This window comes from Paramormyrops kingsleyae, chromosome 22 (assembly GCF_048594095.1).
Source record: "Paramormyrops kingsleyae isolate MSU_618 chromosome 22, PKINGS_0.4, whole genome shotgun sequence".
NCBI classification, from domain to species: Eukaryota; Metazoa; Chordata; class Actinopteri; order Osteoglossiformes; family Mormyridae; genus Paramormyrops; species Paramormyrops kingsleyae.
The window spans coordinates 15,811,421-15,933,350 of record NC_132818.1 but is presented as its reverse complement, the minus strand read 5'-3'; the positions used below and the strand labels follow the sequence as shown (position 1 = coordinate 15,933,350).

The 121,930-nt window shown below is 46.6% G+C and overlaps 9 protein-coding genes and 4 long non-coding RNA genes across 20 annotated transcripts; 6 read left to right on the top strand and 7 right to left on the bottom strand.

Annotated features, from left to right (window-relative positions):
- The first annotated feature begins 2,227 nt into the window (after positions 1–2,227).
- Positions 2,228–3,955, top strand: LOC140581693 (uncharacterized). The gene is made up of 2 exons (XR_011984827.1): positions 2,228–2,328; positions 2,414–3,955. It is a non-coding gene; the product is annotated as an uncharacterized lncRNA (long non-coding RNA).
- A 3,113-nt stretch (positions 3,956–7,068) lies between these two features.
- On the bottom strand, positions 7,069–18,191 carry LOC111849223 (lysophosphatidic acid receptor 1-A-like). 2 transcript variants are annotated; one of them, XM_023821923.2, is made up of 4 exons: positions 18,080–18,191; positions 13,166–14,121; positions 12,314–12,570; positions 7,069–9,750 (listed from the first exon to the last, which is right to left on the bottom strand). In XM_023821923.2, exons 2-4 carry the CDS (start codon positions 13,920–13,922, stop codon positions 9,646–9,648), a joined length of 1,119 nt encoding a protein of 372 aa, XP_023677691.1. In that variant the 5' UTR covers positions 13,923–14,121; positions 18,080–18,191; the 3' UTR covers positions 7,069–9,645. The 2 variants fall into 2 exon arrangements, with proteins under 2 accessions (XP_023677691.1, XP_023677690.1); XM_023821922.2 differs by having other exon boundaries at positions 17,963–18,179.
- A 99-nt stretch (positions 18,192–18,290) lies between these two features.
- On the top strand, positions 18,291–33,401 carry LOC111849224 (lysophosphatidic acid receptor 2-like). Its single transcript, XM_023821926.2, has 5 exons — positions 18,291–18,307; positions 18,523–18,618; positions 28,693–29,490; positions 29,710–29,957; positions 31,156–33,401. The coding sequence occupies exons 3-5, from the start codon at positions 28,734–28,736 to the stop codon at positions 31,264–31,266; spliced, it is 1,116 nt and encodes a 371-aa protein (XP_023677694.1). The 5' UTR covers positions 18,291–18,307; positions 18,523–18,618; positions 28,693–28,733; the 3' UTR covers positions 31,267–33,401.
- LOC140581692 (uncharacterized) lies at positions 20,920–23,773 on the bottom strand. The gene is made up of 3 exons (XR_011984826.1): positions 23,692–23,773; positions 21,773–21,921; positions 20,920–21,422 (listed from the first exon to the last, which is right to left on the bottom strand). It is a non-coding gene; the product is annotated as an uncharacterized lncRNA (long non-coding RNA).
- Positions 33,402–36,095: 2,694 nt separating the features above from the next.
- Positions 36,096–43,924, bottom strand: LOC111849222 (epoxide hydrolase 3). Its single transcript, XM_023821921.2, has 7 exons — positions 43,224–43,924; positions 42,503–42,588; positions 41,571–41,728; positions 41,043–41,171; positions 38,547–38,650; positions 38,067–38,215; positions 36,096–37,716 (listed from the first exon to the last, which is right to left on the bottom strand). Exons 1-7 carry the CDS (start codon positions 43,464–43,466, stop codon positions 37,455–37,457), a joined length of 1,131 nt encoding a protein of 376 aa, XP_023677689.1. The 5' UTR covers positions 43,467–43,924; the 3' UTR covers positions 36,096–37,454.
- A 1,628-nt stretch (positions 43,925–45,552) lies between these two features.
- brd4 (bromodomain containing 4) lies at positions 45,553–70,458 on the bottom strand. Of its 5 annotated transcripts, none has more exons than XM_072705185.1 (20): positions 70,376–70,458; positions 64,606–64,821; positions 56,981–57,341; positions 56,186–56,323; positions 54,976–55,111; positions 54,333–54,844; positions 53,853–54,245; positions 53,562–53,690; positions 52,707–52,928; positions 52,140–52,360; positions 51,634–51,989; positions 51,432–51,542; positions 50,973–51,323; positions 50,038–50,772; positions 49,770–49,879; positions 49,526–49,679; positions 49,305–49,435; positions 49,016–49,221; positions 48,622–48,919; positions 45,553–48,217 (listed from the first exon to the last, which is right to left on the bottom strand). In XM_072705185.1, the coding sequence occupies exons 3-20, from the start codon at positions 57,215–57,217 to the stop codon at positions 48,149–48,151; spliced, it is 4,509 nt and encodes a 1,502-aa protein (XP_072561286.1). In that variant the 5' UTR covers positions 57,218–57,341; positions 64,606–64,821; positions 70,376–70,458; the 3' UTR covers positions 45,553–48,148. The 5 variants fall into 5 exon arrangements, with proteins under 5 accessions (XP_072561286.1, XP_072561287.1, XP_072561288.1 ...); XM_072705186.1 differs by lacking the exon at positions 70,376–70,458 and adding an exon at positions 70,224–70,367; XM_072705187.1 differs by lacking the exon at positions 70,376–70,458 and adding an exon at positions 69,393–70,198.
- A 1,929-nt stretch (positions 70,459–72,387) lies between these two features.
- akap8l (A kinase (PRKA) anchor protein 8-like) lies at positions 72,388–80,611 on the bottom strand. Of its 2 annotated transcripts, none has more exons than XM_023821901.2 (13): positions 80,127–80,611; positions 78,974–79,012; positions 78,536–78,767; positions 76,486–76,957; positions 75,440–75,557; positions 75,223–75,269; positions 74,886–74,913; positions 74,640–74,781; positions 74,124–74,265; positions 73,883–73,988; positions 73,544–73,674; positions 73,211–73,306; positions 72,388–73,121 (listed from the first exon to the last, which is right to left on the bottom strand). In XM_023821901.2, the coding sequence occupies exons 1-13, from the start codon at positions 80,149–80,151 to the stop codon at positions 72,783–72,785; spliced, it is 1,917 nt and encodes a 638-aa protein (XP_023677669.1). In that variant the 5' UTR covers positions 80,152–80,611; the 3' UTR covers positions 72,388–72,782. The 2 variants fall into 2 exon arrangements, with proteins under 2 accessions (XP_023677669.1, XP_023677670.1); XM_023821902.2 differs by having other exon boundaries at positions 75,440–75,554.
- Positions 80,612–80,654: 43 nt separating this feature from the next.
- Positions 80,655–82,653, top strand: pet100 (PET100 cytochrome c oxidase chaperone). The gene is made up of 4 exons (XM_023821971.2): positions 80,655–80,770; positions 81,237–81,323; positions 81,956–81,988; positions 82,249–82,653. Exons 1-4 carry the CDS (start codon positions 80,744–80,746, stop codon positions 82,336–82,338), a joined length of 237 nt encoding a protein of 78 aa, XP_023677739.1. The 5' UTR covers positions 80,655–80,743; the 3' UTR covers positions 82,339–82,653.
- Positions 82,654–84,400: 1,747 nt separating this feature from the next.
- LOC111849255 (uncharacterized) lies at positions 84,401–85,498 on the bottom strand. Its single transcript, XR_002839483.2, has 3 exons — positions 85,368–85,498; positions 84,821–84,954; positions 84,401–84,659 (listed from the first exon to the last, which is right to left on the bottom strand). It is a non-coding gene; the product is annotated as an uncharacterized lncRNA (long non-coding RNA).
- Positions 85,397–97,441, top strand: stxbp2 (syntaxin binding protein 2). Its single transcript, XM_023821904.2, has 19 exons — positions 85,397–85,493; positions 87,492–87,541; positions 87,785–87,866; positions 88,466–88,542; positions 89,028–89,103; positions 89,492–89,595; positions 89,692–89,840; positions 89,957–90,041; positions 91,429–91,559; positions 91,814–91,921; positions 92,075–92,132; positions 93,214–93,279; positions 93,420–93,500; positions 94,443–94,581; positions 95,093–95,199; positions 95,602–95,700; positions 95,794–95,879; positions 96,111–96,268; positions 96,359–97,441. Exons 1-19 carry the CDS (start codon positions 85,457–85,459, stop codon positions 96,433–96,435), a joined length of 1,770 nt encoding a protein of 589 aa, XP_023677672.1. The 5' UTR covers positions 85,397–85,456; the 3' UTR covers positions 96,436–97,441.
- Positions 97,442–98,427: 986 nt separating this feature from the next.
- On the top strand, positions 98,428–112,552 carry LOC111849202 (uncharacterized). 2 transcript variants are annotated; one of them, XM_023821889.2, is made up of 25 exons: positions 98,435–98,838; positions 99,060–99,192; positions 99,291–99,463; positions 100,587–100,763; positions 100,958–101,105; positions 101,253–101,425; positions 101,603–101,753; positions 101,863–102,035; positions 103,097–103,244; positions 103,440–103,612; positions 103,816–103,963; positions 104,553–104,725; positions 104,886–105,033; positions 105,168–105,340; positions 105,784–105,871; positions 105,981–106,153; positions 106,350–106,497; positions 106,646–106,818; positions 107,056–107,176; positions 107,277–107,413; positions 107,664–107,861; positions 108,502–108,586; positions 108,667–108,839; positions 111,066–111,200; positions 111,737–112,552. In XM_023821889.2, exons 1-25 carry the CDS (start codon positions 98,782–98,784, stop codon positions 112,235–112,237), a joined length of 4,080 nt encoding a protein of 1,359 aa, XP_023677657.2. In that variant the 5' UTR covers positions 98,435–98,781; the 3' UTR covers positions 112,238–112,552. The 2 variants fall into 2 exon arrangements, with proteins under 2 accessions (XP_072561294.1, XP_023677657.2); XM_072705193.1 differs by lacking the exons at positions 111,066–111,200; positions 111,737–112,552 and adding an exon at positions 110,071–110,363 and having other exon boundaries at positions 98,428–98,838.
- Positions 110,362–112,456, bottom strand: LOC140581695 (uncharacterized). Its single transcript, XR_011984830.1, has 3 exons — positions 112,385–112,456; positions 110,626–110,716; positions 110,362–110,486 (listed from the first exon to the last, which is right to left on the bottom strand). It is a non-coding gene; the product is annotated as an uncharacterized lncRNA (long non-coding RNA).
- Positions 112,553–112,933: 381 nt separating the features above from the next.
- xab2 (XPA binding protein 2) lies at positions 112,934–120,625 on the top strand. The gene is made up of 19 exons (XM_023821898.2): positions 112,934–113,094; positions 113,439–113,587; positions 113,781–113,904; positions 114,350–114,547; positions 114,652–114,786; positions 115,643–115,807; positions 115,904–116,048; positions 116,258–116,409; positions 116,514–116,633; positions 116,920–117,051; positions 117,316–117,447; positions 117,609–117,722; positions 117,843–118,005; positions 118,110–118,300; positions 118,654–118,776; positions 119,514–119,685; positions 119,774–119,900; positions 120,093–120,205; positions 120,307–120,625. Exons 1-19 carry the CDS (start codon positions 113,059–113,061, stop codon positions 120,366–120,368), a joined length of 2,553 nt encoding a protein of 850 aa, XP_023677666.1. The 5' UTR covers positions 112,934–113,058; the 3' UTR covers positions 120,369–120,625.
- The last annotated feature ends 1,305 nt before the right edge of the window (positions 120,626–121,930 follow it).

Here is a 121,930-nt window from a genome sequence, read left to right as displayed (position 1 = left end):
GGATGTCTTCTTCAGCCTTCATGCTAAAAGAAACTCGCAAACTAGCTAATGTGCCTCTAGCCTTGGGGTGGAACGGCAGCGCCCGGAGGCCAGGAGGACCGGCAGTGCCGGTCCGTCACCAGCAAGGTACCTGCGGTTGAGTGTGTACTGTCCCTCGCGGTTTTTGGTCTTGCTCATCTGGTCCAGCCGGTTCCCACGCCGATGAAAATAGCCCTGCTGTAATATGCTTATCTCCCCGTTTAAGAACATCGCGCCTTGTAGCTCCGCTCAGGGTGGATGTTTGTCCTCCCTCTTTGGGCAGCCTTGAGTAAGTCTGCCCCCCCCTCCCCCACTCTGTTTGATAGCCTTCATTCTTGAATCGGACTACTTGCCAGTCTCCGGCTCCCTCTTGTGGCCAGACTTGATGACGTTTGGTCAGGATGTTGATTTTCTTTTTGAGATGGATGAGGCAGACAGGGCTGCATTCAGGCTCCACCTGTACTCGGCACGGTCTCGGGTACCTGTACCTTTTAAAGGTTTGTCCCTTTTGCAGGTGGTTTACGAAAACATTCAACCTTCACCCATACTGTCGTAGGCAGGTCGGGATTGAAACAAAGCGACTGCAACACACAGCCAGACACACACGCCCTTAACCAGATGTGTGTGCGCTCACACACTTACGGTCATATCACAGCACAGCTTGGTGCATCAGCATGTATGACCTTTTACACACAAACACACAGTAACCTCTATTTGCTCAGGCTGCAGAAGGTGACAGGTAGGTGGCAGGTAGGTGACAGGTGGTGACTGGTTGTACCTTTGGCACCCCAACCCCCCCCTCCCCCTCCCCCAACCTCTCCGGACAGTATGTTCCAAAAATTCATCTCCCTCACTACCTCCTATTAGAACAGTTTCTCAAACCGGTCCTGGGGGGACCCTCAGGCAGTGCCACATTTTTGCTAGGACATGGGAGGGAGCAGAAATCCTGGTAGTGAGCTGAGAGGGAGCAAAAACATGGACCGTCTGGGGGTCTCTTGCGGATCAGGTCGAAAAACGCTATTAGAAGACCCTACGATTTATTGGGGCTGTCCCACGTTGTCCCACCAGGGGGCGGCAGAGAGACGGGCATCTGACACGTGAAGAGCGCTCAAACCCCGTGAAGAAGTTGTTTACCTGGGTGCTAATTGCTACAAGGGCTTAATGCTAAGAGGGCTTAATTTCCCTGTCCTGTCGCCAGCGCTCACTGGTAACCATGGTGATCAGAGGCACACCCCAATACTCAACCCTTGCGTGATGCAACCATTGTGCCTCCTCCCATGTAATTTTAACTTGAGCAAAAACAGAGAGGTATTTGGTAAAGTGGGGGGACATGTCTGAACAGGAAGGCTCCTCCACCCCCCAGGTGAGAAATACTATCTTAAACCTGGATAGTGACAGTCATGGCCCTGCTCAGTCTCACACTAACCGTAAGAGTCACACTGGAGATGAGTGCAGCAGGTATAGATTGGTAGCTGGGCTTGACCTCCTGTAGGCCCCTCTGAATGTGAGCAACCACAAGCACAGATTCACGCACTGTACAGTGCAAAAATCACTCTGAAATCGTGGTCGGAAGTCTTTCCCTGCCGTCACGACAGCCAGATGCTGAGTGGGCCGACTTGAATATTTGTATGTATTTGAAAATACTGTAACTCTCAGGTAAATCTGACCAGTATATGAGAAGATTCCCAGGTCAGGGAGAATGGTGGAAAGTAAGAAATAAGCACTTATTATGGGGTGGCACAAGATGGCGACTGCGCAGACTGCAGTGCAGTATGTTACCTGACTGTACAATAGCATCGCATGTCGCCCTTCAGCTTCGCTGGTTTTCTTCAGTAAGTACATAAACAAAACATTTCGGATACATAGTGGCAAAAATAAAACAAGTTTATATAAAACTCACTTTTAATCTGACCCCCTAAGTCCCATTGGTGGACCCCTTTGGGGGGTCCGTAGACCGCAGGTTAAGAACCCCTGCTTTAATGGGAGGGCTCCACTGTCGCCCCCTGTCTGCTGCGACTGGCATTTCTGCTGACGCCTCATTCCCGCCACACCCATCATCGCTGAAACACTCTTTGAAGGGTGAGCCTGCCAGACTCACCCTTCAACCCCCCCCCCCCCCCCCCCCCAACATTTAACCCTGATTGAAACTTTTTACTCAAACTGCCTGTGCCTTCACCCCCCCCCCCCCTGTGATAACAGCGCCCCCTTGTGTGCTTCCCCCAGGTGGATATCCTGCACCCTGCTATACACCTGACGGGCGGCTATGAGAAGCTGTTGGGGAGCGTCCTCCACCCCACACTCCGCCTGGACGTGAGTGTATGCACGCGCGCGTTCACGGTGTCTTGCCACAGTGTGGCGCTGTGTGGCACGTCTGAGTCGCTCTTTCTCTCTCCAGGCCAACAGCAGCTGGCAGGACAGTAACGACCCCCTACTCAGTCTCACATCTTCACCTGCGGCTCCGAGCAGCAACCACTCCAGTACCTCCACCCCCCCCAAGCCCCGCCCCTCCCTCCCCATTCGTCGTTAACTTTAACCACTCCCACTGATGCTGTAGTTCCCCCCCCTCCCCATTCCCTCTATCCTTGGACTGCATGCTATGATTTTTTATTTTTTTCCCCCTCCGCCTCTTGTGCACGCAGGCACGCATACACAACATGCACATTTCAGCAGCGCGCATGCAGGTCGATGCCCATGGACATGCTTATGGACACATGCGTGCAGGACTACTGCCAGGAGGATGGGAGGCTTTGCCCAAATGAGGAGGAGCTTCCTGGTTATTGGCCACAGTGTCAGGAGGCTCCGCCCACATAGGGGAGGAGCTCCCTGAGACCAGGAGAGGTGGCATCTGAATGGAAGGACTCGACACACAAATGGACCTGGCCTGGACACCTGTTTGGTGCTTGTAAATACGTATCGTAATCTTACGCTGTGTTAACATTCACGTTGACCTTCTGCCCTCGTAGTTTTCTGGCGGAGCTGAGCTGGTTGGGGGGTTTTTTTTTCCCTTTGTTTTTTTTTTTTTTTTTTTTGATTTTGCAAATATCCGTGTGCGTGCGCGTGTGTTGTCGTGATTCAAAGTTGTGCCGGTGCGTATTCAGAAAAAAGAAAAAAAGAAAATTTCCCTGTCCTGTCACCAGCGCTCACTGGTAACCACGGTAACACAATCCAGATCTCGCTGGGAGCTGTGCTCCGCCTGTACATACCAAAGTCCTGTCCCCGGTACTGTCCGTCCACCCGTACGGGTCCGTGCCGGGAAGTTTCCGGCTTTGGATTTTAGACCCGGGACGTGGGCTCATCCGTCCTGCGGCCCCCTCGCGTCCCATTGGCAGGTCTGTCTGTGCAGCTTAGTGGACGAAGTGCTGTAATCACAGGCGAGACGCACCGTAGACAGACTGCAAAGATGAGGCTGTGCACCAGGCTCCTTCGCTCGGAGAGACCGGGAGGTTTGTGACCTCACAGGAAGTCGCAGGCGGTTTTAGGTGATTGGTAGCAATTGGGCAGAGGCCAGATGGAGGCTGCCAATCACGTCGTTATTTAAAGGTCAGGTGGGGGTGTCTTGGAGGGACGAATTGGCTGTGCTGCGTGACAGCGGCGGTCATTTGGCATACAGAGGAGGGTGGAGGCGTCGATGACCTGTAGGATGCAAATGTACATTGGCTTTCTGCTCATAATTTTCAGAGACTTCTAGTTTTGTTTTAAAAGTGTTTTATTCATATTTTTCACCCATCATTTCCTTGGGGGAAAAAATTAGTGAAATTATAGCCTTTTTTTTTTTTTTCCTCCTAACGCTGTTTCACAAAGAAAGCACCAGCCACCAAATATAGAAAATGTACTTGTTGCTACAGAACAGGAATTAACGTACGTTTTGGGGGTGAAGTTATTAAAATAAAAAAAAAAAACAAAAAAACAAAAAAAATAAAAATGTGACTGTCTTCCATGCATGTAGGGCTTTTAAGAAGTTTTAGTGATTTTTATTCTAATTTCTAATTTTTAATTTTACGAAGAGGGGGAAAAAAATACAAAAATGTAGTAACTGAATACAATGACCAAAAATGAGTGTGTTCACGCTGTTGAGGACATGCACACGTGTTGTTCTTGGGGCCCAGTTGGCTCCTGAACCATTTCCATTCATTATTCAACAGTTCTGTCTTCCAACCTCAAGGGGGCAGCATCTAGACTCAGAAACCATTCGTGGGCTCCAGGTACCATTACTCAATCCCTGTACTCGGAGGCTGTAGGAATAGGAGGAACAAGGAACCATTAAGACTAGTACTCTGTCATTTTAAACCAAAAATAGTATTATAATGAAATGACTATGGCAGTTGGCTGAGAGAGGGTGTGCTGTGTCTGATGTATACTTTGTGTCTTCGTTTGCATCCTTTTCAAATATTTTTTTTTTTTCCTGCCTGTGAGTATTTTGTATCACTTGGGGGAGGGATGTGCGCGTTTGTGTGACAGGAAGCGGTGGCACGCTGCCCCTGCCGGTGAGCCACACCACTCGATACAGGAGCCCCCGGGGCTCAGAATTAACCAAAAACCGTTTGGGTCAACTGCAGCTGGGGAACAGTTAACAGAGAGCGGAAAGGAGCAGAGACGCTTTGTGTTCTCGTCTGTCCACGTAACTCTTCGAATAAAGGTGAAAACGTCGGATTATACCATCTTTATGAAAAGTTATATGGAACATGCAAGACATGGAACGCAATCTCATTGATGTTGAGTTAGAGTTTATCTAATGTATGTTAAAAAAAAACAAAATGTCAGAACATGGTAGTTACCCTCCTTATGATTAATGTAATGAGCAATGTTATTACTGCAAGTTACTTCTTGTATTTCTTACTACTTGTTTATGGTGTCATTTTATTTTTAATAATTGTTTGGTCGCTTTTTCTGTCTGGCTGTTGGTTTGACATGATCAAATGTCTCTTTTTCTGAGTTTGTTTAAAAAATTAACTTTGAGTTCCCCCATCCCCCCCCCTTTTTTTTTTGTCTAACAGTGTTTTTCAACCCATTCTTCAGGGCCCCCTGAAAGTCATTTTTGCTCCATCTAGATAGCTGAGGGGGAGCGAAAACATGGAGTCTCTGGATCCCCAAGGACCAGTTTCAGAAAGACTCTAACACACCCCCATGTGACTTATCCCATGTCCCCCATTTAAACATCCCGTATCAGTGTGGTTCCGGGCCGCGTTCCCCCCCCCTCCCCCACCTTGAGCTACACCCATGGCTCTTGTAGCTCTAGTTGACGTAAGTGCCCTCAAAGGCACGTCGTTTACCCCACCACCAGCACCACCTTCCAAAATGTTCTCCAGATACTTTATTCCCCCCCCCCCTGTCCCATACCTGTATGCATACTTCCAGCACACAAGTCCTGGAAGATGTTTTTTTTTTTTATGATGATGATGATGAGGGCTAAATTTGCCCCACCCCCATACTGTGGAAGTTTGGTGTATTCCTGTGGGTTGCTGCTTGCTACTCATTTTTAAAGGAACAGCTGAGAAAAGGGCCCACCCCCCTCTGTGTATAACTGCACATTTAAGTTCCCTCACTATCCACAATCATGGGCCGTACCAAAGTCAAAAGGAAAAAAGGAAGAAAAAAAAAATCCACTGCACCAGTTTACATCAGGCAGATCCCTAGCCACCCCCACCCTGTATTTCCCTGCCCCCACGCCTGTGTGAAGCCCTTTTCTTGTGTATATAGACTTGTGACTCAGCCCCTTTTATACCTCAACTTTAGACCTGTTCTAGAAAGATCGTAAAAGAAAAAACACAATGAAAAAAGTAGTGTTCCTTATTAGAAAAATGAAAACTACATATTCTAGCGTGCTTTTATTTCATATTTTTTTTAAGGGTGTTTTTTTTTGGGGGGGGTGTGTCTTTGCTTGTTTTAATGGGAACAATGATCTTTAGTCACTACATCTAAAACATTGTGACGTTTTGAAAAAAAAATTAAAACATTTTAAAAGAAATGGTATTCTGTGGTGGACTTCATTCCCCCCCCATATTTTTCTTTATAGTTGTAAATTACTGGTATCTAGTCTAGCTTCAAACCAGTGAGTTCTGGCCTGCATCAATGTGGAAAAGTCTCCTATAAAGTGCTTTGATTGTCTTGAAAAGTGCCACATAAAAGCAACATTCATTCATTTAGACATGACCACGAAACCACCTGTAAGCATTTGTCTGGTTCCATACCCGATCACTCAGACGGCAGTGACTAATAGATTACATCATTTGTGCCCGACTGATTACTCATTAGGACATAAATGCTTTGCAAACCAAAGGACTGATGACAATAAAATAGAATCTGCTCTCTGCTACACTAACCCCTAGCTGATGACGTCTTTCACTGAGTCATCCATGACATCGCCACCTCACCGCTACACACGATGTGTGAACATAACATTTACGGTTATTGAGATTAACATTTCAATTAATGCTGGATAAGTGTTATTCATTTAAAAAGCTGAAGTAAATCAGGCATTAGGTGGACAACGACAGTCACCTAATATTTAAAGTTTATATTCATATTTGATTTGAAATATAATGCTGTTTATTAAAAAAAGATATTAGCAAAAATAGCAAAGGTTGAGAGGTTCACAGGCAAAAAGAAAAGAAGTGTTGCTTTGTCACATCGGAATTTAGAAGGGTTATCCAAGAATAATCCCGTTTTCCTCTCTGTGTGTTGTCACCTCGTCAATACTAACCAAAAGAACTCCATCCTGGCTATATGTCCCGCCCAGTAGGTGGCAGCAAATAACCTTAACGGCTCAAAAAGCAGCGCTGTTTTTCCAATAATGTTCTACCTTGCAATGTCTTGTACTGGCCTCTACGTGGCACCACCCAGACGACCTTTTATACGTAACGACTCACGAAAAAGTGCAGTTGTATTTCCATAACGCTCTAGCGCTACGATATCCAGTATTGGCCACTAGGGGGAACTCGGCACCATAATCACGAAAGTCACAAATCTCGGCGTTTGCGCTGTCTCAATAAAAAATGTTCTGGCATTTAATACCAGCCAGTGGATGGCAGATAATATTCAACAGACCAGAGATGATCATCATGGAATTTTTAGTACCACAACTGTGGTCAAATGTGCAGCTTCGTTGCATAGTGAAGGACAACAAACAAAGAAAAATAAATTACAATTCTTTTTTTGATCAGTTAGCCACAGAGTAACAGCAAGTTATTTTGGAGGAAAAAAAAAATTCTTAACATGACGAAATCTCACCAAATAGTAACATTGTGTACCTCAAACCTAAAAACACAAATCAACGATAACACACGTAACTTTGTAGCTGTCATGCATTTCAGATGCAGAATATCAGCATTACAATTCTCTGAATTTCAGAAGCACTGTATACCTCTTTAAAGCAAATTTTCACGTTGTTAAAAGGGGGGGGGGAGGGTATTAAACAGGTATGTAACTAAGCAGAAACTCTGCATAGCAGGGGCAGTATATCACCAAAGACAAAATCTACATAAATCGACGTGAAAACATGAGAGGTAGTTTGGAAGTTTGATTAAACTATATTTTGAATATTACAGGCAATCAAAGGTGGAAATATAAATCTTACGTCTTTAAAAGATAATTAAGGAGCCACACACCATACAAGGAACAAAAATTCAAGCTCAATATCTGAAACCCATCCAGTCATCTACCACTATGAACTCTTTTCTGAAGATTGTCATTTAACCACAATCTTATTAAACCCTGCATACAAAAATGAAAGTGTCTTGATCACCTCTCTGTATGTCTGCTTTTCTAAAACTTCTTTTAAAATGGTGTGTGGCCAGAGGTACAGAACTGAAAATCCATGTGCAGTATCTTCCTCATTAGTTCTGAGTTTCAGTTTCGCCAGTGAGCCACGTTCACCAGAACTACAGCCGAGATCATCCTGAGACTTACAAATCCTCTCCTTAACCAGACAGAACTTGAGGTCTACGCATCCTGTTAAGCAGTAGACAAGTACACATGGGTTCCAATCGATTCAGGTGAACGAATGTTGGAGAAGACTGAAGCTTGCAGGTGGACTCCCTCCAAACCACACATGGATCACGTAAACCAAGGAACAGGACAATGTTTCAAATCCCGCAGCAGGAAAGATTACAGCATGCGGCCTTTTGCTGACCATTCAACTTAACCAGAAGTATGCGAAACTGGTTAGTAAATAACATGGCCCGTCCACAGAAGGTTAATGGGCCTCTTTCCTCTCATTACTACCTAAACCACACCGCTGAACCAATTTGCATTTTAAAACAATCACATTCAGCAAATGGCACTGATGATCCTGTTATGTAAAACCTGAAGTCAACTCACGTGAACGAAACCACTTTTAAAGTTGGTCTTCCTCCTAGAACAAGCAGAAGGACAGACACTAGTGTTTGGTCGGTCTGTGGGAAAGCCATGGTGTAGATGTGAGCTGTAAAAACCCTAACTGCAGGCTGCACCATTGGCTGGAGACTGTTACGCAGAGGTGCACCTCCCACCTCTGCACTCGTGGCAGTTCGACAAAAAAAAAGCACGATATTGAGGCCTGCCGGGCCGTCCATCTGCATTAATGGCGCCTAAAAGCAAACCCAAGTTCAGATGAACTGGAAGCCAAGGAGAAAACAGGATCACACATTTTTATCTACATCAATACCTGCTACAAGTCAAGTTCTCTTCGTAGGCTAGCGGGCAGAACGGTGGTCAAGGAAACAGCCTTGGGAAGTCACCGATACTGGTCCGTCAGTTCCAGTAATGTAACAAGTGCAAAATATCTGTCTGTGGTTTTGTTACAGTCTGCTGACTTGGCTCAGGCACTTTTAGCTTGGTATGTAGAGGTCAAGATCAAGGTGAAGATCCCTAAAGATCCTTCTTGCCCAGGGTGAGAGGCACTGGTATTGTGACTCCAAGACTCACGCTTCAAAGATGCCGGTTCTATCTCAAGCACTGATCTCTTCCGAGAGGACAAGCAGAATACAGCTAATGCATCTAAGCGGAAAATGACAGCTTACAAGAAATGGCACTGAAAGGGCGTGTCGGCCGGAGTGACGTGAAATCTCTATGAAGCGGAAAGGAATGTCAACATAGCCTTTCAGGGAATCGGCCACTCGCGAAACAGGACGGGTGTCACACCTGACCGTGGTTTCGTCCATCATAAAAAGGGGCGAAAGCACGAGTCGTATTAAACAGTATTTTCATTTGCAAAAGCAAGTTTTCGTTTCAGTCACTGGGAGGCTAAACAAACACTAGTGACTGACCTTTATAATCAGCATTAAGTACAAGTAAAGTTTACATGTCAATAACACACAGGACTTGCCGGTCTGCCTCAGCCACCAGCGGGGTGTTCCACAAAGCAGGGTCCCTCAGTTAGCTGGGTTAATTTACGCTAGAAATCGTGGATGTCCAACAGGAATGCTCCTTATCTAAACTCTTATTGGATGATCATGACTTCTAGCTTAGTTAACCCAGGTAACTGAGAGATCCTGCTTTTTTTTGAGCTCACTGTAGGTAAATCTGTAAGTCATCAGGTAAACTGAGGCCCTGCGGAGAGCTTCACCCCAGAATGCGACGTGACTTCCCAACCGAGTGCGTCAGCCTGTCTAACAGTTAGTACTCCTCCTTTGAAGCGGTCAGACTGCATGATCATTTTGCAGTCTGGCCATCGTTCGACGTTGCAGGGATGTTGTTAGGGCACTGGGCGGTCTTCCCCATAGTCTTCTTCATTTTGATGGTGTTGCTCTTTAATGTCTGGAGAAAGACAACCCCCGTACACAGAGAGGGTTAGCGAGACTCTCGGCATGCACAAGTTTAGTACAAAACATATTTAAAAAAAAAGACAGTGGAACACCTTGCATTTTAAGCGGTGGTTTAAATGGCAAAGAATGTATCGCGATGAGGGGATACTGGTTGCCATGACGTCCGTATCTGTCCCACCTGTCCCAACAGCACGGGTGGCAGAAACTGCGTTTCCAAAGCAACGGCAGCATTTTCACAAACCAAATAGACGGGGTGGGGGGGTGCATGGGAAAGGCCGATGGCACAGCGCACAGTGCGTTCCCCAGGCACTGAGCTCTGCACAGGCCCGATACGCTAACGTGCGACGAGCTTGTAGAAGCATGAGGGCAGGGTGGGGCATTTTCAGTGGGTGGGGACACTGGATCCACAGCAGTTGTGGGAAGTTAAAGTCCTCATGGGGCTGGGGGGGGGGAAGGGCTGCGTATGACTGGTCTGTCACTATCCAGGTCACAACTGGAATAGGTGAATCGACTTCATGGCCTGCTGAATAGCCAAATCAAATATTAGATATATTATTTAAATATTAATTAAGCCCCAACTTACCTCCCCGCCCCTGAGGACCAGGCAATGCCCGCCACAACGTGGACGGAAGCCAAACCACACATATCTGTGGCTGCTCTAATTGCACACGGCAAGAAGCACTCGTGCAGACAAGAGTAATCAAGCACAGATCTCAACAAGCAGCTTTTCCATCGTATTTATTAATATGAAAATGTGACAAAAAATATAAATCTCAAAAAAAAAAAATTATAGTTCTTATACATGACAGCATAATTAATTAGTAGAATAAGTGGTAAGAGATGAACGATAGTGAGGAGCTTTCCTAGGAAGTTAAACACACTTTGACACGATAGTCGTTACGAGTCACCAGGGCTAAACACAGGAAACGATTGTCCATTTGAGGGTTGTTCCTGTTCCGCTACTGTGTGGTCGGTGTCCTTTTTATCCACTCAAATAAGAATAAATCCAAGGATGCAGGAGGTGTTCAGTTACATTTGATTACGTTTAATTAAAATAGCTGGTTGAAATAAAACACAATTTAACGAAATAATAAATATGCACAGGAACCAGATGCAGGTGTTTAACAGTACAGAGTTAACTTGCATGCCACATATCTCACACAAAGATGTGATTTTTTAACAAAAACTGACACTGCGTACACACATGACAACGCCAGCCAGCCTAGCTAATCACAACAGATGCATAGCTGAGCTGAGGCCTTCAGGTTCCGCTGGGGCACACGCTTGGGGATGTGGCATGCAAGCCAAGCCAGTTCTCCGTGGAAGACTCGCAAAAGACAGGCAAACAAGCAAGTATAACAAAGGGAACCCAAATCCTCGTCCTTCAGTTTGGGACAGATTTGACGAAATTCTCGCCCAAGTCATTCGCTGTCTGTTAATATCTAAGTCTAACTGCTAATGCAGATTTTTATTTTTTTTAATACACAAACTGAAGGATCAGGATTAAACACCCCAGGAAAATAAGGAAAGCAGGGGATGTGTGAGCTGTTATGGATCTGTCTGGGTAATGCAGTTATGGTGCCAGGAGGGGGGAATGGTCACAACGAATTAACAAAGACTAGAAACATACAAAATCTAAATATCAAAATTCCCCCGTTCAACTCCACGCTAGAAGATGTTTAGCTATTATTTATTGCCTCTCACAGACAGACACATACAGGAAGCCACACGGGAAGTCTCCTCCTGCTTAGATACACGACTGCTAAATAAGCAATGACAGAAAGTCCTGTGAAATAGGGCCTGACAAAGCCCGACCCAAATCAGGTCTCACAATACTGCGCACGTACTCCCTTCCTCGAAAGCCCTCACGTCGATCTTGTCACAAAACTTCTCTCTAGAAAGCAGTGGGTGGGGCTGCTTGTTGTTTTAGCTTCACATTCAGTGAAGCATTAAATTTGTTATGAATCTCTATCAGACTTATCATTCTCAAGTACATCAGCTATAAGAAAATAACTATTCTGACGTTCTCCAGTGACAGAGGGAAAGTGCCCTCTGACGTTTTTAGTGTGATTGCGTCCGACCGTCTCATTGCGTTACTGTTGAGTCGGAATAAACGGCTCATTTGCCACCAACAGTCTCTCTTTCCTGTGACTTTTCCTTTCTATTATTAAATGCTTGCAGGATGAGCGAACTTATGGCGTCCGTCTGCATGCGATCAAACAGCCAGTGAGACTGAACTGCAGATCCACAGACTGGATAACACAAGATTTTTCCATAGGAAGGGATCACTTAAGTGAGGTAAATCAAACATTGGTGTGTTTTTTTTTCGTTTTTTTTTTTTTATGAAACCACGGACAGTACATGACACCACATGTTTGGGGCACTGAAGCGGGCAAGAGCCCCACGTTGGCACGGTGTGCAACTAAACACGGGACGGACACGCATGAACGGACACAAACATGCACGTGCAACCGAGGCGGAACCTAAAATGCCCGTCACTTGCGCGTGGCCGGGAAGGAGTTATACTGATCGTTACTGGAACTTTCCGAGAGTACCTCTTGCCGCAGGGTGTCAAAGCGCACGCTGGAAGCGCTGCCCTGCACCCCACCCCTCCTGCAGAGGCAGCACAGGATGCGTTTAAACGTCGACAGCATCTCCTTGTCCCGCAGAGAGTAGATGATGGGGTTGATCAGAGAGTTACACTCGGCGAGGACCAGGAAGTACTTCTCCACTATCAGGACACTTTTCCCCGCCTCGAGGCCGTCCACCAGAAGGATTACCAGACCGGGGGTCCAGCAGATCACAAAAGCACCTGAGGGACGCATAGGGTTTAGTCAGTGATCTTCTCAATCTTTACAGAGTGGGATGGGCGGGGGGGGGCAGGAACTGGTGTCCGTTTCTGACTTTGTTACAGTGACCAGTGACCCTTGGTCAGTGTTGAGTAAGTCACCCATTACAGACAGAGGTGGTAAGTTCAGGTCCAGAAAGTACAAATCCAGGCCAAAGTTATGTCCTGAAACTGGAACTCTCTATACTTAACTGGTGGGGGGGGGGGGTGCATTCCCTAAAAATCACCGTAAACAAGCACTGAATAAAATGATCCCCTATGGCTTATGAAAAGGCTGCAGAGCCCATGTTCCTGTGTGTGTGCACGTGTGAGAGACCACGGCACAAAACCGACGGCAAGACACAGAAATCTTGACTCGGGGAAATGCTCACAAAGTTTAATCTGTTCTGCTTGTTTGTTTCAGGGTTTGAAGCTGCCAAGCTTGGCTTTAAGTTCTGTAGGGGTGCGGTTAGACTCAGTAATCACATTTAAGAGAGTCATCAGTAGGACCCCTACAGTGATATAAACACAAGTGTGTGTGTGTGTGTGTGTGTGTGTGCGTGTGCGTGCGATGCCTCACCCAGGATCATGGTCACGGTCTTCATGAGACTCACGACGGTTTCCTTGTGCTTAGTCTGTGTGGTGTGCTGCGACATCCTCTGGCTCTTCCTGCGCACGTACAGGAAGATGCGCAAGTACACAACCACCATGATGGTAAAGGTGACCAGGTTGAGCACGGCCCAGAAGACCAGGTAGCTTCTGCTGTACAAAGGCGCCATAATGGAACAGTTCTCCACGTCACATAGGCAGTGCCAGCCCATGCTGGGGATGAGGCCCATCAGTAGGGCCACTAGCCAGATGCCCAGGATGAGCAGCGTCACCCGCCGGTTGGACATCTTGCTGTGGAGCTGCATGGTGAAGATGGTCTGGTGTCTTTCCACTGCCACGGCCAGCAGGTTCACCACAGAGGCCGTAAGGCTTGTGTCGATCAGACCCTGCCGAAGAAACCACTGGGGCTTAGACAGCTTTTTGGTCCAGGGGCCCGTATGGAACATCAGGTAGAGGTAAGAGGCACCGGCAAACAGGTCAGCCGCAGCCAGGTTGCCCAGTAGGTAGTAGATGGGGTAGTGGAAGCCACGGTTGATGATGATGGCCACCATGACCAAGCTGTTGGCAAAGAGGATGAAGGCACAAACTATGATGCCCAGGATCACCACCAGCAGGCTTTGCGAGGTCCATGAATCGTTGATGTACTTCCCACTGTGGTTGTAGAAGAACTCCAGCGTCCGGTTGCAGTAGCACCCGGGTGCGTCGTCGCCTACAATCTCTATGCACATTGCGGCCGAGGTGGAGGAGGAGAGCGCAAGAGACGTGTGTGAAGGACAGACGGGCAGCTACTGGGTGCGAGAGTACCAGCAGAGTGCGGGACAGACTAGATGCTGGCCATCCGGATAGCACACATGGACTGCTCAGCTTAGCAACGTGGCTTCCCAGTCTGAGATCGGGTTGCACTGTCCCTCAAGTCCTCGTCTTTACCTGTCATCCCCAAGCAGAAAAAGAGACAGACTTCAGGTTTCAATGAAACAGGCAGACATTAAGAGAGGACTGCCCATTATCCACTCATCCATCAATCTCCCATAAATCCTAAATTTAACTCCTGTAGCTCAACAAGAACACAAAAAAAAAACAATAAAACAACCCTTCTCTCTTTGGATAAAAGCATCATATGAATAAATGTTAATTTCACCAGCTAGCTACCTTAAGAGATTATCTATCACTGCAGGGTAAACCCACTGACTTACAGCACTAATATTCAGTGACCAGGGATGTGCATATAGACCGTTTTAGATATTCAAACAATTGACAGTATTATCTGAAAGTTATTCGCATGACAACGTAGGGGTGATGACACACACGGCAACTTTTTGAGTAATGTTGCCGGACAATTTTGCTGACCATTGTAGCTCAGGCACTATCCTGCTGATTAGGCAACAAAATTTCTATTTGGGAAAAAAATTATCGGCAGTGGGCAACTTTTCATGATCATATAGATCCAGAAGAGTTATCCTTGTCTTACCTGGTCGGCAGTTGCTTGGCAACATTGCTTAAAAAGTTGCCCTGTGTATCAATACCTTAAAACTACAGTAAACACAAAACAAAAATGGAATACATTAAATGCAAAATGTATCGGAATCACTCATTATTGTGACTGAAACAGTCCCATCAATCTTAACATGTAGCCCAGGGTCAGTGTTTCTCAACCCGGTCCTCAGTGACACCTAGACAGTCCACGGTTTTGCTCCCTTCCAGCTCCCTACCAGAGAACTAGCAAAATCAATGTGATTACTGCCTCTACTGTGAAGCTTCATGTATGATAGATCTTTCCATTTCATTTGATTTAGCCCTGAACTAGTCGAAAGTCTGTATACAAGTTATGTTTGACAGAGTTCGCACAAAATGCAATTTTCAGTTAGCGTATCAAAATACCTCCACACTTGGTTTTGTGCTTTTTGTGACAGCCGCCATATCTTCTGATAAACTCCCATGGTTCCTTGCAATAGCAGAATATCCAAATGGGGATATCAGCATTCAAATAATAATGCTTTGAACGGTTTTCCGAAGAGTCGATTATCCATTCACACCCCTAGTACAGACCCCCCCCCCACCCCCACCCCACAGCTGCCTGGAACCGCAAAGAATGAATGCAGACAGAAAACAAAAGCTCTCTGTGGACTAATTACAGAATGAGGCTCAGTGAAACACGCTGACTTTCACACACCTCAAACATAAACCAGGCACGGGTGTCGAGAAGTCTTCTCAGGGTATAAAATGACTCCCCTTTCCCATCAACCTGATACCACTGTTTATAAAATGATGTCAGAATTTGGTCCCATGAGGTAACTTGTACAGAGTTATATCAGACTTATAAATATATGTGCATTTATGTTCAGGGATTAAAATATACACAGGAAAACTAAGAACATAGCAACAGGGCAGGACACACACACACTATTGGTTTAGTAAACGAAAACAAAGCAAAAAGTGCAATTTCAGAGTGAACTGGAAATCTAAAGTGCCCAACAACGACCGGGATGAACCGTCCCAGAGGAAACATGTCCAAGCAAACAAGCTGCTTTACGCACGAATGAGATGAAGGTTCCCTATCGAAGGCAGTATCTGCTAAACAGTGAGTGAAGAGCCAGCCATCTCAGTGTGGGCAAAAAGCAGCAAAATAAAACACTCCAGTACAACCCACTAAAACCAACAGAGAGAACCGGGTGAAACTGGGTAATTTCTAATTTAAGCATTAGTGTCAACATCCGTGTGGCACCATCACGTAACACAGATACTTGAATTAAGTTCTAAAAAAAAAATCCCTCAAAACACTGACGACTGACTAAGGGACACAAACTTAAAATGTTGAAATACTGTTACCGAAAGCCTGATAATTCCTTAATCAAAAACCCCTCTTTGCCTACTGCATGGAAGATGCTTCAGGACCCACAGTGGGTGGAGTTAACACTGCCAGTAATCTAGGGCTCCTCATTTATGGCAAAAATCATAATCAAAAAAAAATATTTTGGCCAATACTGAGCACGATTATTTAACACGGTTACTAACTGCCTTTGGAAAGATACATTTACTGAACTGAAACGGATTTCTAAAATAAGACGGGAGCATTACTGTGAAAACGAAATGCGGCAGAGCAATCATTTTATCTAGATTATTTTGTTTTGTTATTATTTTGTTTGATCAATTATTTTGCTGCAAGTGTAATTCATAATTAAAATTTAAATTCGATTAACTGTCCAGCCCTACAGTAATAACGTGTTATCTAGGGACCTAGATAATAGACTAGTCATCAGATTTAAGGTAATTTAGGCTAAATGAAAGTGAATGATGATAAAGTCTGTTCAAAATGAGGTAGCTTAGATCGTAAAGTTATGTAGCTATCTGACAAATCTCGCTTTGTGCTACAGGTCCCAATTCTTCTTGATAACCTGATTATTTCCTGTGTGTGAAATCATGCTTTGACTGAATGTAGGGGTGAATCCCCTACCCCCTGACAAAAAATTTAGCGTGAATTCCTTGATTACTGTACAGAGACGTTTTGCGAACTGGTGGGGACCCACGAGCATATGTGGAGGTTCAAAATGCATTCTGATTCAGGCACACCTCCAGACAACAAGGCCAAAGTGTGTGAATTATACAAAATGAACCCACCAATTTCCCATACATCGAATTTCCCATCATCCTCAAACAACTCTGGCAAAACAACACCAAAAAATAATCATGTCAGGTTTACGAGCTGCAACATATGAATTTAATCGAGACACATGGCTGTATTTGCCAGTTCTGTGTACGTTTTACAAGTATGTGTGTGAGTGTCCATTGTACATGGGTTTGGCTGTTTCTTTTCGAATCAGCAAACATGATTGTCCTGTTATTAATGACTCAACCACACCCTCTTTCCATCACCACAGCCCTGACATTCATCCTTTCACGTCCTTACAGTTGTCCTTCCCATTATTCCGGACTGAAACCCCCCAACTCACCCGTTCCCCAAATTTCAGGTTCATCATTCATCTTTGCGTCACATATTTTTGCAAACATGTCATTTCGGTTGCACCCCAAAGCGCAAATAGCACTTTCGCACAATGATAGGAAATTGATGTCTCGTGGGCATCACCATGGTCTGGAAACAATGACATCAATGTATTTTACAATTCAGCCTAAATGGGAGATTTTGTGGAGACGACCCAAAAGGTCAAAGAGTAAGAGATTTCAATCAAAAGACACACTTGAGTAGTAACAGTAATATGAATCTCAGCCTTTAACAAAACTAAAGGATAACTATGTACTACTTTTTATAAATTATATACCAATTTGTTTGTGAAGGCAAGATAGGTTCATGCTAGCGCCGACCCTGTTTTTCTGGTTTTATAAATGCATGCAGCAAGACTTTCGAAAAACATCTGCCGCTCCGATCAGAAACAAACGTGTGTTTTTCCATTCACGGTAAATCCAACATACAAAATCACGATATTTAATTTGACACATTCATATATATTCGGAACAAATAATAACGCGACATGCTGGAAAAGCATAAGATAAACCTAAGATATCTGGGCGACTTCCAAATTAAAGTTTTTGAACCATTAAAACACTACTGCAAAATCTTAGTCAGCCTAACTGGCCGTAAATGCGTACATTTAAGAAAGTTGAATAAATACGTAGCTAAGAAAAACAAGTCTTAGAGCTAACAATACTAAAGCAAACTTGGATTTCCATCTCCGCTGATAGTCTCGCCTATAAAAGTCATACATTTACGTACACAAACACAGCTCAAAAAAGACTAAATCTGGTAGTTCCTTACCAATCAATTAGATTTATTTCTGGCGTGTCCCATCTGCATAAGTGTGTCGTTATTTTTCAATCAGAGATGTTCCACATTTGCATGTAAGCCCTGGGTTTCGTAACTTCCTCGGGTTACCTGTGGACTGCAGCCCCTCCGCCTTACAGAAAGGGTGCGGTGCCGCTCGCCTTTATGGTGCCATAGTAGCTCTGCCTTTTCCTCGGTCTCTACAACCTGAGCCAGCTTGTCCCGCCCCTCAGGCTTATGATTGGCTAAGGCCGGGAACAAGAGCCAATAAACATAAATTAATTTTCTGCGCATGAAGGTGATTTTCGAGTGAGCGCCCGCGTGTGTCTGAGCCCGCTTGTAAGTGTAGCTCTAGAATGGATTTGTCTCTAGGTCTCTTTTAAGCCGTAGCATTAGTTTTGCTTCTGGTGACCGTGGTGTTGTAAATAATGGTGAAGGCGTCGTCGTGGAAATAGCGTGACGTACAAATTCGGTCCTGGCCATATACGTCGAACTGAAACACTGAGGTTTATGGTAATATTTCGTTGAAGGCTAAATTCAACTGTTCGTTGCAGTCAGGGTGAACCGCAGTGTGACACACCAGGTGACATGTTCAAAAGAAAAAAAAGAACAAGCAGCTGGTTACAACTGGTTAAAAAGGAGGAGGAGAGGTAAGACATGCTCCTGCTTGCTTGCAAGAGCCTGGTATGCCTTTGTTGCTGTAATTAGAGCTGCAGCCAGGCCATGCGGGGGAAATACAGAGCCTGCAGGCACAGGAGGCCCCATAGTATCAAAGTCACACGCTGCCTGAACCTACATTCCCCTGCCCTTCCCCAAAGCATTTCATGGGCCAGACGACACAAATCATGGCTGACAGACGAACATTTGTTTGGGCCCTGCTCTTCATACATTAATAGGTGACTATGAATATGCCATAGGTCTCTGTTTCTCATGCAAGTCCTTGTGGATGCCCAGGCAGTCCACATTTTTGCTCTTGCCCGATTGCCATGGAATTGCAGAGGGCAAGAACGTTGACCATCTGGGGAAGACCATCACTCTCCATCCTAGAACAGAGTTTATGAGGGAGAGATGTGTCTGACTTAGAAAAAACACTGTAGTCTACATTTTTAAATACCATGTCTGTGGTAAAAACTTTGCATTTTGAACAAAGTGTCTACAAGAATTCGCCAGTGTGTTGACCCCAGGATTTTTTATTAGTGTTCCCCAACCTGGTCCTTGAGGGCCTATAGATGGTTCGTGTTTTTGCTCCTTCCAGCTCCCTCCCCTACCGTGAGCTGGCAGGGAGCAAAAACATGGAGAATGGGTAGACATAAGAGGGGATTCCCAAATGACTCTTGGGTTTTTACAAATGGGGTCAAGAAATGGTACAGCAATGGCTGTCACAGTGTCATTAAATGCAAATATTTAGAGCATTCTCTTACCGTGTATTAGGTGGGCACGACATTAACGTGCTAACGACTGGTCTGACTAGATTCCTGTGTAGGTTGTGGAAGCGACGCTGCTGGACATGGAGGCATATGGGCGGCTCAGTGAGTCATTAACGCCTTTAGTCAGGGTGTTAAGGATACAGGCACGACCTTTATTTGGTAATGGTGTAGCGAGACACCTAAATGGGTTCAGGAAGCATAAGATGAAGGGCTGAGAGACGGAAATTGTGGTTCATGATTTAATGAAGTCAAAGATGGGCCAGAAGTCTGTTATTTGTAGATTATAAAGTGAGAGGGTGCGGGTAAGCCAAAGTGGCAATGGACGTATTTGGGAGAGGAGTATTTCCGTTCTTGTAATAAAAATTAGTTCTACTAACCATGCCCCCCTCCCATTTTATGGTCGTTTGAGTGCAGGGGGTCCTTCCTTCACATCTGTAATCACGCACAGATCGAGTTACTGTACTCGGCGATCTGGAAGCGATTAGCCACAAACATGGACGAACTCACGCATCATTCCAGACCCACTCAGTGCTGAGAACAGCCGACTCTACACATTCCAGGAATGCAAAAACGAGTAACACACACCGTGAAGTTTTGGTTAAAGCCGGGGAATCATGGTCCCAAGAGTCATTTTAATCTGCTAGTCACACTGAAAATGAGAGGCGGGCCCGTGGTGAACACACAAGCTGTGGTCACGCACACACGGGCGTTCATTTGCATTGCCCTTCTTGGGGGGGGTTGTGAAGGAGGTTGAGTTTAAATTGGCCGGGGGCAGAAACGCTTCACAGGAGGGGGTCTCTGGGAGAGATCCTCCACCCAATGGGTGATGGGGGAGTTTTTTGAGTGGGTGTGGGGGGTGAAACTGTAAAACAAAGATTCCAGAACGACTGTTTCAGATGACAGCCAGCTAAGAGGACACATCTAACATGAGCAGATTTTGGCACCAAGAAGGTCTTAGCTTAGGACTTGGCGTGTAGTTTAGTCAAAAACATGAAATGATTTAAAAAGGAAAAGAAACCCAGGAAGACTCATGCTGGGGAAGTTTGCATGAATGAATAACAGGGTTCTGACAAAGAGAGGAGGGGAAACTGGGCAAAAGAAAAAACAAACAGGAATGAGGATGGGTATGGAGTGAGAGAAGCAGGGGTGAGGGTGGGGTCAAAGAGGGACGTGGAGAAAGGAAGGGGGGAGGGAGGCCATCATTGTTCTGTGAGAGACGAGGTCGTGTTGCCGAGGGAGTGGATGGGGGAGACGGAGCACGGGACAGGGAATGGAGATACTGAGACGAGGGGCGAGGAAAGAGGATACAGGAAGGAGATTGGGATGGAACGCAAGGAGAGGAAGCTGGTGAGAGACTTAACAGCGGGGGGGGGGGGCTGAGTGGGGAGGACTAATTTAGCAACCAATGGGAGGAGGGTTGGATTTAGTACATAATCCTGGCAATTGTGGAATTCAAAGACTCATTTCACTAATCGCTGGTAGCAAAGGATGGAGAAAGAGAGCAAGGTGGGGAATCATGTTTGATTTATTTTGCAGATACGTTTATCCAAAGCAGTATACAGGTGAGCAAGCAGGGCAGTCCCTGGAGCCATTGGGGGTTAAGGGCCTTGCTCAAGGACCCAACAGCAAAACCACTCTGTTGGCTTTCGAAATTGAACCAGCAACCTTCTGATTAAAAGCACAGAGTCATAACCCAATGAGCCGAACACCATCTCTGGCGGGTTTTCCACAGAGAGGCATGTCAGTTGGAGAGTCCACGATGTTTAATTACAGATAATTAACCCTGTTGATGGGTGTTGTGCTGCTCCACACCCAGACCCAACAGGAAATCTGACATGAGCTTGTTGACCACCTCAGGCTGGTCCTGCTGCACCCAGTGGCTGCAGTGCGGGATCATGTGCACTGTGGCAGCGGCCCTGGCGTACGGCCGCCCGCCACCCGACCTCCCCTCCACCAGCAGGCCGTCGTCCTCGCCCCAGATGAGCATGCAGGCCACCTGCGCGTCCTGGTGCTTGTACAGGCTGTTGCTGTGACACGAAATGGGAATCAGACCGATTCACAAAGGTCGTCGTGGTAACCAAGACAGGGTGGGGCTATGAAGTCATCACAGTTAGAAATTTCTCCTCCAAATTCCCCTAAATTACTCCACAGAGTAAATAATTAGGATTTCTGCTTTTGCACATTGGCTGCACCCTGTTTTCTGGAAATACCTGTTTCAGGGGTGCAATTTTGGGGAGCTGTGAAAATGTCCAAGGGCACAATCAGGACAGAAAATCAAACCCAGCGGAGCCCTGGCCCAGCAGGACCTGAGTGTGACCACCAACCACCAGTATCCCCACACACGCACCATCGGCATTCAGGATCTGCTCCGGCTAACCTGAGCAGTGCGCGGTAGTAGTGAAGTGGAGCCGTGAGCCCCCCAGGCTGGGACAGGCGGTACAGGTATCCCTCCAGCTGCTCCGCCGTCAGCTGCCGCGCCCTGTTCCTGATCCCCAAACGGCGGCCGCAGAACAGGCTGCGCACCAGCTGTATGCAGGCAGGAAGGTACAGGGGTTAGGCATATGGGGCGGGGCACAGGGATACAGGAAGATACAGGGGGTTGTGGCACAGGGCGGTACAGAAGAGGCGTAGCACAGGAAACAGGAAGATTCAGAGGAGGCTTGGCACAGGGCCCCATGGTACAGGGGGCGTGGCACAGGGCAGTACAGAAGAGGCGTAGCACAGGAAACAGGAAGATTCAGAGGAGGCTTGGCACAGGGCCCCATGGAGGTACAGGGGGCGTGGCACAGGGCGGTACAGAAGAGGCGTAGCACAGGAAACAGGAAGATTCAGAGGAGGCTTGGCACAGGGCCCCATGGAGGTACAGGGGGCGTGGCACAAACAAGAAGGTGAGGATCAGCGATTCCATTAGAAAAAAATTGGTGCGAGAAGATTTCAATATCCTGGACAAATGGGACAAATTACAGTCAATTATTATTTGTGCTCATTAATGAGCTTAAAAACAATTGATAGTCAGGCTATATAAAGAATCACATCGTCAAGGGATGTAGATTTTTACTTTTTTTTGATAAGTAGGCTTTTTCATATAAAACAAGTCCCGTCAATAGACTTATGTGCATAACAAAAAAATAAAATAGACATTACGCAGGTCTATGGTGTAACACATAAACACAAAGAATTTCCTTCAGCTTTAGGCCTACATATTCTCAGCTAAAATATAACAGAAGAAAAAACCTTTTGCAAGCAAACCAAGAAATACATCTAGGCCTATCTGGTTCATAACGTTTTAATTATAATGTACTGCTGTGAACTTGAAATCAAATTATTTCCATTCACTATGGACCTTTAAAATAACATCAAATGAAAGCTCTGAAAAAAAAACCCCCATAACCTATTGTTCTTTCTTTTTATGCTTTTTTGCAACAGTGAAACATGCAGCTACCAAATTATCGAAGGTGCCAAGTGTCTTTCCACAAATTACAATGCGCATAAAGTTTGGGACACCGGCTGGGTGGCGACTTCGACGCTGAACTGCTGCAGCGTGGACCCGCGCATTTGTCCACACTTTGGCTTCACCTGTGAAAAAGCACGTGCATGGGGGAAAAGGCATGTGGGGTATGACAATGTTCTGTCAAATTATCAACATAATAACCTGCACTGAGCTTTCTGCTCTGACTATAAAGTACATATGTAGCCTCCACTTTCTCCTTTAATAACAGCAATTGGAAACATGGTTAAAATGACTGGTAACACCTTACTTGACAGGGTACAAATACTTAGTAATAACTCAATTACTCCCGAAATACCATGAACAAATATAGTTGCTACTTGAGATAAAAGATGCGTCACGATTCATTAATGATGAAGAAACATGAGATCAGCATTTCACTTGTGTTATTCATGACTTGTTCCTTCAGTAGTTCGCAAAGGTTCACAGAATTAACAAAGTAACAAATATAGAAACTGCTTGGGATAACATGCATCACGATTCATTAATGATAAATTAACATGAAATCAGTATGTAACTAAGACTTAGTTTGTGGTCAATTAATACATTAATTATAATGTAAGAATAATACTTATTTGTGCCCATCAAGTGAAGTGTTATCAAATAATTAATATTTATAGTTTTTCATGTCTATGATATATACCTAGACATTGAAACTATAGTGAAAAGTGTCAGTTATGTAATTCAGCTGGTATGATGTCAGTATAACTATCAACTCATCTTCTAACTATCTCTAGATGACGTGTCACTAGACGCATGTCTCCCGCAGGCAATGCGGCTGATCTAACCTTTTAATATCAAGATGAAGATCAATATGTTCTGCAGCTGTGACGCGCACGGCATGCGGCTGATGTGTCCTGGGCTTAAGCTCTGTGGCCTTGTCCTCCATGAGATTATTTTCTGCGGGCACACTCGAGACTGGGATCACACACGCTACCTTGGCCGGTGTGTGGCCCACGCAGGAGAGCCGTAGCAGACATCGCTGCCTGATCTGTCTCGCTCATTTCCGTTTGCTGCTAAGGTGCAGACGCGTCATCAGAGTGAATGGAACAAATAACAGTCATTAGCAAGTCTGTAGCCTACACATTCAGATAAAAAACGAATAAAGACAGCTTTTTTAAAATAGAAGAATATGAGAAAAATTTATTGTAGCCTATTGTAGCCTATTTTAATACAATTCAAATTGTGCTTAGAGAGAATTAACATTCACCGGACATTACGACCGGATAGATTTAAATTTGTAGGATTTCAACAGAATTCCCCAGTCAAAGTCTGGTAATTAACGGATAACGGAAGCCATGGTGGGGAAGTTGGGCATTGCGAGCAGGTCACAGGAAAACAGGAAACCTTGATTGGTCTGAAGCAATGTTCAGCCACACTCACAATCAAATGAAATGCATTTTCATTTAAGAAAAATCCAAAATAAACCCCAGAACCTCAGGCAGGCTGGAACTGGCCAGTTTACAGCTGAAATGTTTGACAGATTTGGGGCCATTTTACCCATAAAATGGATATTTCTGTTCAATCAGTTAGGCTTATAATGGTAAATAAACACTAATAATGAAACTAAACTTTAACGTAAAGGATCTAGCTCACGGGCCCAAAAGAGATGTGGTTACTCTGCCGAGCACAGGATATGAACCTGTGACCTTCTGATCGTAAACAGAGAGATGTAAAACCCACATCGAAAGATACAGAGAGGGTAAGAGTAGGAAGTGTGAGCAGCACTGTAGTAAACTATTCCTTCCGTTTGCATCTGAAGTCTCGAACTAACATCCTGTTAGGAGAAAATGACAAAAACATGATACCAGGGAATGTCTGTGGTTTCCAGTCACACATACCATAGTCCCACTACACCTTTCCATGGAAATGCACCACAGCTATGACGTCTGAGTGGTACCCCACGGAGAGGGGGGCTGCAGGGGCAGCTGGAAGAAGCAGACAGGTCTTCGTAAAGACTGTGTCTATACGGGGGAGAGAGCGGAAACATGCAGAGTGGGCAAGAGATGCAGCTGCAATACTGTGATGAGGTCCTAATGGAAATTATGTTTCATTTACATTTATGTTGGGCTAAAACAATGATTTTATGTCCATCAAAGTGTGCTAGATTAGCCATTGGTAAAGGTCTCCTAATGTCACCTAGGGTGACCACCTAATCTATATCAAGGTTGGACACTTTGAGCTAGGACTGGATTTGTAAACTACCATTTCAATTAGAAGGACCTGGATTTCACTTTAGCACCGAGTCCTTGGCGTGTGCTGATTGGTCAGTCTCCTATAATCATGCATGTGTCACTAATGTTAATGTGAAACAGCTGGATGAGTCCTTCAATCAAGGAAACAAACCAGTAAAAGCACAAGGAGAACTGAACTAATTAGCCAAACACTGGAGCCTCAGTTTTAAAGCAGTTCGTAAAACCCAAAGTAGCTCATGTTGTCCCCCCTGACACTGTGAGTCACCCCAGTATTTACGGTAACCATCCAACAGTCCCATGCATTGGTTGACTCAGCCACTAGCATACCATGATTGAGTAATCAGTACCTCATCTAATTATTTAACTTATTAAATTGATTAAATATGCTGGTGGTGAAATTTAATGGATATGTGCAATGGTGTCCCAGAGGAGAGGTTTGTAGCCATCCAACGTGACATGAATAACTTTTTGAAGAACAAAAGAAATTCCTGCTAGATTTTATTGTGTTACTGTTAATTTGTATATGTTCTAATGTTAAAATGTCTTCCTTTCTGATGAAATGTACATTCACTGCCCAGACAAACAGCTTTAAATGTTTCCTTTGATTGCCTAAGACTTTTGGACAGTAATGAGTCACACGGGGAAGAACCACTGCATGTGTTTCTGCATTTGGCACCATCCCAAACGGGCAATGGCATTACCCAGCCAGGCGGCGGAGTGCAGGGCGTTCATGGTGATGAGGCACTGCACCATATCAAGCCGTTCCAGGGTGAAGTACCAGGCCAGCATCCCGCCCCAGTCGTGTCCTGGAAAATATGGGGAAAAAACTTTCATTAATGTTAAGGTGATGCTGACACACACAGAGCCAACATGTGCGATGCTAATAGGCGGAGATGTGTGGCTCAGCAGTTGAAGTCAGTGTGATGTCATCACTGGGCTCTTGAGTAAGGCCCATAACCCCAGTTTCTCCAGGGACAAGCTGACCCTGTGTCTCAATTGTTCACCAATCTGCAAAATACATTTAATAACATTACTAATTACTATGTGCTGTCTTGCACTGCCAGGTTTAGCTCACTTCTTGCTGGTTCCCGATAAGATGCACAAGATTAGCCAAACATGGTAAATCCTGCCTACTGTGTATATGGAAGCCTTATGTCTCCTATTACTGCACACAGAGTCACACCGAGATCTCTCAGCCCCTTTTCCAGAATATAGTCTCCTGGCCTGCAGGGGGCAGCAGAGTCTCCACAGTCACGCAGGTTGAGTGCTACTGTATGATAGATGTGCCATAATTCCCCCTAATCACTTAAGCATGAACCACTGAGTGAAGTGGTTAATGAGTGTGTATACATAAGAGTGTCAATAGATAAAAAAAAGTTAACTAGTTACTCTCATGATTTTCTCTAATCATGATTTCTCTCACTGTCAAGTTTGTTTCAGGTGGTACCATGCATTATTTCATAGCTAAGACATATAATTCCTTTTTATCTTCTACCAAAGGGAACAGTCATTTTGGAGGGCACTATATATTTGTGTAGGTCCTTGAAATTCTAACATACCTTATTGTCAAACATCTGGAAATTAGGTGGAGATTACAATACATAAACTTATGTGATTACTGGTGGTGCAGGAAGAGCGAATGGAATGATATGGTTGTGAGTAACAGTCTAATAGGCACCATAGTGCAACTGTCTATATGGAGTAAAATGTACTACATGGTAAAATTTACTTGCCACTAATTATTTACAACACATTTGTAAATGAGGTATTTTTATGAGCTAATTTAATTAACTGATAGTATTGACTATATCTTTTGTAGTCAGACTGGTATCATTATATCTGATGGTAAGTGAAGCAGATAAGTTTCTACCACATAACAAGTCCCAAATTGAACCCTGAGCTAACCCTGTTTTCCATTTCTCAGCTGATTTAATATTTTTTGTTGAATTGATTGATTCTTAGCCGGAGTAACCTTCTTTGTCAGGCGGAATTCTGGCTTTCCTTCACATCAGAGATGAAAGTGGGACTGTGAGATACATTTGCACTATAGATTGTATCAGTACTGACTGGCTACACACCACATGCCATAGTTTGTGTCAGTGTGCTGTGTGGCCAATCAGCATTCTTATACTGTTGGCCAATGAAAACAATCTTGGGAGTTTGTCAGACATGCCAGGCATAGTGTGCGCTTAAAAAAATGGTGTTTATCATGCAAGCTGTTACTCCATCTCTGGTTGTTCAGGGTGATGATTGAGAAGCAGACTGACCAATGGCTGCATGGAGGGGTGTGTACATAATCGACCTATTATTGCGTGCAAGATGGTGGTCACCCTACAATATTTACCAAGGATCTTTAACAGCACTACATTATCCAGAAGAACCAACCTTTCAAATTTGCTTAGCCATGTTGATTTTTAGTCTGTTTTCCATTCTGACCTCCTTCTGCTGCTCCTCTTGCCAATAAACCATCAAAGTACGTTTGGGTCACAGAATGGACCGTCTGCATTGTTTTGATTTTCAGGTAATATATACCTTTGCATGCAGCCTATGTGTGGGTGCAGCCATGTGCATAGTAAGTAGACACCAGTATGAACCAGTAAGGCGCAGGAGCTGCTGTCCACGGGTATCAGGAGAATCTTGCAAAACCCAAGGCTTACGTGCAAATCCGGAATATGATTGAAAGATAACGACGCATTTGCGCTGATAGGACAACGACAGAAATACATCTTCTTGATTGGTAAGAAACTACCAGTTTAATGTTTTGAAGATGTTTTTGTGCACGCAAATGTATGCATAAGAGGCGAGGCTTTATCAGCGGAGACGATGAGAGAGTTTGCTATAGTAGTGTTGGCTTTCAGACTTGAAAAGTCTACATATTAGCTATGTAGACTCAGCTTTCTCAAATGTACCCATTTATGGCCAGTTAGGCTGTGGTCTTTGCAATTATAAAGATTTTGCTGTTGCTTTAATGGTTGCGTGTGCTCAAAAAAATGTCCATTTGAAAGTTGCCCAGATAATACAACCTTCAGTTTGTGGTTTTTCAGCATTTTGTCAGATACCCCACCCTGGCCATGATAAGGGGGTGCAAATTTGTTGACTGGGAGAGGTGGGGTGCCAGCAGTTAAATTGGTCGATGGGGGGTTGGGGAGGGGGAAGTGGGATGGGACAGTGCTGCCAATAAGTGTCGGAAGTATTATGAGCATCCGATGAAGGATACAATCATCGTCTTGGACCATCCCTGGGCCCAAGCACCTCTGGGCAAAGCTGAACATCCTTTGATCCTGTTGACATTCTCCTTATAAGCATAAATTAAAATTGGAAAACCAGCAAAGAAAACTTGGCTCTGAGTTGGACTACTGAAGCCACTGAGCAGCTACAAGACTCCTTTGATTTAACTGATTGGGACATCTTCAAAAATTAATGCAAAAAATTTGATGAATATATCGATGTTATGATTGATCATGATCCTGGTTTTGACAATTCGATATTGATTCATAAAATCCCCAGAGTGATCTAGTTAATTTATGCCTTTTCCCTGTAACTTTGAAAATATTTTTGCCAAATTGTACTTATATTGGTCCTCTTATTGAATAGGTGGCCCTACTCTTGCATGCTCCTCCTCTCCCTTGGCAGCAATGTGTATAGACATTGACGGCGACGACACACCCGGATGCTACTGCAACCGGTCGCTGGAGTTCTTCTACAATCACAGTGACAAGCACATCAGCAATTCGTGGACCTCGCAAAACCTGCTGGTGGTGATCCTGGGCATCATAGTTTGTGCCTTCATCCTCTTTGCCAACAGCTTGGTCATGGTGGCCATCATCATCAACCGTGGCTTCCACTACCCCATCTACTACCTACTGGGCAACCTGGCTGCGTCCGACCTGTTTGCCGGCGCCTCTTACCTCTACCTGATGTTCCATACGGGCCCCTGGATTACAAAGATGACCAAAGCCCAGTGGTTTGTGCGGCAGGGTCTGATCAACATAAGCCTGACAGCGTCTGTGGTCAATCTGCTGGCCGTGGCCGTGGAAAGGCACCAGATTATCTTCACTGTCAAGTTCCACAGCAGGATATCCAATTGTCGGGTGGCACTGCTCATCCTGGGCATCTGGCTAGTGGCCCTGCTGATGGGCCTCATCCCCAGCATGGGCTGGCACTGCCTGTGTGACCTGAAAAACTGCTCCACCATGGTGCCCTTATACAGCAGGAGCTTCCTGATCTTCTGGGCCGTGCTCAACCTGGTCATCTTTATTATCATGGCGATCATGTACTTGCGCATCTTCCTGTACGTGCACAAGAAAATCCAGAGGATATCCCAGCACCAAACACAGAAAAAGCAAATGGATACTGTCATGAGTCTCGTGAAGACCTTGACCATGATCCTAGGTGAGGGACCGTTCTCACATACAAGTGAATGTACACTGGACAGCCTTTTCACAGAGACATACATTCATGGTTGTTTGGCCGCTGATGCCCCCCAAAAGTCATTGATCACTGTACCAAATTCAGAGACGACAACCGGTTCCTGCCCCCCCCCCCCCCCCCACGCTATCACTCTCTGTATAGATTGAGATGATTACTGATTAAGCTGTTTGTATCCTCCAGGTGCTTTTGTGATCTGCTGGACTCCAGGTCTAGTGGTCCTCCTGCTAGATGGCCTTGGCTACAGGGGCACAGGCATCCTGAAGGTGCATGAGTACTTCATGGTCCTGGCTGAGTGTAACTCTGTGGTCAACCCCATCATCTGCTCCTTGCGGAACCAAGAGATGCTGTCGACCTTTAAGGGCATCTTATGTAGCCCCTGCAGGAGGGGCGGGGTGCAGAGCGTTCCTGCTGATACCCTGATTCAAGAGGTACTCTCAGAAAGTTCCAGTAACAATCACTCCAACTCACACAATGTGCACAAAGGATGGGCCATTTAAATGCTGCTCCGGTCAGGTGTATGTGCATGTTTGTGTCTCTGTCCTTTGTTTGTCTATCCACAGTGCCAGTGTGGGTCATTTATGTATGTGTATCTGTACATAATTCTGTCACATTTCTGCATGTGGATAAGAAGGACCTATCAGCTGTCTATCTGTGAGATGCAGGGATCCTGAAGTGCGTCACGTCAGTGACGCAAACAAACCAACATTACCATATGGCCTGTTTTTCATAAAAGATTTTTCTTTGTTATTTATTCATCCTTTTTAAAGTTGTTCATTTCTCAGTCCCTAATTTTCCTTTTACAGTAATGCTATTGTTCTGCTTAAACTAATAGCTCAGTCAAAGGATGTGACACTGACACCTAGATCACGTCCATCCATCCATTCTCTACTGCTTATCTGGATCCAGGTCATGGAGGCAGTAGTCAGAGCAGAGATGCCCAGACCTCCCTCTCCCCAGCCACCTGTTCTAGCTCTGCCAGATGGATATCCAGGTGTTGCCATGCCAGCTGAGGCATATAATCCCTCCAGCATGTCCTTGGTCTGCCCAGGGTTTTCCTCCTGGTGGGACATGTCTGAAGCATCCTAGACAGATACTCGAACTGCCTCAGCTAGTTCCTTTGTGTACGGAGGAATAGTGACTCTACTTTGAGCCCCTCCCAAATGTCTGAGCTCCTTACCAGATCTCTAAGGCAAATCCCAGCCACCGTGCAAAAAAAAAAGCTACTTTCTGCCACTTCTATCCATGATGTCATTCTTTCAGTCACTATCCAGTGCTCATTACCATACATGAGGGTAAGAATGTAGATCAGTCGACAAATTGAAGACTTTGCCGTTTGTCTCCTCTCCCTCTTTACCACCACAGACTCACACAATGTCCGCATAACCTCCTGTCCCTGATGCATAAACTCCTCCACTTGAAGCAGTAACTCACCTCTTCCAGGTGTAAACTCAACAATGACAGGCCAGTCATACCCAGCCCCCAGCCCTATGAGGACTTTACCTTCACATAATTTCCATTTCAAATGTGTGATTTTTCATTGTCATCTTCAAATGTTTTCTCCTCTTAAACTGATGCATGGTGTCAGCTAACCTTCTCTTTCTTGGTATGGGGATTGTCTTTCTCCAGCAACTCCAAAATGAAGAGGACTTAGGGAAGACCCCCCAGCGCCGTGTCAACGCCCCTGCAGTGCAGAATCATGGCCCGATTGTCGAACAAACACTCACTTTGGAGTCTTAATTTTGATAGGGAGGCTGAGCCACCAGGTTGGGAACTAACATGTATCCTGAAGCTCTGGATTTCTGGGGTGAAATAGCTCTGGGTAGAAGCACACAGTTTGTCTGATGGCTTACGGATTTACCTACAGCGAACTGCGAAGTCTCCTGGTTGCCGGGGCAGACCGGCAAACTCTGTGTGTTATCGACATGAAAGCTTTTATTTGTACTTGATGCTGTTTATAATGTTCAGTCACTGGTGTTTAATGTTTAGCCTCCCAGTGACTGAAATGAAAACTTGCCTTTGCTATTTGATGTGATTTGTGCTTTTGTCCACTTTTATGAAGATGGAACGACAATATCATCGGTAATCAGCTATATCAGACAAGTCGATATCTGTCGATATCTGACAGTAACCAACAAAAGGCTGCATATTAACACCTTTTTTACCCTCTGTGATCAGACTGAAGACAAAGTATGGCTAGCGGATTTGAAGAAAGATTAGCTAAGCAAATCCGGAAATACCAGTATGTATATGTCTCCTCTCTTCTGGATTATAAAGTTTCAGGTGGCTGCAATCAGAAATAAAATACATCTTTGTAATGGCAATGCCATACAACAGTCTATGGAAGCCTGCTTTTTTAGTCAAGCAGGTAGCATCACCTCCTCTGCAAGATGCTATATTTAGGAATATATCCCAAACATACATTATTCACATGATGTAATCAGCTGGCAAGTTACTTTGGATGCCATGGTAGCTGGCTACATTCTGAAAGCAGTATAACAGGGTAGCACTACTGCTGCCTTCATTGCTTTAGTTTGAAATATTCAATTATTCTTTTGAAGCCAGTGTTTGCATAGGGCTTCCAGTATCCTACCGAATGAAATACACGTTCGGTATTTTTCACCAACTTTAATTAGAACACATTTTGTGCAATGTCACAAAGCATTAACGTTAGATATGCCTGGATCACACTCGATCGGGTGAAGTTTAAGTTTAATTGCACCTTTTCATTTCAAACCTGCTTAACATTTACAATGTAATTATCCTTTCAAGATTCAATGCAGGCTACCACTCACACACAGCTGGAAATATTACAATGCCGGGGCAGAGCGGACGCAGCCATTGTAGCCTTCGCTTGTCAGCCACTGTAGGCATGTTGCATAGAACCATAAAAGTAGAGGAAGAAGTGATATCATACGTCTCTGACTGCTTGATGGTTGTTAGAAAAGAACTCAGAACTTTGAGAAATGAAGTCGCAATTAAGCAAACTTCTTTTTTGTAATGTGGCAGGAACGGACTTCCATACCTGTCTGTGTCCTTGCGTACTCTGATTTACATAATGTATGGTTATTTTTAGTAAAATACTTATTTTTATTTAGAGATGCTCAATGTATCAGTAAACATTTCAGTATTGGTCGATATTTGTTCAAAATCAAGATCTGGCATTGGTCTGATGTATCAATCTTTGCAAATATTTAAACTTTAGCAATATTCTAAGTATACTAGCACCAGCAGTAAAGACATAACTACGAAAGTAATGTACATTTATTATTATACGATCGGGCATTTTCCATAGTAGAAGACGAGGGATTTTGTCGGCTTACACCAATTAAAACTACATTTTTCTGCAAAGATCCATCGAACCTATAAACGTCTTTGCTGAATTTAGAAGGTTAGGCCCATTAGAATAAACGTATTAATGTGGATATATAGTTGCTCTCCATGAATTTATAAACGAAGTGCCGTTTACAGTTTGTTGTAGGCCTAGCTTTCAACATTTTACAATTGTAAAATACATGTATTTGAAATTGCATTACAATGTTATTATTATTAAATATGATGCCTTGAACAATGTGCTCATACAGAATACAAATTTAGCAGATGAATGCATGCTGCAAGTGATTGATACAACTCTAAGAAATGCATTCTAAAATGAAAACAATTAGTTTTTTGTGGATATTCCTTTTAAATTCCTTTTTTTAAAATACTATTTACCTGTTTAGGTCCAGAATGACAAAAGACATGAAAATGAACAGAAGATTTTAAACAAAAGAAAAGAAAGAGTATGTCGAAATTGCCACCAGCTACACTCTGCAACAATACAAGCATCAAACACTAGCTGGGAGAGATGAAATGTCAAACGATTGTAGGGCTTGTAGGGCTTGATGATGTGTCGATAAAATATTGTATGGTTATTATGATCATTCATATCATCATCAATTTGAATAAAGTATCATGATATACCCTAAACACTTGTTTTATTTTTGCAAAATTAACAGTTACAATGCACCCCTAGTATTGATGCATCCCTGCAGGGAGCTTCCATGCCTCTAGTGAGCCAATCAGACATCAGTGTTTTTTGCCCAGCAACATACCATCTAGATAATAATGGCCGGCAGCCTGATGAAAGCTACACCACCACTTCCGAGGCCACATATGAAAGTCCTCTGTCACTTCTGATGGAAGCCATGGACACAGAAGCCTACTAATTCATTCAAGGGAACGTCAACTGAAACAGCCCCAAGCAGAACTGAGACTTGGGTCATAATGGTTGATGCAAAACAACAAGATGTGAAGTTGAATTCTTTCATTGACCCAAAATAAGGAAGAAAGGGCATTTGCTTCACTGCATTTGAAGATATCTTGGGTAATCTGATGATATCCTCACAACCGGTTTGCGCAAGATACAGCAGGCAAAGATATATCTGCTGAAGAAAAGATCAGTTTGCATTCCTGTGTTCACGGCTGAATATATGAACTGAATTTCAAGATGTGCATTTCTCGCTGGTATATGTTTACCTGATTTTCTGGAAAGTGTGTTCTGATATTTTAATGGATTTCAAGTGTCAAAATCACCATTTTAAAGACACAACAAGACTGACTTCTATGATAACTTATCTCTCAAATGACTTTCATTAAAGGTAACATTCAAGTTGGAATGTGACCAAATACTTGACCAATCTCATGTTTATATATATGGACAAGTAGCATAAAGTTGTGGATTGAGTGATGTGGAAAATGTTCTTGTTTGTTACATTTTACATCATCACTGTCAATCACTCATCAATTCTGTCAGATTGAATTTTTGTTAATATTTTTCTCAATTAACACCTTATATCCCATTTCTTCCACAATGTCTTTCCATTAAAGCTGTGGATTTTCATTTATATCAGTACTTTTTTGCCTTTGGGGGCGGGGCTTAAATAAAAGGGGGATGATTCATAAAAACCCAAAAGAAAGTCTTTCAGGGTAACATAAAATATTTTTTAAAAGCTAATGTAATGAATTACAAAATATGGAACTCCAATTTCATAATAATTAAGATAATTAAGTTGCATGACATGTTCTTAAGAATGACAAACATTTTTAGTTCTGATGGTGTCTATGACATACACGAAAAACATTCAATTAAAAAAAGGTTGAAATTAGGTAGAAAATAATTACCATGCAGGGTGGTGAATAATAAATCTCCCTCATTGAAAAGACCATAAACGTACACTCATTCAATTTTACAGTGTGTTGTATTTCATTTTAACTAGCAGATGCACTCAGTTATCAAGATGTACTACATGTTGCACAAACCTTCATTGCCAATTATGGTCAGCGACGATGGTCAAGCTGATGTCGTTGCCACATCCCCAGACACGTCAACATAGATGTAAAAAAAACAGAATTTCATTCCAAGGTACAGTATGTAGAATTATTTGAGTTGTGTAATTATATTGATGTAATTAGATTTTCTTGAAATTTCCTTAACTCTGGTAAAGTAGATATGATGTTCTTATGACAGTGTTCATTTAACTAGATCGAACTAGAACTAACATCTATCATTAATTGGAACCTTTTGTGCTGCACCATGTTATGCTTTGTCTGTGTATTTTGATCTCTTGATTCACGTGGGAAGCAGAACACATTATTATAGGTTTTTGCTTTGTCAGACTTTGCTGTGTAGCTCCCGCTCCAACGCTTATTAAACTTGTACCTAGAAATTGATTGGTGGCTCGGCCTGGTTGCAGTTAGGTCTAGGTGACAGTTAGGTCTAGCTGACAGTTAGGTCTAGGTGAAAGCATCTATTTTTGCATTGTGCTATTGGCTCCACTTTTATGTCACTTTGGACCAAGGTGTTTGCTAAATATGTAAAATGTAATGTAAAGGACGACTAAGCAAAGAGTAATGAGAAAGATTCAGTCTTCAATGAAGCATGCCTGGGCAGATTAGGAACTTTGAAAAATGTTTTGTGTAATAACAGTGGACTTATTATGGCAACTGATGGCCTGTTTTGATTTATTCTATAGCAGGAGTGGGCAGTAGTATGCACAAAGGCCCAGTGTTTATGCAGGTTTTTGGGATAGCTTAGGGTGACAAGATAATCCCTGTCAGAGATGACACTTTGAGCAAGGGCAGGATTTGTAAATTACCCATTTCTATGAAAAGGACATGGATTTCACTTAAGCACTGAGCTTTTGTTGTGTGCTGATTAGTCAGTCTCCTACAATCATGCATGTGTCACTAATGTTGATGCGAAACAGTTGGACGAGTCTTTCAATTAAGGAAGCCAACACAGTCAAAACACAAGAAGATCTGAACTATTTAGCCAAGCACAGGAGCCTCTCAGTTTTAAGGTCGCGTGTAAAACCTGAAGTAGCTCATAGTGTCCTCGCTGACATGGATTATCTGGTCACCCAAGATAACCTTTTGATCAGCTGTTCAAACCCAGGTGTGAGGACTCTTCAGCCAATCAGTCCACTAATCAGTAATCTAATTAGGGAGTTGCATCAAAAACCTGCATACACAGCGGCCCATTTCATGGCCACCCCTGTTCTATGGCCATAAAATGAAACAATCATGTATAAGGTGGTAAATGTGAACTCTTTATTTACTTGTAAGGAGTACAAGAGTAGTATTGAGCAAAAATACGATTTGATCATATAGACTATTGAGGCATTACTTATTACACATTAAAGTCCATTAACATGGTTGCATGCTATTGGAGGCATTTGTCAGTTCTCTACAAACACAATGCAGCTGTGCTGCCTGAACTTTGGTCATTGCCTTGCAACTTTTTGTTTTGAAGAAAACACAGGAAAACGGCTATCACACATCGCAATGGAGTTCATGATTAAAGTCCCTATTTTGTGGCTTATTTGGAAGTGTTTTGGCCTGAGCAGGAACAAGGACAATCGTGTTTGGGCACGGTACAAATCAACCATGCCAAAAGTGAGAAGGGCAGAAACTCTTCACAGGAGGGAGTCTATGGGAGAGATCCTCCACCCAGTGGGGGATGGGTTTGTTTTTTGGATGGGTGGGGGGTGAAACTGTAAAACAAAGAGCCTAGAACGACTGTTTCAGATGACAGCCAGCTAAGAGGACACATCTAACATGAGCAGATTTTGGCACCAAGAAGGTCTTAGCTCAGGGCTTGGCGTGTAGTTTAGTCAAAAAACATAAAACAATTTAAAAGGAAAAGAAACCCAGGAAGACTCATGCTGGGGAAGTTTGCATGAATGAATAACAGGGTTCTGACAAAGAGAGGAGGGGAAACTGGGCAAAAGAAAAAACAAACAGGAATGAGGATGGGTATGGAGTGAGAGAAGCAGGGGTGAGGGTGGGGTCAAAGAGGGACGTGGAGAAAGGAAGGGGGGAGGGAGGCCATCATTGTTCTGTGAGAGACGAGGTCGTGTTGCCGAGGGAGTGGATGGGGGAGACGGAGCGCGGGACAGGGAATGGAGATACTGAGACGAGGGGCGAGGAAAGAGGATACAGGAAGGAGATTGGGATGGAACGCAAGGAGAGGAAGCTGGTGAGAGACTTAACAGCGGGGGGGGCTGAGTGGGGAGGACTAATTTAGCGACCAATGGGAGGAGGGTTGCAGTTAGTACATAATCCTGGCAATTGTGGAATTCAAAGACTCATTTCACTAATCGCTGGTAGCAAAGGATGGAGCCATTGGGGGTTAAGGGCCTTGCTCAAGGACCCAACAGCAAAACCACTCTGTTGGCTTTCGAAATTGAACCAGCAACCTTCTGATTAAAAGCACAGAGTCATAACCCAATGAGCCAAACACCATCTCTGGGGGGTTTTCCACAGAGAGGCATGTCAGAGTCCACGATGTTTAATTACAGATAATTATTTTTGCAGGAAGATGAGCAATATTAGCAGAGAATTCCAGAAGCTTCACTGTCCAGCCTCCACAATCTCCAGCTTCTGGGTTACAGTCCATCTCGCCCCTGTTGATGGGTGTGGTGCTGCTCCACACCCAGACCCAACAGGAAATCTGACATGAGCTTGTTGACCACCTCAGGCTGGTCCTGCTGCACCCAGTGGCTGCAGTGCGGGATCATGTGCACTGTGGCAGCGGCCCTGGCGTACGGCCGCCCGCCGCCTGACCTCCCCTCCACCAGCAGGCCGTCGTCCTCGCCCCAGATGAGCATGCAGGCCACCTGCGCGTCCTGGTGCTTGTACAGGCTGTTGCTGTGATACGAAATGGGAATCAGACCGATTCACAAAGGTCGTCGTGGTAACCAAGACAGGGTGGGGCTATGAAGTCATCACAGTTAGAAATTTCTCCTCCAAATTCCCCAAACTTACTCCACAGAGTAAATAATTAGGATTTCTGCTTTTGCACATTGGCTGTACCCTGTTTTCTGGAAATACCTGTTTCAGGGGTGCAATTTTGGGGAGCTGTGAAAATGTCCAAGGGCACAATCAGGACAGAAAATCAAACCCGGCGGAGCCCTGGCCCAGCAGGACCTGAGTGTGACCACCAACCACCAGTATCCCCACACACGCACCATCGGTATTCAGGATCTGCTCCGACTAACCTGAGCAGTGCGCGGTAGTAGTGAAGTGGAGCCGTGAGCCCCCCAGGCTGGGACAGGCGGTACAGGTATCCCTCCAGCTGCTCCGCCGTCAGCTGCCGCGCCCTGTTCCTGATCCCCAAACGGCGGCCGCAGAACAGGCTGCGCACCAGCTGTATGCAGGCAGGAAGGTACAGGGGTTAGGCATATGGGGCGGGGCACAGGGATACAGGAAGGTACAGGGGAGGCTTGGCACAGGGAAATAGGAAGGTACAGAGGGGGAATGGCACAGGGATACAGGACTGTGCAGAGGGGGCGTGGCATAGGGAAACTAGAAGATACAGAGGTACAACCACACACCTATAGAGGTAAGAGTGAAGCTTAGGGTCTGTTATCGATCCAGTGCTTTGTTTTTTAGGGGGGGTGGTATTAACTTGCTCAAGGACCCAGCAGAGATGTGGCTACTCTGCGGAGCATGGGATTTGAATCTGAGGCTGATGGTACCTTGAAGTCCTCCACGGAGAGGGCGATTTCAGGCAGTAGGGGCAGTTGGAAGAAACAGACATGTCCAGCCTGCAGGAGCTGAGAAGGTCGTCGCAAGACCGCATCTGTATGAGGAGAGCGGGAACACACACAGTGGGCAAGTAATGCAGCCGCAGCACTGTCAGGTCAGGTCAAGTGGGGAGCATGCGCTGATGCAGCAAGACAGGGAGCACCAGGACTCTAAAGACTTGGACCTTCGTCCTCTTGCAAAGGTATCGGGAGCCACACACCCCTTTCCAGCACCCTGATGACCCCCCCATGATCTCCCAATCCGTCTGCTGACTTCATAGAAGAGTCACTAGAGATATTAATGTCGCTGCCGAAGTAGGTAAATCTCTTACAGACAGACACACTACTGATGGCTGTACCTAAGAAGTCATTAAATGCCTTGAGCTTGGTCTCGGACTAACCATCCAATATACCCATGTATTGGTTAACTTGACCACTAGGATACTAAGATTGGCTAATCAATACCTTCTCAAATTATTTTACTAATTAATTAACCAGCTGGTTGGGAAACTTAATGAATACATGGACTGGTTGTGGTATTCATCTACCCATCCAACAAGATATCAGTAACTTTTTGGAAAACAGAAGAAGTTCCATCCATCCATTTTTTCCAGCTAATCCTGGTCCAGGTCATGGGGGCAACAATCTAAGCAGGTATGTCCAGCCACCTCTTCCAGCTCCTTCAGTGGAACATCCAGTCATTCCCAGACCAGCCAAGTGATATAATCTCTCTAGCATCTACCTGGATCTGTCTCAGTCTCTTCCAGGTTGGACATACTCGAAGCATCCTAAGCAGATGAACCACCTCAACTAGGTCTTACTGATAAAGAGAAGCAGCAGTTCTACTCTGAGCCCCTCCGAAATGTCCAAGCTCCGGAACCTGTCTCTAAGTCTGAGCCCAGATATCCTGTTAAGGAAGATAATTTCCACAACCTGTTTCCACAGTCTCATTCTTTTGGTCACCATTGCTTGTGACCATAGGTGAGGGTATGTCAATCAACCCATAAATCCATAGCTTTGCCTTTCAGCTCTGCTGTCTCTTCATGTGTGCGTAACTGCTGATTCTGCTCCGATCTGCCAATCAATCTCTGGCTCAATTCTTCCCTCACTTGTGAACAAGAGACACTTGAACTCCTCCACTTAAGGCAGTAAATCATCCCTAATCTGGAGGCGCTAATCCACCCTTTTCTGGTTGAGAACCACAGTCTCAGACTATGCCCTTGCACACACTAGAGGTCATAGCTCGATGAAGCCAACAGGACTACATCATCTGGAAAAAGCAAAGATGTGTTCCTGAGGTCATCAAACCAGACACCCTAGAAATTCTGCCAGTAAAAGTTATGTACAGAATTGGTGACAAAGGACAGTCCTGGTGGAGTCCTTCACCCACCGAGAACCACTCTAATTTACTGCTGGTGATGCAAACCAAGCTCTCACTCCATTTATACAGGGACCTGACGGCCTGTAGCAGAAGGCCTGGAATCCCATAATTCCAAAGCATCCCCACAGGACCCCCTGAGGGACACAGTTGTATGTCTTTTCCAAATCCACAACACACCTGTACACTGGTTAGAAAATTCCCATGAGCCCTGCAGTATCCTTGCGCGGGTAAAGAACTGATCAATGACCAGGACAGAATCTGCATCGTTTCTCCTGGATCTGTCAGTGGACCCTCCTCTCCAGTACCCCAGCATAGACCTTCCCAGGGAGGTTGAGGAGTGTGACCCCCCCTGAAGTTGGAAGACATCCTCTGGTCCCCTTTCTTAAAGTCTGGGACCATCTCCCCAGTCTGCCAATCCAAAGGCACTATCCTCAATGTCCATGTAATGGTGAAGAGGTGTGTCAGCCAAGACAGCCCAACAACATCAAGTGCCTTTGGGAACTCAGGGCCCAGGACTGCTTCAGTGACCTCAGCCCCAGAGACGGGTAAGTCCTCCTCTGAGTCCCCCTTCTCTACTTCCTCCAAGGAAGGAGTGTTAGTGGGATTCAGGAGGACCTCAAAGTAGTCCTTCTACACCTGACTATATCTCCAGTTGAAGTCAACAGCACTCCATCCCTGCTGTAAACATAGATAAATCCCTGCTTCCTTCTCCTGAGTCACCTGATCATTTGCCAACCAAGGTTTTGCTTCCACAACTGCTAAAGTCGCATTCTGCTTGACCTCCCGGTACCTACTTCAGGTGTCCTACAAGCTACCCAAGCTCTGAAGGCCTCTTTCTTTAGCCTGACTGCTTCCAACACCATGTTCAATCACCGGGTTTGGGGGGGGGGGGGGGGGGGGGGTTGCCATTGGGACAGGCACCAACAGCCTTAGAGCCACAACTCTGCAGAACCACCTCACATTGCCCACAAATTCCCGGTAAACGGCGAAGGGGCTGAGCCACACAAGGAAGAACCACGGCATGCGTTTCTGCCTCTGGCACCATCCCAAACCAACAATAATGTTACCTAGCCAGGAGGCGGGGTGTGGGGCGTTCATGATGATGAGACGTTGCACCATATCAGGGCGTTCCAGGGCGAAGTACCAGGCCAGCATCCCGCCCCAGTCGTGCCCAACCAACACGCAACTCGTGTGTCCTGGAAATATGGGGGAAAAAAATTATGTTAAGGTGATGCTGACACACACAGAGCCAACATGTGCAATGCTAATAGGGGGTGATGTGTGGCTCAGCAGTTTAGGATGCTGTGCCCATGATCAGAAGGTTGCTAGTTGAAATCCCGTGCCTGACAGTGTGATGTCATCATCGGACCCTTGAACAAGGTGCTTATACCCAATTGGGACAGGCAGCCCCTGCTTTCTCAACTGTATGTTGCATTGGAGAAAAGCATCTGCTAAATGCTAACTGACATGTTTAATCCCCTTCTTACTGGTTCCCAATGGGATGCACAAGGCAGCGATTGGTCACAGATGGCAAATCCTACCTACTGTGGATCTGGAAGCCTTATTTCTCCTATTCACTGCAAATAGAGTCACACCTAGGCTGCTAATGGTGTCCCTGATGTCATCCAGCAGCTTTTCCAGAGCATAGTCCTCTGGCCTGCAGGGGGCAGCAGAGTCTCCACAGCCACGCAGGTCGATGGCCACTGTGTGGTACTGAGCGCTGAACTCACACATCTGGTACCTCCAGGAGTACCTACAATAGGCCGGGGAAACAGTGAGATTTGGCTTCATCAGAATTATCCTCAATAAAATTAAGAACAAGAAGGAATTATTTCAGTCCTGATCTCTGGGACCAACTGTTAATCTATGAAAGCTGGATTGTCTATTAAATTAGGCTTAATTCAATTGTACAATAAGTCCCAATAATGTTTTCACATACAATGGATTTCTTACTGAGCAAATGTGACTAAAACACAGAATGTAATAATATCAACAACACAAACATGTTCTGCAGTCTTGGAAGATAATTGTGTCACTAAATAAATACATTCAGTTAATTATTGTCAATTTACTAACAATTAGTATGGATGCTTTGGTAGTCTGTAACTCCAGTGGGGGCTGGCGGGACTGCTCCAGACTTTGTCAGTAATTCTCTTGCATGTTTCCTTGTAAAGCATTCAGTAATATCAGCGATGACGACTTGATTGCAATGAATCATTCCTAATAGTCTCTTAACGGCTAAGTAACCGGATCGGGGCTGGAGTAATTTTAATCATGGGGATTTCTCCATTAAGACAACTGGGATGCATACGTGTGCACAGACACATGCTGTAACTGTGGGAAAACCAAGCAGATTGCTCCTTAATCACCTCCCCCAGGAAGCATCATTTTAAAACAACTTTATCAGATGATAGACGCTGCGTGAAAAATGGTGACGGCGCTCTTACACGGCACTTCGCTGTTTAATGCCCTCTACTGGTGACTGATAATAAGCAGATTTACTCGGGATGTGCGTGCCGGCGCTCACCAGTTCTCCGGAAAACCGTGAAGGAAGAGCATCAGAGGATTTTTGTTGTCCCCTTTCTCTACATAATGGAGCCGCAGGCCGGAGCTCTGAGACAAGGAATAAAGCGGAGACAGATAGAAATTAAAATTAAGAAATGAGATTAAGGAGGACAACAGAAGACAGAAAGACACTATTGTTATGAAGACCATCATTTGGCATCACGCCTTTGGAAGTTGTCATTGCTACATCACACCCCTCAGCGCCGGGTCAGTGCGGGTGGAGACGTTACCGGGATGAGGTTCAGGCGCTCGCCTAATTTTAAGCTCTTTTTTTGGCATCAGCCCCGTGTCACTGGTGCCAATCGCACTCCTATCGGTTATTTTTCTAATTATAGACAAGGTGGGACATTGAGTCATCGGCGACAGAGGACGTGACACAAAGGGCACAGAGGACAGAGACCGAAGCCGTTTTTGATCAAAAATTAAACAAGGAGAGGTTGACAAGTTCATCCGTTCATTCAGATCAAATATTGTTAATTAACGCTGTGTGCAGTTTATAAATTCGGCGTTTCGAAGCCACATCTTACTGTCGCCAGTGAGGTTAGACTGTTACGCACCTGGGGGCCAAAAGAACACTGCCAAAAGCCGGAAGCACAGAAATGCCGTTGCAGTCAAATATATAGCCTACTAGTTTCCACGTTGGAATTGATTTTTCAAAGTTGATTCTCTATTATAGCCCTTACCCTGGCCCGCACATATCCGTGTCTTCCTAGTTCGGGGTCCCGCAGGCAGGATGGTGGGGATTTGCGAACTGTCCACTGAAACGTTTTACGGGGATTCTTCAGTCCTCTCCATGCAATACGGGTCAGAACCATGCTTGCAGTTATCAAAGCCGTGCCATATACCAGGACCCAGTAAAGTAAGGATAAAAGACACAGGCAGAACCGGGTCGGCAGCAGCAGAAACCTTGTAATCTTGTTGGACATTGCTCCTAGCGTCGTAATCAAACGTGAAATGTTGTTTGGTGAGTAATTCAATTAGATGAATAACAAGCACGCCGGTCGTTGTTGACCCACATTTGTCTGAATGAATTTTTTTATTTTAGGGACGGATGAGCCTAGTCCCGTGTCCGACCGGTGAGATCGCGATCTGCCGCGATTGTGCATTTGCTAAATCCGAATCGTCTAACTAACAAATTAATCGCAGTAGTTATAATCCAATATTTCAGGATCGCTACCAAGAAGTTCGCAAGCACAACCTGTGGCCATTAGTTGTGCACTTTGAAATAAGAAACGCGCAACACTGACGTATAATCAGATATAGTAATTAAATCATAAAAGCCATTTTGTCTGAAAGTAAACAACACATAAACAATTAATCAGACCTAGAACATGTATACTACGCCAAGGGACTTTGTCATCTAACATCAGGGAAGCACGGGATATGGATTCTATTGGTCTGCACACTCATTGGTCGTAGCCAAAGAGGGCATTTTACTTCACCAATGAGTGAAAAGGACAGCGCATAGGCGCAGCCAATCATCATTGTCCTGTTAATGCTGTCAATCAGTTCCAGGTGAAAATCCCATTGGTCAGAAAGTGACATAACTTCGATGCAACGGACTGTTATGTAATTTTTAGTGGCTCCGATCAGTAATCTGAAGGTGACAGTGTCTGTAAGAACAAATGGGAAAGGTGTCTTTATGACGGGAAGATCACAGCGCGTCAGATATAATGCCTTTATTCAGCTATATGCCAGAGGAACTTAAAGGCACAGTGACCTATTGCAATAATTAATACATATACGAATTTAAACTGAATGACAGGATTAAATTGAAAGACATCAGTAACTACAACACCAAGGCTTATTTTTATACTCTGGATATTTGTATGTTAGGTTTGTTTTGGATATTACACGTTTTAAAATTAACTCCCAAGATTAAAGATCAACCAGCCATTACATTTCATAGTGTGTTGGCAAAAACATGTCAGTAGAGGGCAGTATGTGCTTCAATTATTTTCCCCTGGATTAGGAGTGCTATTACAGATATTTAGATACATCAGTTTCTTGTTATGAGTCAAGGATGTAAACACATAAATCAAAAACTTCAACAACATGGGTGTCTGGTAGCTGTGTACCACTGAACAGCCACATTATCAATCACATCAAGGAAACTCTGAAAATCCCAAAGCGTTTTGTGCACACAGACCGGAAAAGCTGGAAACAATTTTTCTTCTGTCCCAGTCTTAGAGTTGCTGGAGGCCGACAAGCTCGCGTGTCAGCGTCCTGTATGTAATCACCAACACAGCTCCATCACTCCAGCAATGTCAAAACGCTGGTACACTGAGCTCTCTGCGAAAACCTGTCTGGTCAGCATTGCAGCTGTTGCTTAAAAGTGTCAAGACAAGATTTGGAAGGAAACCTTAGGTGACATGTCTGTTTACCAAATGAGATCGGGATTTAAGCCCATTACCTTCACGCGGCTCATGAATAATGCAGCACGACATTTAAACTTCACCTTCACTTAGTGTTTGACGCAGTCCTTGGGGCTCTTATTGGCCGACGAATGGCAGCACTCTCAGATATGGAAGAGGAAGCGAAGGGGGAAAACTGTGTGGTTTTTCAACGAAATGCAATGACACAGCAGCAACATGCACAGAAATCTGCTTGGGGAGGGAGACAGCATTACTCACGCCTGTGGTATTCGAGTCCACGTCAGGCCCGCAGTGAGGAGACTGCGCCGTAGACCATACAGCAAACCCACAGACGCGTCATTTCATGTGATTTGCAATGTGCAATTTATTCAATCAACACGTAAACCAAGGCTAACCGAGAGCTCGGACAGAGCAGCAGGTCACCATGAACAGGACTGGGGAACAAAGGCCCACGGGACACTGACTGGAACGTCCTCCAGCACCAACCATCCTCGGGAAACGAGATTTAACACAGACCTACCAGCCAATGTATAATCAGCCTCCCCCCCCCCCCCCCCCCAAAAAAAAAACAAACAAACAAAAGCGGGGAGAATGCCCTCCTTCCATAAAGACAAACACCTGCCCCATGACACAAAGGTAGTTTTTTTTGTTTCTTTTTAATTTTTTTTTTAAAAAAGAGATGAGTTTATTCCATGATCATAACAGACAAAATCTTTCTCCTCCGTACTCAGTGACATACCAACAGTAATTAAAGGAGAAAAAAAAAGAAAAAAAAAAAGTAAACCTGAATGAAGCAAAACCTCGCCGTGCCAAAGGTCAGCGATTTCATTGAACAGAATATCCATGGCACATAACCAACTGGTAACGAAGAAATGAAAAAACAATCAGAATACATGAAGGCATGAAGGAATGAAGAAATGAGTGATTTCTCTTGCTTATTTAAACAAAGCTTTCATATAAGTGGACTTCACTGAAATGAAAAGGGGGGGGCGGGGGGGGAACACACTAACGGCAGCGTGACCTCCCCACTTAAAACTGAATGCTAGTCGCCACACTGCCAACACACGCACACGCACGCACACACGCACCCACGCACGCAAACAAACAAACACACATAAACAGTATATAATCTGCTCCATGACTCTTGAAGCTCCACTTGAGATATACAGATCTGGGGAGGGGTATGTTGGGGGGAGTCAGGCATACAATAAAGAAATACAGCTAAAACTAGACTTAAACCTGAACATATTAAATGGATAAAATGCCATGTTGACTATTTTTATTTGTACACAAACCCACTGGTGTCCCACCCACCCTGAATCCCTTCAAGAATAGGAAACAGATGCCAACTAGAATTATTATACAATACAGGCTCTGGATGGGGGGAAAAAACACTAGCAAAAAACTTGGAAAAAATCGGAGGAGTCTTAAATCTCATCCCCTTTTGGTGCCCCAACAGAATAGGAAGTCACACTCCACTACAATCAAGAATGATACAAATTCAAAAAGTCATTTTTTTTTCAATTTTTGATTTTTTTTTTTGCATCTGCTACAGCTTCCGAAGTGCCTACCATTTACAGTCCAGATAAAACGATTGAAGATGAACACACTCATGCATGGGCTATGAGGGGGGCAAAGTGGGCCTTCCTGAAGACACACACACACACACACACACACACACACATAAAAAAAAAAAAAAAAAAAACAATGAAAGAAAAACTGTGGATGTGTGGCCTGCAGGGGGCGATACAATGGCATCTACCATCTCCCTGTGCGTTACCTGTCTGTTATTTGGGGCAGGGGCTCCTGGCGCGGTGTTTCGGGCAGCTTTGGGAGGCAGGATGGGGAAGACGTGCGCAAAAATGCTCTAAAGCTGCATGAGGAATTATAATACAAGCATAGCAATCACGTTGTACTCAAAAAAAAAACACATCCCCTTCCTGACATGTCGGTAACCCCACATGGGGGGTCTGGGTGGGGGGGGGGGATGCCTTTTGAAAGTTATCACTCTGTCAGCTGTGACATCACACTAAACAGGAAATGACAACCAGCCCTCAGGGGCCCACTTCCCTGTTCTGCGTCACCTGTCGGGGGCGGGGAGGGCAGGGAGGGGGGAAAAAAAAACAAAAAACGAAGAAGCTCTGCTTTCGATTCTGGCACTGTCTTGCTTGTTTATGAGGGGTGAGGACAGGAAAATATTAAATACTCATACAGGTCATTTTACGAGGGTTAGGGAAAAAAAAACAAAACAAAAAAAAAAAAACACACACCTTGCGGGACTGTCAACCCTAAGAAATGGTTTGGCATACATACCAGCTGCAAAGGGTGCTGTAAGGGGGCTAAACGAAAACGATCATTAAAAAAGAGAGAGAGAGAGAGAGAGAGAGAGAGAGAGAGAGAGAGAGAGAGAGAGAGAGAGAAACCTTTACAGTAGATCCTACAAAAACAAAAGCACGATGAGCTAAGCTCCCAACAAGACTGAACTAGCATCCGTATCATTGTTCATACCTCCAGGTGAGTGTATATATAATATATATTATATTGTGTATGTATACAGGTCAGAAGTGTAAGGCATGTTGTCTCTACCCTCCTCTCCTGAGAATACTACAAATCTCAAGACGTCAAGTCCCTCCCCCCACCCCCGAATCCCACCCCTCAACCCCACACCCGCTTGCATGTATTCTCTTCAAATTAGTAATGAAAAACACAAGAGGGGAGGAGGGAAAAAAAAAAAACGAAAACAAAACAAATGCGGTCTTCAGTTTCCCCCGGCCTGACTCCAGGAGTCCGGCGATCCGTGAAATCTCTCCTGGCCAGGAAACCGTTTGCATGTTAGCTACTGTGTTCTTGACGTCGGTCCGCTTATGACTCCGCCAGTCCGTGAGTCGTCGGGTCAGGTGGCGCTCGGCGTGAGTGCCCCGTCCCTGTGGCGACACGTATGGGGGACTCGCTCGCCTGCTTTTGAGAGGTCCATCCCCTCCGAGAGGTCATTGGGGGCGGGGGGTTTTAGAGAAGGCTCCCCCCCCCGCCGGTGCTGGAGTTCACCGTTGGCAGCTTGAAGCGGGCTGCTCCCCAGGCAGGATCTCTCAACTTCAGTCCCTTTGGTCCCCCCCCTTCCCCAACCCCCCCTCCCCACCCCCAGGCTGACGTCCCCCTGTCTCATCCAGAGTCTGTGTCCATGGTTCTCCCCAGGTGAGTTTCTCTTTGTATTTCCCCAAGTTGCATTCCTGTGTTTAAAACAGGTTCTCCTCAAAGATGGCCATCAAGTCGCTTTGGAAATTCATGTCGATGGTGGCTGCCATCTGTAAATAGAGACGGAGGGCGTCAGGTGACAAGCGACTGACAGGCTGAACGCATTGGTTTAGGTGGCTAGCTGGGTTCTCCCAACTTCCAAGGTACCAAGACTGCGGTGCCCAGTACAGGAATTCAGACCCCTGCTGTGGATGTATAGGGGTGGCTGGTTTGGGTAAGCAAACTTGAGCAAACTTATTGGCATTAATTAACCTCTTAAATAGCCGGCATCCTGTGAACACAGGGGCTTGAAAATGTGCAGTGTAAGTTGCTTTCTTAATGTTTAATTGGGGCCAGTTCAAGGATTTTATAATAGTGTGGGGAGTATAAATCATACATTAAGGTTCATCATTACTGTGGGGGCCAATCAGCTTTCAGCTAGGGTGAAGGTTAAATCCATATAGTCTTTGCTCACCGCCTCTCGTCTCCTCCTCTCCTGCTCCCTGCGACGCGCCAGGTCCCTCTGTTGGTCAAGCGCGCTCTGCGAAGAGGGGGGCTGCGGGGCAGCGGCCGTGGGCGGGGGCTGCGAAGCAGAGGGCGTCTGCGTTTGGGGCGGCTGCACGGGCGGGGGCTGCTGGACCTGCTGGGCCGCCTGCGTGTGAGGAGGCGGGGGCTGCTGTGGCGGCTGCTGCTGCTGCTGCACCTGCTCTGCCCTCCTGCGTACTTCCTCATGGGGCCGGCGGGTCTGTTCCATTGCCTCCTCCTCGTCGCGGCTGCGGAACACCGACCGAGACAGTTGATTGTACACCATGTTAGCAAGAGAACAGGGACACTTGCCTTCATACCCCGAAAAGCCCCACCCGCCTCACCGCTGCCTCTCCTGCTCCCGCCTCAGCCGCTCCTTCTCAGCCTGCTCCGCCTGGGCCTTCAGTGCCCTCTCTCGCTCCTCCTTCTCACGGGCGGCGCGCCGGAACTGTTCAAAGCTGTCGCTTGATGACTTGAGCGTGGATGAGGGTGCCAGTGCAGGCTTCTGCGCCAGGCTGGCCCAGTGGCCCATGTTCTTCAGCTTCATGTCCTTCGGAGATGGGAGGGACTGGGATTAAACCCTGCGGTCCTAAGCCACCGTGATCCCCACGCAGAACAGTGGACCCATCCTACCTTTTTGGGAGCCACTGGAGTCTTAGGCTCCTGTTTGAACTTGTCCTTGTCCGGAACATTCTGGGCCGGGCCTCCGGTGTCGAGGGAGCGAATCACTGGACGCGAGCTCTCCAGGAGCTTGGGGTCCGATCCTAAGGGATAAACCCTGTCAGCCACATGCAGAAGGGCAGCCACATGCAAACACTGCACTGCCACACCCTTATGTGCCCCCCCCCGCTTACGTTGCTGCCCGTGTCCTGGCTGCGGCGGCTTGCTGTCTGGGTGCTTGTTGGCTTCCTGGCGGAGCACTGGGCTGAACGGCTCCCCCTGGGATGCTGGCGAGGGGGGTAGCTTCTCCTCTTTCACCCCTGCCAGTGCTGAGGGCACCCGCTGCTCCTGTCACATGAATATGAGTGGGACGGGCCGGTCACTATGGTCACACACATAGCCTGGCCGATCCACGGGGTCGCACACAGATGTACTTACAGGCTTCTTGGGTTGCATGCTGTGCGGGGAAGATGGGTGGGTGATGGGGGGATACTGGGGCATCTGGGAGGAATGCATCATCAGTGGGGAGGGGCTCTCCCTCAGGTGTCCTGTTACAACACGGAAGAGGGCAAGGTGTTACAGATCAGCACCTGCATGACGCGATTTGACAGAGCATAAACGCAGCAGGGGGTTAATGAGCTAATTCGTTGTGTCGGTCTCCTGCTGTGGACCAAAACCTGCAGAGGACATGGGTGTCGTGCCTCACCTGCATTGTAGGGGTCAGGCGTGTGCTGATGCGGCGATGGATGCTGCTGTTGCTGCTGGAGAATCTGCGGCCCTTTGGCAGGGGCTGCGGGCACTTTGTGCTGCTGCTGCACCTGCGCCAGCTGGCTGGGACCTGGAACATAGGCCAGCGGCTGCTGCAGGAGCTGCATGTGCCTGGGCGGCTGCGAATGCTGCGGTGGGGCATGTGGGTGCGGGTGCTGGTGCTGCTGTGGCTGTGGTGGGGGGGCCTGCTGGACTTGCGGCGGAGGTGGCGGCTGCTGCTGGGGGGGTGGCGGCTGCTGCTGCGGTTGAACCGGTGGGGGTGGCTGCGCAGGAGGTTGCGACTGGACTTGCACAGACTGCAACAGCGGGGCCTGCTGCAGGTGCTGCAGGTAGAGCTGCACCGGGTTGAGCGGCACGGGCTCCTCGTCGTCCTCCAGGATCATCTGCGGAGGCTGGGCTGAGAGCAGGCCCTGGGGGGTTAGGGTGGGTGGAGACAGGGGCCGTGGGCGCAGCGGTTGGTGCAGTGGCTGCAGGTGGGTCAGCATTTGCTGGGGCAGGGCTGGTTTCGGGGGCTGCGGCTGCGCCTGCTGCAGAGGCTGCGGTGGCGGTGGCTGCTGCTGCTGTTGTTGTTGCTGTGGCTGCTGGGGAGTAGAGGGCTGTGCAGGTTTCGGAGGTAGAGGGGCGGCCCGGTTGCTGGGGCGCGACGGCTGCTGAGGCATGGCATTGTGCAGGGCTGGGGAGACATGAGGGGGGATGGAGAGGAATGAAAAGGTAGAATCGCTACTAAAACTCAAAGATGCCCCACAGACAGTGGCGAAGGACAGAGCGACCTCGGCCTGGATCAGAGCCCCAGTGCTGGGATCTGGCCAGACGGCCCTCGAGAGCCCGATTCCGGCTTGAAGGGCATGGCTTGTTCGGATCGGCGGGACGCACCTGGGGTGGTGAGTATGTGCTGGTTGAGGAAGGGGTGCGGCTCGGTGGTCAGGGGTGAGGCAGGCCCAGCGGGCGCGTGGGCATTGAGGTGTGGGGGCGGTGATGGCAGGTGCCGCAGCTGTTGGCCGAAGTGCGGCAGTGAGTCGAAGGTGCCGCCCAGTAGCTGTGAGGGGTCCAGAGCCGGCGCAGAAGGCGCTACGTAGGCCGGCGGCGAGGGGTGCTGCTTCAGTGGCGGCGCGGGCTGAACCACCGGGGTCATGGGTGGTGGGGCGCTGGCACCCATCGCCTGGGGATGCGGCTTCTTGCCCTCCTTCCCAGAGTGGCTCTTCTTCTTCTGCTTGGAGATGACGCCTGGGAGAAGAAAGCGAGAAGAATCCAGCCACGCTGTCTCCCAGCTCTCACACCTTCACAGACGCTTGTGTAAAAGTGCGTAAATGTGAACGGTGGTGAAACTCTCACCAGTGTCGGATGCCTCGCTGTCAGAGGAGCTAGATTCACTGCTTCCCGAGTCAGACGAAGAGCCGGTCTTCGTCTTCATTGAGCTCATCGCTTCCATTGTCTTCTCGGCAACTGCGGAGGACAGAGGTGCATCAGTCCCGCACAGAGACACAGGTCACACTGCCCCCTGTAGGCGCGCGCGTGCACTGCAGCCTGCACCCACCAGGCAGTTTCTTCTTCTTGCGCAGGCACGACGAGACGTATCTCTCGAGCTCGCGCAGTGTGGAGGGCTTGAGTGTCTCGAAGTCGATCTCGATCTCGTCGGGGTTCGAGTTCTTGAGTGAGGGCTCGCGGGACTGGATGATGTGCACCACGCGGCCCAGCTTGTCACCCGGTAGCTTGTTGATGTCCAGGCTCAGCTGTCGTTTTTCCTCGTAGGACATGGGCTTGCAGTGCTCCGGCCCGCCCGCCGCACTCCCCACATCCTCCTCTGGGTCTCCGCTAGCAGCTGGGCCCAACGGGGGAGGGAGTTGGCCGCTCGGGGGGGCGGACCGGCCGTTCTTCGACGCCTCTTTTTTACTGTGGGGTACAGGATGGAGACACTGGTTAGACAGCAGGCACCCCGGTGACCCCTGACCCTAAAGCCAGTGTTAGTACTGTGATCATTAGCATCGCTTGTGGCCCCCCTGCTTGTGGTGAGGCCCCCAGGCCAGGCTGGTCATTCCCTACCTGGGCTTTTTGCTCTTCTTGGGCAGTAGCTCCTTGCTGCTCTTGCTTTTCTTGGGGCCTTGTATGGGCGGCTCCTGCAGCTCCTCGGGCAGTGAGGGAGGCCCGCCAGCCTTCTTCTTGTGCTTCTCCTTCTTGCGCTCCTTCTTGTCTTTCTCCTTCTTCTTCGGTTTACTAGTCTGGGGCTGCGACAGAGCTGCCAGCTGCTCGTGTACCGCCTTCAGCTGTGGGGGGGGATTGCGGGGGGGGGGGGGGATCATGGGTCAGTGTGAGCCATGATCGCAGACACAACCAGCCTAATCTGACTCTAACAACCATACAACCGCCACCCCACCCCCTGCATTCTAAAACGAAAATAGCAGAGAGATCCTAAACACAAAGACCTTGAGGGGGACTGTGAACTTCCAAACAAAATGGCAGTTTTTTTTTTGCCCCTCCTTGCCTAACAAAATACACTTCAACTGGTGGCTTAACAGGTTGATAGGTCAGACTGTCCGTCAATCAAAATGTCAGCCAATCAGCTGTCAAAAAAAAATAAAATAAAAAAAATGGGGGATCAAATCTTCCCACCTGCTCCTGGAGCTCAGCCAGCCTCTGGGCCCGCTCCTCCTCGGAGTCGTCTGTGGAGGATTCCGACTCGGAGGAGGAATCACTGGAGCTGTCGGAGGAGGAAGGTGGTGCCGGCGGTGGCTGCTGCTTGACGGGGGCGGAGAGAAGCCCGTGCGAGTGCGTGGTGGCTGAGGGCTCCTCGGGTTCATCCGGCATTTTGGCGAATCGCATTTCGAAGACGTCCTAGGGGGAAGGGGGATAGTGAGCGTGGAAGAAGGAGGTGTGGTTACGAGGAATACGTGAGGCAGAATATTAAATGTGCAAATCTACATACACATATACTGCACCAGTCAAAACTCTGGGCACACCTACTGAATATTATTTGTTTTTCCAACAAGATAACAGCCCTAAGCATATCTTGGGGTTATGCAAGTACTGTATTATCTTGTGAATAAGGACAGAGACGGAGAGTGCTGTGACAGATGACCTGGCCCCCAAAACCCCCCGACTTAAACCCCACAGAGCTGGTTTGGGATGAGTTGCTTCAAAGAGCAAGAGCGAAGTAGCCAAATTGTGCTCAAAACTTGTGAAAACACCTTCAGGGCTGCTGGAGAAGCATTCCAGGTGGCTACATCTGGAAGCTGGCTGAAAGAATGGCAAGATTCTGCAATGCTGTCATCGAAGCAAAAGGGAGCTATTCTGAATTGTTTAAAATTTAAGAAAATTCTCGGTCATTGCAATATACCTCACTGCCTCGAGGTCTTTTACCGTAAGGCGAATAACATAGCTAAAATGCAATAAAAGCAGGTGTGTCCAGATTTTTGACTGGTACTATTAACACACACCGTAGAGCCCTTCTGAGGGCAGCACGCTCACCTGCAGTTTGCGGGCCATGCTCACCACCTCGTGGTCCGGCGGGTTGTACTTGTAGCAGTTGGAGAACATCAGCCGTACATCAGCTGCGAACTCCTGTGCATCCCTGTACTGCCTGCTGTCCAGCTTTGACTGGGATGGGGGAACGGGATGGAGAGCGGAGCTTAACCCCAGCGCTACAGAAGCCTCCCTGGCCCCCAGAATGTATTCTCCACACACCCTAGATATGACGACCCCGGGGAACTGGTGCTGCCGTGCCAGCATGCGGTTACACGTCACCCCTGAGGCTCTCACCTTGATGGTGCCCAGGTCCATGGGGTGCTTGATGATGTCGTAGTAGTCGTGCAGCCCCAGCGATTCCACATCCACGGGCTTGTAGAAGGGCCAGGCGTAGGCTGCGTGCTTCTTGGACAGCATGTCTCTGATGATGCCGGCGCAGTACCGCAGCTGCTCCTGCTGCTTGGGGCCCGGGGCCCCACCCGCACCCAGGGCCGCACCTATGCCCACGCCCAGATGGTGCTGGGAGTCCGGTGCCTCCTTCTTGGGCTGCTTGGCCGGCCGGCTGCTCTCGCGGCGTGGCAGCGACTTGCCGGACTTGGGCTCAGAAGCGGCGGGTGAGGACTCGCTCAGCTGGTCGTTGGCCGTGGGCGTGGTCGTGTCTGCTTTTCTCTTCTGGCTCTTCCTCTGCTGCGTGGGGGCGGGGGGAGGAGGCTTGTTAGCATGGAGGCAGAGGTTTGCTGTCCTTACTGAAGCCATCCCTCCCATTACACTCACTTTCGTAAGGGGCGGAGCTGCTGCCTGAGGGAGGGACATGAGGGGCAGGGTGGTCTGGGCCAGAGGGGGCACCGAGGTCATGATGGGAGCCTGGCTTATGCAATCAGGGGGTGGCAGAGAGTGGGGTGGCAGAGAATGGGGCGGCAGAGAGTGGGGCGGCAGAGAGTGGGGCGGCAGAGAGTGGGGTGGCAGAGAGTGGGGTGGCAGAGAGTGGGGTGGCAGAGAGTGAGGTGGGAGAGAGTGAGGTGGGAGAGAGTGGGGCGGCAGAGAGTGGGGCGGCAGAGAGTGAGGTGGGAGAGAGTGGGGTGGCAGAGAGTGGGGCGGCAGAGAGTAGGGTGGCCCTGGCGGAGGCGCGAGCGTGTTGAGGGTGGGAGGGACGCGGGGCATAGCTGGGGGAGGGGGCGGGGCGGGCGGTCCCCTCGTCTGTGGCGCTACAGTCGGGGCAGACAGGGCGCGTGTGTGGGGGGTGGAGGAGGGCGAGTCCAGGGCGGAGCCAGGCTTCACGCTCAGGCCTAGAAGGAAACAGAGAGGATCGGTTTCACAGAGATCTCTGAAAGCCAAGAATACCAGAAAGAAATGCACTGCCGTTCAGCCGAACAGTGCCCCCATGTGACAGCACAGTGTACTACGCCCAGCTCCCTACCTCCATCCCTGCGCCCCCGGCCACGCCCTTTGCCCGTCATGACTGTGATCTCCATCTCATCCTGGGGCATCTCGGAGATTTTCTGCAGGAACATCTTCTCCAAAGCCTCGGCCATTAAGACAATGTCGTCTCCGGGCTGTGGGCACAGAGACTCCGGTCACGCATGTCCACATCGGGTCGTGCACCGAGCACTAGAAGCACATCGATACACAATCACACTTCTCTTTGTTTGGCCAAAAAGAACTTTTTAAAAATCCCATTAAAGCTAATTCAAGACTTTCAGACCACTCTTGCTTATAGAAACCATTAGCGGCATCCGGACCTTGGAAAACAGCTCCACAGAGAATGCAATGGGGTCGTTTAGGATACAGCATCTCATCCACAAGGCCGACCCGAGACTTTTCAGGGCGAGAGCAGAGAAACGCCAGACGGGATATTTCTCGCTAAGGTCAATATGGGCAGCCAATGTGCAAGGACCAGGAGTTCAAACAAGCTCCACAGCTGAATCAATCCCAAGCAGATGTTCTCTTTTCCAAATACTACAGATTCAGGTCTCACAAGCTGTGGCTGCCTGCGACAGATATATCCGGCTGTTTCTTCCCCCCCAAACCGCTGTGTAAGTTGCAAGTTGTATGAAAATACATCTCGCTTAAAAATATTCTGCTCTCCCGAGTCCTCTTTGCATGCCTGATTGTCATCAATCGGCCGCATGCTTTTCCATCCTGCGTGCCCCAGTTTACAGGCTCTGACACAGATCCTGCTCCGCTCCCTACCAGCGCTAAGTGTGTCACTCCTGCACGTAGGAGCAGGTGACCGGCCTGGATAACATGCGGGAGGCGAAGGTGGATCTCACCTCCAAGCCACATGGGTTCTCCTCCATATACTTCGCGGTCGGACGAGCCGCGGAACCAAAGCCTCACAAAACGGCACAATTCCTACCAGCTTTAACAAACCAAATTCCTTAAGCTAAGTGAGAAAATATCCTGCTTACCAAGAATGGGAGCAGGTGCACATATACTCTTGCATTTCCTGAGTTATGTAAATAAATGAATAAACCCAAGGAAAAGCAGAAGAATAGTCAAACTAGCAGCCACACAGCACTCCATTCTAAATTTGAACCTGCAACACCATCACGCCCTAACATCTCTTGAAGTCTTGACACTTCCACCAAGACGACACAGCACCTCAGAACCCAGCAGGGGCGCCATACCTTGTTGTAGATGTAGCAGTTGGTAAACATGGTGTTGAAGTCTTGGATACATTCTTGGGCGTTCAAGTAGTAGCTGTTCTCCAGCCGTCTCTTAATGGTTCCCATGTCCATAGGACATTTAATGATCTTATAATAGTCCTGAACAAGAGAGAAGTTCACATTCGTTAGCTTTGCATTACAGCGGCCAAGAACACAGGCAACATACGAGTTGAGAGAGAGACCCTGGCATTTAAGGTCATGATTTAAACACACCGAAGTTTCTGGACGTGTCTCAGCCATCGGTTAGACACCTGAATGGATAGAAGCCCACCAGGATCCCCGCCAATACAGAGACCCGACCTTTAACCGCTGCTTCATTAGCCAGCGATGCCAAGGTTTTCATTAATATTAGCATCTGAACAACCGAAACTATATATGGATCAAATTAATATCAATGTTTCATACATTTTAGCAAGACAATACATAGCAATCATTAGGTATTTGCCAGACTAAGATTTTCCCTCCCAAAAAATAAAAAATTATAAGGTTCAAAACCCTCAGCATCTTAAAATACACACACAGCTGCTTGGTGATTCATCAGCAATGGACGTTCTCGAATATGATTTGAGATAATGGAATGTGGTAATTAGATCGCCAAGCAAATCACTTTCCCGCTTTCATAAAAATTATGACCCAAAAAAACCTTCTAGGGACTAAATTATTGACTTGTTCAAATAAATGTCGGTATGCTTTCGTCAGGGTGTCTTTCACGAGGGTTTCGTTCTCCCAAGCAGGAGTGGGGTCTGTAGGACTCACCGGGAGATTGAGCTTGTCAGCATCGACAGGCTGCTGGAAGGGCCAGGAGAACTGGTGCTTCCAGAGCGACTTCAGCACCGTCTTCAGCAGGTACTGAAGCTGGTTGGTCTGCCGCTTGGGTCGGTTGGAGTTCGTTGTCTCGGGGGGTGGGGGGTTGAAGGTAGAGGACTGGGCCGAGGGCTGCCCATGGCTGCTGCTGCCCCCGGACATCTGGGCACCGTCCAGGCCGTCCCCCATGCCAGCAGGGAGGGGCGGGGGAACGTGTGCGGGGACAGGGGGACCCCACTCGTTCAGTCTCGACTCCGGCACGGACTCCACTGGGAGAGCACTGTGGATCCCATTGCACTCCTCACCGGGCTCTCTGTGGAGGAACAGAAGCAAAGGTCAAACCCAGGGACACCCATCATCACACAACCCCTACAATCCAAATCCATACTGCCAGCAGTCGTATGACCATCGACATCACAACATCGTAGCGGTCACCGCCACCATGAGTTCAGTAAGCTTCCCCTATATACAGACTCTCCTTCATCCTAAATGTACAAGCAAAGCCTCCATTTCATGCAGTTTCATGCACACTTTTCATTAAATATGAGCCAATATTTAAGCCAATAATAAGGTGTCAAACATAACCACCCTTCAAAGTTATCAAACTCGGACAGGAAACACGTCCTCCCAACACACCATCATCACCTTCAGTTTCTTCATCTGGCGAGGACTGACTATTCACCATAACAATCACACCCTGAGTCTCATACCCAGTGCCCCCCCCCCACCCAGAAGCTAATTTCCAGGGCACCTTGCATCACTTCAGCATGTGGTGTCCTTTCCCCCCACAGAGATGGCTTAAGGATTACATCAACTCCCCTCCCTTCTGCTAGTGACCCACATCTAATCTGAAGAGCCCTCGGAGCTGGAAATAAAAGCCAGACTGAAGTGGATGTCGGGGACAGAATCGTAAAGGCCGGGGGAGGACATGAAACTCCTTAAGGGTCCATCGATCCCCTCCTGAATAAGGCAAAGCCACAAGGCACTGAAGGGACTCTCCATCTCAAGTTCTGTCATCTGCAGCAGGCATGGCTGCCACAGGTCGGAGAAGGTGTTCGGGAGTCTGTGAACCACACATTCTGGGACAATAAACGGCAATTCTTTCATCTGTCTTTGGTACCTTTCGTGAGCCATCCTGAGATCAAACACTCCGAACCCAGTATCAGTGTGACGCATGTTTACACGTGCATGCGTCTCTGCACATACATGAGAACGGGGGCCGAGGTATGCCACAACACCTATCAGGGCCTCCAGCAGAGCACTGGACTACCAGTCTGAAGAGTAGTGACAGAACAGGCAGGTGGGAGGGCTGACCTACTGCAGATGGAGAATATCTGAAAACCACTGGTTCAAATAGTTCACTCTGAACTGTAAAAGTGGCTTGATAAGCCGAGTAAACCACTAAGAATCAATGATAGTTTCATTTTAAGGAGAAAAACTCCAGAATACAGCCTTCAGTTAGATAAGAGACGTGGAATAAATGAGACGGATTCTCTGATTTCTTGAGAATCTGATCACAGCATGCTGTTTTATGGGAAATTGTGCCACATTTCCTGAGCTTCTGCCTTTACACCATTCAATCAGAAAGGATGATACTGCAGCCCACATTCTGGTTCTGATTAAGGTGTGTGCTTATTACTTAATGGCTGGAAAGTGACTATTGTCAAGACAGTGGGGTCATCGGCTGGTTACCAGCATTGGTGCAGGATGTCCCACACAAGAGAAGGGGAAATCCCCCCCACCCCTCAGCACTGTGAAGCCCATGACCTTAAGGTCAGGGGAGCTGCTAGCCTGCGGGACCAGCAGCTACCAGCAGTTTAGGGGAAATTTCAGTGAGGGAACCTTCACATTATGAGAAGCAACATAAATATCTATCCAGTAATGCGAGCAAGTCTGCAAGTAGGCAGGGCCCAGGGCTTTCCACTCCTCACATCAGTCCTACACTCATAACTTGGTTTGGGCAGGGGAAGACATCAAGGGCCAGGCGCTGGAGGCATCACAGCATGACCCTAATCAGCATGTTACATTCAGCAGAGGGCAGGTATCTAAGGCCTTTCAAACACCTAGAGAAAAATGAACCTTCTATCACTTGACACACAAGTGATACCATCACATAAATTGGAAGGAAACAAATTTTAAAGAACGCTGACTCCTAAGTATAGAAAAAAACAGTCCCAAGTCAGGTCCAAACAGTCCACGGCATCCCCACCCCCACCGGCTGTTAGAAAGCCCAAAGCTATGTGGTGAATAGCAGCAGCTCTGAACGACTCTCCTCCTCCAATCCCAGGTCACAGGATACTTTGTTCAAGACGGACCTGAACGGCAGCCTCAAGCCCGAGGCCACCTCTAGCCAAAATATAACTCCTGAACTCACTGGCTAAAAATATACGCGAGCGGAGCGAGGAGAACCGGGAAACCAGCAGGCAGACAGGCAGAGAACGGACGTGATCTTGTGAGGTCAGAACACTGGCAACACCCCCCCCACCCCCCCCCGCGCGCACGCAGGTTAGCGCCATCCTCACAGATGTGAAGCCATCTGCCGAAGGTGGGGGGTCCAGAGGACAGGAACTGCTGCGGGTGGGGGGCAGCCGTGAAGCGTTCAGAGGAGGAGTATGCTGATCCGCCGCCCCCATCCCTTCAGTTCTGTAAACTCTGGGGCGACATGTGCCGACAGGCAGAGAGGAGGGTCATCAAGGGGGACGGGGGGGGGGGCTTCCTGGCATGTACATCCTCCTCCCAGCTATTCCTTCCTCACGTTAAGGGCAGCACCTCGTCTTCCTCACTCGCCGGCCTCACATGAACCAGAGGACAAATCTCTCGGAGCAACTCAGACAACACAATCCAAGTGAAGGAAGGAGGAGAGACCTCTCCATGCGCTGACTCAGACTGGACAGACTAATCCTTGAAGAATGATCTCCAAACACTTCACAATGAGGTAGATGTGTCACTGGGAGGTGAGGGACTGGGTGGGGAGCCTCAGAGCAGCACATTTCTCCTCCTTCAGCAGTGGGGGGTGTGGACCGGTACATGGAAAAGGCTGCTGATTCAACAAGGGGGTCTTCCTGTTATCCTTCTGTACATATATACCAGTGTTTCTCAATCCGGTCCTCGGGGACCCACAGACAGTTCATGTTTTTGCTCTACCGGGAGCTGGGAGGGAGCAAAAATGTGGACTGTCTGGCAGGGAGCTGGGAGGGAGCAAAAACATGGACCAACTGTGGGTCTCCAGGGACTGAATTGGGAAACACTGATCTATATGCTGAAAACAGACATTTCGCTAGAAAAACAGGCCCTCAGAATAATTAATAGCTACGGCTATTAATCCCAAGCAATAAACATGCTACATACCACTGTATTGCCAAGACTTTTTTTTTTTTAAACCAGATGTTTTAAAGCAGATGACCAATGAGTGACATTTTCTCGGAATTTCTCATTTACGTTAACATAGACATCGACGGCAAGCAGTTCTGAGCGCCTCCGAGGAGGGACTTTCACAAGGAGGAAACGGACGACGTGTGATTTTACTCGGTTTGAGCCAGAAACAAAGGCGGCCATGAAGGAAGTGTGAGGCAGCAAAGCAGCTGAGAGCAGCGTGCGTGTCACGGCCCGCTAAACGCCAACAGACCCTCGGGGAGGAGAGCGAGACCCGGAACCTGGTCGGGAGAGCTGCCCTATCTACTGTGATGAGTACACCCAGTCCTTGTGCCTCTAAACAGCCCCCCACCCTCCCCCCCCAACCAGGACACCAGCCCAGGAAAGATCTGGCTCCTCTGCAGATAACAATACAGTCTCTGCCCAGCAAACGACTACGTTTGCGAAACACTCTGCTTTCGCTACAATGGTAAGGAATGGCCACAAATGGCTCCGGAGGCATCGCGATTAGCCAGAGGTTAGCGTCACGCGCGGATCTCGCTGCGTTTACACGGACACAGAGTTGAGAAAACTTCAGTGCAAACGCTGGCGGACTTTGAACCCGACGGCGCGCAAAATAAAGACACTGCATATGGCTGAGACGCGACATGTACGCAAACGTTTTAAAGCTCTGGTCTATTACCTTTTCACTGGGACCGAGTAACGAGCAATTTTTTCCAAAAGGGCATCCAGGGTTTGGAAATCCAGCACGTCGCTTGACTTGGCGTGCATCCTGTAATCCATTTAGGAGTTTATCAAAAGGAAACAAATCCACCAGAACCAGCAGCGACGAATCAGGCGACAGAAGTTTGGTCCCCTTCCAGTCCAACTCGCCTAGTTTCCAGACAGCTCCGTTCCCGGGCCCCGGTGAGCCAAAGCGTACTTTAATCCACAGTCCAGGCCAGGGGGTAGTTCTGGAGGCCAGAGCCCAGAGTGGAGCCCCCGAGGCTGGGAGGGAGCCGCGGCAGGCAGGCTGCGCTGGCCGTGTGGAGCAGCCTCCGCTGCGCCCCTCCCCCCCTCAGTGAGTCGCCCGCCCCGTCTCCACAGGCCGGCCCCATTGTGCGCCCATCCCCGGGCCCCCCGCTCGCTCGCTCCCACAGAAACACACAGACACACACGGTAGGGGGGTGGGGGGTAGAGAGAGACAGAAAGAGGGAAGATAGGCGAGAACGGCCCAGTAAGAACCAGGCAGAGCGTTTCTCTCTCTCCCTCTCTCTCACACATACACACACACACAAAGAGTGGCGTGCAGCTCCACACCAGCAAATATGGCTTTCTTCCGCTTCCTCGTGGAGGATATTTTAAACCCACCCCTTCCCCTCCCGATCTTGCTCACTTGCTCTTGCGCACTCGTCAACCCCTCCCTCTCTCTCGCACGCTCACTCTCTCGCTCTCTCTCTTTCTCGCTCAGCCCTCCTTTTCTCCCTAACTGCTCTCCCACACACACACACACACACACACACACACAACCTTTCCACCCCTCCCTGTCTCTTTCCTTCCTTTTCACCCCTCGGGCCCTGCCCCCCCACCCCTCCCCCACACTAAATTGTGGGCTCGCTTATCTGCCTTTCCCTCCTGGTATACCCCCCCCCCCCCCCCAGCACCTCCCCTTTACCGACGCATCTCCCACATTCACACAAGTCTAGACTTCACCATAACAGACAAAAGGATCCACACAACAGCCTATAGTACAGAAATAATGAAATAAAGAGCTCAGTGTCCTTCGATAACCTGAGAGACCTATTAACAGTGTACAGGTACGACCATCGACAGAACATGACACACCGTTTAAACCCGGGACCCAATACCAGCCTGGGTCTGGCTTTAAGCAAACAGCCAACAGAGACCAACACAGAGTACCAAGCGGCCCTTGAACCGAACCTGTGAGCTGCTCTGCACCACGCGCCGAAACTGGGGAACATCACCGGTGAACAGCTTACTCACCCCCACGGAATAAGCCAGTCCACAGATTTTCTCTTTTTTAATATCCAAGTAAATCTTGCAGATGATAATCAGAATGCTTAGAAGCAAACAAACTTAAATCTTAATCTCTGAAAATAATATCGGCCCTAAACTTTTAAACTACACCCTTTGGTGGCGGAACAACTGCTCAGTTCGTAGCTGTTTTGACTCACACCTCCAGAGTTTGGGGGGGGGGAGGGTGAATTCCACCTCCACCCCCTGCCCCCCATTTCCTGGGCTTCCCCGGGCTCTCCAGCACCCTCAGAGACATGCGGCTAGGTCTCTAAAATAGCATGTGATTGGGTCTGTAAGTATGTGCCCTGCAGTGGACTGGTATCCAGTCCAGGGTATACCCCTGCCCCTTCCCCAGGCCTGATGCTGCATGGGATAGGTGCCAGCCCCCCAGCGTCCCTGTCCTGGGTAAGCAGATGGAAGACGGATGCTTTAAACAGCATTCAGCTGCCCTCTGCCTGAAAATTAAATAAAACGCAATCAAAAGGGACGATTGGAATAAATTATTGCCGTAGTCGCCACGCAGTTGGGCCTGGCGTGTGAAACACGTTCGCCTTCCATTTAAAAAAAGACCACGGCCGTCTACTCCTCCCCCATTTCCTGGCTCTAAACTGACTCAGCTTCTGTTCATTTCTTCTCTCCCGCCATCTGCACCTCCCTCCATCCCTCCATCCAGGATGCAGAGGGAGAGCTTGGCAGCTGCACAGACTGGCGGATGGTATTGCGAAACAAAAGGGGAAGAGCAGACCGGTTTTGGTTTCTTTTCTGGTGAAAACCCAGGCACTGTCAGTGCCACCCCGCCCCGCGCTCACTTTCCCGAGCGAGAGAGAGAGAGAAGAAAGAGAGAGAGAGAGAGAGAGAGAGAGAGAGAGAGAGAGAGAGAGAGAGAGAGAAAGAAACAGGCAGAGACTGGCCAGAGCTGGAGGACCTGAGTGGAATCTGGCAGCATGCTCCTTCTGAAGAGGAGACCAAGCAAGAGGAGTCCCTTTAACCCCCAGGGGCAAAAGCGAGAAATATTCCCGGCAGACATCAGAGTTCAGCTTAACCATACATGGCGCACCAGCAGAGTGTAACACAGGCCATGGTACTAAACCCCAACTCCTCCCCTCTACTTATTACCCAAACACAGCTAGTTACTGGAGTGTTTTGCGTGTCTGAATCATGTGACATAGGGCACCAGTCACGTATAACTCTAGCCTCCAGTATTAGCGCGAAATGAATTAATCGCCTGCTTGCATCACTGCCCTTGTGACCTCAGTATTTGTAGTACTGGTGCCCCTACGGTATGAGGGACTTCACTGCTGCATTGAAAGGAGACAGCCAGCCGGGGGCTGGGGCGTGGGAGGTGGGCTGTACTCTGTGTCTCCCAAGGGCAAAGAGGGCGAACAGGGTCAGGTTTTAGGTACGGAGCTGAGTGGACAGCTTGGTCGGTTTGCTCCCAGACACGGCCAGGGGGAGCAGATGTGAGGAAAAGCGACTTCCCAGCTACCCCTGCTGCTTCCTTCTGTACTACTAAGCTCCGCCCACCAACACACACACATGCATGCCGTCCTTTCCTTTTCTCCATCGTTACCTCCCTCTCCTCTGTCATACACAGCACCCCTCTAAACTCTAGAGGGCAGCCACTTCGCATTGCACACAGGAAGGAACACCACTGAACAAGGATGATGGTAACAACATATGTAAAAACCTCAGCCTGTAGGCTGTAGAGGTGAATGTAAAGCACTCGAGCCACAAAGGAGGGGGGCACACAACAATCTCAGAGGTGCACAACCCCCACCCATCTTTGTCTCTGCACAGCTCTCATCAATTCGAGGGCTGAATCCCTAATCACTAGGACACCTGCCTTAAGGACCCATCCCCCCTGAAAAAAGAAAGCATCCAAACAGCTGGTCAGAGTCATCGCGGCCCCCCACCCGAACAGGCACGTGCATACCACTGGAGAGCCCCAGCACCAGCTGCTGCCCTTGCAAATATGACCATGAATCCTTGCAATCACTCCCACCATTGACCAAAGAATGCAACAGCGCTAGTCAGACTGAAAATCCTCAAGAGCAAAGGACAGGGGAAGGACTCCCCCACATCCATTCCCCAACAATCTCTGACTGCACCCTGCCACCATGCATCTCTACAGCTTCTCAAACAAAACTCATCATTTCATTCAAATACAGCAATAAGGTGCTTCAACTTACATATTGGTGTTTTTTCTGTGCGACGGCTCCTATCTGAAGGAGCTCATCTTCTCCGGTCCGTTTAAGCAGAGGAACTGCCCTTACCAGTCCCAAACGTGGATGGTAGCCCCTGGTCACACTGCGCCAGAACCCCTGTGGCTCTGTTGACACGCTTGCTTGGGTGTGCAGAGGTGAAGGTGAGGGTGGGGGGTCAGTTTCTGAGAACAGGGGCCGCACCTGGAAAGGCCAACAAAGGAGAATCAATCGCTTGGTCTGGATGCACTCATTAAAGCAGAAACGCACCCCCAAACCCCTGTTATTCTCATCAGCACTCATATTGACGTAATAAGATCATGCGCTTCTTCGACTCTCATGAGACAATGCAGACGGAACGGAAACGTCACAACCTGCAATACAACGGATACTGAGTTTTCTGAATAAATGGTGGGAGCCGATGGTTTCAGATCCATGGCTGCACCAACAATCATAGCACATTCAAAAAGCACTCAGATCAGGCGTCTTAGCTGTTCTAAGGCTTAGTGGAACAATACGTGAAATTCTTGACCCTGTCTGGGCTATGTATTCAGTTGCAGCCATGTGATTCACTGTCTGAAGGAGAAGGCTGTTCACATTAGCAGGCATGTCCACCTAACAGATTGGTTGATAATTATTAATAGAAACAAGTAATATTAATTATAAAATATAGTAATATTAACTACAAATTACCTTAGCTGCTAACACTGAATGAAACTGATCAATACTGAGAAAAATCATTCAAGTAGATGTTGGGGGGGGATTTTTGGATTTCTCAGGGACAATACAGCACATACCAAGACACGCTTGGCCAAAACAGCCAACCCTAGAACTTCGACATCCTTGTGAAAAAGCTACGATGCAGAGATCCACTCCTCGGGGATAACGCTCTGGGGTAGCCCCGCCGGACGCCTGTACCCAGAACCCACAGTGTAGAGACCTGCCATTTTTCCTTCTTCCTTACACCATACCACCATCCCTTTCTTTCATTCCAGGAACCGGTTAAAGCCACAACTAGGCCGACAGTGGGGTTTCCATGGCAACTGCACCAACACATGAATATCAACTTTTTTTTTTTTTTTGGAGGACACGAAGAATATATACAACCCCAACAAGAGATGAGAAAATGAATCCTGACAATAGCGAAAATTAAACAGTGACTAAAACCATCTGAGCAGCACAGCCCCGCTTCCCTCCAGCTGCACAGCAGTGCACGGACAGGTGTGCGTGCCTCTGACGACGACCTGGCCCAGATTCTCGGTTCCCAGCTATCCTAACCAATCGTGTCCACCTCACGAATGCAAAACGATGCCAGCCCCCAGACAGCGGGCAGTGCTAAGTGGGAGGTGTGTGCATACCAGCACACTCTGACAATACTTCTAAAATGCTGTGTTAATACTCTCCAAGCCATCCTGACACCCAGGTGGACCACAGCCACAGACCCAGAGCTCTAAAACACACCCAATGCTAAGTGAGCGTATGCGGATTAGTAGAATATCACATACTAAACTCAAACTGCCACATCAGGAGATGCTGCAGCACTTGAGCAGAGAGTGTGCATGACTGACAGTCTCTGCACATGCCATTCTTTCACACACCGCTGCCACATCCCAAGGGCATCATCCGCCCCCCCCCCCCACACCTACCATGCCATCTGCTGATACGCTTGACTCACGCACAAAAAGCCACAAGTTCGAGCTTAGCATTTTAGCAGATCTTAATTTCCTTGCACAAGCAATTCAAACGTGCAGAGATTCTCTAAGCCAGTGTTTCACAGCCCTATGCTGGAGGACCCTCGGACACATCCGCCCACATCCCAACACACCTGTACCAGATATTTTCACAGCCCTATCCTGGAGGACCCTCGGACTCATCCGCCCACATCCCAACACACCTGTACCAGATATTTTCACAGCCCTATCCTGGAGGACCCTCGGACACATCCGCCCACATCCCAACACACCTGTACCAGATATTTTCACAGCCCTATCCTGGAGGACCCTCGGACACATCCGCCCACATCCCAACACACCTGTACCAGATATTTTCACAGCCCTATCCTGGAGGACCCTCGGACACATCCGCCCACATCCCAACACACCTGTACCAGATATTTTCACAGCCCTATCCTGGAGGACCCTCGGACACATCCGCCCACATCCCAACACACCTGTACCAGACATTCGGTGTTATTTATCGGCTGGGAGCTGGGAGGGTACAAAGATGCGGACTGTCTGGGGGTCTCCGAAGAAACAGTTGGGAAACGCTGCTAAACTGCTTGATAAGACTGACAGACAGCAGATTGATCCAGATACACCACCTCCACCTTTCCCACCGACCAAGGCATCCCACTGCTATCTCCCTGCACTTTGTTCTAACCCACATAACAGGAGCATTGTACACACACAACCACACAAAAAGCCACACACAAGTTAAACATTGACAGCGTGCCCTCATCCCCTTAGCTCAGTGGGCGAGAGGACGCAGGGTGGTGCCACAGCTGGTTGATCAAAAAGGACCCACCCTCCAAGTCCTCTCAGCTTCCCAGAATGAATAAAAACATTCAAAGAGCTCTAAAGTGATTTTAAGCAGCTGTTGGGCCGGTACACGGTCGCCGGAGGAGGAAACGCTAGCGGGCTCTGAGGGGCGTTTTGGTCGGACGGGGGTAGCCATTCCATGGAAAAGGATATAAAGGTCGAGCTCTTCCGTCAAAGACTCCTATAGACATCACAGCCTCTCCTTACCTACCCTTCATGATTTGTTTTAAAACTGCTAAATCATGACTTGTTGGGAATTACTGGAAACTGCTATTGAAAGCAGATCAGAAAATAATGGTTACATTTCATGTACTCTACATTTCTATCATCTTTCCCCCTTTTACAAATCGTTTGCACGGAGCATTTCAACTGCATTCCTATTTTAAATTACTGGAGTGGTGAGCATGACAATACTATTGCCAAAGAAGCTGGGGGGTGGGGGTTAGGTATGTTATATGACCTGTGTGTTACTGCTCTATCCCTCATTAGACTTAGCTATGGAGACTGACCAAAGCCTTTTCAAACAATGCAGGCCTCGGGGAAAATCTCTGCTGAGCACTCCTGATCACAGCTCTGAGGCAGAAACTAGGCCCGCCGCTTTGCCTGGGGGTGGGGTGAGCACCCCACTGCCACAGCTGGCCCGGCTCTGCACCCTGCCAGGGTCTGCCCTTCCTGAAGGGCGAACCTCAATCAATCAAGACAGTACAACCCACAGCCCCACCAGAGCACCTTTTAATTTCAGAGAAACCCAAACATTTCATTTACAAATTATTTACACCAGTTATGGACTTACATCATAGAGCAAACACGTACACAATTAGACCTAGTTCTGTGGCAGGAAGAAGCACGCAGAATAGTGTAAAAGGATTTGTGAGGCTAAGGTAAGACAAGGGATGTGTGGTTGTAGCTTTAATGAATTTGCAGTAAAATATTCAAGTATATAAACAGATTAAAAAGGAGGAACAACCTCATATAAGCAAGTAAATGTAAATGCGGGACAGCTGGTTGCAGCTTCTACATAAAACTGTGTGTCAGCCTTTGCAGATTGTTTGGGAAGAGTTGAAACAAAACCACTGCTGCACATCTCAGCGCTCAGTTTCCAAACAAGGAATTTCGTAGATCATCCCTGGGGAATCAGACCACTTGGGGCCACCTCGGGTGCGAGGCAGTGAGCTCAACTTTCCGTGGGTGAAGCATTTCTACTTTACACTTTACCGTTCTCTCCATTTCCCAGCAGAATAAACTCGGGGGAAAGTGCAATGAGTGTGGGCAGCTCGCTGGTCACGTCTGAAATATTACAGTAACTACACGCGGTGCCAGCCTAAAATGGCACAGTGACTTTTCAGCAGCAGGTCAAATTAATGGGCGCTATGCTCTAAACAAATGTTGCCTCTGCTTTAATGCCTTCTCCATTCTACTGTTGACTGTTTTTTCAAACCAAAGACAAGGCAAAAATGACTGATCATGGCATCATCACAGAGCTTTTCTGTGCAACAGACAGGCATGACCAACAATCCTGCAGCACTGGAAAAATTCACACACAAAAGGAAGCTTTCATTCATATTTCTGTAAGGGCAAAACAGAGGACAACTGCCAGATGTTTTGTAGCAAACCATGTGTTTTAATGACTTAAAACTTGCTTATAAAATGAACAGATGTTTATTTTTATGTAAGTTAGTTAAGTAAAACCATGACATTCAGACATCTCGTGTCCAATACACCCTCTAAGCCTCCACTACCATCAAATAAGAGTTTTATAGATTTTATTGGATATCACCAACGTAGAAAAACAACGTTTAACATTATGAATAATCCACATCTGTCTTATTTAGATAATGAAAATTGCAACTATGCACAGCACCCTCAAATAAGGCCCTGTATGATTCGTGGGGACTTTTTTACGCCTTATGTGCATACATGATGCCTTCCATGTCGGCTTAGGGGAATGATGCAAACTCGGGCAGGCAAACAGTACGTGTCAGGGTAAGGAGGGTAAGCCTTTCGACCGCCTTTATGTAGTTTACAGTACGGACTTGCGGACGATGCTGAAGGGAGACATTGTATGTTTATATCATGGGATGATGCTGCGTGCTACTGCGGTTGCGCATCAATAGGTATGAGTAAGTGCCGACAGAGAGCCAGCTCAAACGCCACAAAAGCCATCCAACACCACAAGCAAAGTCTACACAGCAGAAGATTTCATATTCAAAGTGGAAAATGTAGCTCGCCGTTTCTTACGGAGTGGTTTCTTTAGAGCTCTTAGACCGCCTCTCACTCTTCCTAGGAACGCACAAAATGGCGACTGCGGACAGCTTCGATTTCTTTTCCAATAATCCCAAACGCGCCGTTAGTAAAATCCCAAATTCCGGTATTCTCGGCGAAATTTTTTAACCCACGCCGGGCGCCGATTGTCAAATAGGGGGTCATAAACTTGATTACATCTAAGCCTTATCTCCGAAGCACTAGATTACATGTACCCGAACACAGTCGAGACCGTCTAGAGCGACACTAACGAGATACGCAATTTGTAGTGTTGCGCCTCTGCGTACGCATCTTGCGCGCAGAAGCCCATGGACTCACATTAAATCAAAGATAAAAATTCGGGGAAAAAAACATCTACAAATATATAACACTCTCCCTAGTATGGATATAAACATATGATCGCCAAAATCAATGCAATTTCGTCGCATTACAAAAATACATCTCCGAACGTAAACAACGTTCAAGAATACCACTTAGGTCCGTACGTATTCATGAAAGAATGTACGAGAGATTTCACACGTAGCAACCACCTCTCACAACATCGGCTACGTCGGGGAGGACGTAACATATCACGGCCTTGAGGCTGTACATAAAAAAAAACAACTCGGCTAGGTTCATCATCTTACTCCCATATCCGAAGCGACAACTTGAGGCAGGGATATACAGAGACGGAGGCTCCACAGTCGTAAAAAAATAACGGTCACCCAGCGACGGCTTTAAAAAAACGCCGTGTAAAACAGCGGCGACATTTCGCCAGTTTCCATCTTTCCTTGACTCACTTAGCGACAGGCCTCCGCTGAGACTTACTCGCAGCCCAATTGGCGCCGCACACCCGAGACGACAAATCCAGCGCGGCTTTCGGTCACCGGACGCGGGCGGCGAAGCCGACACTTTGTCGCAAACGCGACCGCTTGACGCGCCCCTGAGACCGAAATGGGGCCGCTCCGCCGTCTATTTACCTCGTTTAATCGGCTGTCAGCGCGCGCGGATCTTCCTCTCCGTGATCCAGAACAAACGGCTCCTTTGACGTCGCTGACGTCACACGCAGGATGGACGCCGCGCGCGGCTTAATGCGATTTCACAGCGACCCCCTGCGCCCGCTCCCCTCTCCCACCCGGGCTAGCCAGACGGGCGGAAACGGGATGCTCGACTTGCATGGCCCAGGCCTATAAAATAATAATAATAATAAAGAAACCAAGACTTGAGCAAAGAACAACGAGCTATGTTACCAATTTATGTATTTCTTTATCCCAAGAGCTGGTTGGATAATTTCAGTGGAAATACATTAAAAGTATGTAAAACACTGTATTTTCATATCTCAATATGCAATCATCCACAGGTCAAAATACAGTCACGTCTATTTATCTATTTTATTCTGTTAATCGGTAATATTTATAACATAATTTATTCAGCACATATTTATATATATATTTTTTTTCTGTCATATATATATATTCACACCTATGTACATATTTCACACCTATTTATATTTGCGTATTATTTAAATGAGTTTAAATATATCCAGTTCAAAATGTATGCTCACTATCGACGTAACTAATGCAAAAAGGGCGTGACTGCGCAACCTTGAAGTCAGGTAGAATTGCACTCGGTCGCGGGTGGGCCCACTATTCTGTAGGGTTTATGCGCCACCATGTGGTTATGAAAGGGATTGTAACTTTCGTCAATCGTCTCGTACTCTGAAGGAATAACTTAAAAATTCAAGATTTTTATTTATCACGTTCATGCATGTACTGGTACACCAGCAATTAAACGAAATTGCCGCTACTTCAGACTGTCCAACAAACAAATAAAAAAATATTAAGATTCTGATTGCAGCTATAGTTTATTTTAACTGGTGATGTTGTCGGTCCTGGCCATGGGCATAAATTATGGAGGATGTGGGGGTTGTAACCCCCCAATAATCAATTCCAGCCAATACAACCCCCTGGCTCCCCTTAAATGGGTGGAGACCTCAAACCCCCCAATGCTCAACCCAAAGTTATACCCTTGGTTCTGGCTATAAGCCTCTGAGGGTAGCAATCTGAGCAAAGCCAGTGTAACACTTGATGGCAGTGTGGTGAGGGTGTTTGATAATACTTGACACACTGGACCTACGTCACCACAGGCCAGGCAGTTTTGACCCGTTGATTAGCTCAGTACACCCAATGACCCTCTGCAGATCCTCCCAGAAAGCACATGTCCCACAGCAGCGTTCTGGAAGCTTTTTTGTAGTGCAGAGGAGATTGTGAATTCACTCAGACGATTGTCCATGTCTGGTCCTCAGAGATATATTCTCCCAAGTACCTGTAGCTGTTGACTAGTGATGGACAAAATAACTCCTCATGAACTATTCGCTGTATTTTTTTACACCAGTAGATGCTTTGGGGCATGCTTTGTACCCTTTTTTGAAGAGAGTACCATCTAGTGGAGTCGCATATGCAATACAGCAAATGATTCATGAAGCATGATTCTGTCCATCACCGCTACGGATTCTGTCCACCAGTCCCCCCAAGTTCTTGAGGTGCGTGTACTTCCTCTGTTGCCCCTTCCATCTCTGTGGTCTTAGAAATTTTCAGATCCAAGTATTTATGATGAAGCTTGCTTAAGCTTTCTTGTAGAGTGTATTCCTCCAGCGTGAAGTACAGTATCTTTTCTGTCACTGAGTGTTATTTTTAAGAACAGGCATATTAGATTTTTACTATAGTAATAGAGACCTTTATCATTCAACCATTTTCAGGACAGCACAATGGTTAGTATTGTAGCTGTGCACCTCCTGGTTGTAGGTTTGATTCCTGTCCTGGTATGGGTGCTATATTGCATTTTGTCCCAGTGTTCATGTAGGTTATCACCAGATTCCTCCTACAGTGAACTGATATATTTTAATGACCCAGTACTGATCATCCAGGGATAGACTGGCTTCAGTATGACCGTAACACTTGTAATTTTCTGGCAGAGACAAAAAGAAATAGAATCTTAGCTACCGCTCTTTATTTAAGTGTCTAGAAAGACAAACAAAAATGTATGTTACATGAACTGACATAACGACCATCTTTTTCAACAAAATGAAAATGAAATCCTGTCCAAATAATACAAAACACATTTTCCCATAATTCCCAGCAAAGCACAGGAAATAAAACAATGGTAGTACATGTCACTGTGTTACATCTGGAAATGACAGGGCGGGGCGGGGCGGATGGATTTGGGGGAAGGACACAAGGAGTGCTGCAATTCTGGAAAAGAGTGCCCCCAACCTCCCCCCCCCCCCCCCCTAAGGGGAGACCGCTCTCCAAAAAGATGTCAGATGGAAGACAAGAGCTCGGGGAACAGAGATGGACGGAAACACGGGGCAGCACCCCAAACAAGGCGTCACACTGCTGCCCCCGTGATCAGCTCCTCCCCGTCATCACCGTTTTCCTCTTCTATGCCATCCCCCACTTCGGCCACCTCTTCGCCACCCCCATCCCCCTCTATCAGGGAATCCTCCTTGGCCGCCTGTCCCAGCTCCTCTCCCTCAGCCTCCTCGGCCCCCTCTTCCTCCCCGCCGCCTCCCTCCAGGCCCTCGGCCGGCCGTTCACTCTCCGCCTCGTCTCCGCCCTGGTGCTCCTCCCCGTCGTGGCCGTCGTTGGCCAGCTCTGCCTCAGGTGCGTCCGCTGCGTGTTCGTCGGGGTCCTGCTCATCCGGGTTACTGCTGAATGGGTTCTCACCCTGAAGACGACGGGAGACAAGAGTGAGATCCACATAACCGCGAACTCGCAGGAAACAGTCTTGGAGCACTTGCGCAGGAGGGGCTCTACCTTGAGGTAGAGCTCCAGCTTCCTGCTGATGACCTTATGGTTCAGGATGCTCCGGGCTACAGAGAGGCTGGCCCTCTTCGACTGCTCCATCATCCCCTGGTTCAGAAGCACAGATGGAGAGATCAGGTTTGGTAAATACTGAATTCAGGGGCTTCCTGTCTGCCTAAATCCAGCGATGAGATCATCAGGACCTCAACATCCAAGGTGGGGGTTAAGGTACACTGTCGATCACTTTGCCTCATCTCACCACAATAACTGCCTGGCACCTTTAATAATTGCGCAACATTTCTCAATGTGTCCAGCAGGGAGGCACTGAGGCAGAGAGGCGCTCACCTTGCGGTGGAAGTTGTGCTCAGGTGACCTAAGGTGCCTCTGGATGAGGTGCTGCTGCATGGGGATGAAGAGGTTGCAGGCGGCACAGTGGGCAGCTTCTACCTTCCTTAGGAAGTGCTCCATTCCCAGGTCTACAGGGACACGACACACGGTTTATTCAGCTGCTTTTAAATCACTCAGCGATGGTTTGCTCCATAGGCTGTGGAGCCGTACAGATGGGAAAAGCCCCCCTGGAGTTACTGAGAGATAAAAACTTCAGACACGCCTCATGTATGCAGACGTGATTCGATTGGTCCATGAGCAGATGCAGACAGATGCACCAAAATGGAGCCTCCTTACCTCGGGTCAGGTCTTGATCTTTGTGCACTTGACAGATGGCGGCATTTAAGTCATCGATGTGCTTCCTCCTCAACTCAGTCTTCTTGTACTTGTCGTTCAGGTACTCCTGCCAGAAGCACAAGGTTCACAATCCTTTTTAGTGCCAGCTGGACTTCCGGAACACTTCATCAAAATGCCCAGATGGGACTCGGCGGCTCGGGAGCAGGGGAGGTCAAAAGGTCAGAGGTCACAGGGCACTCACTTGCAGGAAGTCGGTGGTGGGTTTGGACAGCTTTCCACACAGGAACTTGAATTGTTCCTTGTGAAATCTGCTCTCCAGATGGGCGTCCATTTCATCGCTGTAGAAGGAGCGGTACTTACAGACGGAGCAGGCAAACATGAGCCTGTAGGCGGGGGAACGAGGGCAGGAGGTCAGGCTGAGCGGGAACAGGCCTCCATACCGACATGCACTTTACATCCCCATTTACTCCTCATTAACATGTTGCTCACATCCATGTGGTAACACCATTGGTTCTATAACACACTGCCGCAGTCGGTTGATGACCTTTGTCCACTAGGCCACAATTCTTGTCAAACAGTGAAACTGCATTTAGAGAACAGGATGGCTATCTAACTTTTGATATCACTTCCCCTTTGTGTGCCTCAATGTTCTGTCAACGTGGAAAACACAGGAGGATACAACGTGTCCAATCCCCCCATCCCCAAGAAGCACGAGAGGTGCAAACCGCAGCATAAGCAGCGAGCGGACGGTTCTGACCTCTGAGCGTTAAGTTTGACCCCTGACCTCTCAGGGAAGCGGGTGTTCCTCTTTCTCTGCTTGGGCGTTTTGTCCTGGGCGGGTGACTGCTTGCCCTGCAAACTTTTCTTTACCTGCGCGATCTCCTCCTGCATCGTCAGGGCTGGCCGAGATCAGGAACAAGGGTGACAGTTAGCTAAGCCAGAGGGACTGAGAGGGACTGACATCACAGACGAGAGGGAGACAGAAAACACGGGCAGGCCTTACCGTCGCCTTCTGTTGTGGCCGACTCCTCCTGTGGGGGCAGAGGGGGGGGGGGGGAAGGTGACCTTCCTGTGTTGTCACACACATGTATGCACGCGCAACTAAACAATATCAACACTTGAGTAAATTAGTATCGTTACAGTATCAACAATTCTAGCAAAATATTTCATCACTGAAGATCACAGCATGCAAACCAGCTGCAGTCATTGTAACTACTAATCATAATTTTCCTAATTCCCCCGTTTTTAATTTTACTCTTCTTCATCACCAGGACTGAAGCTGGCATCAATTCCATTTACACAGAGGCAGGGGATCACTCTAAACGTTTATTATTCCTTACTGTTGCAGTGTCGGGCTCTTCTGTTTTCACAATAACCTCCTTCCCCTCTGCAGGTCAGACCGAGAGACAGGAAAAAAAGTGTGAGTCTCTCAAGAAGCATGTTACAGGGGAGTGGCATCCTCTCAAAGGATGGCTAATCAGGCCATTATCTATGTATAAAGACCAGATTTGGCGCAGGCTGGGGTGTGTGTTTGTGGGGAGGGGGCAGGGGCAGTACCGTCGGCCAGCTCCGCCTCTCCCAGCTCCGCCCCTTCGGCCTCAGCCTTGTCCGCACCAGCCTCCACGTCCTGCTCCACCTTTCTCCTCTTCCTCCCGTCTCTCTCTGGTTTCGCCTGCTGGGTGCACCGCACATCAGCATGCCCTTCTCTCTCCATCCCCCCCCCCCCGCCCGCCACCGCTCGGTTAAGCCCCAATCTGGGGCCCATCAGCTGGAGCAATCAACATTCAGCATGAGCAAGAGACGACCGCAGGGTCATGGCCGCGTGTACACGCGCACACACACACACAGGCACACACACACATCTACCACCATCACCGTCAAGCGAATATCCGGCCGGCGACCTGCAAGCAACGTTCCCGATCGTCCACCCAAATGCCGCTGGTGCTAAAGACCAAAAAGCTTTTCTTTTAATTACTGCTGTACCTGAGAGACATACTCCCCATAGAGACAGACAAATCAGAACAGCTGTCTGTAGCCTTACAAATCATAAACACATGTAAAGCCACTATTTTTGTCACACAGTTATTGGAAGATAATTTTGTTTAAAACAAAATTTAAGACTCCCATGAGGAACACTAGGCCCTCGCGTTTCCAGGCATTAGAACGCAGGCAGGCATACACACACACACAGACACACACACACACATACCACGCGTCAGACAGTGATCCCAGAGCTCAGAGTGGACCTTCAGTCTGCTCTGGATCATGGTGGGCTTATGGCCTATATCCTGGCCCCTCACGTAAAAAGGACATGAAGGGTAGCAAGGGGCCAGATCGATGAGGTCACTGTGCTCGGTATCGGTTAGCCCAATAGAACGCCCCCAAATATGAGTGGGATTATTAGGAGGGAGCCTATCATGGGGGCTCGTTCAGCATGGGGGCGGGGCCATGGGGACAATAATAAAAGTTCAGTGGGAGGGCTTTGCATTAAGGGGTGACGCCTTTTTATAGGAAGGGGGCAGGTGGTGGGGGGGATTGGGGCTCCACCACCACTCCAGGCACATGGCTGCTGGGTGGGGAAGGGGATCCATGGCGGTACTTACTCGGTTGACGGGTCTCTTGCGCCCGCGCTGGTGCCCCGCCCAGGCGCCCCCTCCAAAGTGGCCGGCGCCAGGGTAGTCTTGCGGGCTGGGGCCCTGCCGGTACACGCCCATCTCAGGGTACATGTGGTGGGACAGGAGTGACGGGGGCTTGCCCCGCCCCCCCGGGAAGTGGCTCCCGGGGCCTCCGCCCAATGCGGGCTCCTGCCAGCGCCCGAACCCGGGACCGCCCTGTCCCCTTACTCTGCCCCCTGGGGAGCGCTGCCCTGCCCAAGTCGGGCCAGGGTAGGAGTCGCGAGGCTGCCGCGCCATCTGGGGCTTGCTGGATCCAAATGAGGAGGAACCTTCAAAGCTGCCTCCTCCGAGGCCAGCGCCCCCCCGCTGGCCCTCACTGTAACCATAGTTACTGGATCTGTAGAGATCGCGTGGGTTTAGGGAGGAGGGGCGTGAGTCGAAGGACTCGTATTGGTCAAACCTGCAAAGGAGTCGCAGAGCAAGAAGAGTGAAGGTGTGACCACCAGAGACCATGCCTTTCTCATACATGTTTGAGACCAAAGGCAAATCAAAATACAACCAATAAAGATCTGAATACAGTGGCAGACTACTTCTCAGTAGGGTGTTGTGACCACAGCATGCCCCCCTCCCCAACTCAAGACAGGGATTGGCTGTCTTGGATCAAGAGGTCAGCGAACTGCCCAATTGATGGGCTGCTTTGCAACAAGGTGCCACTGACACTACGGACACTCTCAAATTGATTGGTTGTCCTGGATCAGGTGGTCAGTGACCCAGCCAACTGACTGGTTGCCCTAGACCAGTAACCAGTGCATTATTTCCAGAGTTTTCTATAGGCAGTTCTTCTATATAGGGTGTAGGGGCACGGATAACTGGGTGCAAGAGTTAACCCGACAGCAAACTCTGGCATGAAGGGTGATGGTCGCATAGACGGACAGACAGAGCGATGTCACCCGAATGAACGAGATGGGACGGAGTGGGCAAGCGAACTGCACCAGAGTAGGGAGAGGAACACAGTAGAGGGGGATGGAGAACACAAGGGACAACGAGAGCTTTACTACCAAAGATATGCATGTTAGACACTTCTGAAAACCATGAGTTTTAGTTACTCTGTATAATAAAGACACATTTGAAAGGCAGATTTCAGCTATTCTGTGTGTTATGAGGTGAACTGGAATAGGTGTAGCCCTGTAGACCCCTTCCATCTCCAAGTGAACAGGCCAAAACGCATAAATCTTGAAGACCAACTGAGATCCCCAAAGAAGCGCATGCATGCTATCATACATATGCTGCGGTACGCCAAAACTGAGAAAAGTGCCATGAGATGCATTATGGGAGAGAGCAAAGGCAAACAAGTGGACAGCTATGAGAAGCCATGTCAGTCAACAATAATATGAGGTCTAGGTGAAAGAACAACTAAAGTACAGATTACCTTAAACAAGGGTCCCCATTATCATCATTACCACATCTATCAATAACAAGTATCTATCGCACACACACCCAGACACACAGACATAAGCACACACTGCTTAATTTTTAGTCAGATATAAGCATGCAGGAGAAATGTCACTGGCAAGCCGATGGCTCATTGGTCATTTAGACTCAAGTTTTGGCATCTGAAAGCCAATTCCCTATAAAATGGCTATTACTCTTCAATTAGCAACCCAATGAGATGTACATTGTAAAATAGAACCTCACTGGTCGTGTGTGACCTACACCCTTCCACCCCACCAAATAATTTCACCCAAGATGTGTTGGCTATCACAAAGGAGTTCTTGATAGTAGGTGTAGTCTGGATAGGGTTATGGGGACGGTCTCTCTGTCTAAGCTCACCACTATAGGCTGATTTCTAAGTTGCCGTGTGAAGCAGAGGGTGAGAATGGGTACAAGCCGACCTAGGGTTGGAACATAGCCAGCTTCTTCTGGGGACGACGGAGAATGGGGAAGGTATGAGGCTACGTGGTGTCATGAGGAAGTAAGGAATGGGAGGAGGTGAACTTCGAGAGAGGCCGTGTGGGGGTCAATGGTCGGCCTGCGTTACCTATCGTTGCGGCCCCCTCTCTTCATCCCCCCTTCCATCTGGGTCAGCATGTCCAGGCGCTGGTTGATCTTGGCGATGACGGCGTCAGCACTTGTGCCCGTGGGCGAGGCCACCGAGCTCCCGCCGAAGCCCCTCTTCATCAGTCCCGCACCGCCGCTGCCGTAGCCTCCCCCAAAGCCCCCGCCTCCAGACAAGGAGTCTTTGTAGCCGTGTGAACCATAATTATCTGAGCCTGAAGGGGGCAGCGGTGAGGAACACACATTTTTAAATACACAGGAATCACACCATAAACATTATAATCTCTACAGGAGATTAAATCCATTGATTCGGTAAAAATCTAAAATGATGTGCTGGAAATGAGAGAGTTCACATTAACAAATGACAATACCTATCACTCTGATATAAGGGAATTATCTGTACATTTTCAAATACCCTTACCCCTGCTGGAAGAGTTCCCACGGCCCCAATTCGAAAAGCCTAAAATGAGAGGCGAAACAACACAATTTAACTGCTGGTTCAATACCACAGCCCTATAAATACATTTTGTAAAATGATGTGCTTTAGAATGAAAGCTTGGCATGGAATATAAGCACGCACTAGCAGAAACTACATTCCTTTCATTGATGCACTACTTTAGTTAAACCTTAATACTTGCCAATTTATATTAACCAGGTAACTGATTATACATGACACAGATCGTTCAGCAGGTTATTTCCACCTCTGGCCTTGCCGCTTATGTTCAGTCAATAGATTTAAGTGCTTCCTCTGTATTTTAACTGTCACGTTTATCCACAGCGTGCAAGTGCAGAGCTGCCTGCTTTTGTGAGTGATTACAGTACTGCGTGCTGGGGATATGCAGTGCAAATGATGGCGTGTTGAAACACGCTATGGATAATATAGACAATAATGATAATCTCACGATCATCTCACGAGCCGCCTGTCTCGAGATGGGGAAATCATGTCGCGAGCCGCCAGTTAAAGGGGCCGTCGCCACAGCGGCCGGGAGCACGGCGGCCATTTTACTCCGATGCCTACTGACTCCATTTTAACGCTCACAATGGAGAAAACGCTCTCCAAACATTAGGCGAGCAGATGCCAGACTACCATCTGACATACCACAAGGGCCCGAAAAAGCAGACCTGTGTTTAGCTGTATATCATCCCGCGAGGGGTTTCCGTCCAGGATTGGATAATGTTAGCAAAAACTGTGTTTTGGTAGTAGAGGCAAATAACATGTCCGGGACATATAGGAAACGTGCCCTGCAGCCCTTGTTTGCCATAAACTCCCGTTATACGTTAACTAAGTGTACCTTTGGCAGCCAAGATGTACGCAACACGGGGGAGGGGAGGGGGCAACCGTCTATAACCGGCTACCGAGCAGCGAACCGCTCCTTAGCCTATTAATAGGGTTAATTTGAGACAATTGTGCTGGCTTTTTTTTTTTTTTTGCTTAAGGAGCTGGAGAGGAGACCTGTGGGTTATTATCGCCCAAAGACCGAAAAAACGTACTGGGGGATCTCGAAAACAAAGTACTCATCACCTCCCCCCAAAAAAAGCAAGAAACCCAGGGACACGATCCCTGGATACGTTACCTGTGCCGAAGCCTCGGTTGTCCATGTTGTTAACTGCCGAGGACTTGGTGCAGGGCTTGAGGATCTCCCGTCTCAATCGCGATGGGGAGAACACCGTCCGTCCGCAGAGGGCTGTACCTCGCAGGTCCGCTCGGGTTACTTGTCTCCGGATTGGAGCTCAATCCCTGCGCCCTCCTGACGTCTCCGCCGCGGTCAAAACGGCTCAAAACAAAAGGCCCTTTAGCTCCCAATCCTCAGAAAAACGTCTTAAAAAATATTTGTTTAGGTACAAAGAGACGGACAAGAATATTTTTTCAGCGGTTTATCAAGAGGTTAATACACTTGGTAACCTTCTTGTCCGATACCAGAAAGCATCTACTAGCAGCGACAAGAACGAAATAAAATAACTTCAACAAATAATTATTTGCATAAATACATATTTAACACGGGCCACCACAAGCAGCGAACGTAGGTTACGTTTCGCACCAATTCACGTTGGATTCGCAGCGTCCCCGCCGCATTACATAGACCCGCCTCAATGACCCGTTCTGTAAAATTGATTGGACGTGTTCGGGAATGACATTTACCGAGAGCCAGTTAGATCAGGTTATACCGGAAGTGCAGTCAAGGTTACAGCCATGGGAGTCAAAATAGAAATTTTCCGGGTATGTATATGAAATAATTTGATCGTTTGTGCACAACCTTTGTAAATTTTCTATTTATACACAGACCGAAGAAGCATAAACGAATGATATAATATTGTACATATGTAGCCACAGTTTATGGAGATCAGTTTATACAGTTTATGGCCGCTAGAATTGCTATCCATAACCGTGTGATTGCTGGTCACGTAACGTAACACGTAACGACTAACACCGGTTAAGTTACTAATTGTTCTGTAAAATTATAAAGTATTATGATAATTTCATAAAGTTTATCCAACTAAAATGTAATATTTTATTTAGGAAATATTGTATATTTTTTAATATGGAAATATATTATATTGTATAATTTACTTTATTTTGGAAATATTGTATAAATACCCGTATAAATACATGTATTTATACAATTTGATCTCACTGCTTCATTGAAAGTGATCTGTGAGTGTTGACAACGCGGGTTTTCCCCTAGATGATGCTGTACCTGTCTTTTCCTGTGACCATGTTCTGGATCTCAAATCAGGCGGAGTACTTTGAGGAGTATGTGGTGAAAAGGAAGGTGTGTGTGACGTCAGTGTTCCACCTTTCCCCCTTTCCGTTTTATAATCTGGACCGATGTGTTTCCCATCTAGATGAGTGGCGTGCTTCATGTCTGATATTGCTGTTACTTTGAAGCATTCTCTCTGGGAGTCTGTAATTAACTTCTCAACATCTGTCTTATACACTGCAATGAATCATATTTTTGTTCACATTCTTTTTGTGTTGCAATGAAAAAGGCTGCTACTGGATGGTAGTGAGGCACTGTGACAGGGTGATTCAGTTGATAACACTGGCGATTTGCACCTCCTGTGTTCAATGTTCACATCCTGCCCCCACACTGTGTGTGTGAATTCTGCACGTTCTCCCTGTGTCGCTTGTGGTTCTTCAGACACTCTTACGACAAGCAGTTAGGTGAATTAGCATCCTTAAATTGCCCATAGTGTGGGTGTGTGTATATGTGCTGTCATGAGCTTAGACCCCTGTCTTGTATCTTGAGTTGCATGGGACTGATAGATAGCATAAAATAAGAGACATTCTGAGTCAATCTCACCTGTGCACTGAATCTAATATGTTTCATAGGCTGAGGAATGTCCTAATTTTCATGTTTCTTTCCCTTGAAAATCACTGTCTGGCCCTGCCGTCACCCTGAAGAGGGAGATCTACCCACCGGATGAGGAAATCAGGGTAAATGTTTAGCAGTGAAAACATTAGCAAAGTAGATGTTTACTTGGGCACGTGAAGCATTTCCTGTATCACATACACTATTGATGAATAGAGATGATAAACATGGATTGTCTTTCTTATGGGTAGAATGAATTCCCTGAGTAATACAGATGGGGAGGGTAATAATATCACAAAGAAATGCATTGTACAAAAAGGCTGAATGCCTGGCATCTGGGCTATGGAGTGGGAAAGGGGTGACTGGGTCTGTTTTGGGAGAACAGAGGAAGGAGCTGGAGGCCTTTAAGGAGCGCATGCGAGAGCGCAGGGAGCAGCGGCTGCTGAAGCAGGTGGGACTGGCAACCGAGGAGTGAGGAGGAGGAGGAAGCTGAAGAGGGAGGCCTTCCTGCTTTATGGAGCTTGAAGGTCATCAGGGGAGGAACTGAGGACGGAGAAAAGAGGCATCAGGTCCTGGCACACTGGTGCCATAAAGATCCCCTGAATAATGGATGTTTGATTGGACATGGCAACCCTCATCCCTTGTACATTTTGTACTTCTGGTGTATGTTATATTTTGATTATTTTTTAAAATTGAAACCTATGTGGTCTTGAAGCCATGGTGATATAAAGTTATTTTCCTCCTTTTTTTAAGGTGGTGGTGTAAAAATTAAAATTGTAAATTGTGAAAATGTGTGCTATGTTTTCACCAGAATGTATCTGTGAAATATTATATAATATAATGTCTTAGCATGGTGCTTGCAGTGACATATAACAACCAGAGAACAGGGGCCTGTATTATGAATCTGGATTGCTGGTTTAGCCGGATAACTTGTCAGATTTAAACTGACTCCGTCTTTGTTCACTTGCATTTAGCCCAGTCTACCTTAAATCCAACAAGTTAACTGACTGAGCAAGAAATCCTGCTTAGTTATACAAGCCCTAGAGCACGGATGGGTTAACGATGCAAACAGTCAAATTATTAACAATGATAAATGTTAAGTGTGCCGTATGTGGTGTGGTGCTGGATACCACCGATATCAAGTATCATTACTTAATTGATTTTGGGGCTTAGTGAGAGTTGGAGTCTCCAGATATAGTGCTCAGTTGCTGGGGGATGACTTGGTCAACTTGGCCCAGGATCACCAGCTGGATCTTCTGCAAAGTGTGGCTGCCGATTGGCAGCTTTAAACTAAACTGCGACATTAAGAGGGACTTCAGTTCATGAATAATCATAGCCAAGAATCACCCATGGGCCTACACCTGGGGAATACCTCATGATATATGAAGCGTAGAACCGCCTTCGCATGTATGGATGCCTCTTCGGATTTGTAACGCGTGTAATGTGGGAGGGGTTTGCAAACCGCAATTTGACTCCGCATAAAGTGATGCGATCCACAATGAAGAAAACCCTGCAGGGTACAGTGCAGTGGAGAAAGACGTTCAAGTGCAGCAAGATGGTCAGCGCCACCTCTGGTGTCCTAGGGTACAACATGCTGTTCTCTCTCTTCCCTTGATGTCATCTGCCAGCTCTTATAAACACTCTGTCCAATCTCTTAACAATCTTGGACACTCTTCCTTGCATTAGTCATGTTGTGCAGCTGGTGTAATAGTACAGAATTACAGACTGGCTGGGTGGTCCTCAAGATGGGGATGCAAACAGCTGGCTTATAGGGCGAAACCACAGTGAAGCAGCAGTGTTCCTCTGCATGAGCACATAGGCTTGATCAAAACAGATACAAAGTTTATGTATTTTATTGGCATGGTGCAGGCCAGCTCAGCAGCCATCTTGGTAAAATCTCTGTTTTGTTTCTCTGTCCGTCCAATCCAGAAATTCTCAGGAACACTGCCATCTACGAGTTTTTTTAAGTTCCTGCAAACACTGTAGGAGGCAGAGCAAACCTCACCTATTCTCTTTGTTTCAGGCTTATTTTTGTATGGCCTGCACTGTCAGCTGACGAGTGGCAGACTGGGTGCTACAGCTGAAAGGATGAAGGTGGAATATCAGTGATCAGGGTAGGACACACATAGGTGGATGCTCACGGTGTGGTGCAGAGCCTGTATCAAGGGTATTTTGACTCCATATGCATGCAAATACACAATATTTAACTAGCTAAATGCACCATTCAGAAAACAATGCAATGCAAACCATCTTCCTGTGAAATAGGAAACCACATCAATATAGGCCTTTGAAATTTAGATACAAGTTACTCTTTTGGATGCCCTAACCTGGAATGACAGCTGCCAAACACAATGAGCGTGATGGTGTGAGGATACAACCTGCTTATCTCTTTGTCTGAACCACGTTAAACCAGATGAAGGGCTCACCCTCTATGTAGGACAGGGCAGATTGATGAGACTGGGTCACTTACAAAATAGGTAATGAAAGAAGATACGTGTCCTGAAAACAACCAGTGACAAAGTAATTTCAGTCTCTTAGCTGATGCTTTTAATAAAAGTGACTAATTTAAAGAGTTGGATATATATATTATTATGCAATTCAAGTATCCTACTACAAAATGATTCAGCAGGATCCCTTCTGTGATCTAAGGGATAGGGTACAGTACCTCACAAAGCAGAGAAGAGATCATTGTCATGATCATGGTTTAAAAGGATAAATGATTGGTGGGGAATATGAATGAACACTCCACCCCATACCACAAATGGGTTTCTCTCAGCTGGCAGTACTCAGAGCAACCTGGAATCAACATGAAATTCAATGCTTAGCAAATTATAATAGTTTCAAGAATATTTTAACAATGCAAATATGGGAAATATTACTTGGCCACTTTAAAGAAGACCCTTAAGTTATTTTATTGGAAAATATTTTGTACAAAAAGCAAAATCACCAAAACATACCATACACAGCACAGGCAAATGTCTAGCCCAGATTGTGGTCTGGAATTCCAGTTGTTGGAGGTGGGTGATTGTATCAGTGTCCTGGATCAAGATGAGACGTGCTGCAATCTGGATATCTGGGTCTAATCATTCATCTGTTAGGGCCAATAGCGATACACAGAAGGGATAACACTATCTTTCACAATTATTTAAATGTATTTCATTTATATAAGAATTATATAAATGCATGGTTTCCTACTATTATGCATACTAAACAATACAAGCTTTAAAAATTAGCCAAAAATCTCTCACATAGATAGGGAGGTTGCAGTTAAAATACAGGAGATAAATTTATAAAAACTCACAAATAATGGGCAGAATATTTTATTAGTTAATACTATATGGGGCTATTGAGAGATTCTAAAGACAAGTATTCTAAAATAACATCATAGGGAAAGTAAAGTGCTGTAATACTGGTATCAATTAACTTAGGTAATTAGTAAGATGACTATCAGCCACATTACAGAAGACAAGCAAAACCGAGTGGTCAAGTGACATCACTACCTACCTGGTCCCCGGAAGTGACATCACCGCGCTGATACATTTACACACTGCAGTGGAAAAAAAAATTAAATACGACAACACGGAAGTGGCAAGATGGCTCCAAGTGGCTTGAAGGTAGTGGTAGGAGAAAGTAAGTGACCAGTGATTTAATGCAAATTATCGTGGCGTCCGCTTTGTAAGTTCGTGCAAAGCGAAGCAAAGGAGCAATTTCATTTGGGGCCTTTTATTAACTGCAAGCACGTTGTTGACGTTGATTACGCGACAGGTGCCTAGCAAAGTGCCTCGGTCAATACAGCAGTCATAGACTTCCTTATTTGCTTCAAAAGAAGCTTTACTCAAAACGATATCAACAGCTGATCAAAATTGTCTTATTGCAAATCTTATGGGTTATTTTAGTTTATAGTCATGCAAGTTAGTAACACTGTTACCTATTTCTTGGCTGACTTTTGAAGACTTAATGGTGTAAAGCGCATTTGATTAAGCGCTGGGTGTTGCCCAGCCGGTATATTTTTGTGAGCCAATGCTTCTCTTGTCCTTTACAAAGTTACACACACCATCTCAGTAATGTCGTATTAAAATAATGTGTGTCAGTTTCCTAGATTACCATAAAATCTTGCTTATTTCACAGTTTAAATTTGCAGTTAATAATGTTTTGTTAATATCTGGCTGTTGGCCATTTATTTAAACTCATTTTTTTGGAAATGTCAGTTTACACTTTAGTCCAAGTGGAGGACAGATGCAATAGGTGTGGACTGGATCTGGACTGTGCAGAAGTCATGACAGCTTGTGCCTAATTTGTACTTTTTTCCCTGTTAACTGATGTGTGCAATACGTATTTAACTTTCTGTGTATACTCGTGTGTTACTAAACATTTTGTTTATAGGCCGTTTATAAGTTTAATAACGAGTGCTGTTTTTAAAAAAAATTCACCATGTTTTACTGTCAGAGTTCAGAAAGCCAGTTTTCTTTTGCACACTAAAATATTGGCAAGAGCTTCTAAACGTTTTGCTATCACATGGCAGTTAAGCTGGCAGTAAAACGCCCTGGATCTGTCGGAAAAACCCTTTTCAGTTTCTCCAAAGACCCATTTATAAGCACTGCTGAAAAGTGCAGTTAATGACTTACTAATGCAAGCTTTGTGTAGTTAGTTTCACATATTGCTTTGCCTTTTTTTTTTTTCTTTCTTTTTTTCAAGTCTTTGATATGTTTTTTGGTCACATGTACTGTATGTGGCCGTGATGGTGTGGTTGATTATGGTTAATTTTTAAAGGGTGTCAAATTTTGGGCTGTGTTGTTTAAAAGGGCTTGCAAAATCAAACACCCACTGTGCATGCACTAAAGACTTTATGGAAAGTTTTTTTTTTTTTTTTGTCTTTCTTAAGGTCATACTTAAAGCTATGAGTGTTTTACAAGGTTGTTGTCTCCCGCTGGCATTTCTCATTGTTTTGTAATTTGGTTTGTTCCGCATCGCAGTAATTTATACCAAATTACCGAAAGAGTTTTGATTGGGTCCAAACTATATCTATCCTGCAAACTCCTGCTGATTTGACTGGACATTTCATAGTCCCTCTTTGGAATCCTCATTTCTGAGTTTGTGCATTTTCCTCTATTAGTTCCTCTAGGCAGAACAGCCAACCCACGTCTCTCTGAAGCACTCAAACCATCCCCCCATTGCTCCTTCTTCTAGACCTGCTTATCACATACAGGGTCACTATCCCAAATCCAAAGCAAACCAAAGACTTGCCTAAGACTACCCCCAACGCCCCCCCCCCCCTTTTTTCTCAAGCATTTGACATTTAAATAAAATGATCAATAAAACAATATGGTTAATGGTGCTAGAATTCTATTAATTGGTGAACCGACTTAAGATGATAGTGTTTTGCGGTATGATTTATATGGTTATTAACCACAAGTACAGAGAGTCCATAAAAGGTAAAATCCAAGGATGGGCACGGATCTGCTGAAATTTCAGGAAACATGAAGCATCTTTATGAAAGTGGTATTAAAAGCAGCAGCTGCGTGATAGTAATGGCAGAGAGACAGCAGGCACAGCCATCGGGTTTCATTGTGGCTCTTATTCAGCTTTGTAGTGGGACGTCAGGGTTCATGACCTCTTTCTCCTTGACAGAAATCCTGAATGGAGTGATCAAAAGTGTGAAGAAGGATGGAGAATGGAAGGTAGGAAGAGTTTCTGCAGTGTGACTGTGTGCCGTCAGATTTACTCATCGAGTGCCTGGGTCATGAATGTTATCTCTGCTCTTTTCTTCCGCTTCTCTCTGTCGTTTTCTGGGAAGGGTGATCAAAGTGATTTCAAAGGAAGAGGCAGCTAATGCAATGAAGGGGACAAAAAAAATGAGTGAGCAGGAGGCCAGTTTGTGTTGGTGAAATCAGAGCCTCCCTCTTCCCTGTTTCCCCCTCCAGGTGTTGATTGTGGACCACATGAGCATGCGGATTCTGTCGTCTTGTTGCAAGATGTCTGACATCATGGCAGAGGGGGTCACAAGTGAGTGGGGTTCCTGGGGGGCGTGTCTGTGTGTCTGTGTCTCTGTGCATGCGTCTGGGGTTGGGAGGGGACTTGCGGGGTCTGTGTCATTCAAATGGCAGTAATCTAGTTTGTGGTGGAATTTGTCTTTGTTACAGGCATTTGATTGTTTTAAATGTGGAACAATTACATTATGCTTGACATTTATAGCTCTTTGGCTTTATTTTTTAGGAGACTTCATGTTTAATTGTTGCATTTTAAAACCGCTGAGGTAAACAGTAGATCAGGGCTATTTAAATCGCGGTCCTGAAGGGCTGAGCACTGCTGATTTTCTGGCCTTCCTTTACCGGTGAGCCAGGTGTGAAGCCTCTGGCCAATCAGGATCAGTAATTTATTACACTAACTGAAAACTTGGCCTGGATTTGGAACTGAGGTCCATATTTGAAGAGCCCTGGCGTGGATGGTCAGGCTGGGTTTAAGGCCTCTGTTTTTTTGAGGGTGGTCTTCAGTTATGTTTGGCTTCTCCCATACTGTGTTTGGTGGTTATGAGAATACGGAGGGGTTGTTTGCGTACTGGGTGTGACGAGCTACCGATCGAGGTGTCGCTTCACGTTTTGCAGTTGTGGAGGACATCAGCAAGCGACGAGAGCCCATCTCCAGCCTGGAGGCCATCTATCTCATCTCCCCTGTGGAAAAGGTAAGGTGGAAGGGGAACTCGACCCTGTCAGGCAGCCACAATTGGCAGTGGTGTCTTAATGGTTAGGGAAGCACACTTGTTTAAAGTTTGCTGGTTCGAATCCTCGACCAGCAAGGCACCACTGAGGTACCCTGAGCAAGGTACCGCCCCCAAGCACTGCTCCCCGGGCGCTGAATTAGCTGCCCCCTGCTATGTCACATTGTCACATATGGGTTAAATGCAGAGGATGCATTTCATTGTTGTGTGCTGTGGTGTGTCGACGATGACCACTGATCACTTAATTCAAGTTCAAATTTCAACTGCTGATTTTATTCACCAACTATCTTTGGTGTTATGTCAGTTACCTATAGATGGTACACAATTGTGAGCAATTACTTCTGTCAGTTGCCAACCTATTTCTAAAATAAAGTACTATATGTTGTGTATTGTTAATAACACTGAAAGCTTCTCCCCTATACCCTGTGTTCCATTTTTGCCTCATGCAGTCGGTCAATTCTCTCATCGATGACTTCAAGGAAAAGGCCTTTACCTACAAAGCTGCTCACGTTTTCTTCACTGACAGTAAGAAATGTCCTGCTGTCTTTATAGGTTGATCGATAATCAGGATGCACTTAACTGGTACTGAAGAACGCATTCGCCGTGCAAAGCGACACGCGCAGCAGTTTCTCGTGGCAGCACAAATGCGTGTTTATTACGTGCATTCAGGCTGTTATGGCAAGAAATCAATGTGCAGTTTAGCCTTTATGCCGCAAAAGAAGCACAAATTAGCCACACAAAAGTTAAAATGCGCAGTGGTTTCTTGTCAAAACTGCTACGACAAGAAATTTTCACGCATATCACTTTGAGGTGAATGTGTACTTGCGTACCAGGTATGTGCATCCCTGTCTATAATACAGGAATAGCTTGCTTTTAATCCCTTGATGCACATGTGTTTTTGTGTGTCTTGCAGTTTGTCCAGACGCCCTTTTCACGAAGATCGGGAGATCCAGGGTGGCACGGGCTATTAAAACCCTGAAGGAGATCAATGTCGCCTTCCTGCCGTATGAGTCCCAGGTTGGTATCGGTGTCAATCGGCGTCAGTTTCACAGCAGTCTGTCATTGGTCACTGTTGACTCCTTCCCCTGACCCCGCCCCTCCCTCTTCCTGCAGGTGTTCTCATTAGATGATCCCAGCTCCTTCCATCTGTTCTACGGAAAAGTACCTGCAGAGGAGCGGACCAAGAGGCTGGAGGCGCTGGCCGAGCAGATCGCCACGCTCTGCGACACGCTGAAGGAGTATCCCGCCATCCGCTACCGCCAGTGAGGGCCGACACAGCGACAGTTAGCGCGACAGCATGGCCGCTCGCGTCCATCCGCTGGTGCTAATTCTGTGGTGCCTCGTAAGTGTGTATAAAGATGCCTGCTCTCTGCCTCAGTGGCCCGGAGGAGAACGCCAAGCTTGCTGAGATGGTGCACGATCGACTGATTGCCCACAAAGCCGATAATCCCAGTATGGGGGAGGTAAGCATTGTGCCCCCACCACAGCCCCAAACAAAACATATCCAGTAGTTTATTAGATGCCTTTATTGCTTGTGCATACAGTTGGGTACTTCCTGTATGCATCCTTGTAAAAAATGGGACAGTAGTTTGCTGCTTCAAGCTCCAGGAGGCAGTTTTTTTGGTCGCAGGCATTACCACCCCCCCCCCCCCCCACTCCCAACTGCCCTGCCAGCTCCTTTGAGGTTTAATTTGGGAAGGAATTGTACCAGGGCCATTCTGACAGTTAAGATGATTTATTTGACACTGAAGAATACTTTGCTCTTCTCCCAGTATCTGTTTTTGCCATTTTAAAAAGCCAGTGTTTCCCAACCCAGTCCTCAGGGACCCCAGACGGTTCACATTTTTGCTCCCTCTCAGCTTGCATGCGTTTGTTGGGAATCATTGGTCTAAGCTGTTGTTGGCTTTTTCCTCCCTTCCTGTATTTTCTTCTCTCTCTCGCTTTTATCTCCAGTTCTCCTCTCTTGTGATTGCCTGAAAAGCTTCCTCTTTTGGATGGATCTCCAAAGGCATGTAATCCTTCTTTCCTGTCTCTCCCATGTTTCCTCCCCGCCATGGATCACCAAAGCTTCTGGATTGCTTGTGCTCGGTTGTGCGGCACCATAGTGAAGCTAACTGTAAATAAACATAAGGATGTGTTGAATTTATACAGATCACTAACGTTTGTGTGTCACAGTACGCATCTTATTAATATTTTAGGTGCACCACTAAGCTGCATACCAAACTGTGGGTGTAAGTAAATATCGGTACAGTGCCGAAAAGCCAGCATCCGGACAAATGTTTTGCCCATCATCTAAAGCCCTGGTGATGATTGTGCATGTGTCATGTAATCGCTAATAGATTGTGATGTTATCGCGACAGCCCTAGCGATAACTAAAATATTACAGGCCTGGGGCAGCGTGTGGCTCAGTGGGCTAAACCTGTGTCTCTTGTAATCAGAAGGTCGCTGGTTCAAGCCCAGCCTCAACACGTCTGCGGGTCCTTGAGCAAGGCCCTTAACCCCCAGCTCCCTGGGCGCCACTACGGGTGGCTGCCCTTCGCGGACAACTTACTCTATAAAGAGCAAGTTGAAGGAGGCATAAAGACAATTTCCCCATGGGGATCAATAAGTATAAAGTATCGATCGATCGATTATTTTGTGTGTAAGCTTTCTTTGTGTGTAAGCTTGGCCTACTTTTCCTTACAAAGGTGATAATCGCAGGTTAATTACTGTCAAATACCGATACCGGGTTAATTGTCGTCTGATATCGTCAATTAGCGATAATATGATCATATCGCCCAGCCCTAATATTTATAACTGAAGAAGTGGGAAGGTCCAGTCATAGGATTGGGTTTTGTGTTTTGCTGCCAGGGTGTGGACAAAGCTCGCTCTCAGCTCCTGATCGTCAATCGTGGGTTTGACCCCGTGTCGCCCATCCTGCACGAGCTGACCTTCCAGGCCATGGCCTATGACCTTTTGGACATTCAGCAGGACATCTACAAGTGAGCTTCTACCACGCTTCCCTGTACCTCTACTACAGCAGTACACCTACTATACATCTCATAATTACACTCTGCACACTTTTGCATTCCGCAGCACATAAAAGCATAGTTCACGTCTCACACTTAATCTACAGCAGAAGCTTTAGCAAACCTTAAATTAAGTCCACGTCGTCATGAGTACTGGAGGAGGGTTTGTATCTGAGCAGTGACGGTGCACTACATTACTTCATCTTGTGTAATTATTCATGTCTCAGGTACCAGACAACGGGACTTGGGGATTCCCTTGAAAAAGAGGTTCTCCTGGATGAGGATGATGATCTCTGGGTCCAGCTGAGGCACATGCACATTGCTGATGTCACAAAGTAGGAACCATACGTCCGTGCAAATGTAGTCCCTAAGTGTGTCTTGATGTTTTGATGACATCACTCTTTGCGACATCAATTCCACAGACAGACATAATTTTCTGTTAATGTGTGGATCTAGAGTGTTCTGATCATTGTCTTCCTTTGAGATAGGAAGGTGATAGAACTTTTACGGAACTTCTGTGAAAGTAAGAGAATGTCCACTGACAAGGTACGCCACTCCGCACTCAGGCTGACTTTTCATCAATTGTCTTAAGTGACTCCAACATTCTTGGGCTGTACTTGACTTTGGGTTGTTTATATATATATATATATATATATATATATATATATAACAACCCAAAGTCAAGTACAGCCCAAGAATGTTGTATATATATACACACACAGCAAACTGGTCAAATTTGCAGACAACACCAAGGTGGGTGGTGTAGCAGATATTGAACTAGCAGCACAGAGGCTACAGTGGGATCCTGATTTAATTAGCGACTCGACTGATACCTGGCAGATGAAATTTAATGTAGACAAATGTAAGGTAATCCAAGCAGGGAGCAGAAATATTAAGTACATATATTTTATGGGTTCCACTGAAATAAAGATGATTATGAGAAAGACCTTGGTTTGTATGTTGATGCTTTCATGTCCTACTCTCGCCAATGTGGGGAAGCAATTAAAAAGGCCAATAGGATGTTGGGTTACATCTCTCTCTAGGTGTGTGGAGTCAAGGGAGGTGATGCTAAGATTATACAATTTGTTGGTAAGACCCCACCTAGAATATTGTGTGCAGGTTTGGTTACCATTCCTTAAAAAGGACATTTCTGCCTTAGAAAGGGTTCAACGTAAGGCTATAAGAATGATGTCTTGTCTTAGAGGAACATCTTATGATTAGAGGTTAGCTGAGCTGAATCTGTTCAGCCTCTAGCAAAGGAGGCTAAGGGGGGGGCATGATCTGGGTATATAAAATTCTTACAAGTCTTGATGCTGTTCAACCAAATACTTCAATATTACTTCAAATACAAGAACTCGTGGCCATAGGAAGAAATTAGCGGGAGAATAGTTAAAACTGGATTTGAGGAAGCACTTCTTTACACGGTGTGTTGTTAGAGTATGGAATAGTCTTCCTGCTAGTGTAGCGCAAGCTAAAACCCGGGGTTCCTTTAAATCAGAGCTAGATAAGATTTCAACGACTCTGAACTATTAGTTAAGTTCTCCCCAAATGAGCTAGATGGGCCGAATGACCTCCTCTTTTGTAAATTTCTTTTCTTATGTAATTATGTTCTTATTTACTCCACTAGGCCAACATCAAGGACCTCTCTCAGATGGTCAAGAAGATGCCTCAGTACCAGAAAGAGCTCAGTCTGGTAAGTCATTGTTTCATGCAGTCATCCCACTCCTGTCCCTAATTCTGTCCATTTTGGCTGGTGGTTGACAGATTGTCACATAATCACCACTTATTGTGTTTCTTTGTGCTCGATGCAAACTCTGCTATCCTCTACTGCAGTATTCCACCCATCTTCACCTAGCTGAGGCCTGCATGAAGAAGTTCAAAGTCAACGTGGACAAGCTCTGTGAGGTCGAACAGGTCAGAGCTATGACTTTCGAATTTGAATTGATCAGTCCAACTTGGCTACTTAAAGATGTTCCCACAGACTCTGACCAATCAGCACCCTTCGTACTACCCCATGTGGTTTCTGGTGTCTTACATCATTCGTAACCAGCACTCCAGCCAACCACAGAGATAATCAGTCACACAGAAGGAACATGACACTTTGACCTGCTCAGGTCAGACACATATATCATTTTCATCAGTCAGAATAAACCACTTAAAGATTTACGGCACGTGCACGCCACGATCGCACCACGTGTCTGGATTTGAAGCCCCTTAAAGCACTTCCTGCTAGATGTACAGTACTATGCATAAGTCTGACAGTCAAAAGAAATGATGTTTAAATGACGGTGTCAAGCTACACTTTTATGTCTGTCAAAGTACGTCGGCTTAGCCATTTCAAAACCTGTCATCACCCCAGTATTTGGCGTCAGTAACTGTTTGGAGAACAGATATACATTTACTACCCAGATAAATAGCTTGAACCATTTCCTTTGACAACCTTTGACTACGGTACAGTATCTGGATCCTCAGTATGTCTGCAAAGGGGAAAGGCCATAGGATGGCTTCATTAAAACATTTCCAGAACGTTCTCTTGTGTGCAGGAAGTGTGTTCACCATTTAGGCCTCGTGCACAAACGTGCAAAAAGCTGCCATTTTCTCACAATCCAAATCCATTCTGGTTTGGATGTCATTTTCACTTGAGCTACTTTTTTGCTGAATGTGTGACATTTAATGGTTATTTCTTCTGTAGCATTGTCAGCCTTGATATCCGTGCACTGGAACTGTATTATGTCAACTGCAAATGCCAGTGTTCACTGCAAAACTGGTCAGAGTAATCTGCCTCAGAGGCAGGGATTAAACAGTTGTGTGTTTTTTTTTTTTTTTAAATTCTACCCACCCTCACTCCCTGTTCAGGACTTGGCTATGGGTACTGACGCTGAGGGTCAACCCATCAAGGAAGCCATGACCAGCATTGTTCCTGTGCTGCTGAACAGCGAGATCCATCCGTATGATAAAATCCGCATCATTCTGCTCTACATATTTCACAAGAAGGGTAAGTCTCCATAATGGCTCCAAACCTTTCACAAGAGGAAGGATGTGTCTGTGTTTTTGCATTCTTTTGCAAGCAGAAGGACAGACCTTCACGCGTAATACTCGTACGTGCATCTGCCAAGTTCTGCCCATGCAGAATTTATTCTAAAACTTTGAATATTCTAAAACCAAGAATAATTGGTTTTAATTCAAGAGGCAGTGTTGTTTGCATTTATTTTTTTAAATTTATTTACCAGATGCTTTTATCCAAAGTGACATATTTCTTTTGAGAGAGCAGGGGTTAGACAGGGTTAAGGGCCTTGCTCAAAGTCCCAATGGTGAAACCTTTCTGTAAACCACAGGATTTGAACAGTTGACCACACGTCACCCCAGAAAGGAGACTGAAAAATCAGTCCAGATACACAACGAGTAATCTCTCATCACTCAGCTGCTTGTTTCAGAATCAGCCATTAGCTTGTGGACACCATGGCCTGGTTGCCGTGTGGTAGTCACGGTTATCGGTCTCCACTCAGGCATCGGTGAGGAGAAGGTGACCAAGCTCATCCAGCATGCCAACGTCCAGCAGGACAGCCACATCATCACCAACTTCCAACGGCTGGGCTGCTGCATAGTCTCTGGGGTAAGAACTCGAGTCGACATCCAGCACCATCAGTGGAGGCTGATTCCAAATCGTCGGTCCTGCAGTCCAAAGCTGCTTGATATAAAATGAATGAGTCCGTATTATTAGGTGATTAATCAGTCTGTGAATCAGTTATACTCGCATATTGTACTATTATTTAATTATGGTAAGATAAAGTTTCCTGCAAAAAGTATGATTTGGTGATTCTCCTCCTAATACCGAGGCCCTCAATCTCTCTGAAGCTTCTTCTTCTCTCTGAGACGTTCTGTAGATGCAGTGAGAAGTGAAGCCTGCATATCTGATCCAAAGCGCAGTTCTAGCTGCAGGTCTTCTCCAGGTGCAATAGTAATGTTCAATTAGGGTTCCAGTTGGACTAACCTTGTCTGTCTGGGGCTGCTTCAGGGGGCTAATTCTGGGAAAGTGCTACCTGCCAGGAAAGAGCGTTCAGAGAGCACATACCAGCTCTCCCGATGGTCACCCATCATTAAAGACGTGATGGAGGTAGGAAGCTGTTTCCTTATCTGAATCGGCACTATAACTTTCAGCCGGCCTGTCTTCCTCTCTAGCCTACATATGACCTTTTTCTTTTCCCAGAATGCTATTGAAGACAAGCTGGACAGGAAGCTGTGGCCGTTTATCTCAGACCCAGCTCCCATCTCCACCACACAGACTGCCGTCAGGTGGGTGCTGGTCTTTATGGTTCCACAGGAAGAGGCGCACCTAGGCTGGCCAGCGAAGATTTTTGGGCACATGTGCGGTTAGGTATTGTGATTGGAGGGCATGTCATTAATGTCAGCCGAGAACAGAGACCGTGCGTGCGTGCGTGCGTGCGTGCGTGCGTGCGTGCGTGCGTGCGTGCGTGCGTGCGTGCGTGCGTGCGTGTGTTGACCTACTGTTTTGCTTCTCCACAGCGCGCGAGTCGGAATCTGGCACAAGAGCAAGCCAGCGGCGGAGTCCCGCAGCGGCCCCCGGCTCATCGTCTTCGTGATTGGGGGCGTGACTCTCTCAGAGATGCGGAGCGCGTACGAGGTCACACGCGCCACCGACGGCAAGTGGGAAGTCCTCATCGGTAAGACGGGGAGGTCGACTGTCTAAATTTGGGCATGTGTTACGATAAACATCCCGGCTCACGGGCCGCTCACGAGTCTCACTTCTGCAGGCTCCACCCACATCCTCACGCCCACCACCTTCCTGGACGCCATGAAAAACCTGGACGAACCTTCCCAGTCTTCGTAACCACTCCAACCCCATCCCCGTCCGTCTGATGGCTGCGCCCGACCCTGATGTGTGCAGCTCTGGCTAGCCTACGTTTGTTTTGCTTACCCCAGCACACCAATCAAACCGTCCCGTGAGCGCCTATTTCGGATGCTCCGCCCCCCCCCCCCCCCGTCGTTCAAGTGAAGTGGAGCTTCGTTCTCCTTCGCCAATGTCAATAGTGGCGTCTTCAAACGTTGACTGTCACGTTTCACGGTCACAGACCTGCCATTTCCCACGCTCATCGGCAATTAGCATTTTCAGTCCTGGCATTTCCTGTGATTTTACCAAAAATTCCAACTCAGTCTGCCAAAGCCCATCAAAAGGATGCAATCAGCACATTGTTTCTTCCTCCATTAAATATTACATATAACACTTGTAATCTGTGCACTATAGTCGACATGCTGTGGGTTACACACAATCTGTTGTCAACGCTTGCATAAATTCCTGCCTGGCTCTGTAGCTATACTTTGCCATTTTTAGAGTCTTACGCATATTGACACACATCCTGTACAGTTTAATGCTATGGCAGATTAATGATTTCTGTATTCAGCTGGATTTGTTCCACTTTTTGCAGTGGAAGCAGGTTTGATTATATCTGTGGCCTATTGAGGCCCTGTTATTCCCATTCTCACTTTCTGAGCAAATTATAAAATATTCAGAGCAAAGAATAAAGACATCAGATATTAAGTGAAGGTTTCACTTCTTCGATTAAGTGGAGCTTTTTAGCATCTATTTACTCTGTGTTAGTTGTCTTTAGAATTATGCACTTAAATGGACTATATACAGTTTATATAATATAATATATTTGGTAAGTGGCTGCGGGTCCGTTTATTTTCTGTTGGTTAAAAATAAAAATGCACATGTATGTTTCTTGTTGTTTTTGCACTGACCTGTTACAATGATCACAATCGGAACATGTGGCATGGATGAAAGTTGTCAATGATATTGTAATTGAGTGCATTGAGTAAATGATATCAGCCTTCGACTTGGGCATCTATCTTTGCTTGCATCATTGACCCCATGTGTGCACCCTTATTTAAAGCACAAAGCTAAACTCTGTGTGTGATTGGTCAATCTCCTTTCTGTCATATCTTGGGACTATTGAGTGGGAATACTAGGTTTGTTCCTCTGAGGTAAGGTGCAGAAAACATTCAGCTTTGGCAACCTGAATTGTGCGGAATTATTTTATCAAAATTGATGCGTCAACCAGTCTAACCAGGAATGGACTAACTTCTCTGGGGGTGCTAGGCTGGCATGGGTAGGGGGTTGCCCTAAGTGGGCCACTTTTTTGGAGCTGAAAGAGAAATGAGGGAATTAAAAATTATGTATCATCACTAATATGCCCAAGTATTGTTCACAAATTTTTCACAATTGCTGGGATCTTCCACCCTTAAACCTGGGTGCGAAGTGAGGTAATTACTGCTGACATATTGTCTATCCTGAACACACATTGCTGTAATTTAAATGATAGTATTTTATATCCCTAAGCATAATTTACAGAAGCATTATCTTCATGGGGCCCCTAGTCTTCACAGAAACATTATCTTCATGGGGCCCCTAGTCTTCACAGAAACATTATCTTCATGGGGCCCCTAGTTTTCGGGGACCCAGGAAGCTGCCTACTCTTGTCGAATGGTAAGTCCGCCCGTGAGTATGACGGCCCAGATAGCAAAGCTGCAGATGGAGGAAGTGGGAGTCGGCACAGATGGTAAGCTGAAAGGGTCACGTGCTGCGTCAGACATGAGAAAGGACCCAGAAGAATGAGGCTGGGCTACAAAACAGCCAGTGAGGCTCTGTTGACTATGTGAGATCCGGGTTGATTATGCAAATATTTGCATGACTCTCATGACCTGCTCTATCTGCCTATTCGATGCTTAAGCTGGGTCACCCACAAATAGTCCAGAGGGGAACCATGTCACTCCTAGGATTTGAAGACCACTGAGGGGGGTGACCCAAAACTAAGGCCTAAACTAAAAACAGGAGCAGATCACATGGACCTCATCCACGAAGGCAGGAGGATTATTTAACTTGATCTTGGATTAGTAATACTAATATTCTAATGGGAGGCGGAGAGCGAGAGCCTCTTGTCGAGATAGATTTAGGTCTTAAGCTGTTTTTAAACCACTTCTGGGGTCTGCCTTGCGGGCTTGCAGAGTGAAAAGCAAAACACGCTCGATGAGGACAAATGCGCCCGTGAATCTCTGCATTTTTCCCATCACTCATGGTTTTGGAATTCAGATTCTGGTTTGACCGGTCTGACAGGAGGACCATTTGTTGCCTTTCAATTTGTTTGTGGTGAGACTGACACATTGAGGGACCTGGACAATGACGAGCGTTGAGGCAAAGAGAAAAACACCGATGGATGGCAAGGCAATTCATCAGGTTAGCAGACTTTCAACTATTATAAATTTTACACAGCCCACCACTCTGAGCATATACAGAAGATGTTTATGGTGATTAGGTGTTTTTTACAGGTGTCCTCTCTTATTCATTGTGTGTGCTGCATTACTTTTCTTTATGATTGTCTCTATTTATTTGTCGTTTCCTTGAAATAATTTTGATCTGAAGTTCCAGACCCTATAAGTCAAGATACTTTTCCACAGGGAGCAATTTCAGCTTCAGAAGATCAGGATCAGTTCTTCTCTCTGCTCAGTCATGTGCAGAGGAGGGACATGGATGATCAACGTTGTGTTTTGGACCCCAACAAAAAGACACAAAATGTCACTGTAGACTCAGGTCAGTAACATACCCCAATAAGGAGTCGTACGTTATGAGCCTACTGCAGTAATGAATGAAGCTTATGAGTCTTAAACTGTTTCCCTTCCATCCTTCAGATCCTGATATGGATCAGTTTTTTAACCTTGTGGCCGACACTCAGAGATGTCGCCTCGACGACCAACGCGTGTCCATTGAGGTGTTACCAGGGCTCCGGCTGACTTCTAACAGTGTTCAAGATACAGAAGTAAAAATGGTGGCTGGACAGAAACCGAATCAACTGGGAAACACAGTGAGAATTCGCCTAGATCCTTTATCCTATGGATGCACAGTAACCCAACAATAGTAGGCTATGGAGTAGAGGCAGAAAGACCATAAAGTGGTGAACCTCAAGCAATTTTCTGTAACTCTTCATGTTAATTATGTACTAATCTGTGATTAAGGCATATAGAGTTTGAGCTGAAGTCTTACAGAGGACTGAATATGAACTTTAAGTAAGCTTTTAATGCTGCTGAGTCAATGAACGTCATGAGAAACACAGTGGTTTGGTGATTAACAGTTTAATCTTGGTTTGATTCTTCTACACCAAAGGTCTGCTGTTGGCTTGGGGGGTGTGTGGGACTGCTGGTGGAGATGTGTGAAAGTGCTCCCCACCCTCCTACTCTCCCCCCTCTACTCCAAGCGTGTTATTTTTGCTTTATGAAGTCGGTATCCTATAGAGTAATGTTGAAAACACCGACTATGAGAGAGTTCGGTGCTTGCCTGAGTGGATCATGTGGCCTAATGGATCAGGCATCTGACTTCGGATCAGAAGATTGAGGGTTTGTGTTCTTTGTGGTTGGTTTTTTAAAAAATTTATAAACTTAATCCCTCAGCTAGGGACTTGTTTTCCTGCATCCTGCACCCCGAATTAGCAAAAAGCATTATTGCTGCTCAATTCGATGACACATTTATTATTATACCTTTTGTCTCTGGTTCTGAAAGTCCATTGGTCAATTGTTCTTCATATTGATGTCAGTGATGAGGGAATCCTTCTTGTATTGTGCTTGCCAAGACTAATGAGCCCTTCAGCATGTTATATGATATATGCAGCTTTAAAAGTGCTGAGAAGAGGCTCCTTTGGCCGAGTGAAGTACTTCCTGACATTAATCTGCCAACTTCTCATTTGCAAAATGTGTGCCGTCTGCCCAGTGAACTGGTGGGTGAAATTTTCCACATATCTGGTTACCTGGGAATAAGTCCATTGCAGTACACATAAAAAAAATCACAAATAATAACCAAAGTTCGGCATGTTCCTTCAGACTCGTAAGGTATTGATGGTGACATTTCAGAGGTTTTCACAAGTCATCAGGTCAAATAGACTATGGAGCCAGCAGAGAATATTGATACGTCATTGTGCCTCATGTGTTCTCCAGGGTCCTGTGAAGGTTGGGCAGGGGTGTTCTCCTCAGAACCTGATAACCTTTGGGTCTCCAACTATCTCCAAGAAGGCCCATTCCACACCTGCCTCCACCTGTCAGGTCCAGCCTGGATCTGTGTCCTCCAAGCAAACCACTCAGGAATCAACCTCCTGCACTCCCAAACAAAATAAGGTCATTCACCAAGCTCAGTTGTACAATGTGTCTTAAAGAACTTCATTGATAATAGGTTCAATGAAAAGTAACCCCATAAATTTTTTCTCATTGGTCAACAGATTATTATTCACTTATTTTATATATGCTTTGGGAAATAACCATTTAACATCAATAAGAACTCTAACTCTAATGATCTGTAATTGATCAAACAGGGGGCGCTCTCAGATTTAGAGAAGCAGGAAGAGTTCTTTTCTCTGCTAAGTCATGTTCAGAGGAAGAACATGGATGATCAGCGCTGTCCCTTGGCTCCCAAAAATAACATCCCAAGTGTCTACAAAAACAAAAATGCCAGTCACTCAGGTTTGAACTGTACTTTCTAAGCTACAAAACAGCCTTGATTTTGTTCAATAACGTCTAGCAAACATACACATCACACTCAGACTTGCTCTCTAAAATGATTTACAAATTTTGAATCAATCATCTTATCTGTTCTTATCTTCCCCTTAGATTCAGAGATGGACCAGCTTTTTAATCTTGTGACTAATGCTCAAAGAAGTCGTCTTGATGATCAGCGTGTCTCCATCGAGACGTTGCCAGGACTGCATATAAGCGCTGGTAGTGATCAGAATGGACAAGTGAAAATGGCAACTGGACAGACAGCAAATAAACTCAACAGCATGGTGAGAATGCATGCGGATTCCCAACTTTACGCTTTAAGTAAGAGAACATAGCATCTCTATTGACCTGCGGTTTATAGCTGTTGGATTAAATGAGCGTGTAACTTCAGTGGAGAATGATTCTGATTGGCTGTTCCTATTAAGTATTCTAATCTGTCCCTGGATCTGTATCTTGTCAAGCAGCGAGTGATTTCAGATTCTATGGAGCAAGACCAGTTCTTCTCTCTGCTCAGTCATGTACAGAGGGGAAACATGGATGATCAACGCTGTGTTTTGGACCCTAACAAGAAGATCCTAAGCACCTCCAAAGACAAAAACACTGCTCATAAAGGTCAATGCAAAACACTCATATACCTGCCATATTATTTTCTTTAATTAGGTTCATGATGAAATATTTGGATTAATCTAAGACATCTTTTCTTCTTCCTTTCATATTTTAGATTCTGATCTCGAGCAGCTTTTGAATCTAGTGGCCACCACGCAGAGATGTCGCCTCGACGACCAGCGTGTGTCCATTAAGAAATTACCAGGCCTCCACGAAGCCGCTGGTACTGATCAGGATGGACAAAAGAAAACAGCTGCGGGACAGAAACCAAACCAGCCTGTCAGTACGGTGAGAATTTCTGTAGATCCCTAAAATTAAGCCCCGGACCCAGGGCGGCTGTGGGGTTCCTACTGCAAGTGTCATCTCCCTACATTACTGGCCTTGATAATGGATATCAATCAAAAAATGTTTGATTTGGAAAAGTTGGAAAAGACCATAATGGTATCCAGTTTTAACCAGCAAACAGTCACATTATTTTTGTTTACGCTCGTTCGGATAAAACTACTGTGCTTCACCTCATGTTCCGTTAACTTATCGACATATAATTAAATGTAATATAATTAAAGCTTAAACTGGGTTTCTGCTCTGACTACACACGACACATATAGCCTCCACTTTCTCCTTTAGTAGCATGTACTACTGATGCTCCTCTACTTACGAACTTTCAACTTACGAATTTTCAGACATACGAACGAAGAGGACTCTAAGTCCAAATTGTATTAGTTGGGCTCCCGTTTCCTGTCCGCAACATCAATTTTTTTTTTCTGCGTGCCAATTCCGCCTAGAACGACTTCCGGTCGCTACTTCCGCCGCGCAGCAGCGTAGCGTGCGGACTCCCAGCATCCTAGTTCTTTGTACTACCCTTCGTATACCCTTAAAATGATGTTGAATAACAACTTACGAACATTTCAAGTTACGAATGGTCGTTTCGGAACGTATCTCGTTCGTAAGTAGAGGAGCGTCTGTAGTTGACAAAATGGTTAAAATAATTAGCATTTATATATTTTTTCATGATTATAATATATAGACATTAAACTATAGTGACTGGTGTCAGTCATCTAATTTTGCTAATTTTGCATGGCTGCTTTAACCTTTTGACATGAGTGCCGAAATAAAAATCAATACTTTCCGCAGCTGTGACGCAATTTACATATGTGGAGCATCCCAGGCTCAATGCATAAAGTAAGGGCACATTAACATTGAAAACAGCTTTATGGTAACATGTTGATCGTAATTATTGGATAAAGGAATATTTAAACTCAAATGCAAATAATTGCAAATAATTCTGATTAGCTGTCCCTATTTAGTAACTGAATATGTGATTGGACAATGTGTATCCTGTCCAACAGAGGGCGAGCTCAGATTCGATGGAGCAAGATCAGTTCTTCTCTCTGCTCAGTCATGTGCAGAGGGGACACATGGATGACCAACGCTGTGTTTTGGACCCAAACAAGCAGACCCCAAGTACCCCCAAAGACAAAAAAACTGGTGAAACAGGTCCGTACTAGACCCCTACTAAAAAAGTAACTAATCACTAAGGATTGTACTGCATCTCCTCCGACATAGTAGCAATAATAATGGGATTTCCCAAATGCAAAAATCACAGCTGAACACCTCAGTTGTTTACTTACCTTTACTTACTAGTATTATTAACTTCCTGGTTGTTAATAAATCATTTAATCTTCATTCTAGACTCTGATATCGAGCAGCTTTTGAATCTAGTGGCCACCACGCAGAGATGTCGCCTCGACGACCAGCGTGTGTCCATTAAGAAATTACCAGGCCTCCATGTGGCCGCTGGTACTGATCAGGATGGACAAATGAAAACAGCAGCGGGACAGAAATCAAACCAGCTTGTCAGCATGGTGAGAATTTCGGTAGATCCCCAACATTTTGCATAAACTAAGGATAGATTGATTTTGACTGTTGTTAAAGGGAACTGCATATTAACCTCTTGATTAAAATGATTGGATTAAGGATATTCACATTCAAATGAAAGGGATTCTGATTAGCTGTCCCCATTTAGTAACTGAATATGTGATTGGACAATGTGTATCCTGTCCAACAGAGGGCGAGCTCAGATTCTATGGAGCAAGATCAGTTCTTCTCTCTGCTCAGTCATGTGCAGAGCGGACACATGGATGATCAACGCTGTGTTTTGGACCCTAACAAGAAGATCCTAAACACCTCCAAAGACAAAAATCCCAGTCATACTGGTTGGTACTAGACTCCTGTATATAAAAAACTAACCACCCAAAGCTATACTTACCATGAGACTCACAAATAATGGGTTTGGGCCACTGGGATTTCCCAGATATGAAAACCAGAGAGCAAATTCCCAAATCTCTCTTAGTCCATGGGATATGTTGCTGAGTTAGTGAGTTTTTTAAATTTTATTCCAGTTTGCATGAGAACTGGTTGAGATTTGCTTGCCAGTACTGTAACATATGATGAGGAAGCCTAACATTAGGTGGTCTTATCTCAAAAGCAACAAAAATGGTCTGAGTGAATTTTGGAAATTTGTTCTTCAATTGCAATTATATATGACAATGTTTCCATTTACATTTTACATATTTAGCAGACATATTTGTCCAAAGTGACATTCTAGTGAGACACATAGCACATCGCAAACGCAGATGCTGCAAGGTGTCACCTATGGACGAGTGCAGTTAGGCTGAACTTCCAATGAACGCCCAGGTACACATGAAAGCGATATCGAAGCAGGAGCTACAAAACAAGTTTTATAAGAAATGCATTTTCCCATTTCCTGACTGTCAATAAATCAACTGGTCTCCGTTATCCTAGATTCTGATATCGAACAGCTTTTGAATCTAGTGGCCACCACACAGAGATGTCGCCTTGACGACCAGCGCGTGTCCATGAAGACATTACCAGGCCTCCATGTAACGTTTAGTATCGAACAGGATGGACATGTGAAAATGGCAGCTGACCAGCAATCGGACCAGCATGGTAACATGGTGAGAATTCCCAGCTTTATGCCTGAAGTGAGAACAGATTATGAATGTACACACTCTTTGTAATTTTTAATAAATAATCTTTATAACCACACAAAAAATCTGATTGGCTATTCCCATTTTGTGTCCTAATCCCTGATTGGACGATATGTAATTTCTCCAGCAGGGAGCAGTTTCAGATTTGATGGACCAGGAACAGTTCTTCTCTCTGCTCAATCATGTACAGAGGGGACACTTGGATGACCAACGCTGTCTTTTAAACCCCAAGAAGTCACCTGATACCCACAAAGACAAAAATACCAGTCATACAGGTTAATCCAAAGCACACATACTCTTTTGATTACTGCTACATTATGATTATTGTAGTTCTTTAGCAGAGATTGGTTGACATTCAGTTCAATTATTATATGAGCATAAAATTGTTTTTATACCTTCCATATTGTAGATTCTGATATGGACCAGCTTATTAACCTTGTGGCCAGTACTCAGAGAAGTCGCCTTGATGACCAACGTGTATCCATTGGGATAGTACCAGGACTCTACCTGACTTCTGGTAATGAACAGACTGGGCAAGTAAAAATGGTGGTTGGACAGAAACCAAACCAGCCTGGCAACATGGTGAGAATTTATGTATGTTCCAAACTTTATGATTATTTATGAAGTATTTGAAGACAAACTGGGAAGTAGTGATGGCAAAATGAAGCTTCATGAACCAATTGCTGTATTTTCCGACACCACTAGATGGTGCCCTCGGTTCTAAAAAGGGCTCAATTCATGCCCTAAAGCAAACCAAGAACGCCATCTAGTGGGATCCAACAATACAGAAAATGAAGCTTCATTTGGCCATCACTACTGGGAAGTTTGGGATGACAGAAGTATGAGAAGATCGACTGATTGAATATGGTTTCATAATTATTATATTAAATGTCATTTAAAAGTACAACAAAACTATTCTGAAAGGCTGTTCTATGTGTTCTATGTGAATGAATAATCTCTAATCTAAGGCAATCTTAGATTCTATGGAGCAAGACCAGTTCTCCTCTCTACTCACTTATATACAGAGGGGACACATGGATGACCAACACTGTGTTTTGGACCCCAACAAGAAGACTCCAAGTACCCCCAAAGACAAAAATACTGCTCATACAGGTCCGTACTACAAGCCCAAAAACAGAAAAGAGGAATCAAATTGGTCAGTACTGCATCTTCAGAGACACAAACTCCTGGTATCCAGACTGATTGATCTTTGTTATCGTAGATTCTGATATCGAGCAGCTTTTGAATCTAGTGGCCACCACGCAGAGATATCGCCTTGACGACCAGCGTGTGTCCATTAAGAAATTACCAGGCCTCCATGTGGCCGCTGGTAGTGACCAGGATGGACAAATGAAAACAGCAGCGGGACAGAAATCAAACCAGCTTGTCAAAATGGTGAGAATTTCTGTAGATCCCTAACATTATGTTTGAATTGAGCACAGACTGCTATTTAAGAGAACTGCATGTTAACCTCTTGATTGTAACTAAATTGGATTAAAGACGATTTAGATACAAATGAAAGGGATTCTGATTAGCTGTCCCCGTTTAGTAACTGAATATGTGATTGGACAATGTGTGTCCTGTCCATCAGAGGGCAATCTCAGATTCTATGGAGCAAGACCAGTTCTTCTCTCTGCTCAGTCATGTGCAGAGCGGACACATGGATGATCAACGCTGTGTTTTGGACCCTAACAAGAAGATCCTAAACACCTCCAAAGACAAAAATACTGGAGAAACAGGTCGTTATGAGTGAATACCTGGTTCAGAACGGTTGTATTTCTCAAATATGAAAACTGCAATTATTATGTTTTACTTCCCTGTAAAAGAAATGCATCTGATCATTTATTCCCTGATTGATAATAAATCCATTGATCTTTGTTACTGTAGATTTTGATATCGAGCAGCTTTTGAATCTAGTGGCCACCACGCAAAGATGTCGCCTTGACGACCAGCATGTGTTCATGAAGTCGTTACCAGGACTCCATGTAATGTTTAACATTGATCAAGATGGACACGTGAAATTGGCAGCAAATCAGGAATCAAACCAGCTTGGCAACATGGTGAGAATTTCCGTCCATTCCCAGCTTTATGCTTGAAGAACAGGTTCCAGAACAGGTCCACACTGATGGGTAATGTATTTATATATTATACATAATACCATCCTTTCATCTTCCAACCACTCAATCACCAGTACAGGGTCATAAGATTTTGTTTATAGAGTAAACAAAATATTTTGGTGGATGGTTTCCATTCAGCAGGGGAATTTGTGACTGAATAATGTGTGACTTGTCCAACAGGGGGCAGTGTCAGGTTTGGTGGACCAGGACCAGTACTCTGTGGTCTGCCATAAACAGAGAGGGAACATGGATGATCAGTGCTGTGCTTTAATCCCCAACAAAAACACCATTCATAAAAAAGGCCAGCACAAAACATTCACGCCCTTGTGATTCATCACATTATGACCCTATAAGCATTAACTTGACCATTAACTTTTTTTTTTTGTCATTTCAAATTTCAGATTCTGATGTGGTCCAGCTTTTAAATCTAGCAGCAAGCACTCAAAGATGTCACCTTGAGAACCAAAATGTGTCCATCAAGACATTACCTGGGCTGTATGTAACCACAGGCAATAATAAGAATGGAGAATTTAATATGGTAAAAAAAAAATTTCAATTTGGATATTTTGTTTGAATATTAATTAATCAGATTCTGGTTGTTGAACACATTTTATCTGCACTAAACATAGTTCACCTATGAACTACAGGCTAACTGCAGACTAGCTGAATATAGCTAAGCTGTTTTTCCTTGTAGAATGTTTCATCAGTATGGTAAAGTTAATATGGCAGATATGGCTTCAGAGCCAGTATGAATCAACCGGTTCTCCTTTACTCTCTCTGTCCCCCAGGGCCCCAGGAAGGAGGAGCGCAGGCGTTCATCTCAGAACCTTCTCACTGCCGGCTGCCCGGACATCTCCATTAAGGCCCATTTCCCCCCCGTGTGCTTCAACCAGGCCGGCGGTGAGGCGGCGTCTGCCAATCACAAAGACAGGAAGTCACAGCATGAAGACAGGAAGGACCAAAACGACGACAGACAGCAAGCTCAGGTGAAAGGTTCTACCTCTTCAACCAAAATGATAAAGAGGCCTAATGGTTAAGGGAAGTGCACTAGAGATTGATAGATTACTGGTCGAATCCCCAACCAGCATGATACCACTGAGGTTCCTTAAGCAAGGTACAGCTCCCTGGGTGCTAGATTATAGCTGCCCACTGCTATGTGACATATGGGTTAAATGCAGAGGACACATTTTGTTGTTGTGTGTCAACAATGACAATTTTTCACTTCAAAGTGAATACACTGTATACCCTACAAAGCCAGTAAAAACTGGGAAAATTAATCAACTACAATTGAACAAGTAATTTTCTCTTTACTGTATTGGCATTCTTTCTCGAAAGAGATTTCAGAGCTACATTTATATTAATAATGCAATCAGTTAACTTTAGGTGATTTGCATGACAACAGTTCATGAAGTTTGGCAATGGAAAAGTGTATAAAATTTAGTTACAGGCATATTGTCCTGATTATACATTACACAATGCAAAATAAAATGTGGAAGGTTTGGTTAATTTAGGAAGCCATGTCGAATATGGCAGCTGTGTTTATGATTTTATTTATTCATCTTCAGATTAAGGTAAAAAAAAATGTAGTCATCTGAACTGTGATTGAGGAATCCCTGATTTATCCAGCAGGGGGCAGTCTTAGAATCAGACAGAGACCCGATAAACAAGAGGACACCAAGTACTGGCAGACATGCAAATGCCAGTCAGAAAGGTAAGCACTGCACCTCGTACATGATATATGCATGTCACAAATTAATATTGCTTTTCAGAACTTTTACTTCTGTCTTCCAGATTCTGATGGGGAAGCTCTTTTTAACCTAGTCGCCTACTCTCAGAGGGGTCGTCTTGACGACCAGCGTGCATCTATGGGGCCAGCACTTCAGCACCGTATGTCCTCTGGTAATGATGAGGATGGGCAAGTGCAAATGCTGGCAGGAGAGAAGTTAAACAGGCTCGTCAGTATGGTGAGAGTTCATTCCTAATTTTATTAGAGAACATGGATAATAAGCTGACATTTCATGGAGAGCAGATCATCCTGGTCGAGGAAGTAAGAATCCAGACCAAGGTTTTGTTTCAACCAACCAGTTGAGTATAAAGAGTCACAGTCACAGAGTACTCAACTGGTTGGTTGAAACAAAACCTTGGTCTGGATTCTTACTTACTGGACCTGAACTATCCACCTCTGATTGAGGGAAACCTGCAACACTGTAGACATTATCCATCCATCTGTGTTCTATGCGCTTATTCTGGTCAGGCTCACAGGTACATAAAAGAAGTTAAGTGGAGATAATATGTAGAAAGTGGCTCCGTGTAGGAGATTGATGGTTGTAGTTGGGGGGGCAGACTGGGTCAGATCAGGTGACCGTGTGTGGCTGGGTGTTTTCAGGTCACTGTTTTATAGTGGTGTGACAGGGGTGCGGCGTTTCCTCATTGTTTCAGGCACTCATGTGATCGCACATACATTCAGGTGATCACAGGACTGTTTGTTCAAACACGACTCGCCAGCGCGACACGTCCAGCATGTGGCTGATCTAGCGTGTGAGAAATTGCAAGTATGGCGCGAGAGAGTGTCCGGGCCGTGGGCTGCTCTCGGCGAGAGGAACTTTACACGAGGGGGGCGAGCGGTTCTCCTACTGCTGCTGCTTTCCCGTTCTTTGTCCTGCAGAGCCGCAGGAAGGAGGAACTGCCAGCAGGGTCTCTAAACCCATCTCGTGTGACCCACTCTGGTCCTGGGTCCTCTGCAGAACCTGATGTAGGGGCCAAGAATATCCCCATTCTGCCCACTCGGGTATAATACTGAAGTGAATGACAACTTACCCCAGGGGATTGTAGGGGCGAGAAACCCTGGACCCTGCACTCTAGAGCACCCCCTGCTGATCAAAGTAAATTTGGCAGATCAATCCGCTGGCTAGATACCCCTCCTAATATTATATAAAAAAAAAGCTCGAGGGACCCAATTAGGGGGCCCCTTACCCATGTCAGCCTAGGGACCCCAGGAAAGTTCATCCGCCCCTGACTTACCCACTATGTCTTGGCATCACATCCTGCATGTCCCCTGCATTGTGTCCTAAGCTTCCTGGGATAGACTCTAGGCTCATTATAATAAATGGATGGACAGATGTGTGATTGGCTCAAAGCATCTTCTAACTGCAATAATGATTGGTTCTTTCAACACGTAGTCTATATTTTATTCAGCAGGGGGCAGTTTCATATTCAGAGGACCAGGACCAGTTCTATTACCTACTCAATCATGTTCAGAGGGAATGGATGGATGATCAGCGCTGCAATTTGGACCCCAGCAAGAAGAGTTCAAGCATCCCCATAGACACCAATATCAGTCATCCAAGTCTGTGCTGAGTTAGACAGCATATATACTTATGACCCATATGGTACACACATCTTATGTTAAATTATAACTCTTTTTTATTTGGAATAAGTATATTCACCTGTCAACCATGTATTATTGAAATAAATCTTCTCCTTCCATATTCAGATGTAAGGCACCTTTTTAACTGAATAACCAATACAGAAATGACGTGTTTGCATCAGGTTTTTACTGGGTCTCCAATCAGCATCTACAATGGTTCAGGATGGACAGGGGAAAACCGAGCCTGAAAAAACATCACAACAGCTTGGCGACTTAACGACAATGATGTAGGTCCTCGGTCCTAGCAGCTTACAGGATAGGTTACTGGTGGACCGTAAAATAAACACATGAGGTCAATGTAGGCAGTTATAAAATCCACCCACCCGTCTGTCCATTCATCCGTCCCTTTTCCGTGCCCTTTATCCAGCTCATGGTTGTGCTGAGTCGCTCCCAGGAAACTCAAAGATGGACACGCTCCGCATATGCAGAACATAAATAGGGCCCGTTAAAATGGGTGGTTAATTATACACAAACTATAAATGTAATTAAGCACAAATATGGAGGACGTGTTAAATTTCATAAAACAGTGGTGGCTTAGAAAACTTAGGATGGGTAGATTTTTAGTTCTGCATGAGTAGTATTTAAAAGAGCATTTCAGTACAGGGTGTTATGACAGGTAATCCACAGCTCTGATCTTGATCTAATGATGCCTTGTTTGTGTGGTGTGTCAATCCGTGCCACTGTTCCTGATCATTTAGGGCTGCCGTGTTGGGAAAGGCGCTATATAAGACTATGTGGAATGGAATTTTTTTTTGTCCTTCAGGATCCCAAGAAAGATGACCAGAGGTACTCCTCTGCTCTCGGAATGCTAATAGGATCTTTACATGTAGTGTCTGGAATTGACCATGATGGACGTCCAAATGTGGAAGATTCCCAGCTGCTGTTGTCAGGAGTTCAGGTTTGCTTTTCACAGCTGGCTATCTGTACAATGTGGTTTGGGATCATCCATCCATCCATCCATCACAGGCTGACACATTTGGCATACGGTGGACATTTAGAGTCTGTGGAAGTTATAGGTCTCCTTATACTTTTGATTTCAGCGGTGAGTATTTCTGAACAGGCCATTTAGTCATGAGGTTTTAGCTTTGTACAAACAGGGACCATAATTAAGGACCTTCTGAATAGGTAGACTGTGCGGCATTAAAAGTTAGGCGGGATAGCTGATTCCTTGCTTTTAATTCTCTACAGTTAGCCTAGTAAAGTAGTTACATACAGGTTCTGTATAGATCAATGTTTCCCAATCCGGTCCTCGGGGACCCGCACAGTCTAGGTTTTTGTGGACTGTCTGGCATGGAGCTGGGAAGGAACAAAAATATGGACCGTCTGAATGTTTCCAAGGACCGGGTAGGGAAAAACTGGTATAGATGGACAGGTAGATTCCAGCTCAAGTAATGGAACAGCAAGTGCTATATTTTTTCTTTATTTTTCCCACAGGGGTTCAGAATAGAGGATCAGCAATACTCTCTTCATCAGTCTCCCAGAACCAGAACCCCCAGCACGGTCTTTGGTCAGGGCAACTCGACCAAGCCAGATGAGAATTATCTCCTCTCAAGCCATGATGCACACAGCCTACAGAGCCACGGGGGACTCAGGGATGATGGGGGGAAAGAGAAAGGGAAGCTAGAAGAAGGATGCAGGAAGAAAGGGAAGTGGGAAAAGGAGGAAAAAAAGAGGCAGGAGAAACAGGAGAAGGAAGAGAAGAAAAAAGCAGAAAAAAAGGTGAAGAAGGAAAAGAGGGATGGGAAAAAGGAGAAAAGAGAAGAGGAAACGAGGGGCAATGAAGATGTGGGAGAAGAAAAGGAAGGGACAGTGGGAGAGGATGCTGAAGGAGGGGGTAGGGAGGATGAGAGGAAAAAGGGAGGGAAGCGGACAGATAGAGGCAAAGAAAAAGGAGAGAAAGGAAACAGAAAAAAGGGGGGAAAGGGATGGAAGTAGATGAATGAAAAGAGTAGAGAGAAGAAGAAAGAGCCACAAAGACATATTAATCAGAGAAGTAAAGCAAGATTGAGATGGGAAAAGGAGGGGAATGGAACCATGGAGCTTATGAGGCTGTCTGTGTAAGAGGTTGTCTGTGTAACTTACCTCCACGAGCGTTTCCTGTCCTGTAATACCGCGAGCAATGCGTGTGAGTCAATTACCCATCAGTTACTGTAAGAGTCAGATCCAGTTTCACCCTCGGTTATGAGGAAGTTGTCGTGAGAATGTATGATTACCCTTTCCAATAAAAAGCATTCATGCATGATAAACACATTTTTACGTTTCATGCGTTTCCTTTTTTTGAGAAACTGAAACTACTGTAAAATCAATATAGAACTAACCCAGCTACAGCATACATGGTATCCCCAAAGACATTCCTAAGAACATCATCAGAAAACGCTCAAAATACCCACTGAACCACAGTACATAAACTAAAGAAATCATTACTGCAGACATATGCTCTGTTTGTGATAATTTCCCATGCGCTGAAATCCCAAAGCTATATAAATATATTTACATATAAACAGTGATTACATCAGAATAAACTTAAATTAATAAATACTTATTAATAATTTACGGTCGTCAGCAATATTTAGAAACGGCTTATTTTATTGGTTCCTTGTGACAGTATCTAACGTCCAATAGGATTACAGCAGGGGCGGGACCGAGCTGCGTCTGCTGCACGTTTTGCGACGTATTGTCGTACAGCAGTTTGGTCCCCGTAGCGGCTAATGCTATATTCTTAGAGCAAAAAGTGTCTTTTGGTACAGAATAAAGCCATGCTGTCTTCAAGTGGCAAATCGGACGTTATTTTTGTGAGTAGCATATGTTCATGTTTGCTTTATTCCGCTGTTTTGTTCTGAAAATGTTTCGATAAGCGAAGAATCTTTGAAGGCCTCTGTTGACACCTCGGGTCTAAATCGCATTTTGTTGCCCGTCTTGTACACCCTAACACGGATGTGATACTAACCAGCTAAGCGAACATACCTACATGTGAAGTTAGAAGCTAGTTTCAGTGTTTTAAGTTAAAGCTACACAGCTATAAACTCTGCACGTGTATTGCGTGACGTGCTAGAATGATCGGGATTAACAGTTGCCAAAGAAATGAAAAGCAACTTTGATTCGCAGCATACTTAAGTATGATTATGCACGATCCCAGGAGGAAGATGACCTTCCGTACGAGGAGGAGATCATTCGCAATCCCTACTCGGTGAAGTGCTGGATGCGCTACATTGAACACAAGCAGAACGGCGCCAAATCGGTCCTGAATTTGATCTACGAGCGGGCGTTGAAGGAGCTGCCCGGCAGGTAAAGCATACACAATGCGGTCACATAATAATAATGACAAGCTGACAAATCTGCCAGTTGCTGCTGTGTCTCGAATTTCTGTACTTAGAAGTATGTATGCAGGTGTACAGTATGCGGAATGGGGAGTTCAGCTAATCCAGCTGTGTTCCTATTGAATGTCTCATTGCTAACCCCGATTATGCTTGTGTTCCAGCTATAAACTGTGGTATAATTATCTGAGGGAGAGGAGGAAGCAGGTGAAGGGAAAGTGCATCACCGAGCCTGTATACGAGGAGGTCAACAACTGTCATGAGAGAGCGCTGGTCTTCATGCACAAGGTAGTTTGCTGGGTGCTGGGCCTGCAGAGGGGCAGGGCCACAGGTGTAAATAGCAGCTGTGCCTGTCTGATCCCACAATAAGTGCTTTGAGAGAGGATGGTTCCCTACTGTTTTTGGGGGGGGGGGGACCGGGGAAGCAGAAAAATACGCTCATTGTCAGTATTGTTCAGTGGCAATTGGACCCTATACTGCAATGTCTTTAAACCCAGTACTCGAGGTCCTCCAGACGGTCCACATTTTTGCTCCCTCCCAACTCCCAGCCAATGAAGAACTCTGAATACCTGGTACAGGTGTGTTGGGAGCAAAAATGTGGACTTTTTGAGGGGTCCCCAAGAACTGGGATGGGAATTTCTGCTTGACAGGTAACTGAAACAGAAGCACCTTTTTCTGTGTCGACTGACTCTCCTGCTGTCCCCCCTCCCCCCCCCCCCCCCACCTTTCCCAGATGCCCCGTATCTGGCTGGACTACTGCCAGTTCTTGGTGCTGCAGTGTAAAATCACGCGCAGTCGCCGTACATTCGACCGTGCCCTGCGGGCTCTTCCCATCACGCAGCACGCCCGCGTGTGGCCCCTCTACCTCCAGTTTGCCCGCAACCTCCCCCTGCCCGAAACAGCCATCCGCATCTACCGCCGCTACCTCAAGGTCCGCCGGTCCGGGCGACTCGACCTCTCTTGTTATCGTGGTCTTTAAGTTTGTGGCGAGTGTCCAGCTCTGCCGTCAATGCTCGTCCTCTGCTCCCGCCTCAGCTCTCCCCGGAGAATGCGGAGGAGTATATCGACTACCTGCGGTCCATAGGTCGGCTCGATGAGTCGGCCATCAGGCTGGGGGCCATCGTCAACGACGAGAGCTTCGTCTCCAAGGAGGGCAAGTCCAACTACCAGGTTTGTCTTTGTTTTTGTTACATCTGCCAAGCTTGGTTATTATAGTCGACAAAAACGGAAACTGTGAGAAAGCATTTCTGTAAATTGAAGTAAAATAAAAGCAGTAATATAAATAATAACATAAATAAAAATAATTAATTATTTAAATTATATAAATAAGTGATTACTGACAGTTCAGTGTAATAAATATGAATAATATAAAATTAAAACAATAATTTCTAATACTGATTTATGGTTAATGACCATTAATAATATCTACGCTAGTGTACCCTATTAATATCTACACTGTGTATTGTGGTATTATCTAAAGATCACACAAATAAAATAGCTCTAATTTTCAGTCTGTCCCTAGAAACCAAATTACTAAAACTGAAGCTAAAATATGTAAAAACTAATTAGAAATACATCTTTAAAATAAAAACGTAGAAAACCAAGAAAGCTCCTTAATAAAACCACACTGAAAATGGAAACTAAATGGCCGCTTTTAGCTGTAGTTTTGTTCGGCTATAACGGACATGCAGCTCCGCCTACAAGGTGTGTGGCGTGCCGGTGATATCCAGCGCAGATACGCAGTCGGGATTATTAATAGTCACGCATCTGGTCAGGTAAAGTTAGATTACTACATGTACAATATCATAATCTGTGTCTGCTGGGGTGTGACATGAGTAAATGGTGTCCTGTAGTTGTGTTCTGGGCGAACAGCAACTCTGGATATAAGGGACTGTTTGTCAGGTCCCTTGAAGTCCGTTATAACAGGATTTTACTGTAATACAAAGACTACATGGAAAAAATCTAAACTGAAATAATGCCTCTGATTGTGACTGTTCTCCTCGACTCTGTTTCTGTCCCTCGGCAGCTGTGGCATGAGCTTTGCGACCTCATGTCCCAGAACCCCGACAAGGTGAAGTCCCTGAACGTGGGGGCCATCATTCGGGGCGGCCTCACCCGCTTCACCGACCAGCTGGGCAAACTCTGGTGCTCCCTGGCAGACTATTACATCCGCAGCGGGCACTTCGAGAAGGTAACACGTGTGCACACCCTCACACACGCTGATCACGTGGCTGCTAAATGCAAGCTTTTGGGTCCTAAGAACCTTTGCCCTGTGACCTTTGACCAGGCCCGCGACGTGTACGAGGAGGCCATCCAGACTGTGGTCACCGTGAGGGACTTCACCCAGGTTTTCGACAGCTACGCGCAGTTTGAGGAGAGCATGATCGCAGCCAACATGGAGACCACCTCGGAGATGGGCTCCAGTGACGATGGTGGGGACGGCCGAGCGTGCAAAGGGGTGTGCGGGTACTCGTGCGGGTACTCGTGCGGGTACTCGTGCGGGTACTCGTGCGGGTACTCGTGCGGGTACTCGTGCGGGTACTCGTGCGGGTACTCGTGCGGGTACTCGTGCGGGTACTCGTGGGGTCTTTGAGTACTAGCGCACACGCGGAGGCCGCTGACGCTCCGTCTCTCATACCAGATGACATAGACCTGGAGCTGCGGCTGGCGCGCTTTGAGACGCTCATCACACGGCGCCCCCTGTTGCTGAACAGCGTGCTGTTGCGGCAGAATCCCCACAACGTGCACGAGTGGCACAAGAGGGTGAAGCTGTACGAGGGGAAGCCACACCAGGTGAGATGGCGTTTCCGGACGTGGCGGGTTCTCGTCAGAGCCCTTGGCAGGAGCATGGGGTGACTGCGGCATGCGTTTGACCTCCTGACCCCCCGCCCTCCCAGATCATCAACACGTACACGGAGGCCGTGCAGACCGTGGACCCCATGAAGGCCACGGGGAAGCCCCATTCCCTCTGGGTCGCCTTTGCCAGGTTCTACGAGGAGAATGAGCAGCTGGATGATGTGAGTGCTGCTGAATCAGACCCCTGGCCAGATGGTTACTGGTTCGAGTCCCATTGAAAACACACATAAATGGGTAGCCACTTTGGAAACTAGCTTCTGCTGAGCAGTGTGTGTAACCTGAATATACTGATTTAGACACAACAAGGTAGGTAAAGTGTTTGTAACATGGTTAACTGACTGATTTCGCTGCACTGTTTTCTTATTTCCAGTCGGTGGATGTTGGTGACTGCCTGATCAGAATGGATTGCCTGTTCTTCATTTTAACGTCCTCTTCCTGCCCCCCCAGACACGGACGATCTTCGAGAAGGCCACCAAGGTGAACTTCAAGCAGGTGGACGACCTGGCGAGCGTGTGGTGCGAGTACGGGGAGATGGAGTTGCGGCACGAGAACTACGACCAGGCGCTGAGGATCCTGAGGGTGGGTGAGGGGCGGAGCCCCATCTTGGAGGGGGTGGGGCCTTGTGCAGGACCGTCCGCAGTGCAAACGGATCAGAGCACACAAGCCCATTTTCATGTGCTCGTCGGAACGTTTTACCAGACCACATTTATTAACCATGTATACCTTGTTAAATATTGACATACAGTTTGTGACAATATTAGACACACACTAGGGGAGTCTCGATAGGCTGCTGAACGTGACCAGACTTCTGACGGCTTTGTCTCGGTTTCCTCCGACCCACAGAAAGCCACTGCCATCCCGTCGAGAAAGGCGGAGTACTTCGACTCCACAGAGCCGGTCCAGAACCGCGTCTACAAGTCCCTGAAGGTGTGGTCCATGCTGGCTGACCTGGAGGAGAGTCTGGGCACCTTTCAGGTTTGTCTCGCGAGCGCCGTTTTGCCGGGGATGCGCTTGGCTCTCGGCCCCCGAGTTCCTTTTACCCCGTCGGTGCCGTACTTTGGAATAGAATGTTCTGGAAGACGGGGGTTCGGCGTTCAGGTCCGACATAGCAGCTGATGTAAACGTTGCCTCCATAGTCCACAAAGGCGGTGTACGACCGCATCATCGATCTACGCATCAGCACGCCCCAGATCATCATCAACTACGCCATGTTCCTCGAGGAACACAGCTATTTTGAGGACAGCTTCAAGGTGAGAGGGACCGGTATGCATCTCCTGCGTATTTCCCATTCGTCGTACTCTCCCCTCCTGCTTGTGGCTCCTGCTCTCTTCAATCTGACCTTTGACCTCCGCGCTCCCCTTCGTCGGCAGGCCTACGAGCGGGGCATCGCCCTCTTCCGCTGGCCCAACGTGTACGACATCTGGAACACCTACCTCACCAAGTTCATTGACCGCTACGGCGGTAAGAAGCTGGAGAGGGCGAGAGACCTGTTCGAGCAGGCCCTGGACGGCTGCCCGCCCAAATATGCCAAGAGTAAGAGGAATGCCGCCGCCGTGGGCTGGCGTGTTTGTCGCGGGGGGCGATGGTGGCGGGGGGCCGGCGGTAACGGTGGCGTACGTCTGTCTGCGATTGGACAGCGATCTACCTGCTGTACGCCAAGCTGGAGGAGGAGTACGGGCTGGCGCGGCACGCCATGGCCGTGTACGAGAGAGCCACGCGGGCCGTGGAGACGTTCGAGCAGCACCACATGTTCAACATCTACATCAAGCGCGCGGCCGAGATCTATGGGGTGACGCACACCAGGACCATCTACCAGAAAGCCATCGAGGTGAGCTCGCCGCACAGTGGGGGGGGGGGTGGGGGTCTCACCATGATATGGGGGGGGGGTGGTCAAGGCTGTGCCGTGTAGCGTCTGTGTTGTGTTGCCGCAGTTCTACTGGGCACCTGTTTAAGAAAGATGGATGGATATAGAAATTCAGATGAATAAATGTAGGGTGGTAGATAGGTAGGTTGTATGGATGGTTATAGATGGACGGATAGATACTTTATTAATCCCAAAAGAAATTCCAGGCTTACAGTACCACTGGCAGCCACAAATAATAAATGACAATAAACAGTTACAGTGCAAAGAATTTCAGAGAAAGTATGTGCTGAATGCAGTGCCCCCATCTCCCCCCGCAGGTCCTGCCCGACGAGCACGCCAGAGAAATGTGCCTCCGATTCGCCGACATGGAGAGCAAGCTGGGCGAGATTGACCGTGCCAGGGCCATCTACTCCTACTGCTCGCAGATCTGCGACCCGCGGGTGAGGCAGCCGCCGCGCTCACGCCCCCCCGCCCCCCATGTTCCTTGATGCTGCCGTTTGGTTTCCCGGTGACTGATCCGGGGTTCCCATGGTTACCTGAGGGCAGCCTTACATCAGCTCGAGTGGCTGTGTCAGTGTTGCACTGTGCCCACGATCTGATCTAATTGCTCTCTTTCGAATGTTATTTTCCATGATTGACGCATGGCCTCCTTCAGCTAATTCCATCTTTTTCCTGTGATCCTGCCATGCTTCTTGTAGACTGGCTACTAAGGTTTGCCAACAGATGCGACGTGGTACTAGACTATAAATCGGGATCTGTATGTTTCTCCTTGAGATGGACAGGCGTCCCATCTAAGCGATGCCCCGTCTCATGGCTTGTATTTTCATAGGGTTTCAAGATCCCTGTTTGCAGAGCAGCTGTTGAGAAACATTGTACTTCAGCACCAAGCTTCCAACAACATTTCTATTTTTTTGCATATGCGTATTTATACACATCCCTGTTGGGTTTGCGTTTTGAGCCCCCAGGGATGATGAATAAGGGGTACTGCTGGGAATTAAAACACAGCTGAGCAAAATGGTTCCCTTCTGAAAGTATGTTCACCCAAAGTACTTCTGCAAAATGCCTGCCACGGTTAATGGATGTATCGGAATACGGGTTGTGTGATTGAGGGGGGCAAGCAAAAAGCCTTAACCTGCCAGAGTGCCGTTTAAATGGCTCCCCCCCCCCCCCCCCACAGATGACGCCCACGTTCTGGCAGACGTGGAAGGACTTCGAGATCAGGCACGGGAATGAGGACACAATCCGGGAGATGCTGAGGATCAAGCGCAGTGTCCAGGCCACGTACAACACCCAGGTCAACTTCATGTCCTCCCAGATGCTCAAGGCTACCGCCAATGCCACAGGGACAGGTACCCGCCACGACGCCGTCAGGGGCTCCCCGGGACGTGTGCGTCACGCGGTGGCGCTCAGCGACTCAGCCCGGCCTTCTGTCCCCAGTGTCGGACCTCGCCCCCGGGCAGAGTGGTGTGGACGACATGAAGATGCTGGAGCAGAAGGCCCTGCAGCTGGCGGCCGAGGCTGAGCAGGACAAGCCCAAACCCAAAGACAAAATCCTCTTTGTCAGGTGAGCACTGCCACCCCCTCCTGTGGATTGCTGGCATGAAGCACTGCTTTTACAGGAATGCCCATCTGAATCTGGCTCATATTTGTAGTGGGAGGGAGCGCGGCCAACAAAGGCAGGATTAAAAGCTTGCTCTGATCTCTAGTGTGTGTGTGTGTGTGTGTGCGTGTGTGCGTTCCTTGTCCACATACCCAGAAGCGACACATCGCGGAGTGAGCTGGCGGAACTCGCCAAACAAGCTAACCCCGACGAAATTGACATCGACGATGAGGATGAGGACGGAGGCGAGGAAGGTGACGAGCCAGACGGTGAGCTGATGGCAGACTGTGTGTGAGAGAGTGTGAGTGTGTGTGTGTGAGTGTGTGTTCGCGCATGTAATTAAACTACATTTTCCATCCTTGTTGAGCAGAAGTTCAGCTGGAGCAGAAGACTGTGCCCACCGCTGTGTTCGGCGGACTCAAGGAGGACTGAAAAGTCGCGTGCTGATGACGTCACAGTGCCCTTCCCTCCTGGGTTCAGCTTTGCAGGCTCTCATGCAAATACCTACCACCTGCTACATGGTTATGTAATCCGGTTCTGATGTGGGGAAAACCGGTAATGGTTGAATGGGAACAAATGGCTTATCTGTGATATGGGAAATTATATGGTCGAATATTTCTTTCTTTTGTAATTTGTAATATAACTGCGTTTAGAGGCAATGCGGTGAATAAAGACCTTTTCTAAGATGACATGTGTTTCATGTTCATTGTAAGATGCGTGTAGTACCTGTTCGTGCCGCTGGGGGCCGTTGTCGGCCCGTTTAACTTAGATAGTTGGACCTTAGCAGTTTTTGTTAAATTTCAGTCGCCCTAGGCTGTCATATATAGATCAAACACGGAAAATCAGGCGTTTATTATATCAGTGAAATAATAATTGGTGACATGAACAATAAAAAAAAGGATTCTCAAGACCGTGCGGCTGGGTTTTTTATGGTAATGGAAAATACTGACAAAAAAAAACAACCCAGAAGAAAGGGGGAGCTTGGCCCCTGGAAGAGCCAATCGCTTCCCGCTAAGAGTAGCCGGTACCGCCCTTACGGAAGAGCTGGTTTGCGGGCTTCCAGCGGCCGACGCGTGGAAGCGTGCAGATGCGGGAGTCACGCGAAGCATGTGCGGAATAGCTTGGGAAAGTGGGACAATGCCTGTGCATCAAATGCAACTTTATGATCCACAAAAGGACAGTCCTGGCGGTGGAAAAGGAATTCGGTTACAGTGTCCATCATGACTGTGCGAGTCACCCCCTAGGTCCTCTTTGTCAAAAAAAACCAAAAAAAAACCGAAGGACACCAAACAGACTATCGCCATCACAAGTAACGTTGTTTCTGTTGTGTCAGGCGTGATTACAGCCGCCTGTGCCATTTTCGTCTTCAGTGATGGCGTGGGTAGGTTCACGAAATGTAAGAATATCTCGAGTATACAAGAGAAACCTCTCTTAATGGGATTAAAATAGTTTTGCAGTAATCCCCTTACCAAATTAAACCAGCGAGACGTGAGCGCCTTTTTTTCTCGCCACATGATGTTGAGATTCCCTGAGAACCTTGTTTTTCCGTGTGGGTCAGCAGGCAGGACACAGTCCCGTGTCTACGTGGCCCCATAGTCAAACTGTCAGTGGGAAATTAAACGGGCAGGTTAATATAACACGACGTTGTCTATTTTGAAACACATGTGTGATGTATCTTAAGTAATGTGATCTGCATAAGGATGTAGTATGTGAATGCAGGTGGTTTGGGTATAATGCTGCCGAGATCCGTGGTAGAAACTGATCATTAATCAGACAGGTGATGCTCTAGTTTTTATCCCCTGACTAATGGGCGCCCCACCCAGCCCAACAGGAATGTGTTTGGCCGGAGAAAGCTGCGCCTATCCTGGTTCCATTGTCTTAAACAGACATCCGTGTTTGGCGAATTTCGGTCGCTGAGGTAATGCTACTTATTTACAGTAGGCCCTGTGTTATTCGTAGAAACCGCAATGGTGTTAAACATAACATGCCTACGC

Bases quoted from the DNA above. Each gene is read 5' to 3' on its own strand.
- xab2 (XM_023821898.2), top strand. From the start codon at position 113,059: ATGCTGTCTTCAAGTGGCAAATCGGACGTTATTTTT. The intron at 113,905-114,349 runs GTAGTTTGCTGG...CACCTTTCCCAG, and splicing joins CGCTGGTCTTCATGCACAAG to ATGCCCCGTATCTGGCTGGA. The intron at 118,777-119,513 runs GTGAGGCAGCCG...CCCCCCCCACAG, and splicing joins CGCAGATCTGCGACCCGCGG to ATGACGCCCACGTTCTGGCA.
- brd4 (XM_072705182.1), bottom strand. From the start codon at position 61,183: ATGGATTACAGGATGCACGCCAAGTCAAGCGACGTGCTGGATTTCCAA. The intron at 54,845-54,975 runs GTAGGGAGCTGG...GTTTCCTTCTAG, and splicing joins CCGGGGGCGCAGGGATGGAG to GCCTGAGCGTGAAGCCTGGC. The intron at 51,990-52,139 runs GTAGGGAATGAC...TGTACCCCACAG, and splicing joins AAGAAGAGCAAAAAGCCCAG to TAAAAAAGAGGCGTCGAAGA.
- akap8l (XM_023821901.2), bottom strand. From the start codon at position 80,151: ATGGACAACCGAGGCTTCGGCACAG. The intron at 76,958-78,535 runs GTAACGCAGGCC...ACTCCTTTGCAG, and splicing joins AGAGGGGGCCGCAACGATAG to GTTTGACCAATACGAGTCCT. The intron at 74,266-74,639 runs GTCAGAACCGTC...CCCCGCCTACAG, and splicing joins GTCAAACTTAACGCTCAGAG to GCTCATGTTTGCCTGCTCCG.
- pet100 (XM_023821971.2), top strand. From the start codon at position 80,744: ATGGGAGTCAAAATAGAAATTTTCCGG. The intron at 80,771-81,236 runs GTATGTATATGA...GTTTTCCCCTAG, and splicing joins TCAAAATAGAAATTTTCCGG to ATGATGCTGTACCTGTCTTT. The intron at 81,989-82,248 runs GTAAATGTTTAG...TTGGGAGAACAG, and splicing joins CACCGGATGAGGAAATCAGG to AGGAAGGAGCTGGAGGCCTT.
- LOC111849223 (XM_023821923.2), bottom strand. From the start codon at position 13,922: ATGTGCATAGAGATTGTAGGCGACGACGCACCCGGGTGCTACTGCAAC. The intron at 12,571-13,165 runs GTGAGGCATCGC...TGCGTCCCTCAG, and splicing joins GACCGTGACCATGATCCTGG to GTGCTTTTGTGATCTGCTGG. The intron at 9,751-12,313 runs GTACTCTCGGAA...GTCTTTCTCCAG, and splicing joins TTGACACCCTGCGGCAAGAG to ACATTAAAGAGCAACACCAT.
- stxbp2 (XM_023821904.2), top strand. From the start codon at position 85,457: ATGGCTCCAAGTGGCTTGAAGGTAGTGGTAGGAGAAA. The intron at 87,542-87,784 runs GTAGGAAGAGTT...TTCCCCCTCCAG, and splicing joins AGAAGGATGGAGAATGGAAG to GTGTTGATTGTGGACCACAT. The intron at 94,582-95,092 runs GTAAGTCTCCAT...GTCTCCACTCAG, and splicing joins CTACATATTTCACAAGAAGG to GCATCGGTGAGGAGAAGGTG.
- LOC111849202 (XM_023821889.2), top strand. From the start codon at position 98,782: ATGACGAGCGTTGAGGCAAAGAGAAAAACACCGATGGATGGCAAGGCA. The intron at 99,464-100,586 runs GTGAGAATTCGC...TGTGTTCTCCAG, and splicing joins CGAATCAACTGGGAAACACA to GGTCCTGTGAAGGTTGGGCA. The intron at 105,872-105,980 runs GTCCGTACTACA...TTGTTATCGTAG, and splicing joins CAAAAATACTGCTCATACAG to ATTCTGATATCGAGCAGCTT.
- LOC111849222 (XM_023821921.2), bottom strand. From the start codon at position 43,466: ATGTCCAACAAGATTACAAGGTTTCTGCTGCTGCCGACCCGGTTCTGC. The intron at 41,172-41,570 runs GTGTGACTCTAT...CCATATTTCCAG, and splicing joins GGACACCATTAGCAGCCTAG to GACACACGAGTTGCGTGTTG. The intron at 38,651-41,042 runs GTAACATTATTG...CTCCTCATACAG, and splicing joins ACACCCCGCCTCCTGGCTAG to ATGCGGTCTTGCGACGACCT.
- LOC111849224 (XM_023821926.2), top strand. From the start codon at position 28,734: ATGTGTATAGACATTGACGGCGACGACACACCCGGATGCTACTGCAAC. The intron at 29,491-29,709 runs GTGAGGGACCGT...TGTATCCTCCAG, and splicing joins GACCTTGACCATGATCCTAG to GTGCTTTTGTGATCTGCTGG. The intron at 29,958-31,155 runs GTACTCTCAGAA...GTCTTTCTCCAG, and splicing joins CTGATACCCTGATTCAAGAG to CAACTCCAAAATGAAGAGGA.